We start from the raw sequence: 144,179 nt of genomic DNA, 5'->3' as shown, positions 1-144,179 counted from the left end.
AACAAAAAGGTAAATATCCTTCACTTACTTCAAAATTTGCTGCACTTCCCTCATCACTGTCATAGCTGATATGTGATGGCTGAACATTGTATTCAAGCTGCTGAAAATGAACCTCTTCCTCCCACAAACTAGCTGTTGGTTTATCTACAAGATTAGCTTCTGTTTGGAGAACATAATCATCGTCATATTGATTAAACCGAGGCAAATCATCGGTATAAAACATATCATCAAGCATGCAGGTCATATCAACAGTTCTTTCTTCGCCAAGGTGATCTACAAAGCAATCATTATCAGATCTACGACAACTAGGATAAGAAACAAAATGTTTTGGATCAGCAACTTGTTCTTCTTCAATCAGCGAGCCATGATCCTGAACATCATAAGCATTCCTTGTGTTGATCTTGTCCATCATCTCTTCTATTGCACTTACCAAAATGTCAAGCTTTACCTCTAGAGATGTTGATTTTTCCGGATCTATGTTTTTCATCTCTTCTTTCTTCAACCTTGCCCTTCGGATCAGCAGATGCGCCTCTACATTTACTGCACTGTTTTGCATCTCGTGAAGTGTTGCAATATCCCTTTCTTTCAGCTGAAACTCCATCTCCGGATCAAAGGCACCCGGATATTGCAAGAGAGCAGATCTAGGAGTAGGCCTTATATCAATTGGGATTGAATAATAAACTTGATTAAATCTGGCTGAAAACTGTTGTACTGTCTCCCCTGGCAATCTTTTCAGCTGGTTATACTCTTCTACAATCAAGAAAAGGTTTTGACCGATCATCCACCTGTCGAGAAAAACTTTGACAAACTGCTGGAAATCTGAGATGCTTGCATCAGGCAGGGCTTTGAACCAACTCTTCACTTTGGCTTGCAAAGAAAGAGAAAAAAGCCTTATACTAACATCTTCTTCATCAACTTCAAAAAGATCTAGAAAATTCTCAAAATTCTGCACATGTTGCTCAGCGTTGACATTCTTACATTCACCATCAAACATCGGCAAGTATAGATCATAGTTTTTGGGGAAAGCATGAAGAACAGAAGGTAAAACAAGAGGTTTATACCGATCTGGAATTTTACAAGGTATAGGGGTATGTACAGCAGGTATAGAATTAGTTTTGGTCACTTGAGGTTCATCAACTTGAAGATGGCCATCACAAAATTCGGAAGAAAGGCCTTGATCAAGCTCAAAGGCATGCAAATCTTTGGTATTCACAATCTTCAAAGGGAAAGAATCAACTACAGGTCGAGGATCTTTTCTCAAGCATAGTATACTTTGCAAAGCCTTCTTGACATTCGTGGGAAAAGAGAAGAAATAATTTATGACAAAGAACAAAATGTCTTGGATGAAATTCCAACTTGAATACCTGATTTTGCCATATTCTCCTTTCATGTTTCTGCTGGTCGGGATCATCCTCCAGTGGAGTCTTTGGATCTGATCTTCAAAACTGATTTAGAGTCGCCAAGTGAATGATTTCAGCCTTGCCAGTGTCTGATCGTTGTTCACCATCAACAATCAGATCTGAACTTGATACATGTACTGGGGTAAAGAGTCAATGAAGCGCTACGTTCACAAGCTCATGGAGATTGACTGAAGCAGCGTTTATCTACTAACGCTGATGTAAAACAAGAGCGTTTTCGAAGGCTACCTGGCGTAACTTCAGGCTCCGTCTAAGACTTATGAAATAACACGTCAATGAGCAAAGGATTAGATGTTCTCCCCAGTATGGTCGCCACTATGTTAGCGCTTGAGATTTCACCCTAGGCTGAGGAAGGTAAACCTTCAAGGCAACATCAAACCATTTCACCTCGTAGCTAGCCCTACGGGGTATGAGAAGGCTCTCTCCGGTCAAACTCGGTAGATCTTTCAATAGGATGAGCTGACCCAATTAGGAACACTGATATTAGGCTAGTAAACTGATAAGGAGGGTTGATTTAAAGTTTTTGGGGTTTTTGGTGGCAATTGGAGGGAGTGCAATTCAGGGTGTGGGGATTGAGCTCAGTTTTTGCAGGTGGGTCTTTGGGGCAAGGAAGGAGTTTGTGCTGATGCCTTAAGCTGAGATGGATGATCAAGGAAGAAAGAGAGGGAGCTAAAGAGGGCAAACAATGACTTTGAATCCTCTTTAGACAGTGGAAAACATAAATATTAAACAAAATTGAAAGCTGAGCATGGCATGCATGAATTCAAACTTTATCACTTCTTTTGTTTAATTGGCAACAATAGAATAAGAGATGGAACACATAAACACACTTACAATGACAAGTAGGAAACACACCATCAACACAATAATCCACAAGAATCCACAATGATGTCTGCAATACCCTGGCCTTCCTTTTCCTCAAATTGCAGAGATACAAGTAAAATATACAATAGAGCTTCTCCCTCAAGAGTCCAACCTCTCCAACCATGAAAATGATTGAGAAAATACATAATATAGGCAAGCCAACCTCTTTCCCCACCTCTAGGGGTCGAGCTTAGCTTCCTAGGAGCAGTTTGAACTAATTCTAAACTGAGCACTAGATAATAGGCAGTCAAAACAACTTGCCTCTAAAACTTAGGTAACCCATCCATGCATTTAATATTCACTATTTACATCAAGGAAACTTCTAGAAGTGTTAAAGGAGAGTAAATGTATCCATGTGCCATGAAAATTACCCAACAATCCATCATTTACATGCATTAAGAGTCAACCAAAGTAAAAACAGTGTTTTGCAGGCCGAAATAGTCAAAATGGTGAAATTTCCCTGAGTGGTCGCGCCCCTCCCTTGGAGTGATCGCGCACATTGGCAGCTGTATTTGAGGGCCTTCCTGTTGTCCAAATCAAGTGCAAGATAGCTTGTTGGAAAGGTCTATGAGTCTAATTTCCAACCCCACTAGAATTTCTGAATTTGGAGTTGATTTGACCCCTCAAAAGTCATTTCTCCCAAGGCAGCTTTCTGCAACTCTAAATAGGGGCAGAAAGTCAAAATTTGCATGTATTTTGAGCTTTTGGAAGTCCAAATTTCCATAAAATTTGAAGTCCATCCATAGGCAAGTGTATTTTTGCATGACAATTCCAAAAATGTAAAGTTTTCCCCGTTCTGAGCTGTCCCCATGAGTGGTCCCGCACGGGGTGAGACCACTCCAACGGCCAAAACCTGTAAAATTGCACAAAAAATTCACAAATGACAAAATTTTCTCCAAATTTCTTGAAATTTGGGCTGGGAGTCCCCAATCAAGTACCATGCTCAGTCAAAGAGGCTTTGGCCAAAATTTGGAGTGGATCGGGCGTTTTCCTTCGTTTTTGTGCTTTGGCCAACCGTCCTTGGAGCACCTTCGTTTTCGCCGGTATTTTTGACATTTCTCTCAAACCATGACACCTGTGTAAAAAGTGAAAGATGTTTTTCTTCCTTGTCATGTTGTGGACAAAAACCTCTCTCAGTTTTGCAAAATTCATCTTTGATTGCTCAGAAACATCTTTTGAGTGAAACTTGTCCCGATGTGTGAAACAAGGGCTTTTGTCGAAATGGAGCGAAATGAAGGGGATAGAGGGCTTCTAAATTCTTGGGGAAATTTTTGGGAGTGGGGAGGGATGTTAGGAAGCAGGGGAAAGTGGAATCTCAGAGATTGAGTGAGGGGAAGGGGTCGAAAAGGACAAAACACAGGCCAAACCTAGAAAATTGCCAGGTTGTAGCTAGAAACTAGGGTTTGTGCAAAAATGAGGAATTTGGCGGATCTAAGGGATGGGAAGTGTTTGATAAGGTACTTTAAGGATAGGGGAAGGTGTATGAACATCAGGAAACAAGTTTTGCCGGTGATTTGACCATCCAAGAGAAATTTCCTTCAAAACCCTAGGAGAGGGAAATGACCTTGCCTGGGCGCAACATGAAGCATGAACAAGGTGTAAAATGACTCATTAGACACTGACATGATAATGAAAACCCTACGAATGATGATAAACTCAGCTGAATGGTGACATGGACTGACATTTGGGCAAACCCTAGACCTAATGCCTAGTGACCAAATTTTGCTTGAAGACTCACTGAAATGACAAAATTTGACCTTGACACTTCAAAATCACTTTGTAAGAGCACATTTGATCACTGTAGGAAGGCTGGAAAGACTGACACTAACAGATTGCATAGTAAATCTTCAAATGAACAGCCTATCACAAATCAGCAATTTCTCAGTGTTAATGTTGAGGATGCAATAGATAACAAAATTCTATCATCATTCATAGGGTTTTCATTATCATGTCAGTGTCTAATGAGTCATTTTATACCTTGTTCATGCTTTAGTTGTGCCTAGGCAAGGTCATTTCCCTCTCCTAGGGTTTTGAAGCCAATTTTTCTTGGACGGTCAAATCATCGGAAAAACTTGTTTCCTGATGTTCATACACCTTTCCCTATCCTTAAAGTACCTTATAAAACACTTCCCATCCCTTAGATCCGCTAAAATCCTCATTTTTGCACAAACCCTAGTTTCTAGCTACAACCTGGCAATTTTCTAGGTTTGGCTTGTGTTTTTCCCTTTTGGACCCCTTCCCCTCGCTCAATCTCTGAGATTCCACTTTCCCCTGCTTCCTAACATCCCTTCCTACTTCCAAAACTTTCCCCAAGAATTTAGAAGCCCCCTATCCCCTTCATTTCGCTCCATTTCGACAAAATTCCTTGTTTCACACATCGGGACAAGTTTCACTCAAACAATGTTTCAAAGCAATAAGAGATGAATTTTGCAAAACTAAGAGAGGGTTTTTCTCAAAACATGCCAAGGAAGAAAAACCTCCTTCACTTTTTACACAGGTGTCATGGTTTGAGAGAAATGTCAAGAATATCGTTGCCTCGGGAGAATCAAAGACACCTCTGAAGTGACCTTGGGAAAATCAAGTTTTCTCCTAGCTTGGTTGGCCAAATGATTTTCTTGATGGGTAAAATGATAACTAGACACAAAGATATTTCCAATGAGATATCATGAGCTCAATTTGGGGTTGAGGAAGGCATTCAAAAGTTGACTGCAACAGTACTCTTCCTTCAGGCAGCCTCATTTGGCACTTTTTGACCAGTCTTGGGATATTTGATTTTTGAGAGGTCAAATAAACTTCAAATTGAAAAATTCCAGTTGGGTTGGAAAGTAGACTCAAATACCTTTCCAACGAGCTATCCTGCACCCGATTCCGACACCGGGAAGGCCTCCAAAAGCCTCCTGCAAAACGCGACCCGTTGAGCCTGGTGCGCGACCCGTCAGAGGGTTTCCCACAGTGCAATTTTTCAACGGGCGCGACCCGTCAGTGGTGCGCGACCCGTTGGGCGAGGTGCGCGACCCGTCAAGCTCTCTCCCTACAAACTTAATATAAATTTGCTCAAACGCCCTCCAAGCCATCAAATCGCTTGAGCATAGAGTTCAGCACTTTTACAAGCAGAAACAACAGTACATTTTGTCCACTCTGCTCCTCAAACATGTCAGAAACCGAAACATATGAGCAGAGTGATGACCAAGCATCAGTGTCAGAGGTTGAGGTACAGAGGAGACTAGAGGGTGCACAATGGACCATCACTTACCTGGAGCAGCGCAACAAACAGTTGGAGGAGGAGAAAGCACTTGATGAGCTATGGAGGATTCGTAGTGACCGAATCTTGAACCGAAGAAGACCCGGTGACCCATTGCCTGTTGACCGAGAGTCTATGCTCATTCAGGAGAACGCACACTTGGAGAGGTTGTTGGCTAAGGCCAATCAAGATAAAAATTTGTTGAGGAACATGAAAAACCATTACTAGGCAAGAATGCATGTGTGCAAGGCCAAAATGAAGATGTTTCAAAGGCGGTTGTCCGAGGCCCTAAAAGGGAAAAAGAAGACCAATCTACTCCGTATCTTGGCTGAGGCTTCACTCAAAGATCATGGCACTCAATAACCTAGCCACAACTCAAATCCCAAAAAAATTTGAGAATTTTGGGTAGTTTTGGCATTTTTTGGTAATTTACAGGTTTTGGCTCTTTAACGGGTCTCACCCCCGGTGAGACCCTTTGTCATGGCAACTCCTTTTCACAAAAACTCAGCATTTCCTGATTTTCTATGCAAAGTTACATATGCCCATGGATGGACTTGAGTTTTTATGGAGTTTTGGGCCTCCAGAAGGTCAAAATACATGCAAAATTTGACTTTCTGCCACTTTTTTGAACTGCAGAAAGCTGTCTTGGGAGAATTGGTTTTTTATAGGGCAAATGAACTCCAAATTCAAAAATTCCAGTTGGATTGGAAAGTAGACTCACAGAACTTTCCAACAAGCCCACTTTTTCTCAATTTTGCCACCTGAAAGTACCTCAAACAGAGCTCCAAAGGGGTGCGACCCGTCAGGGAGGGGGGCGCGACCTGTCAGGCAGTTTTTTGCCAGATTGCACTGTATAGCCCAGAAAACGCAGATTTGACTCAGTTTGAATTTTTGGGGTTGAAGATGATTATCTTTGATGTAATTTTTGTAACTCTAAGACACTTTTACTCTTGTTTAACACTTCTAGAAGATTCATTCATGAAAAGGGTAAATATTAAATGAATGAATTGGTTTCCAAGTTTATAGAGGCAAGTTGTTTTGACTGCCTAGTTTGTAGTGCTTAGTTTAGAAGTGGTTGAAACAGCTCCTAGGATAGTGAGCTCGACCCGTGGAGGCAGGGAAAGAGGTTAGATCATCTATATTATGTACTTTCTTGCTCATTTTCATGGTTGGACTCTTGAGGGAGAAGCTATCATTGTATTATTTCACTGTATCTCTGCAATATTTGGCTAAGGAAGACCAGGGTTTTGCAGTCCTCTTTGGGATTTCTTGTGGACTCATGTGTTGATGGTGTGTTTCTCAATGTTCTTGTAAGTGTGTTTATGTGATCATCTCCTTTCTTTCCTTCTGCATATTAAACAAATGAAGTGTTAAAGTAAGAATTCATGCTTGCCATGCTCTGCTTTTAAATTTGTTTAATTTCTATGTTTTCTACTGTTTAAGGAGAATTCAAAGTATTATTTGCTCTCCTTAGCTCCTCACCGGTCTTTTCCATCCACTCACCTCAATCAAAGGCATCAATACGGTCTCCTACCTCGCCCTAAAGAACCCTCTGCAGAAACTGTGTCAAATCCCCGCACCCAATATTGCAATTCCTCAAATTGCCACCAAAAACCCAAAAAATCCCAAATCAACCTTTTAAATCAGTTTACTAGCCTAATATCAGTGTTACCTTGTTGGTCATCTCATCCCATTGAAGATCTGCCGAGATTGACCGGAGAGAGCCTTCTCCTGCCCCGTAGGGCTAGCTACGAGGCTAAATGGTTTGATGTAGCCTTGAGGTTTACCTTTCTCAGCCTGAGGTGAAATTTCAAGCGCTAACATACTGGCGACCATACTGGGGAGAACAAACTAATCGTTTTCTCATTGATGTGTTTGTTTCATAAGTCTTAGACGGAGCCTGAAGTTATGCCAGGTAGCCTTCGAAACGCTTTTGCTTTGCATTAGCGGAAGTAGATAAACGCTGCTTCAGTCCATCTCCGTGAGCTTGTGAATAGAGCACTTCATTTGCATTTTACCCCAGTACATGTATCAAGTTCAGATCTGATTGTTGATAGTGGACAACGATCAGACACTTGAAAGGCTGAAATCATTCACTTGGCGACTCTAAATCATTTTCGAGATCAGATCCAAAGACTCCACTGGAGGATGATCCCGACCAGCAAAAACATGAAAGGTCAACATGGACAGACCATGTATTCAAGTTGGAATTTCATCCAAGACATTTTGTTCTTTGTCATAAATTATTTATTCTCTTTTCCCAAGAATGTCAAGAAGGCTTTGCAAAGTATATTGTGTTTGAGAAGAGATCCTCGGCCTGCAGTTGATTCTTTCCCTTTGAAGATTGTGAATACCAAAGATTTGCATACCTTTGAGCTTGATCAAGACCTTTCTTCTAAATTTTGTGATGACCATCTTCAGATTGATGAGCCCCAAGCAACCAAGACTGATTCTATACCTGCTGTACTACCCCTACACCTTGTAAAATTCCAGATCGGTATAAACCTCATGTTTTACCTTCTGTTCTTCATGCTTTCCCCAAAAATTATGATCTATACTTGCCGAGGTTTGACGGTGAATGTAAGAATGTCAACGCTGAGAAACATGTGCAAAATTTTGAGAATTTTCTAGATCTTTTTGAAGTTGATGAAGAAGATGTTAGTATAAGGCTTTTTGCTCTTTCTTTGCAAGCTAAAGTGAAGAGTTGGTTCAAAGCCCTGCCTGATGCGAGCATCTCAGATTTCCAGCAGTTCGTCAAAGTTTTTCTCGATAGGTGGATGATTGGGCAGAACCTTTTCTTGATTGTAGAAGAGTATAACCAGCTGAAAAGATTGCCAGGGGAGACGGTACAATAGTTTTCAGCCAGATTTAACCAAGTTTATTATTCCATGCCAGTTGATATAAGGCCTACCCCTAGATCTGCTCTCTTGCACTATCCGGGTGCCTTTGACCCGGAGATGGAGTTTCAACTGAGAGAAAGGGATATTGCAACACTTCACGAGATGCAAAACAGTGCAGTAAATGTAGAGGCTCATCTGCTGATCCGAAGGGCAAGGATGGAGGAAGAAGAGATGAAAAACATAGATCCGGCCGAATCAACATCTCCAGAGGTGAAGCTTGACAATTTGGTAAGTGCACTGGAAAAAATGATGGACAATATCACCGCAAGAAATGATTATGATGTTCAAGCTCATGGCGCGTTGATTGAAGAAGAACAAGTTGCTGATCCAAAACATTTTGTTTCTTATCCCAATTGTTATAGATCTGATGATGATTGTTTTGTAGATCACCTTGGAGAAGAAAGAACTGTTGATATGACATGTATGCTTGATGATGTGTTTTATACCGATGATTTGCCTCGGTTTGATCAGTATGATGATGATTATATTCTCCAAACAGAAGCTAATCTTGCAGACAAATCAACAGCTAGTTTGTGGGAGGAAAAAGTTCATTTTCAGCAACTTGAATACAATGTTCAGCCATCACATATCAGCTATGACATTGTCGAGGAAAGTGCATCAAAGTTTGAAGTAAGTGAAGGATATTTGCCTTTTTGTTTTGATTCGTTTCAGTTCATCAGAGATAACTACCATGCAATCAGAAATCAAATGTCAACAAGTCTTGATTTGAATCATCTTGAGAGCAATGCAAATTTTGTTCAAGACTTTACATATTCAGATTTGCAACCCCCGGAAGCCATTGATTGTCAAGTTGCAGATGAAGACTTGGAAGTGCACACACATGATTTAATGATTCAAGGTGACTCCGTACCATTCTGTTTTGAATCATTTCAGTTTTTGAAGGGTAGATTGCATAGTAAATCTTCAAATGAACAGCCTATCACAAATCAGCAATTTCTCAGTGTTAATGTTGAGGATGCAACAGATAACAAAATTCTTGAGCAGCCTATAGCATCAGATTTGCAGCCACCAAATGAACTTGAAGGGCAGATTACAGATGAAGGTATGGCAGCCGACATACATGATTTGATGATGCAGGAAGATTCTATGCCCTTTTGTTTCGAAGCATTTCAGTTTATAAGGCAGAATTCTCGTAAAATCTCTCAAGAACAAGATGAACAGCTAGAAGGATGTCATACATTTTCAAAGGATACATTACAGTAGTCTTTTCAAGTTTTTCATGATCCAATAGCTGATGTTTTGGATGAGGTTTGCAGTCAAAGTCTTTCTCCATTGACTACATGTGAGCTTGAAACATGTGCTGATATGAATTTGATCCGGCAGCCAGTTTCTTTCTTATTTTCAGCAGAGGTCTCGTCACAAGGCTCAGATCGAAGGTTGCATTCATGGTATGAAGGAAAGAGAAGTAATCCATTGGATGAGCTAAGTTCCAGTGTGCTTGAATTTCAAGATCCTTATGCAGTGTTTTTGGAGGTGGATAGAGAAGCCATATCATTCAACGGATCTATTTCTAAGTCGTCATGGGAGTTGCATTTCAGTAGTTCTCTCTTGTTGGTCATAAGCGAGAACTTGTGGAGAATTCGAACATCAGATCAGATACTTGCTTGGTTACATTGGTTGTTTCATTTCACTTGATCAGGTGATGTATGAAACTGTTAGAGTAGGTTGTGATGAATAAGCTCCCCTTTGAGCATCATTTTCAGTTTGTCGGTTGTGTTTAAGTGTTGAGTCAGTTTTTAGTTGAGTGAGAGTCAATTTGTGTTATCAAGTCATCATTTTTTAGTCATGCATTTCAGCTTGAATTTTTGACTCCATTGCCCAATAATTGTAAGGCACTGGTCTGCTCTCCCAGAGGTCTAAGGTTCTTGGCACCTCCAAGGAGCTACCATCCCCATTGGAGCCAATGTTAGTGTCAGTCTTTCCAGCCTTCCTCCAGTGATCAAAAATGCTCTTACGAAGTGATTTTGAAGTGTCAAGGTCAAATTTTGTCATTTCAGTGAGTCTTCAAGAAAAATTTGGTCACTAGGCATTAGGTCTAGGGTCTGCTTTCACTCTTTTCAAAGTTGCCCAAATGTCAGTCTATGTCACTATTCAGCTGATTCTATCATCATTCATAGGGTTGTCATTATCATGTCAGTGTCTAATGAGTCATTTTACACCTTGTTCATGCTTCAGTTGTGCCTAGGCAAGGTCATTTCCCTCTCCTAGGGTTTTGAAGCCAATTCCTCTTGGACGGTCAAATCATCGGCAAAAATTGTTTCCTGATGTTCATACACCTTCCCCTATCCTTAAAGTACCTTATAAAACACTTACCATCCCTTAGATCCGCTAAAATCCTCATTTTTGCACAAACCCTAGTTTCTAGCTACAACCTGGCAATTTTCTAGGTTTGGCTTGTGTTTTGCCCTTTTGGACCCCTTCCCCTCGCTCAATCTCTGAGATTCCACTTTCCCCTGCTTCCTAACATCCCTCCCTACTTCCAAAAATTTCCCCAAGAATTTAGAAGCCCCCTATCCCCTTCATTTCGCTCCATTTCGACAAAATTCCTTGTTTCACACATCGGGGAAAGTTTCACTCAAACAATGTTTCAGAGCAATCAGAGATGAATTTTGCAAAACTGAGAGAGGTTTTTGCTCAAAACATGCCGAGGAAGAAAAACCTCCTTCACTTTTTACACAGGTGTCATGGTTTGAGAGAAATGTCAAGAATATCGTTGCCTCAGGAGAATCAAAGACACCTCTGAAGTGACCTTGGGAAAATCAAGTTTTCTCCTAGATTGGTTGGCCAAATAATTTTCTTGATGGGTAAAATGATAACTAGACACAAATATCTTTCCAATGAGCTATCATGAGCTCAATTTGGGGTTGAGGAAGGCATTCAAAAGTTGACTGCAACAGTACTCTTCCTTCAGGCAGCCTCATTTGGCACTTTTTGACCAGTCTTGGGAGATTTGATTTTTGATAGGACAAATAAACTCCAAATTGAAAAATTTTAGTTGGGTTGGAAAGTAGACTCAAAGATCTTTCCAACGAGCTATCCTGCACCTGATTCTGACACCAGGAAGGCCTCCAAAAGCCTCCTTCAAAACGCGACCTGTTGAGCCTGGTGCGCGACCCGTCAGTGGCGCGCGACCCGTTGGGCGAGGTGCGTGACCCATCAAGCTGTCTCCCTACAAAATTAATATAAATTTTCTCAAACGCCCTCCAAGCCATCAAATCGCTTGAGCATAGAGTTCAGCACTTTTACAAGCAGAAACAACAGTACATTTTGTCCACTCTGCTCCTCAAACATGTCAGAAACCGAAACATATGAGCAGAGTGATGACCAAGCATCAGTGTCAGAGGTTGAGGTACAGAGGATACTAGAGGGTGCACAATGGACCGTCACTTACCTGGAGCAGCGCAACAAACAGTTGGAGGAGGAGAAAGCACTTGATGAGCTATGGAGGATTCGTAGTGACCGAATCTTGAACCGAAGAAGACCCGGTGACCCATTGCCCGCTGACCGAGAGTCTATGCTCATTCAGGAGAACGCACACTTGGAGAGGTTGTTGGCTAAGGCCAATCAAGATAAAAAGTTGTTGAAGAACATGAAAAACCATTACTGGGCAAGAATGCATGTGTGCAAGGCCAAAATGAAGATGTTTCAAAGGCGGTTGTTCGAGGCCCTAAAAGGGAAAAAGAAGACCAATCCACTCCGTATCTTGGCTGAGGCTTCACTCAAAGATCATGGCACTCAATAGCCTAGCCACAGCTCAAATCCCAAAAAAAATTGAGAATTTTGGGTAGTTTTGGCATTTTTTGGTAATTTACAGGTTTTGGCTCTTTAACGGGTCTCACCCCGGTGAGACCCTTTCTCATGGCAACTCATTTTCACAAAAACTCAGCATTTCCTGATTTTCTATGCAAAGTTACATATGCCCATGGATGGACTTGAGTTTTTATGGAGTTTTGGGCCTCCAGAAGTTCAAAATACATGCAAAATTTGACTTTCTGCCACTTTTTTGAACTACAGAAAGCTGTCTTGGGAGAATTGGTTTTTGATAGGGAAAATGAACTCCAAATTCAAAAATTCCAGTTGGATTGGAAAGTAGACTCACAGACCTTTCCAACAAGCCCACTTTTGCTCAATTTTGCCACATGAAAGTACCTCAAACAGAGCTCCAAAGGGGTGCGACCCGTCAGGCAGGGGGCGCGACCTGTTAGGCAGTTTTTTGCCAGATTGCACTGTACAGCCCAGAAAACGCAGATTTGACTCAGTTTGACTTTTTGGGGTTGAAGATGATTATCTTTGATGTAATTTTTGTAACTCTAAGACACTTTTACTCTTGTTTAACACTTTTAGAAGATTCATTCATGAAAATGATAAATATTAAATGAATGAATTGGTTTCCAAGTTTATAGAGGCAAGTTGTTTTGACTGCCTAGTTTGTAGTGCTTAGTTTAGAAGTGGTTGAAACATCTCCTAGGATAGTGAGCTCGACCCATGGAGGCAGGGAAAGAGGTTAGATCATTTATATTATGTACTTTCTTGCTCATTTTCATGGTTGGAATCTTGAGGGAGAAGCTATCATTGTATTATTTCACTGTATCTCTGCAATATTTGGCTAAGGAAGACCAGGGTTTTGCAGTCCTCTTTGGGATTCTTGTGGACTCATGTGTTGATGGTGTGTTTCTCAATGTTCTTGTAAGTGTGTTTATGTGATCATCTCCTTTCTTTCCTTCTGCATATTAAACAAATGAAGTGTTAAAGTAAGAATTCATGCTTGCCATGCTCTGCTTTTAAATTTGTTTAATTTCTATGTTTTCTACTGTTTAAGGAGAATTCAAAGTATTATTTGCTCTCCTTAGCTCCTCACCGGTCTTTTCCATCCACTCACCTCAATCAAAGGCATCAATACGGTCTCCTACCTCGCCCTAAAGAACCCCCTGCAGAAACTGTGTCAAATCCCCGCACCCAATATTGCAATTCCTCAAATTGCCACCAAAAACCCAAAAAATCCCAAATCAACCTTTTAAATCAGTTTACTAGCCTAATATCAGTGTTACCTTGTTGGTCATCTCATCCCATTGAAGATCTGCCGAGATTGACCGGAGAGAGCCTTCTCCTGCCCCGTAGGGCTAGCTACGAGGCTAAATGGTTTGATGTAGCCTTGAGGTTTACCTTTCTCAGCCTGAGGTGAAATTTCAAGCGCTAACACTACCCACAGGCGATGCATCTTCATCCAACAACCACTTTGGAGGTGTCACTCATTTTAAGGTACGAGTTAACTTCAATATTCCCATATTTGAAGGTCTCATAGATGTAGATGTCATAGATAAATGGTTAAATCTATTGGAAGGATAATTTTCAGTTGATGACTTTTCCAATCGAGAAAAGATTACGTTTTCACTTCTCAAAGCCGTCCCACACGTCAAGGACTAGTGGGAAACATACTGTGAACAAAAGGATGAGAGTGAACCCTCATTGTTTTCAGCTGCACCCAATTGGAATTCTTTTTGAGATGCCATCAAGGAACAATATTACCATGTTGGGAGCTATGAAGATAAATACATAAAGTGGACCACACTACAACAGGGAAGGGACCGAGATGTGTCAGAGTTCACAAATACTTTCCATACCCTTCACATGAAGCTGAGTATCATGGATATTGAGCGGCATTTGGTGCTCAAGTACTATGGCTGTCTACACAAGTACATCCAGGACGAGATGGAGTTCTTAGACATTTCCTTGCTCGTCAAGACATATCGGTATGCTGTAAAGATTGAGCAGAAGTTTAAATAGAAGAAGTGGGACTTTGGATCTACGAATCTAAAGCAAGGAAAAGGCACCCCCAAACCACAGAACAAGGGACCAAGCGAAGGCAGGGCAACCCAGGACAACCTGTCGGAGCCGCAAGTAAAGAACAATACCACGAAGATAAAGAAGGATACAAGAAAATGGTGTGAGTTCCATAAGAGATCCACTCATAATACAAGTGAGTGTCGGCCCAAGCAGTCACTGGTGGCCAAGCTGAAGGCTTTCGAATGAGACACAGGTTCCAACTCTAAATCAAAACCCGATAAGTGGAATCACAAAGGGAAGCACATCATTGATGTGGAGCCCAGTGCCACTATGGCCACCACAAAGATCCAGAAAATTGAGCTAGAAGATCCATACTAGAGGGAACGCCTCTTCCATTCACAGATGTGGGTGAAGGGTTCTCCACTGCAGTTCATTGTCGACAGTGGGAGCCAAAAGAACCTCATTTCAAAAGAAGTCATGAAGCGGTTGGGCCTAAAGACTACAACACATCCATAGTCATACACCATCGGGTGGCTTCACCAAGGACGAGATCTTCGCGTCAGCCAATAGTGTCGCCTTCCCTATAGCATCAAGCCCTTCACAGATGAGGTATTGTGTGATGTTGCTCCTCTTGAAGTTTCTGATGTATTGTTAGGACAACCATACTTGTGGAAGCGACATGTTGTATATGAGTCTAGACCTCGCTCTGTGATTATTACTTTGGCTAATAAGTTGTACAGGATACTGGAGGTAGCCCCGCCTACTGCCATCTCTTTGATCACTACAAAGAAATGCAGTAAGATCATTTCCTAGACCAGGAAATTCATTTTCCTTATGATTCGCCCCCAAGGAAAGAAGAAGGTTGTGGCCATGGCTTCTAGGCAGGGCTCCTCTACACAACAACAACATATGGACAAGGTCATGGAGGAGTACAGGGACATTTTCGCCTCACCCATAGGAGTACCTCTGCACTGTCACGTCAAGCAATCCATCGATCTGACCCGGGCGTGCCGCTGCCTAATGCACCGATCTATCCACGTTATGTTCTAGAGAACGATGAGATCAAGAGGCAGATTCAGGAACTACTGCAGAAAGGGCACATGAGAACAAGCTCATCACCCTGTGAGAGTCCAATTGTATTGGTACAAAAAAAGGATGGGACCTGGAGGCTCTGTATTAACTATCAGGCGTTGAACAAGATCACTGTCTGTAATAGGTACCCAATCTCGTGGATTGATGGCCTTCTAGACCAGCTCAAGGGGCCCAAATATTTTAGCAAGATTGACATGAAATCAGTTTATCACCAAGTGCCTGTCGAACCCTCCGATGTGTGGAAAAATGCCTTCAAATCCAAGGAGGTCCTTTTTGAATGGTTGGTAATGCCATTCGGATTGACGAACACCCTTGCAACCTTCATGAGACTGATGGACGACATCTTGCAGCCCTTCACCAATGCATTTGTGGTGGTGTATTTAGATGACATCTTGATCTTCAACTAGAGTTGGGAAGAGAACCTCCACCATATTCGACAAGTCCTTCAAACCCTTCTACAACACAAGTCGTGTGCTAACTTGGAGAAATGTAGCTTTGGCCTAACCTAGGTTCAATATCTGGGGTACATCATTGATGATCAGGGTGTACATGTGGACCCATCCAAGATATAAGTCATTCGGGATTGGCCAGCCCCAACCACTCTAACAGAGCTTTGTAGCTTTTTGGGTCTTGCCAATTTCTACCATAGGTTCGTGTTGGGGTTCTCTCATATCGCTTGGCCTTTAAGTCAAGTCACCAATGGCGGAGCGAAAGCCAAGTTCTTTTGGTCGGAAACCCAGCAGTGGGTGTTCTCCGAGTTGAAGAATCACCTCTGTTCTGCACCAGTGCTCACATTACCAGACCTGCAACAACCATTTGAGATTGAGACAGATGCCTCCGACTATGCTATTGGTGCAGTTCTTACTCAACATGGGAATCTAGTGGCTTACCACAGTGAGACACTTTCAGACATAGTCCGAAAGTAGCCCAGTTACAATAAAGAAATGTATTCCATTGTGCAGGCCTGCCGTCAATGGAAGAATTATATTTTGGGAAAGGAAACGGTCATCCACACAGACCACCGACCTCTACAGTTCATACAGACACAAGGGAAGTTGTAGAACGATCGTCATCAGAAACGGTTCACCTATCTCCAACAGTTCCATTTGAACATAAAGTATAAGAAGGGCAGCACCAATAATGTCGATGATTGCTTTAGCCGACCACCGGTCATGGCACTAATCACTGTGCCAGACTCCTATGGGCACGAAACATCGAGTTGGCCGCATCTTTACAAGAGCAATATGGAATTCGACAGCATATACCAGACATTCCTGGAAGGGAAGAAAGTTCCAAATTTTCACCTTCATGATGAAATGTTATGCCACTTGGGACACATATGTGTTCCTTCGAGTGAACGTGCCAAGATGATTTGGGAGGTGCACTATAGTCGGTTCAATGGACATTTCGAAGTAGAGAAAACCATGGCGGTATTGTAGAAGTATTTTTATTGGCCGAAACTTCGTGAGGATATTGGGAAGTACATTAGATCCTACGCTGCCTGCACCATTTCCAAACCAACTATCAAGAAGCAAGGCCTGTATACTCCTCTACCTACTCCTATTCAGCCTTGAGAATTTGTCTCCATGGATTATATGTCAGGCCTTCCTTCTATTAAGCACGACAACGATTACGTTTTCGTGGTCGTCAACAGATTCTCTAAAATGGCCATCATGGTGGCCTACAAGAAGAGTATCACAACAGAGGCCACTGCTAAGCTCTTCTTTAACCAAGTGGGTAAACTTTGGGATCCCATAGCCCATTATCTCAAATCAGAACAATAGATTCTTGAGTGCATTTTGGTCAAGTCTCTGGTTGATGTTGGATACAAAACTCACTAAGTCCATGAATTTCCATCCCCAAACTGATGGCCAAACAACGGTTGTCAATAGGATGATCGTACACATTCTGTGCATGTGCAACTTGAAGCATCCACGCATATGGGATGAAAGTCTCCCCTATGTCCAACACAGCTACAATAGAGCTCTCCACAGCTCAACAGACCACAACCCCTTTCAGGTAGGGCTGGGATTTTAGAAATTATGCCCCATTGATGTGGCCATACCATTTGCAGCCACTCAGGTAGATTCGGCTCACATGCAGTCCGAAGCTGAAAGGGCTAGCAACTTCATTGAGCGCATTCAACACATCCTCCAATAGGTCCTTGATATATTGGACAGATCCAATGCTAAGTATAAGCAACGCCATGATCAGCATCGAGTGCCACACAAATTCTAGGCAGGCGACAAAGTTTGGCTACATTTGTAGAAGGACCACCTTGTTGGACCCCACCACAAGCTTCGCCCGCTCCGATACAAGCCATACACCATCACTAAGGTCGTCGGGACAATGCCTTCGAGCTCATCATCCCACCGTTCCTTGGTCTGCACCCAGTGTTTAATGTATATTGCCTTCGAGCTCATCATCCCACCATTCCTTGGTCTGCACCCAGTGTTTAATGTATATTGCCTTCGACCATACTTTCCACCATTATTGGACACATCTGACATTGCAAAACAAATCTCAACCCAAACTGCATGGAACAGGCCACAATTGATCAAATAATGGACACACAAATCAAGAACACTCGACAACGAAGGATACAACTATATCGAGTTGTCAAAGTAGGCCAACTCCTTCACCAAGGCAAATGGCTCACCAAGGACCAAGTTCAGCTGAAGTTTCCTCATCTCATGGAGGAACTCAACGCAATGGGGACCATTGCTTCCTGTGGGGGGAGGACTAATCTAGCTGGATATTGGTGGCCACCCGCCTATTCCACTTGGACCCTCACCATTGTTTCTTTCAGTTTTTCAGTTTCCTTAATTGTAGCACAATTTACTATTTTTGGCAATTTTTCGGGTCCTAAACTTCTGAAGCCATTTTGAGGCCCTCAAAGACGTTTTTATTTATTTATTTATTTATTTTATTTTTGGAAAAATTCCTTCAGCGATTATAAAGGTAATCACATTAGTAGTTTTAGTCCTCGAAGAGATCTTTCCAATGAGGTATCATACGCGTCAAACGAAGATAATATGACCAAGTTACGACCCCCAGAAGTTGGGTTCCCAACTAACCCCAGTGGGGCCCATAAACTCTTGGTGTTACATCTCCTTGGGTTAGGGTTTTGGTTGTTTAGGGTTTTCTCTTATTGTTTAATAATAAAAGGGCCCTTGAGCCTGATTGTAACTCGGTTCAGAGGCATGTAGCCACCACATCTCTTCTCAGAGATAAGCTACCATTGCCCAAGCTATCTTATTTCCATTTTGTTTGTAAGCATAATTCAATAATTTTCTATTAATGTAATGAAGTGTTTTTCTGCTACATCTCTGTGTTTATGAGTTTATCTGTAAGTTGTTGCGTTCCTGTTTAAGTTTAGATCAGTATCCTATGAATTTTGTGTGTGTTTAACAGAGTATCAAAGCAGGCGTATTGTGTTTAACATGGTATCAAGTTCGAGCCATAGTTGTGTGGCCTTGTTAAAAATTGAATTAGTTTATGAACCAAAACTATGTGGCCTTTTCTCAATCATGTTTTTGTGGGCCTCCTTTCTATGGGTATCATTAGTTGGTATTCTCGATGGTATCAAAGAGAGAAAAAATGCCCCTTCCTACTCGGACCAACCCACTCTACCCATGACTATGGGTTTCCTACCATTTTTGGCTTATCAAATATCCTTTCATACTAATGTTCGCTACACATTCTTTTCTTGATGGTCACTGCACATTTGATATTCTCCTTTTGGTTGCACGTGATGTGGTAATGCTTGGCCTACAAATTCACATTAGTCTTCTCTTAATGTTGCTCATAAGTCAGTATTCCTAACGCTCATGTTAACTCACGTCACTATATATATGTTGGAAACGCTTACAACAATTGTGTTTCAATATGTTTGGTCATTTGTTCTTTCTTGGACATTTTTTTGATACATGCATTAAACTAGATTGTTTAGTTGTAGAACGAATTTGATGTGACAACACGAATGGAATTATTTGAGTTGCATGTTGCAGTTGGTTTCAACAATGTGAAGGGTCTACTAAAATCCACCATGGTTTCCTTGTGTCCCTCGTCTATCATCCTATTGTCAAAATTTTAACCATTAACAAAATGTAATATCACGTACGAGGAGTTTTCCAAAACAATCTCTGAATATTTTGATTTACTTACGATGTGGAGGTGCACTGTTTAGAACCACCACGCGAGTAGTTTTCTTGGAATTGAAGATGGAGTTATGATGGGCACATCCGTCGCTGTACACACTCACGCTTCGTCACTAAGGTAACCAATATCACTAATAATAACCAATAACTCGTCGTGGAACCAACAAAGTGCGGTGCGTGACTTGGGGGAGTGTTCGTCGTGGAACCAACAGAGTGCGGTGCGTGACTTGGTGGAGTGTTCATCGTGGAACCTAACCTAGCATATGGTGGTGTACGTGACCTGGTGTGACTTGATTGGAAGACGAAAGTGCGTTGGCGGTTTTGGAAACCACCCCAACACCACAAGATGATGGTTTTGAGAAACTGATGTGTATCACTGTATTGAACCACGACCACACGTTTGAGCACTAAATAAATTTTGTAAGCCACCACCTGGGACCACTTCCCACGTTAAAGTTAAATTTCAACGGAGGAGGTGTTGTCGAGAACCGTTGGATTGTTGGGAAGCATCATTAATTTGTCCTGACATGCACGAGAGATAATTGTCTCCACTGTCAGATTGTTAACACTGCGTTGGATGTTTTTGAATGTCATTCCTTGGATGTAAAATTTGAATGTTGACTGCATGGTGTTGAATTTAGAACTAATAAATTCATTATTGGATTAATTAAAATTTTATTTTTGGAAGGGAGGTAAAAAATTTAAATAAGTTTTTTATCAGAAGAAGATTAATACATTATTATTTTTTTCTACAAAAATGAATTCTTTAGTGTCTTTAGTTGACGTTTTTTTGTATAGAAAGGAAAATTACCAGGAGTGGTACAGGAAAGTTAAAAATACACTTATTTTTAATGATCTGTGGGATGAAGTTTGTGAAGGAAAAGGAGGTAATGCACCAGAACCGCCTGATGAGGAGAAAATGTTTGCAATCTGGGAGAGTAAGGATAAAAAGGCTTATGCTTTAATTTCTACTTCAGTCACATAAGAGGTAAGAAAATACATAATTCAAAGTAAAACAACATATGAAGCAATAACAAAATTGAAAGAGCTTTATGATACACATTCAAAATTGGAGATAATCTAGTTATTATTAAAGTTGTTTAATCTGGAAATGAAAGATAATGATCCATTGAAACTTGCTTATGAAATTAAAGCCATCAGTAATGAAACTGAATCTACTTGAATCAAAGTTGAACTAAAGCTCACTACCTTTATAAAAGCCCTTTACCCTGGTTATTCACACTACTTGGAGTCTCTCCAAGCTAGTGGGCAGTTAAAAGATTTAAATTTTGACAAATTAGTAGGAAAAATAGTAGAAAGAGAGAAGGATTTTGGCAAGAAAGAAACTGTACACAATTCTAATACTGAAACATTATGTCTTGCTCAAAAAGACCAAAAAACTCAAGAAGAATCAGTTAGAAATACTAAGGGTAGCAGAGGATGAGGTAGGAGGAATTATAGAGGCGAGGCGGGTTGGGGGGGGGGGGAATAATCAGAGAGATAGACAACAAAATGATAAACAATGAAATATTTATGATAAAAACAACTATAAAATGATTTAGATGTGGTAAAATTGGTCATAATACTACAAATTGTAGAATTCCCTCGGAGAAAATTAATGAAATAAGAGAACAAATGCTTGAAAAGAAAGATCAACTAATTCTAGAAAAAGGACAATATTATGAGAATGCGCATTATGTTGCTACCCATTGTAATTTTAATATGGAAGATATATATAGTACCTCTTTTTCTTCATGGCATGACAGTTGGATTCCAGACACAAGTGCCTGTAGTGGTTCCAGCTAGGGTACTAGACTGGACTCTATATTTAATATCGACCGAGGTGTGTAAGCTTAGAGGCGTGGTCTAAAATATATAGACATAAATAATTACCGCCCAGGTGATTATGAGGTAGATTGCAAGGCTTCTTTACGGAAGACCGTTATATGCAGCCTATCCTTCACACACCTAGATTACCCTATTGATATATTTGACTACAATGCTGGTTATGAGATGCATCTATCAAGGCAAACTATGAATCTAAGTACTGTGTATGACTGTGGCAATGATTCTAACCTCCTTACAGAAGTATCACTCAGAAAACCTTTGCTTGGTAAACACACACAGCATGCAAGATATTTACACTATTAAACTATATAAAAAGAACATAAATAGACTGTGAAATGAAGCAGAGTTTATAAGCATGCATCTATAAATCACACAGAGACCGAGTCCCTTACAAGACTCTCGTTCCAGATCCTAGTGCTGACCATTCAACATAACCATAAACCCTTCATATGCGCACACCATATCCATGTAATGAAATTCAAAGGATAAAGGAATCGAAAGCTTATATGACTGCAACCTGTATGCTATGTAAATCAACAGTTATGTAAATCGAAACTATGATGCAACCCATGTGATACATAAATCGAATCCAATACAACGCTGTGCAAACATATAAATCGAATCTAATACAACGCTGTGCAAATATATATATGTGAACTGAAATGTAACAAAACGAAGAGCAGTATACCAAACGAAGAATGCAGGGCCCGTCCGCGCCTAAGGGTATACTGACTACCACCGTTCAGCAATCAACCAATGCAAAAGGGTATACACACGTTGTGACTGTAAATGGTTCTGTGTATTAACTAAAACTCTGTTCTGAGAAAATGTTTCAACGATTGATTAACCTTCAAACATTGAACTAACTGTATTTACACACATGCGTACACACAGCCATGTCATCGATACATTGAATGTACATAGTGCTGTTGCCGCGTTTATTACATAGCCTTTTCAAAATGTTTCCATACCATATGTTTCAAAAAGAACAAAAATCAAAATGAAAATAGAACGATGCTGTTGCTGCTTTTATGCGCCAGAGTACCCTGCTTTGACTGAAGTTGACCGCATGCATAGGAGGCTCGATTTGGCTGGGTGAGAGGTGTTTGTCCATGCTTGGACATTCGACTTTTCGCCCATGCCTTTCGTTCTCGCTCATCTGCTGCGCCACATGTCAAACGGTAAGCCCATTACAGGATGTGGGTACTTCCTGTAATCATGTCATCAAAAAACCTCTAATTCTGGAACATAAAACCCCTAAATTAATTTCTATGCAATTTAATAACTATAGAACAATTAATAATCAATATTCAAGGATTTTGAGGGAAATATGATGAAAATGTATGGAGAAATGATATGTTTTTGGGAAGGAAAAAGGGTCTTAGGATGATACCAACAGTGCCACTATATGACCTTTAGAAGCTATTTGTTTGAAAAATTCAGTGATAATATTGATGGGTAGTGTATTTTGTTGATAAGTATCAAATCAAACCATCAGGGATTGGTTCTATTCAGTTAAAAATTCCCGGACTTGCAAATTATACTTTAAATGATGTTCTTTACATTCCACATTTCCAAAGGAGTTTATTATCTCTTGTACAAATAAGACAACAAGGACATTCCATACACATATTTGATGGAAAAGTGGAAATTTGAAGCGCAACTGACAATGAAACTGCAATGACTTGTGTGGAAGAAGATAAACTATTAAAGTTGAAAGGTATGTCATTTGTTGCATTCAATTCTAATCATTTGATCCAGCAAAATGATACTTTATCACCATCTTTATTGTGGCATGCTCGCTTCGGTCATGTCAATTACGAAAGTATTAGAATTATGAGACAACTGAGGATGAAGGGACTTCCAACAGTTCCAAGAAAATAGACTCCATGTAATGCTTGTATATTGGGGAAGCATCACAAACAGACTTTTCAGAGCTCCACTTCTAGGGCTTCGAGGAAATTAAGTATCATACACTCAAATTTATGTGGACCTATGCCTGTACTAATTGCTAATGGAAATAAATACATACTGACTCTTATTGATGTGTTGACAGTGCTAGATTCACCAACATTCAGGGGATCTCCCCGATATGAGGTCCCAATTAGACCTCACATCATTTGGTGTAGGAGTCCCATCCATTATGATGACCCGTTTGCCATATACGTAGAGATTTTCCTCGGCTCTAACTTTCAGCACATGAGAGTGTTTTAATGGTACCTTCGAAAATCAAGGTGAGTGTGCCTAGTGAGTGTGCAACATATCTGTGTCTAGGTTCTCTTACTGCAAAAGGGGTGAGAAACGTGAGCCTCTAAGTGAGAGGTAATAGTACCACCTAGGAAGAGACACACCTGAACTAGGAAGGCCTGTCCAACATCCAACAAAATAGTCCACAACGGATATGGTAGTCATTAAAACCAAAGAACAAGGAAAGGTTCGTCTACCATCCAACAGAAAAGTCCACAACAGATGTGACAGTCATTATAACCAATGAGCGGGGAAAGATCTGTCTAGTATCTTGCAGAGTAGTCCACAAGGATGAGACAACAATGATAACCATAACAACACATTCCCAACAAGGTAAGCACTAAAACAACCGAAATAGTTCAACTATCTTAGTACATGTGAAACAAACATGAAATATAAATGCTCACATAATAGTCTTACAAACATCCATAAGTCATGCATGAAAAGTGTTGGCCCAAGAAGGCTTATGTATTAAGAAAAAGTTCCAAGACACATTTCTACATCATACATCACTAGCCCCACTAGTGGGACATTGGAGCCACTCCTTTATCCTCAAATAATTGACTGAAACTCTCTATGTTTTGCGGGAGGAGCCAAGGTGAAAAGTCCCTTTCTCATACAATGAGGGGGTATATATAACCAAGGGTGATGCTTCCCCTTGTAACTCTTTGACTACCCTCACGGCTGCTCAACTTCCTAAGACTTTTTCAACTTACATGACTCTTCATATTCTTATGTGTCCATTGGACTTCAATTCAAAATACATTTGATTTGCAACATGGCCCACAATAGTGATGTGGCCTTTGATAACTCATGAGATGACTTGACATGACACTATTGACATGCACTGACTTGCCAAGGTGGCAATGTCAAGCCGTTGTTGTTGCTAAGTTACAATGGTGTTCTTGGATGTGCTTTCCCTTCTCCTCTACTTAGCTTGATGATGTGGTGTCTTCAATGATCTTTGGTCTCGAGAGGTGGTTGCATACATGTGCTCTTCGCTTGCTCGTGATAGGTTCATCTGTTGGTTTAGCTACAAGTGAGTCTCAAGACAGGCTTCCCTCCTACTTTTCCTTCTTTATCATCTTGCCATGACTTCAAAGTGTACCTGTTCCTGCAACTCACTCATGACAGGACGACATATATAAAAAAACTCCATACTCTAAGATGGTGCATTATCATCCATGGACTAAGCTTGGTACAAGTCACGGGCTGGGAGACAGGGCTCAGTGATTGCGCATTTCACAGTTCTAGTTGGAAAGGAGAGAGCTTGACCACTGAGGTTGTGTAGAGCGCAACTCAGGCTTGGCTGAGGAACTTTTGAGCATAGTCCTCACTGAGAAGAAAAATTGTGCAGTGGCCACTGGGAGATAGGATTGCGTAGTTGAAGTCAGTAGTGGCTAGTGCAGGGTGAGGCCAAGGGAGGTTAGTTTTGCACAGTCTTTAGAGGCAATGAGGACTCAGCAACAAAGAGGTTTGGAAGCCAAAATGCGCAATTTTGGAGGACAATGAGCTTTGACTGAGGGAGGACACTAGGGGACACCTCTACATAGTTCTGGAGGCCAAGGGAGGTTGGATTTCCTGTGCATTGTGCGGTTCCAGCAAACAAGGCAAAGGCTTGAGGGTTGCAGATACGAAGTGCGCAGTTCAGGACAGCTGGATGAGGCTAGGTTGCTAGGAATACTTTGAAATTTGGCTAAGTGTGGGATCAGTGGAACCGATGTGAACAGTGATAGAACTTGACTATGATCACACACTTGAACACTTAGTGATACAACATAGACCATCCAAAACATATGAAAACATACTTCGCTTAATGCAACAACCTTTGTGATAACGTATGACAAGTGTGGCCCCGATGATATACTTTGTGAGGATAATGGTGACACTTGAGTGAAACTTTGGAAATGAGTGCGAAACATGTATATATGATGAGAACAACTCATTTTCATAAATATTTCCCCTTGAAGAAAAACAAACTTCCCTTTGCATGACAAGTGATAATCCCCATGCCCGAAGATGACACATGTTATATAAAGATGAAAGCATGAATGACTCTTAAGATTTAAGAAGGGAGCTTGAAATCATACGCTTACCAATAAGTGGCTAAGGAACGACTGATCAAAGGATCCACGGTAGGCTCCAAAATTCAAGTGTAGGCCAAAATTTTGGAGGGTGTTGCAACCATTACAACATGATGATTATTCGAGGGGGTGTTGGGTCTATATTATTAAAGAAAAATCACAATTTTTTGATGTGTTTAAAATATTTCATCTCTTGATTACAAATTAAGCTCAACTTACTATTGGTACTATAAGAACTCATAATGGGGGAGAATATACTTCACATATTTTTTAGAGATATTTGAAATAGAATGGAATGAAACACCAAACCACAATACGTTATAATCGACAACAAAATGGTGTTTCAAAATGAATGAACAAAACACTACTTAATATGGTTAGATCAATGATGTTTTTAAGAATGTAAAATCAATGTCTTGGGGAGAAGCAATGCTCTATGCAACTGATATTAGAAATCAATGTCCTTCTTCTATCATAAAAAATAGAACTCCATATGAAATGTGGTATAATCATCTTCCCGTTGTTCAACATTTCAGAATTTTTGGTTCTTAATGTTATGCCTTGATTCCTAAACACCAAAGAAATAAGTTGAGTGAAAGAAACATAAAATGTATATTTTTGGGGTATTCTATGACTTCTAAGGCATACATATTGTATGATGAAGAGAATAAGAAGTTTATTTTGTCAAGAGATGTAATTTTTCTTTAATCTCCTAAAGGTGCAATCACCGTTGATAGGAAACTTAATCAGTTAGAAAAAATTGTGCCTAAGAAGTTTTATTATGAATCAAATAATATTCTTCCACATCGTGAAGGGGGGATTCTCATATTTGATCAATTTGTGGATTTTACTTCTCACAATGGTGATAAAAATTCTACTGCTAAAGAGAAATTGGGTGAGAAAAGTGTTTCTACATGGACAACGGGGACAAAGACAAAAAGAATTGAGGGTAGGACAAAAATTAATGAAGAGTATGTTTCACAAGACAATCAACTTCCTTCACAACCTCTATGAAGATAAACTCATATTAGAACATTCCCGAGGAAATATGATGAATTTGATACAAGGAGTTCTTCAAGTAACTATTCTCATTGTGAATTTGATTTTTCTCCTGATTGTGAACCTACTTGTTTTGAAGATGCTGCAATTTATGATCAGTGGAAATATGCAATGCAAAAGGAATATGATGCCCTCATAAAAAATGGCACATGGAGGTTGGTGGATCCTCCATTTGGCATCAAACCTATTGGTTGCAAATGGGCTAATAAAACCAAGTATAAAGTTGATGGTTCTCTTGATAAGCACAAGGCAAGACTTGTAGCAAAGGGATATGCACAGAAAGAGGGTGTTGACTATATAAAGACATTTGCCCCCACAACTAAATGGGGCACTATGAAAACTCTGATTGCTATTGCAGCTTAGAAAGGATGGAAAATTCACCACATGGATGTTAAAACTGCTTTTTTAAATGGGGATTTGAAATAAGATGTTTAAATGTTTCAACCAAAAGTTTTTTCTATTAAAGGGAAAGAACAAAATCTATGCAAATTAATGAATTCTTTGTAGGGCTTGAAACAAACACCACGTGCAAGGTATGAGAAACTAACTAAACATTTTATTAAGTTAAATTATAAACATTTTGACCTAGATGATGCAACTCTTTTTGTTAAGAAAGTTGGAAGATCAATTATATATCTAATTGTCTATTTTGATGATCTCATAATCACAAGGAACAATGATGAATATATATCATCTATTAAGAAGATATTGCAAAATATTTTTGATATGATAGATTTAGGTTTACTTCATTATTATCTTGGAATTGAAGTTGATAAAAAACCTCAACATATTTTTATCTCTCAGAAGAAATATAAAGCTATTGAAAAAATATGGTATGATGGATTGTAATCTTATTGCTACACCAATGGAGAAGAATTTGAAACTCACTTCAGAAGAAGGAAAACCATTTGAAGATCCAACAAAGTACATGCAACCTGTTGGAAGTTTGATTTATTTATATATTACAAGTCCTGATATAACCTTTGTTGTTGGAATACTTTCCAGATTTATGCATAAGCCTTGTGAGGGGAATTGGGTAGCAACAAAAAGAGTTCTGAAATATTTAAAAGTAACCCAAACTTATGTTATCAAACATTCCAATATTTTAGACTTCCATGTTGCTGGTTATTTAGATTTCGATTTTGATGGAGACAAGGAGAATGGAGTCTCTGCTTCTGGTTATTTGATAAATATTTTATCTACAACCATTAATTAGATACCATGCGAGCAATTTATTCTTGTTGATTCTACCAAAGCCGAATATGTTGCAGCAGCTCAAGCTACAAAAGAAACCATTTGACTTAGAAAAATACTTGAATATTTGCAGGAGAAACAAAAAGCTTCAACTCCTCTATTTGTTGACAGCTTTTTTGTAATCCAATTAGCTAATAATCGAAAGTTTCATGATCGAACCAAACATATCAACACCAAGTATCATTTGATTCGACATCGTATAGAGGCCAAAACAATTCATCTGACACATTGTCCAACTTCAGAACAAATTGTAGATATCTTTACCAAAGCATTGGAGCATGAAAACTTGGAAATTTTTAGATATTTACTTGGTATGTCAGATGTCCCTTCGGATTAAGGGGGGAAATGTTGAATAATCCTTCAGGATTTTGTATATAATTATGATTAGGACATATATTAGGTAGTTCCTATATTTTTAGTTATGGATACATAATTTCTCTCTTCAAATATGTTTCTATAAATATGTCCTTCTGTGTTTAATAAATACATTGCAAAATACTATATTTTCATTATGGAATTCTCCAGGCACTTGTAATAGTGTCCTCTTGTTTATCCTTGGAAATTCAGAAGCATAAGTAGAAAAAGGAACTCAATAAAGATGAAATGGCGGACAAGTATTATCCAGTATTTTCATACAAGAGTTATGAACACCTATTTATGAATAACATGGCCTAAAGTGCATCCTTTCAAGAGAGATTAAATGATTAGATTCTATGGGATGATGAAAATCCAATAGGGATTGGTGGATGTGACTCTGCACGAAAAAATTTCTCTCGACATTTGCTGCAAAAGACAACACTTTGTAACTCACCATCGCCCATTCTCAACTCTCCATTATTAGCTCATGAAAAAGGTGAGGGAAACACTTGTAGGAATCCTTAATTATTCTCGATTTCACCAGAGAACTTGTAACCATTTAGCTACTATTTAGGGTTTAATGTAGATAGTTGTTTTGGCAACATCGTAGATTTGCAGAGAGATTTGAGGCAAGATGGAGTTAAAACCATCTATAAGGCATTTTAGGGGCACTGTTAGTAAGCTTTGATTTTAGTGTTCCTTCAACTAATTTTCTCTGCTTCAGTTTCCATCAATAATACAAAGAACAAAAACAATAAATCCCAAGTTCCCTCTAGATTAAACAATGAAAGGGTGGAAAAAGGAGTGAATTCCATTTTGAAATGGGCTAAGTCAAATGAAAAATATCAGAAACCCCAATTTTTGGAACATGAAGAGTTTCTATTTTTAGTCATATTGGTGTCACTTGAAGTGATGGTTATGAGTTCTAATTGTTAGCGTTGTTTTAAAATCCTCCTTTGTAGTAAGTTTTTATGTCATGATCTATTGCAAACAATATTATGCCCCTCTCAGTTCTTTATTTAGTTGAATGATATAGCTAAAAACTTTTTTTTTAATTATCATTGAGACCAAGTCTTTTGGTCACTAATCGCAGATTCTGTAAGATTGTTCATGGTTTTTTTTAATACTTGAAGTTTTCTACTCTTTTTAATATGCTGAGAGTAAAAGTGGGTATCTTTTCCTCATTATGTTGTCATTTGTTAAGCTTGAAAAACCCAACTTGATGGATTATTAGATTTATTGAGCATTTTAATTTTGTCTATTGATGAAAACATAGTCAAAATTAGTAAAGATACTCTTGTTGATATTAAAATCTGTTTACAACATGCACAATAGAAGATTGAGTTTCTCCAACTTGAGTCAAAACTACAACAAGATGAGCTACAATCATCATTTTGGTTTGGTTCTTGTTCATAATGATTTTCTTTTTGAGTTTCAGAGAAACTCTTATCAGTAACCAACACCTATTTAGATCAGCGAGGCCATTTCAGGAGAAAATTTTCATGAAAATGCAAAGGTTTAGTCTGCCTTTCCCAAGCCTGTGAAAATGTAGAGGTCTTGGATATGATAAGGATGTGTCCTCTAACATTCCAAAATATTCCAAACTAATCCAGTTTCATAGTGTTATACTTCTTCAAGGCGGTTCATCTTCACCTATTCCACATCCAACTCCTCTTCCACATCCACTTTATATTCTTAGATACCAACATTGTCATTGAGTTGGCCATGTGAAAAATAAGTTTTTTAATCTTCATCCTTGTAAGCATTGTGGAAAATGCACTCATCATTCAATTATAAGCTCTAGACATAATACTCTTGCAAGAGAAAATGTTCACCCTCGTTCTTCTTGGTAATGGTATTCAATTACTAAGAAGATATATCGATCATACTTTAGAGTTCATTCTCAAGTATTGAAACATCTTGCAATGGAGATATCTTCATCTTCTCACCTTGTATTTGATAAGGGGGGAATTGATGGTCAATTACCAACTTTGATGAAATATCAAGTGAGCCTAAGCTGTAACCTGAACCAAAGCCAACTACCATAACCTAGAGCCAAAGGAAACCATAACCAGATTCAGAGTTGTAGTTAGAGACAGAGTCATGCTATGTGAGCATGTTTTTGTTGGTGACCAACCTTAAACCACCACTGACAAAAGACTTCAATTTCTACTACATTAGTTTGTCCTCATCTTCAAAACATCATCAGGGGGCACTTCCTCTTCGCAAAAGAATTCAACTTCTAGCTAGATTTGGAATCATTCCAAGAATTGCTTTGAGCCCAGTTCAAGAGATGGTGGTTTGCCTTAAACCACCACCAGTAGAAACTTCATGTTCTTCTACCTCATTTGGTTTGTGGTCTTCCTTAAACCACCATTTCAAAGAGCACATTCAGTCATTGGTTGCCATGCATTTTTATATTTTAGCTCTCTTCTTGGACTCATATACACCCTCTCAAATTAAGGGGAATGTTGGGCACCTAATTTGTTAGGGTTGGTGTGGAGGAATTCCAACAATAATAGAAGTACAAGAGACCTCTTGAAATATGAAATCAAATGTTAGAAAAATGTATTTATATATACATCATGTGAATAGAAATGAAATACATGAGTTATCCAAATCAACTGATCAATTTTATGTGTGTTTAACATTTCATACATAATTTATTTAAATTTGTAATTATTTTTTAGTGTTAATAACTAGATTACAGAAAAATATACAAGTTCCCAATATAAAATACTTCTAATAGTATTTTAGAAATAACTACCTTTAACATTAACAAAACTAAACTAGAAACTTGATAAAGATTTCAATTTTATTTCCTTAAGTTCAGTCTCTCAATCTCTCATCCCTATGATAATGGTTTTTCATAAACCTTATTTGAAATGATTTGTTCTCAAGTTTCCAATCTATTGACAATGTGCCCATATTCAAATTTGAATATTTGGAACAAATGGTAGGGGATCTCTTAAAATTTATATCAAAAATTTGCGCCCAAAAAGATCTTTCCAACGCTATAAAGAGAAGGTCAAGCTAGGGTGAAAATACCAAGAAATGTGTTCTCCCTTATGTGTTATTTTGCACCTCTTTTAAATTTTGGTGCTATACACCTTGTGTTATACGTTTTTAAATGTTGGGACAATGCAAAAACTTTAGGATGATGGGACACTCTTGAAATGAGGACCACACAAAAAACTTTGCCATGCCTCTATCTTATGCACATGCACCAAAGCTTTTGTCGTATGTATTCCGGCCAGACTTTTTGTTTTATGTGCACCTCACCACCCCTTATTCATGTTTCATAAACTTTGGTTCCATTTTTTTTTTAATTTATCACACTTATTTACACTTTTTTGTGATATGATAACCTTTGGAGTGTCTTGCACGCACATAATTTTTATGGTGGTGTGGCACCGTAAGGAGATTTGAGTGTATCAACACTCACCTACTTTTTTTTTTTTTCTTTTTCAATGTCGGTGCAACAGGTTATGGATATTAGTGTGTATCACATTCACATAATTTTTATGGTTGTGCACACTTACCAAAACTTTTGTCTTATGTGTACGTTTTTATACCTTGTTTTGGAATGATGTACACTGACATAAACTACATGTCTCATTTGCAACTTGCTACATAGTATCAGATTGCAAAAAAGTTTTAGGTGCGACAAGGTTGGGAACTCAACTTTGTATTACCCTTTATATATCACTCTCGTAAAACCTTTCTCCTTTTTATCACTATAAAAGTTTGTCTTATGTTAAAAACTTGGTTTAATGTAGATGCTCCACAAAAAAATTGTTTAATACTGTATTCCTTGTGTATCACCCCAAAAGGAGATATGGTGCAAAGATGTAACATGTTCGTAGAATTTTGCAACTTTGAAGTATGCACCTACTTGGTTATGAACACTTTAAAATCTAGAAAATTGTGCCCCACATAGAGGAGAACCTTTTTATGGCTTAAAGGTGTGGGGTGGGGATGTTAGGAAAAAACATGCATATTAGTGTTGCACGTGGCTTTAAAAGATCAAGCATCATAGTGCCACGCAGTCTCTTGCAAAGACTAATCTTTATGAAAGACTAAACTTGTAGTTTTTCATCTAAATAATTTTTTGTGCTAGGCTATCTAAGAACTAAATTTCTATTTTAATTTCACAAATCCTACGAAATCATGCTTCTCGCCTTTTGTTCTAAAGTCATAGACTAAACAATGTTTCCATTTTCTCCTTATACAACTTTTTTTTATTCCTGCATTATCCTTAGGAGGGTGGAATATGTGCTTCTTCTCTAATTTTCTAGGTCTTGCAAATTAATGCAAAGCATAAATGTGTTTACATTATCACCAATTCAAGTCAAGTAAGTGATATTAACTAGACACTCGTACATGTGTAACAAAATCATATAGGACATAAGTTTGATTTTAATTGTCCTAAGAGAAATGAAAGGATTTCAAGTAAAATTGTGAAAATTGTTCCAAAGCAAGACTAAGATGTATGTCCTCCCTAAAAGGGCACACTAATATAGGTCTTATGAAATAAATCAATAATTAATCCTATATGTAGGTTGGATGTGGCATTAATTAGGAAGCTAATGCTTGAATTAACAAGAACCCATACTTGCTTGGATGCCTTAAATCTAATTTTGAATCTTACCAATTTCATGTTTCCAATGTCCTACCAAAAAGAGAAAAGAGGCGGGATGAACTACTTTGAATATTATTTGGTTGGAAAAAGAATTTTGAGCAAAATATGACTCTAACCTTAATGATGTATTAACTACTCTTGAGTGATGCTTACTGAAAATAACTTTTCCACCTACCATTATATTTCTTTCACCAATCATCAAAATTAGTTGTTGATATGGTTCACTTCTCCCAAGATTTTATAATCTTACTACAGAAGTTGTGATATTCATTGGATGATCCATACCATGTATCTGTTACATGAGGTTGGTGCTCTTCAAGTTTAATTTATTTGAAGCTATGGCTAGTCAACAAGGATAAGGCTCTTGCTAGCACATCCTCTAAGATTTAAGGAGGATAATTTTGGAAAAACATAATATTTTGTGTCTTCAATCTTCTTATTGTCTTCAATGGAGACTACAAGTATTGTATTTACCAAGCTATAGTATTCTGGGTAATTGTAGGCTTGACTTTCACATTCAATAAAGACAAATCCCACTATCGATAACCTCTCAAAAGCTAGATTATTGATTTGCTATGGTTGAATCTTAACCTGGTTCCATTTATGAAACTAGAACAAATTTTTGCATCATGTAGAAAGGAAATGAAAGGCAAGGTTGCCCAAACTCTTCCTTCATATTGTCCTTAAGCAAGGGATTGAAAATTAGTAGGAAATATCTACGTATGTCAATTGGCTACTTGCCAAATGTTCTTTAATTCATAAACCTAGTTGAGCTTGCAAGTGTATTGATGATCATTGTTCTTAGCATCCATGTTGATTTGAGTTGTTTCGTAGGCTACTCTCTTGTCTCCATTGAGCATGGGGGATAAACTCTAACTTATCCAAGGATGAAGCTCACCAAAGGAAGTGAAAATGAAATATTTCTTGCTTCCACATTGAAAGATATACATGATGCATTATAATGCTTTTGGTTAGTTTTATGGAAGTGTAGCTTTGAATTTATGAAATTAAAATATACTTCCTCTAATTATGTGAAGACAACTGGGAAAATTGATACCATAAGTGTTCTCCTTTGGTTTTTTGCCCGAAATTCGAAGGGTATGCTATTTAATGATGCGGTGCCCAATATTCATTTGGAATCTCATGTTCTAACTTTCTTGGCAATGTAGATTATTCTCAAATAGTTACCTCTTTAGAGGTTCATAATTGTAATCTCTATTTTATGGATGATAGGGTGTCAATGCTAAAGTGAATGACACGAAGCAAAGAAATTATATTTAAATATTTTCAAAATACTTCCACACATGGATGACTTATGAAATCATAGGAGATAGACTCAAGCAAATCTTCAAGTTAAAAACAAAGGAAAAGATGTTATTCAAAAGAAGAAAATTCCCATGTAAAAGAAACTAGAGGTAAAATTCCCAATGTTTGGTCTATTTAATAGACGATGAAAAATCATTCCATCATCCATTCTCTTGGGAGAAAAGTGTTTTGAGACAAAGGATTCCCTGGAAGTAGTACGTTGATTGAGGGCTTGGGGGTGGCCAGTTGTAGAAATATTATATGTAGCTGAGCCTACGGTTGGGTGAAGAGTCGTCCCAAAAATTTGTTGCGGTTAGCAAGATTCAAATAGCATTCAACTCCAAAATCACAAGTAAGGAATATCATCACCACAAGTAAGTTGTCTCTGCTCATATTTCCGAAATTCTATGTTAAATAGTTTAATAGAGTTGTGTTGATTATAAATCACATAATTGATGTTATTATTTGTATATTTTAAAATCGGGTTGTTACACATATCATTTTAAAAACATAAATGAAATAAAAGACATGCTACTCCTACTTTTATCCCAAGCTCCCTTTGCTCAATGAATGCTAGGTGAATTAAAGAAGCCAATGTATCCATTTAATTACCACAATATCCATAAGAGTACTATGGAATTATGTAGATGCATATGTATCAGGTATTTTGCAATGCTTGATGGAAAGAATTGAAACATTATAAAGTAGGTACCAAAACAATAAGCATTAGCTACTTACTCGTTTGAGGAAATCATAAAGCAAAAGACAACTCCAAGAGATCTCCCATAATATCATCATATCCATTTGAGCCATGTTGGAGTATTAGAATAGAATACAAGGGTAAGTGAAGAATCTACTCCTAATGATTAACTTATGACTCTAAAACAAATCCAGCTGGAAATGCTTCTTGGATTAGCTCATTGTTTCTTTTACCTTGCGTGATGATATGTTGGAATGTGTCACTTTGAATGGTAATGATGTCTAGGTTATGCAGAAAGAGACTTTAATTTTATGTAAAGAAGTATGTCCCACATTCATCATGGAGTAAAATACCCTTATAATAATCTATTATATAAAGAGGTGAAATTACATTATCCAGCATATATTATTGGGGTGTAATTTCTCAATACCTCTTGGTTATAATAGAGGTTAGGGAGTCCCATGAGACACACAGAAAAAAATAATGATAGTCTTATAATTGTTTAATGGTGAAGTATTTATGGTGGTTCTCTTTGTAAGATTAAATATTTTTGAAGATAATAAAGACATTATTACCTTCCTGTGGATGTTTCACCAATTGAGGTTTTTCCACATAGACATGGGGTGTCCTTTACTTTTGTCTCCTTTCTAACATTGATTAAGTGTTGTTATTATGCACAAGAGGTTAGGTTAGTAAAGTTTTAGTTTGTTTTATATTGTTATATTTTTCTACATATTTTGAATATTCTAACATTATGGGCTATCTATTTGTTGTTGTTCCCGCACCGGGATCTAAAAATTCCTTAGGTGTTTCATGCTCTATCTATTCCATCATTGACACTTGTGAATAGATATTAGTAGTTCGAATTGTACTAAATTAATGAATGACATATTAATGCTCAAACTCACTTATGGAAAATAAACACAATCATAAAAACCAAGGGTTTCAAGATCAACTTTTGTTTTGTTATGTTCCATAAATTTTGATTGTAGAGAGTTTTCAAAATTTTGCACCTTCGATGAATTGTTAATCAATTAAGTTTGTAAACCTTCCTACTCTTTTTCATCACTCAATGTTTTATTCTTGATAGAAGGATGTACAGGTTATATTGCATGATGAGATAGTGGATTTTCATATAAGTGGACATTAGCAAACATATTTGTGTAGAGGGTATATAAAAATACTAACTCTAGAAATGACTTAGAATTTTTAGAAACTGCAACATATTTGTTGTTATCTTGATATGCATGGTAAATAGGTGATTCATTTTCAAAAGAAACATCACTAGTTTATTCCCACTATGAGCTTAAGGAGTTAAAAATTCAGAAGGAAAATCCCTTGTTTCAAGGATAGAGAATACTAGTTATAAATAATTTCTTCTCTATGTTCTCTTCTCAATTCAAGATTTTCACTAGAGAATATAGGGTCTAAGTTTCCAAATGTTAACCTATCAATCAAATCTATAGTAACCTTGCAAATTGATTCTTCAATAAATATAGGTTTGAAATCATCCTCTAAAATAATGCCATTAAGTTGTGATTCAAAATTATATTTAAGAGTACACGAGACCTAAATATTAGCATGTGGGTTCTCAATGACTAAAGCAATTGTTTGGTGATAGGAGGTGGTTGAATTCTAATTGTGTAAATTCATATTAGAGAACTGAGAAATTATTTCTAATAGGTTAGAAACTTTTGCATTTTCTATACTATTTTATTTCAATATCTTTACCTCCCCCAATGACAGTACTAATGGGTATGTCTCAACAAATAGCGAGGGTAATAGATCAAGTAGAAAACATTTGTGATGCTATTAATTTTTCTCATTGTTCAAGGGTAACTCATATTCTTCATGGATAAAGAGAAGGCATGGAAACTGAGAATCTTTTAAGGAATCTATAATTAATTTGTATAGCTCTTTAAAAGAAATCATCTAGAAGTTCATTTTTAATCCTATATATTTCTTCAAGATCATATAGGGTTCTTCATAATCATAACTTACATAAGCAATGACAAATATTTCCATGAATTAATTATGAATTTTAATTGAGATACCTTGTGATGTGTTATATCGAGCCTTGATTTGTCCTTCTAATGTGAGGATAAACAATCATCATATTTAATTTCCTTGAACAATTTTAAGATTTTGACATGCGGTGTTAAATTGATTAATATGTGTGAATACAAAGACTTACCCTTCACCATCAAACTTCAAATTTGACAATGGATCAACTATATTAACTAGGATGTCACTAAGAGGTCTGAGAAGACACAAAGGGGTATATCATACAAAGATGTGGAAAGAAGCCATGGGCCAGTTAAGACAATTTCTAGAAATCGGTCAAGGGAAGAAAACTTATCTACATTTTTCTAATCCAAAGAATGAAATGTTGCTAATGTAATATGCAAATGCATGTGTTTAAACATGATTAACGGTAACAAGAAATTAAGCACATAAAGACACAAACACTGGCTAAAGATCCATGAAATGGTTTGCTAAAAATAACGCAAGAATATAAATAAAAGAATACATAGAATATTCCAACATTAAAACAACAATCTATAGTCCTATGCTCGAAGATCCAAACAAACATTTCAAAAAAGTATAAATGAGAATGCAACAATTACACATAAGAATAGTATAAAATGTGAGATACATTCTTATACAACTTTAGCGTTGAGCAAAAGTAGTAAAATAGTTCACTACAAATGCACATATGAATAAGAGTCCTCTAAAAAATAATTCGGTGAAAAATGGATTCTCCTCATTAAAGTTCCATCAATACTACATGAAAGATCCAAAAGACAAAATCATTTTCTCCTCTGAGTTTCTACCATATATAATAGTTTACAAAATAACTAACCTCTCGGTGATCTGGGGATAAAAAATATGCTCAAATTTAAAAGTTTTCGGAATGGATTGAAACCTAAACAAGCACATTGATCTTGTCATTTTGAATCCGACGCAATTTGTTTCATGAAAAACAGACACTGTATGCTCCCAGAAACGTGATCCGTTCGTTTGTGGAAACAACAGAATTTTGTAGTGAAGGGTTGCATAGTCAGCAGTCTGTATAGCTGACTGGGCCTACTAACGTGGCATGTTGACAAGACTCAATTGGCCAATGGTGAATCAACACCTGGAAGTTGACTGTGTGCATGGATGGTGCAATTTTATTGGTTCACTGGTTTGAAGTAGCCCAACTAGAGGCTGTTGCATCTTGGTGGCCACCAAGATTTTGTGAAATCCAAAATGGCATCCTAAGGATTAGAACTTGTGACCTCGCACTAATTAATCGCAAACCTCACCAATAAAGCACATGTGTTTTTTATTCTTACATACAAATCAAATGTTATTTAAGTTTGGATATTAGCGCATTTGGCATGGGGTGTCGGGCTAAGGCCTAGCCCCTAGCCATGGGACCATGGGCGGGGGGCCAAGGGTTAGGCCCTAGCCTAGCCCACATAAAATTAACACTAGTCCACAACATAAACATATGATCAAGGGCATGACCGGGAGCTAGTGTGTTTAAGCACCAACCCTCAATGCTCTTTACCACAACGCATATGGCCTACGTCAAGAACTGGGAGCTAAGTTGCAAGGACCATCCCATGGTCATATGACCTCGATGTGATCGAAGGCGCAAAAGAGACAAGGGTCAGACATAGGCCCCCAAAACTTGGCCCCAAACGTGATTGTATGGACGCCACGTGACTGAGATTTTCGGAATAAGGGGTTAATGGCAAATTTAATGAGGCCACAAATTGCACTAGCGGTTAGCTAAATTGTTGCTCCATTAGTGATTTTTGGGGCGAAATTGTAGGACGGTTTGCAAACAGGTGCATTTTGTAGAACAAATAGCATTAAAACTTGGGGAGATGATAATGTTTTTATTTTTTGGTCTTTTTGGGCGCAGAAAGAGGCCATACAGGGGTTTTTGACATTTATGAAGCCATTGGAGCTATTGTTGAAGCCATTTGAGCACTGTAACTTAATGTAAAAGCCATTTTATGATCATAACGAAAGAGACCCAACCATTGGAAGCTGGACTAGGAGATGTAGACCAAGAGGGGTGAACTCCATCATTTTGTTGTGTTGTGTTTGTTGCTATGGTGATGTTGTCTCATGTTTTATGCAAAAAATAAAATTTTAATTCATGTTTATGTGTTTATGAATTTGACATAAGAGGTTTAAAAGACCCTAATTTAATCCCTTGAAATTTATCATCATCCTCAAGCAGTTTCATATACAAATTAGATTGGTATCATAGCTTAGGTTCTTTGTAGTTGTGAGGGTTTAATTTGTTTGCAAGTGTTTCTAATGCTTACAAGGTTGAAGCTCAAGAGAGGAGAAGAAAATATTTTGGTTGCGGGTCCTCAAGTTGGGACAAGGACAAGGAGAGCACATTTGCCACAATCTCCACCACAAATTTCACCTCAAATTGTACCTAAAGCTTCAACAAGCATGTCACATGAACGAGGGCTTGATAATATTTCAGAGGATGGGAAGGCTTTCAGGAAGGAATTCTTTGACATCCAAATGGTGAAATTTCTCTATGAAGAGAGAAACACAAGATTGCAAAGTGATAGCTCTAAGCCTCCAAAGGGAGAGGGTTCTTCAGGAGGAAAAGGAGGAGATGAAGACAATCCTTCAAAATGGAATGGTGAAAAATCACCTTTGACACCACCATTCTCTTGGCCTCCATCCTCGCCACCATCTTCACCGTCTTCATCTTTGACAACAACCCCTTCACAAACACCTCCACATTCTCCAAAGGGACATGGTAAAACTCCATTGTTAAACCTTGACATAAAGTTTGCTTTGCCTATGTATGATGGAGAAGTAAATGTTGAAAGACAAGATAATTGGGTACGACAACTTGAAGTGTATTACAAGATACAAAGGATTCAGCTTGCCTCATTAAGGTTGGAAAGTGGAACTCTTATTTGGTGGGAAGCCAAAACACAAGAGGACATGAAAAAGCATGGTAAGGTCTTAACCTCTTGGAATAATTTTGTTGCTACATTGAGAAGAAAATTTTATCCTTTAGCATACATGCAGAAATCTATAATGGATTGGAAAAAATTTAGGAAAGGAAAAGGACAAAGTGTGCAAAACTATACTCAAGATTTTAGGAGAAGAGCACTAATATTGGGTGTAGATTTGACATCTCAAGAAACTTTGTTAAAATATATTGGAGGTTTTCATAGTTACCTAAGACACACTATTCTCATGTTTAATCCCACAAATTTAGATGAATTTTGTGTACAAGACACACATCTAGAAGCAAGAGGAAAACATATTTCACATGAGAAAAGTGAGAGTTCCTTGAAACTGGAGAAAAAGGAAAGGGTAAGTTTTAGGGAAAAGGGAAGAAGAATGCCTCTATCAAAATGGCAAAAGAAAAACTCACATGCAAACATTGTTTGAAAGATGGCCATGATGAAGACCATTGTTGGAAACATCATCTAGAGATGAGACCCAACAAGCTCAAAAAAAAAGAGAAGGAGAAAACAACTGCAATTATAGAACATGATTTAGGTTCTAATTCTGGAGATGAAGCCAAGATTACAGCGATGGGTTTGAAAGGTAAGAACTTAGCAAGCACTAGTTCTTCAAGTTTTTCCAATGATACTCAAAATGATGAAACCCAAATTTAAATCTTCCACATTAGAGTTGTTTCAAAGCATACCAAAATTGACACACTATTTGATAGTGGGTCACGATCAAACCTTATTTCTGAAGACTTAGTCAAGAAGTCAAACCTAGAAACCGTTCCACATCCAAGACCTTATCCTTTAGGCTAGATATGTAAGAATGCAAATTTGCAGGTGACAAGGAAGTGCATCCTTATATTTATATTCACTACAAAATTTCTTGATGAAGTTGAACTTGATGTAGTTTCGCTTGAGATTTCTAGTGTTGTTTTGGGAAGCCCATACCTTTATGACAGGAGAGAAACCTTTCATCGCCATGAGAATAAGTATCACTCGTTCAAAATGGGATGGAGTATATAGTTAGAGCGCATATAAAGAAGATGATTTTGTCTCTTACGCATGCTAGACAAATGAAGAGAATTGTGAATGCAAGTCAAAATTTTGCTTTGTTAATGTTCAAACACCAAGATGTTGTGAATGAGGTCTTTCAAGGAGATGCATCAAATGAAAAATATGATTTCATTAAAGTTGCTAATGGTTGTGATAATTTGATTCAGGGATCTAATATGTTTCCTCCTAAAAGAGGTAAACAAGATGAAGAAAAATTGCAGCAACATACATCATTGTTGAACAATGATGGGGACAAGATGTTGTTGCTAAAGAGTGCAAAGGTCAAAGAGAAAGTGCCAAAGAAATTTGACAAAGAGGGCATTGGTTCCACAAGTTCTTTTTGTGGGTTTCAGAATTTGTTGTCTTTAAAAAGAGATGGTGCATGGTGATGACAATCACATTTGGTCAAGAGTCGAGCCAAGCGCAAGGCAAGACAACTTAAGCATCATCTTGTTGATAGTGTACAAGGTGAGAAGAATTTCAAGTTGTTTAAGTTTCCTTTGATTGACAGTTGATGAAGGAATGTGTTTTTTCCTTCAAGGACAATTTTTTTTTTTTTTGGAGAAGAATTTCAAGTTGTTTAAGTTTCCTTTGATTGAGAGTTGATGAAGGAATATGTTTTTTCCTTCAAGGACAGTTTTTTTTTTCCTTTTTGCTGAGAAGAATTTCAAGTTGTTTAAGTTTCCTTTGATTGATAGTTGATGAAGGAATATGTTTTTTCCTTCAAGGACAAGATTTTTTTTGCTTTTTTTGTTGTTTTTTGTTGTTTTTGTTGTTGTTGTTGTTGTTTTTTTTTCTAATCTGCAAATTCTGGGGAATTGCAGAAAGATGGTATCTACAACAGCAAGACAGGGTCTCCAAAATTAGGGCAAAAGACCAGTTTTCATGAAAAGTTAAAATCGTTGAATTCAGGCAAATTCCAGTGGATTGAAATGGGAAGTTTGAGGGAGTTGTACCCTCATCTAATTGTTTGGTAATAAAGAGCTTTTGGGGTCCAAAAGCTTCCAGTTGGGAGGAGTGATCCGGTGGATAAAAAATATTCTCAAATTTCAAACTTGTTGGAATGGATTGAAACCTAAACGACCGCATAGATCTCGTCATTTTGAATCCAGTGCAATTCATTTCGCTAAAAACTGATATCGTATGCTCCAGAAACACGATTTGTTCATTTTTGGAAACAACATTTTTTTTATGCAAGGTTGCACGGTCAGTAGTCCATACAGCTGACTGGCCTTGCTCATGTGGCTTGTTGACTAGACTTCATTGGCCAATGGTGGATCAAGATGTGGCAATTGACTGTGTGCATGGATGGCGCAATTTTATTGGTTGACTAGTTTGAAGTGGCCCAACCAGAGTCTGCCACATGACATTCTGTGGCCACTAGAAATTTGTGAAAGTCGGAATGGCACCCCGGGGATTCAAACTTGTGACCTCGCAATTATTAACTGCGGACCTCAACAACAAAGCACACATGTTTTTTGTTACATACAAATCAAATGCTATTTAAGTTTGAATATTGGCGCATTTGGCATGGGGGTTCAAGCTAAGGCCTAGCCCCTGGCCACCCCAGTGCCATGGGACTATGGGCGGGGGGCCCAGAGCTAGGCCCTATCCCAACCCATGTAAACTTAGCACCAGTCCGCAGTATAAACATATGATCAAGGGCATGACTCAGATCCAATGTGTTTAAACACCAGCCCTCAAATCTCTTTACCACATCATATATGACCTCTGCCAAGAACTGAGAGCTAAGTCGTAGAGGCTAGCCCAGGGTCATATGACTCTGATGTGACCGAAGGCGCGGAGGAGATGACGGCCAGAGATCGGCCCCAAAAACTCAGCCCCCAACGTTGTCGCATGGGTGCAACGTGACCAAGATTTTCAGAATAAGAAGTTAATGGCAAATTTAATGAGGCCACAAATTGCGCCAATGGTTAGCCAAATTGTCGCTTCGTTAGCGATTTTTGGGCTAGAATTGTAGGACGATTTGCAGATAGGTGCGTTTTGTAGAACGAATAGTAGAAAAACTTGGGGAGATGATAACTTTCTCAATTTTTGGTCTTTTTGGGAGCAGAAAGAGGCTAGATAGGGGTTTTTGACAGTTCTGAAGTCATTGGAGCTATTTTTGAAGCCATTTGAGCATTGTAACTTAATGTAAACACCATTTTATGAGCATAATGAAAGAGGCCCAACCATTGGAAGCTGGACCAGGAGATGTAGTCGAGGAGGGGTGAACTCCTTCATCATTTTGTTGTGTTATGTTTGATGTAATGGTGATGTTGTCTCATGTTTTCTGCAAAAAAATGAACTTTTAATTCATGTTTATGTGTTTATGAATTTGACATAAGAGGCTTAAAAGGCCCTAATTTAATCACTTGCGATTTATCATAATCATAAAGGAGTTTCATATATAGATCACTTGGCCTTATTAGTAAGTGGCAGATTATGTTTCATTTCAGAACCTGCCTCTCCCATTTCTTGGTCTTCCAAATTACATATTCATCCCAACATTTTTAAAATGACACTTTATTATTGATCCAAAATGATCTATAACGTGTTTACAAATTTAACTTAAGTGTGAATGAATAATTAACTTAATCAATGCTTAAGAAACCAAAACTAAGCTGTAATTGAAGCTATAATAGTTGAAGATAGAGAGAGACACAAGAAACCAAAAACAACAAAATTGATAATAGATTTCACCCATTATTCGGGCTACGTCTTTGAATCATGCTTTCGACTAGGTGACCACTTCTATTATCCTTCAAATGTTGGTGTTACATCTATCTTCAGGTTTCCTAAACATCATCAAAATTGTCTTCCTTTGCTACAACAAGAAGTTCTTTTCCCAAAAACAAAAAACCTCATTTGGGCTACTTCAAAACTGAGATGTAAAACCACCTTTAATAAAGTTGCAGGCTAAATTTACAACATAAAATGGTTTCGGTTTTCCAAATTACACAACCTATATGTGTGGCACAATGGTGAAATATGTTACATATAAAGCAACAAACCTTGGGTCAATCCTAAAAGTTGTTAGCATTTTCGATTTGCTACAATATTTTTAAAACAAAATGAAATCACATTGTTATTACAAACATTGTACAAAACTTTGGTGTAATGGTTAACGTGTAGCATAGTTGTTGGGCATGTGATGTAGTCAACCCCTGGATGGTCCAAATTTAGACATTGGATGGAACTGAAACTTTATATATGGTTTGTTTGGCTTCGTAACCAATATCGGTCCATGGCCTATTGGAACTGGGCAGTTTCATATCTTGGAGGTCTTGGGGTTGAGCCCCTTGAGCTCTAACCATTGAACCTTCTAAACTTTAAATGACATATTTGTATTATGACATTCAATGGTTATAATTACCCTACCAGTAATTGTTGGTAATTCATTGTGTCTGCAACCTGCAGGTAGGGGGTTCAATTCCAACTGACCATACCGCCCGCTCTTTTGTCATAGAACCTTCTTGGCCAATTAGGGTTTCCATAGGGTGGCCTCTACTTGGTCCACGTCTACATGCCTTGTCAACCTTTCCATGCTAGTTGTTGAATCAAAGGCCATTCAGCCGACACGTCAATTGTTTGTGCCACGTGTCACCTTTTGATTGGGAAACCTATTTTCCATGTCAACACATATGCATAGTCAACAGTGCCATGCCATCTGCCATATCAATTAACTCATCTCGCCATGTCGGTGTTATATCACCTGCAATTTATTTATAGGATTTTTTAATTTTACAGTTTAAAAATCTTAAAATAAATATTTATAATTATAAAAAGTAAATATTTAGTCACTCTTCTATTTATACCTTCCTTTTTTTTAGCCCTATGATTTTAGTGTAACTAACTTCAGATTTCCTGACAAGGGAATTTAATGATAGAGACTTATTTGTTAGATATGAAGAATGACATTTTTTGAGATCGTCATAGTCTAATTGTTATATGTTTTGGAGATTTTTTGAGCATATTTTCCGGTATAATTTGCTCAAAATTAGGAAGGGATTTGTTGAAATCATGCGTTTGAGTTGTGAAATCTCTACAATCTGAGTGCTTCATGGTGTTGAATCCATATATGCAGTAATAAACACATTTTATACAACAAAAAGTTGTGATTTAACTAAAAAATGTTTTACTAGATTCTAACAAAGAACCAAAAAACTTATAATAATTAAACAACGCTTTTAAAATCTACATCCAATTCAAAAGTTTTCCTAAAAATATTTTTTATTTTTCTCCTTAAAAGCTATAGAAACATTACCTTGCATCCCAAGTCTAATGCAAACACGTGAATATTTAATATTTAACTTATAACAAATTTTCACATTTTTATTACATAAATCATTTCCATTGTAAACATAAATTTCATATTAAAAAATATGAATATGAAAAGGCTTAAAATAGAATGTGACCATATGTAAATTTTAGTTTTCTAGAAAGTAATGTTGAAGTGACATGAATTCGTTATATAAATATTCCTTCTGATGAGATAAGATGAAGGTTAAATTCCTTTTTTTAAAGGAATAGGTATTGAGTGGCATTAAAATCATTTGGCCTTTCAGCTTTCCCTGAAGAAATATCTCTAAAACCCTAAATTGAGAATCATCGCTCTTATAAGGCGTAAAATAACAATGGTCATGTGTTGCAATGTACTTGACCAGTGATGGAATTGCTCTGTTCCCTTGCATACTCACGATGACCCCAAAGAGGATGAGAAGATTCGTGATCTAGAAGCTTCGTGAGCAATGAGCTGGAGGTTGTTTCACATAGATGAGGTCGAATTCTCCCAACTTGGCCTCTTTGTCTTGTTCCTATGAGCTACCTCCTTGAGATGAGGGCCTAATCCTATCTTTGGAGAGGTCATAACTCCCTTTCCTAGCCTATAAATTCATCCTCTCCCATTCCCAAATGGTTGGTCTATGTTTATTTGCACCCTTATGCTAAGATTGTGCCTAAAGGCTATTCATTTGACTTGGAAAAGGAGTGCTTGGAGAGTTCTTGGCTTGGACTTTGATTACCACTCAAGGAGAGCCTATCAACATCAAGGCTTTGGACGTAAGCTTCCCTTTATTTTCTAATAATACACAACTGTTGGTTCATCTTCCTGAAATGTATATGTTCATGTATCATTTAGCTTGACATTCCTTGATTAGTTAAGTAGGTTACTATTGGATTTGCTACTCGTTTTGGCATGCATTGTTGTGTTTTGATCACTTGTGCGGGTGCATAAACATTGAGAGAAGTAGGAACAAGCTCGTGATACAAGCAGTCCAGGGCCCTCAACAAAGGAGATTGGAATAACATCAAAATAAGGTAGGCCATCTCCTTCGTTATTCTTTTAAATTATAACCTAGGAAGATGTCTAGTTGATTGTCACTTTAGTTGCTAGACCCACTCATTGGGCTATAGGGATCATTTATGTCTACAAAGGGGATTTACCTTAACAATAAAATGGCGACTCCACTGGGGAGCCTATGATCCTTTCCTTTCAATTCTTCACCTTGTCTTTTGACGAGTTTGATCAACCATCCATTCCCAGACTTCATTGCTTGTCTGTAGCCAATCTCACTTTCTAGTAAATGCTTGAAGGTTGTTGATTTGAGCTATTCTTGAAGATTTTGTGTTTTTCTTTGTTTTTCTCGCCCATCGCATTTTTGGCCCTGACAGTGATGATGATATCGCGGATGTGTTGATTACAGTAGCAATGATCAATGATTTTCTCTTAACGAGTGTGATGATAACAAAAGTTAAAGAAATTTAGGGTTTGTCTTCTTGTTTTCAGTTCTTTTTACCTTCTCCTAGTGATTTACCAGTGTGATTTTAGTTGACTCTTTTCTTGTCTGGTTGCAATCACCTCTTAACTTGGTTTAAGTATGTTTGAAGTTTGATTAGCCTTTTAGGGTTTCTAGGTCTTCTAGGTCATCCTTCATCCACTCGTTGGTCTTCTCATCATAGATCAATTACTTGTGTTAAAGAGTCTTTTGTGTGTTTGGGCGTCCTTTGCAAATCACTTTTGGTTCTTGAGTCTTAAGTTGTTTTCATTAGTGTCAGATTGAGTAGATACTTTGAAAGTCGCCTACCCACTCTTTTGTCGTAGAACATGTTAGTGTCGGTCTTGAGCCCTCCATCGGTGATCAAAAGCTCTTTGCATGTGCATAGGTAGGTGTCTCATCAGTATCAATTTTGCATCCCGTTAGGCATGCCATAAAACTGATGGAGGAGCTGGTCCTTGTTCCCTTCTTGGCTTTGCTGGATCAGGTCATATCATTTAATGAGCTTGTGTTACACTTGTTTTATTTTTGTCTTGAAGTCCCAAGTCTTAGGTCTAGGGTTTTGGTCAAAAATCACTGCAAGGTCATGAGTCAGAGGTCTAATAGTCCCCAGCAAGCCGGAAGGAGGTATGTAAATATGTTCCATTGATATTTTTCATCAGGTACAGCTCATTTATACCTTGGATTTAAAAACCCTGTTTTTAAACCCAAGGTCATGTGAAATTTGCAAAAAATAAAGAAAATTTTCAAAATTCTTCAAAATGCCGGCAATAACCCTGGTCTCCTCGCCAGAGTCCATCAGATGGTCAACCTGCAAAAAGAACGGAGTTAAAGCACTCAAAAGATCAAATTCAGGACAAAGTGAACTCAAAACAGTGTTAAAAGTGAATGTCAAAGCAAAAACGTTAGAAAGTGGGTTTAGTAAGTTAATTTTTTCAAATTGGGCCTATAAAGAGTAAATTTCCCTCTAAACAGCCTCATTATGCATTTGAGAGCTTGCAAAAACGAGTGAGAGGTCAAAAGAGGCGATTTGCAGAAAGTTGGAGTCATTCTCAGGGGCGCGACCACTCAGGCTCAGTGCGCGACCAGTTGGGTGGGGCGCGACCACTCAGCGACCCCTCTGCAGTGTATTTTTCTAAAGGGCGCGACCACTTAGGCAGGGCGCGACCACTCAGAGCAGGGGCGCGACCACTCAAGCTGTCTTCTACAGAACCACTCCAAATCGACTAAATCGCCCTCTTGATTGCTCAACTGATCGAGGTAGGGTCTTCTAGTGCGTTTGAATGCTTGAAACATGGAATGATGGGCTTGCATATATATGTTTATCACCAAGAAATGTAAGGAGAAATGGATTTGGGTGATTGCTTGTTCATGTAGGCATTATGCTAGGGTTGATGTTTTTTCAAGGCTTTAAATCCCTATTTATTCCCTCCTTGTTTCCTATTAAATTCACAAATGTCATATATATCTTATCTCATTTGCAATAAATACTAAATCTCTCATCCCAAATTCCTAAAACCCTATCCCTCCCCCAAATCCCTTTACAAAACCCTAATGCCCTTTCATGTATTCTACCCAAACCCTAATACCCTCCACACGGCAAGGAAAATAAATGAACAACAGCAAGGATAAAAAATGTTATGTAAAAAGAGAAAAAGAGCAATAATATGGCAAAATGACCAAATAAACAAAAAAAAAAAAAAAAGTTATTGCTGTGCATAGTCATTGGAAAATAGAAGACACACTGCTGTTGCATATCCATAGCAAAAACAAGAAAAATGCAGCTGTGTATATGTATAAAATGGACATATTGCTGTAAATATTGTTTGCAAAAGAATATTGTTGTGTCTCCCCAAAACCAAGCCTTGTTTTCCTCTCTACCCCTTCCCTAAAATCCTGTTCAATTAAGATCCCTTTTCCCTTATGACAAGATGTAAAAGAAGCCTTGTTCCCCTATGACTAAATGTACATAAAATCCTTTGAAAAACACTGTTTACCTTATGATGTACATTGAAAAAACAAAAACTCAAAGGAGCAAGCTATCTATGCTGTCCTATACTCCTGTTGCAAATGCATGTCCTTTCCCTTGATGACTATCATACGTATTTTCCCTAATAAAGTATTTCTTTGCAAATGATTTCCTAATAATGGAAGATGAGATTATATGTTTGACATTTTGTGAATTATCCCTTAAAAATACCTGTTTTTACATATTTTCCCATTCCTTATTAAAAATCCCTCCCCTAACATTTCCCTTATGATTTTTTCCCCTTGAAAACAGCATACTTCTCAGCATTTTTGCAGGCAAGGGCAGCAGTTTACTCTATCTATTTGCTTCACTTTGCTCAAAAGCACCATGTCAACCACTGAAACCTATGAGCAAGGTGATGACCGGTCTTCTTCCACAGAGATCGAGGTACAGCAGAGGCCTCGTAAGGGTGGCAAAGGTGGTCATCATAGGAGAGAGGAACCCACCTCTTTGGTAGAATTGCAGGCCTGTCCTATGGCAGTGAATTGTTTCCGTTATATGTCATGTTTTCAGTTCTGTGAGAGGCTTGCCCAGATTCAGCACCACAGGGAGTTGGCCCGCTTATTTGTTTTGCACCTTCATGATGGGCAGGTCACTCTTGCAGGGGTGAATTTTGTACTATCTCCGGAGGTGATTTCAGAGGCTACCGGGATACCAAATGTGGGTGAGGTGTGGCCCAAGCGCAAAATGCTGGATTATGTTTATTTTGAGCCATATGTCAGGCCAGCATTCATGAGTCACTTGTCAGGGGTCTTTCCCTTCAGATTCCTCCCTTAAGATTCCTCCGGGGGGAGTATGCTCCGATCATGCGGCTTATCATGCATTACTTCACATGCGAGGGAAGATTTTCACAGGTCTTCTCTTGTCACATTCGCCTGTTGATGCACTTTACCCGAGTGAGGATGATGAACATCCCGGTTTTCTTCTTCCAGGACATTCAGAGGATGGTGTCCGTGTTTCAGAGGCAGTCCCCAGCTCAGCAGCATAGGAGTTTGTGCCATCATGGTCTCATCCAGCTCATTGTTTCCCATCAATTGAGTCAGCAGGGCATTCCATGGGCAGATTTCATTTCTCATGAGTTCTTTACAGTGCCACCACAGCCACACCCAGAGCCAGAGGTCATTTATGAGGAGGGAGGTCCATCTCACCAGCCCGAGATCATTGTTCCGAGACAGGTTGCTTCCTCACCTCAGGTCACCTACCAGAGAGGTCACAGGACCTTGTTTGCAGCAGCTCGACGAGTACTTTCTCCACAGCAGGTGGAAGGGGTCTCGCCATCATCATCTACAGGTCAGCGAGTGTTATCTCCACATCAGGTGGAAGGGGCCTCGCATTCTTCATCAGCAGAGGCAGTACGGGAGGGCAAGCAGCCCATGGTTGAGGACGAGAGAGTTGGCGATACACATCATGATTTCATTGACCTTGATGCTCGCTCCCCCACTTCAGATTTGCATGAGATCATCCGACAGAGAGAGGCGGAAAACCACTTGTTACAGCAGAAGCTCGACATGGCCCAATGGACAATAAACTATCTTGAGCAGCGCAACAAGCAACTTGAGGATGAGAAAGAGTTGGATGAGCTGTGGAGGATTCGAAGTGATCGAGTCATCAACCGTAGGAGGCCCGGTGACTTGCTGCCCAAGGAGAGGGAATCCATGCTTATCCGTGTGAATGCACACTTGGAGAGACTGTTGGAGAAAGCCAACCAAGACAAGAGGCTGCTACGGAATATGAAGAATCACTATTGGGCGAGGATGCATGTTTGCAAGGCGAAAATGAAGATGTTCCAAAGGAGGTTGTCCGAGGCCCGTAAGAGGAAGAAGAAGACCAACCCGCTCCGTATCTTGGCTGAGGCCTCTCTCACTCACCATGATACTCATTAGCCTCCTCCTAGCAGCAAACCCAAGAAATTTTGAGAGTTTTGAGACATTTTTGGCATTTTTGAGAATTTTACAGGTTTTGGCCATTTGAGTGGTCTCACCCCGCGCGCGACCAGTCATGGGGAAAGCTCAGAACGGGGAAAACTCTACATTTTTGGAATTGTCATGCAAAAATACACTTTCCTATGGATGGGTTTCAGATTTTATGAAGATTTGGGCTTCCAAAAGCTCAAAATACATGCAAATTTTGACTTTCTGCCCCTTTTTTGAGTTGCAGAAAGCTGCCTTGGGAGAAATGACTTTTGAGGGGTCAAATCAACTCCAAATTCAGAAATTCCAGTGGGGTTGGAAAGTAGACTCACAGACCTTTCCAATGAGCTATCTTGCACCTGATTTGGACACCGGGAAGGCCCTCAAACAGAGCTGTCAATGCGCGCGACCAGTCAAAGTGAGGGGCGCGACCACTCAGGGAAATTTCACTGTTTTGACCAGTTCGGCCAGCAAAACACTGTTTTCATCTTGGTTGACTTTTGAGGCATGTAAATGATGGATTTTTGTGTAATTTTCATGGCACTTAGATGCTTTTACTCTCCTTCATCACTTCTAGAAGATTCTTTGATGTAAATGGTAAATATTTAATGCATGGATAGGTTTCCTAAGTTTTAGAGGCAAGTTGTTTTGACTACCTATTATCTAGTGCTCAGTTTAGAATTAGTTGAAACAGCTCCTAGGAAGCTAAGCTCGATCCCTAGAGGTGGGGAAAGGAGTTAGATCATCTATATTATGCCTTCTCTTGCTCATTTTCATGGTTGGACTCTTGAGGGAGAAGCCCTATTGTATATTTTACTTGTATCTCTGCAATTTGAGGAAAAGGAAGGCCAGGGTTTTGCAGACATCATTGTGGATTCTTGTGGATTATTGTGTCGATGGTGTGTTTCCTACTTGTCATTGTAAGTGTGTTTATGTGTTCCATCTCTTATTCTATTGCTGCTAATTAAACAAAAGAAGTGATAAAGTTTGAATTCATGCATGCCATGCTCAGCTTTCAATTTTGTTTAATATTTATGTTTTCCACTGTCTAAAGAGGATTCAAAGTCATTGTTTGGCCTCTTTAGCTCCCTCTCTTTCTTCCTTGATCATCCATCTCAGCTTAAGGCATCAGCACAAACTCCTACCTTGCCCCAAAGACCCACCTGCAGAAACTGTGTCAAATCCCCGCACCCTAAAATTGCAGATCCTCCAATTGCCACCAAAAACCCCAAAAAACTTTAAATCAACCCTCCTTATCAGTTTACTAGCCTAATATCAGTGTTCCTAATTGGGTCAGCTCATCCTATTGAAAGATCTACCGAGTTTGACCGGAGAGAGCCTTCTCATACCCCGTAGGGCTAGCTACGAGGTGAAATGGTTTGATGTTGCCTTGAAGGTTTACCTTCCTCAGCCTAGGGTGAAATCTCAAGCGCTAACAGAACCTTCTTGGCCAATAAGGGTTTCCACATGGTTGCCTCTGCTTGGTCCACGTCTACATGCCTTGTCAACCTTTCCATGTTAGTTGTTGAATCAAAGGCCATTCAACTACCACGTCAATTCTCTGTGCCACATGTCACCTTTTGATTGGTCAACCTATTTCCACGTCAACACATAAGTATTGTCAATAGTGCCATGTCATCTACCATATCAATTAACTCATCCTGCCATGTCAGTGTTATATCACCTGCAATACAGTGAATAATTATCAATTTATTTATTGGAATTTTAAATTTTACAGTTTAAAGATCTTAAAATAATTATTTATAATTATAAAAAATAAATATTTAGTCACTCTTTTGCTTATACCTTCCTTTTTTTTAGCCCTTTGATTTTATTGTAACTAACTTCATAATTCAAAGACAAAGGAATTTAATGATAGACACTTATTTGTTAGATATGAAGAATGACATTTTTTTAGATCGTCATAGTCTAATTGTTATATGTTTTGGAGCTTTTTTTGAGCATATTTTCCGTTATAATTTGCTCAAAATTAGGAAGGGATTTGTTGAAATCACATGTTTGAGTTGTGAACTCTCTACAATCTGAGTGCTTCATGGTGTTGAATCCATATATGCAATAATAAACACATTTTAAGCAACAAAAAGTCATGATTTAACTAAAAAATGTTTCACTAGATTCTGACAAAGAACCAAAAAACTTATATTAATTAAAAAACACTTTTAAAATCTACATCCAATTCAAAAATTTTCCTAAAAACATTTTTTATTTTTCTCTTTAAAAACTATAAAAACATTACCTTGCATCCCAAGTCTAATGCAAACACGAGAATATTTAATATTTAGCTTATAACAAAATTTCACATTTTTATTACATAAATCATTTCCATTGTAAATATAAATTTCATATTAAAAAATATGAATATGACAAGGTTTAAAATAGAATGTGACCATATGTATATTTTAGTTTTCTAGAAAGTAATGTTGAAGTGACATGAATTCATTATATAAATATTCCTTCCGATGAGATAAGATAAAGGTTAAATTCCTTTTTTTAAAGGAGCATGTATTGAGTGGCATTAAAATAATTTGGTTTGAAGGCCATAACCTTTTACATCAAGTGCCATAGTATTTCCATCTGGTTTTTGAAATTCTAGTCCCATTACATACAAAATTTTCTTCATAACACATATTATTATACTAAGAAAGTTTTTCCCATATAGTCTCCAAAAAACTCCATTAAAAACTACATATCGACACAGCATAAATATCTATTAAAAGTTAAATATTTATTGATCCTCATGTGTCTCAGTGACCCAGTCTTCAGCTTGTTGCGTATTGTTTTCCCAAAAGTCATCGGTGTTGGAACTGGAACCCTCAGCTTGGTGCATGTTGTCTTCCACAGAGTCTTCAGAACTGCATATATGCTCCACATTGGCCATTATTGGCTGATTGTAAAAATTCTTTGAAGCAATATTCTTGTAAGGGAATGTAGGATTACAATCAATCATCAATACTCTGCTTTTGTTATTCTTGCAACTAGAATTTCATAGGATTTGTTTCATTTAGATTGATGTTTGAGTGATTAAAGAGGACAATTAAGGATCTTTTGTATAAAGCACTATTAATTTAGTCCACTAGGTAGCCATTAGAATCTTAGATCCTTCTAGATCTATATATTTTAGGTAAGAACCTCTAATTGTACTTTCCTGGGTTGATAAAAGAATTAAGAGCTTAACTTGCCTTGGTAAGTTGGGACCAAACATTTTGGCGTCGTTGCTGGGGAGGTGCAACTGGAAAGACTAAAAAAATTAAAATCAACAAAACAACAAAAACATAGAATTAAATTTAAATTTCAGTCATGCTTATTTATGTCTAGGTTTAGGGACGAAAAAGGCAGATTTAAAAAAACCCCCCAACCAACAACTAATCCACCATTAGGAGCAGAGCCATTAGAAAGGATTGAATACATAACTCCAACAGGAAAGGTTACAACAACAAAACTTGAGGAAAAACTAAAATCAGGCCAAAGACTCACCCTCATTGAAAGACAAATTCTAATAGCCCACGAAGCAAAGAGAAGGAATCTACCTGAAACTTCTACAGTAGCGAAATCTGAAGGGAGTAGCACAAAAATCCAACAACCTAGTTCTGAACAAATTTTTCTTCAAGAAATAGAACAAGAATAAGAGGTAGAAACCTTAGATAAATCACAAATTATGATGGCTGAAGAGGGAGGAGGATCTAGAGGACCTACACCTAAACAATTGAGAGAGTATGAGAGACAAATGGAAGAACGGAGAAGAAGAAGGAGAATGAAGAAAAACAAAACAATGATACTCTATTTGGAGGAAATCAAAATCCACCAGAAACAGAGAAATCAACATTTAAATTTCCAATTCAAGATAGAGGAGAGCAAATGGATGAGGAAATTAAAATGAAAAACATACCACCATCTGTACTACCAAAATTCTATGGGATTGCATCTGAAGATCTAGACTCATTTTTATTCGAATTTTACATAGTATGCCGAACCTATGTATATACTGATGATGCTCATAGACTTTGCCTTTTTCCTGCTACCTTAAAAGCATTAGCACTTAGGTGGTTTATGGGATTAGGTGAACATTCAGTCACTAATTGGGATGATATGAGAAAATTAATTTTGAAAAAGTATCAACCTTATTGTCGATCAAAAGATTCTAAAGATGACATCTTTACAATGACTCAACAAGAAGATGAGACCTTAGAGGAATACTTAGAAAGATTCTCATATAATCTACAAAAGTCAAAACATAGGACTATGTCAATTGAGCTTATTCGAACAATATTTCTTAAAGGCATCTGGGATGAGTATTTAGATGATCTTAATCTCATGGGTAAAGGGGACATTTCCAACTTACCTTTTGAGGAGATTTCCGAATTATGCCAAAAGTACTCTAGGAGTAGGACAAGAAGTGGGAAAAGAGCCATGACATCAAAAATCACAAAATCTGCTACAGGAAACATAACTAGAGCTGAACTAGGCAACTTATTTGAGGATTTCAAAACAGACCTTATGAGTACTTTGGGAAACCAAATAGATACCTTGAAAACAAAGAAAAGACAAGATGAACAAGAGTTAGAATTATCTATATACTGTCCCAAATGCAGGAAGAAACATGCTTTGAAAGAATGTCCCTTAGATAACGTGCAAATTTGTGGGTTTTGTACAGATAACCATGACACTAAAGACTGTACAAAGATGAAAATTTTGCAGAATTACAATTTGGAAGCTAGTGCAGAAATGGAAAACATATATTTCATGGGAGCTAGAAGACCATGGCAACCAAGACCTCCAGGTATGTATCAAAATCCAAATTTAGCAAATTATAACATGTCTGTTCAAAATTCTTGCAATATCCCCATGCCATGGCAAAATTGGCCTAACCATTTGCTCAACCATATTCCCAACACTATCAGTCACAATATTCTCAACAATACCCAAAACAATACCCTCCATAACCTGTACCTTATCAACAACAAAATCGTCAACAAGAATTACCTGCTCCCCCAAAAATAAATCCACCTCAGCTACAACTGCCATCCAACCAACCACCTCGACCCACACAGTTACCAACTCAACCCATAGCTAACCCAACTAACCGAATAGATAGACCAACTTATAACGTAGATGAGGGACCTTCATACCCAACTCTACCACTGCAAAACATTGAACTAAGGTCAGGTTAGACATTGCATAAAGAACCTTCCCCTATTCAAACACAGTTGCAACAAGAAAAACAAAATGATGAAGAAGAAAATCAACAACGTAGCAAACAAAGTGAACCAACACAAAACAATTTGGAACAAAATCAACAAATCAAAACACTCCAACCACCTCCATTTTTGGAAAGATTACTTCAACCAAGATCACCCACACCATTGCCACAATTTGATGTTCTTGATGAATTGAGGAATGTATATATCAAAATGCCATTACTCCAGGAAATCAAGGATATCCCGATTTATACCAAAGCCATTAAAGAGCTGTGTCTCAAGAAGCCTGCAAAGAAAAGATTTGACCCAAAAACAATACATGTCATAGGTAATTTAGCAGGCTTGATGTCAAATATTATTTCAATGGAGAAATATGTCGACCCAAGCATACCAAGAGTCACAAACATTATCAACAAAATTTCAATTCCAAACACTTTGATAGATTTAGGAGCTGCAATAAACGTTATGAAATTAGACACGATGAAAATTTTGCAGCTAACAAAATTACAGACAATCCAAATTATTTTGGAATTAGCTGATCGTTCTAAAGTCATTCCTGAGGGGGTGCTAGAGGATATAATTGTCTCACTAGATTCTTGGGAGTATCTAGTCGATTTCTTGGTACTCCAGCCCAAATCAAACTTAGGAGGACATCCAATTATACTTGGCAGACCCTGGTTGGAAACTGTTGATGCATTTATTGGATGTAGATCCGATAATATGATCATTTCTAGGGGAACAGAAAGAAAAAAACTTACCTTGTACCCATCAGTACGAGCCCCAGCTGTAACATGAAAATTATGGCTTGATGACAAGTACAATGATCAGGAAGAAATATACTCTGTGCTAAGCATAAACCAAATGTATGATATTGAAGAAAAAAAACAATGCAGATTTAGTGGAAATGTTTATTTCCCAGCCTGAGGTTTCAGAAGAGTTGAGAAATTGACAATACATTACTGCAAATTACATGTTGGCACAAATTTTTCAAGAAACATGTACGATGTACTCATTAAAATCTATATTTGATGAAAATTTTCCAATCAATTCCATTACAAATACATAGAGCAAGACTATAGAAATCAGTTCCGGAAAAACATTGAACATTGGGGCATTTCTAGAAACATCTCAGGAACAAAAACTGATTCATTTGTTAAACAAATACCAAAAAGCATTCGCTTGGGACTACATGGATATGCAAGGAATTCACCCAGAAACCTGCACTCACCACATCTATATAGACACTAGTATTCAGCCAGTGAGGCAGCCACAGAGGAGAATGAACCCTATGCTCAAAGAAATTGTCAGAGATGAATTGCAGAAGTTATTAAAAGTAAAATTCATATACCCCATTTCTGACAGCCAACCGTTAAATGGTGAGTTTGTGTTGACTACAGAGAGCTAAACAAAGCCACCCTTAAAGACTATTTTCCATTGCCATTTATTGGCCAAGTATTGGATACTTTAGATGGGAAAAAGTCATTTTCCTTCTTAGATGGCTTTAGCGGGCACAACCAGATCACCATAGCCTCAGAAGACCAAGATAAAACAACATTTACCTATCCTTGGGGAACATATGCTTACAATATTTTACCATTTGGCCTATGTAATGCTCCAGTAACATTTCAGAGAGCAGTATTAGCTATTTTTGCAGATCTTGTCCATGAATGTGTTGAGGTATATATGGACGATTTTTCAGTATATGGTGACTCCTTTGACCACTCTTTGCAAAATCTTGAAATTTTTTTACAACGATGTATAGAAACAAACTTGTCCTTAAGCAATGAAAAATGTTACATGACGGTGAATGAAGGAATAGTCTTAGGGCATCACATCTCATCCAAAGGAATTGAAGTAGATCAAACCAAAATACAAATCATTGTTGAATTGCCAATTCCAACAAATCAAAAAGATGTAAGAAGCTTTCTTGGTTATGCAAGTTATTACAGGTGATTTATTGCAAACTTTAGTAAGATAGCTTTGCCTTTGTTTAAACTTCTTGCAAAGGATATAACTTTTGATTGGAATGGTAATTGTCAAACTGCTTTTGAGAAGCTCAAAGAAAAATTATCCACTGCTCTAGTTTTGAGAGGACCTAATTGGACACTACCTTTTCATATCTCAATTGATGCATCTGACACTGCAGTAGGGGCTTCATTAGGCCAAAAAGAAGATGGTTCAACATATGCCATCTATTTCATTAGCAAGAATTTGACCCCTGCATAATTTAATTACACAATTACAGAAAAGGAAATGCTCGCAATAATACATGCAGTGAACAAATTTCGCCACTACATAACTGGATATAAAGTCCTAGTTCGCACTTATCACTCCACCATTCGATATTTAATGAACAAACCTATTACTAATGGCAGAATCACCAGGTGGTTACTCTTATTGTAGGAATTCAATATCACCATACTGGATAGACCTGAGAAAGAAAACCCGGTAGCAGATTACTTTTCTAGACTTCAAAATCCAGGTGAAGTTGTCCAAGTTGAAGATTCATTTCCTAATGAACACATGTTTGCAATTTCAGTTTTAACACCATGGTATGCCGATTTAGCTAACTACTTATCCACAGGAAAAGTGACACCATCATTCAGCTCAAAGGAAAAGAAAAGGTTGATCAAACAAAGCGCAAGATACTCATGGATTTATGGTGATTTATTTTACACTGGTTATGACATGATTATTAGAAGATGCATTAGAGAGGATGAAATAATTAATGTACTAAACTCTTTCCATGATCAACCTTGTGGTGGCCATTTTGCAGCAAAGAGGACAATGCACAAAATTCTTAGCCTTGCTTATTATTGGCCATCAATTTTTAAAGATACAAAGAAGTATGTAAGAAGTTGTGACAGCTACCAACGCATGGGACGACCAACTACCACAGATGAAATGCCACTCCAGCCGCAAGTGCATCTAGAGCCATTTAAAAAATGGGCTCTTGATTTTATTGGACCCATCAATCCACCATCCAAAGGTAAGAAGTACATTCTTGTATGTATCGATTATGTCACTAAATGGGCTGAAGCAAAAGCACTTGTAAGGGCAACTGAACAGACAGTGGTCAATTTCCTATTTGAAGAAATTTTTGTTAGATATGGAGTGCCTAGAGAGATAGTCACAAACCAAGGGACTCAATTCACATCAAGACTGGTTCAAGAAATAACAGAGAAATACCAAATCAATCATAAAAGAAGCATGCCCTATCATCCATAGGCCAACGGCCAAGTAGAGTCCACAAACAAAACATTAGAAGGCATCATGACAAAAACAGTGGCCACAAATAGGAAGAATTGGGCAGACAAGCTCAATGAAGCACTTTGGGCATATAGGATTACTTGGAAAAATACAATAGGGTTCTCACCCTACCAGCTAGTGTATTGTAGAGAGGTCATGCTGCCAATAGAATTCCAAATACATACATATAAATTGGCAACAGATCTAGGGATGGACCTTTCAGAAGCTCAACAAGAAAGGATCATGCAATTAAACCAGCTTGATGAAATGAGACAAGAGGCTGTGCAAAGGACAACAATGATTCAACAACAAAGAAGACAATGGCATGACAAGATGATTAAGAAGAAGGAATTTCAAATTGGTGACTGGGCATTGCTCTTCGACTCCAAATTCAAGGATCATAAGGCTAAATTCACTACTCACTGGATGGGGCCTTATGAAATCCTTGAAATCTTCGAGAATGGATCAGTCAAAGTAACTTCAATAGACCAAGAAGGACATACATATCTTGTCAATGGACACAGGCTACGAATCTACCATAAGCCTGTTAACAAAGAAGATTTTATGAGAACTGTTTCACAGGAAAAGGAGGTACAGATACTATAGTAGTCAGCTGTAATATCCAAACCTTAATTTGTTTTGATTTCAGCAAAAAAAAACAAAAAGAACAAAAAAAATAAAATAATAATGTTTAACTAGTATAGTGGTGAGTATTCCTGCCTGTCATGCGGGTGACCCGGGTTCGATCCCCGAAAACGGCGCCAAAGTGTTTGGTCCCAACTTACCAAGGAAAGTTAAGCTCTTAATTCTTTTATCAACCCAGGAAAGTACACTTAGAGGTGCTTACCTAAAATATATATATCTAGAAGGATCTAAGATTCTAATGGCTACCCAGTGGACTAAATTAGCAGTGCTTTCTACATAAGATTCTTAATTGCCCTCTTTAATCACTCAAACATCAATCTAAATGAAACAAATCCTATGAAATTCTAGTTGCAAGAATTAAAAAAACAGAGTGTTCATGATTGATTGTAATCCTACATTCCCTTACAAGAATATTGCTTCAATGAATTTTTACAATCATAACAATCCAAAGTATTTTCAATTTAAATCACACAATGAATAAGATGAGGAATGTTATAAACCAATATCAGTTAGATCTCTTACAAGAATCATTTACCAAACTGAAAATTGAATTTTAAAACTTCATTCTGAAATCACTTTGGAAATAAAACGAAAACTAGTCTAAACACGAATTCCTGTGAGAAAACCAAAAGATTAGCTTGCAAGAATTCTTAGTTTTTTAATTTTTTAGTACAAAAATCAGAAATGAAAAAGTCATTTCACATTACAGACCATGACTTGAGGACAAGTCAAACCAATAGTTGGGGAGAAGGAAGCTTGAACTTGTTCATGCTTTCCTATTTTCCTACAAAGTTTATGTATCTCTAGCAGAGAAAAAGGTTTGTCTTCATTTTTAGCAAGTCTATCAGAACATATCTTAGAAGGGACCTGTATCATTCATTTTTCAGAAGGGACCTGTTATCATTCATTTTTCAGAAGGGACCTGTTATCATTCATCTTTCAGCAAGGGACCTGTTATCATTCATTTTTCAGAAGGGACCTGTTATCATTCATTTCTCAGCAAGGGACCTATAATCATAACTTCTCAGAAAGGACCTGTTCAGAAGAAACTTGTTATCATTTTAAGGTAAAGGATCTGTTTTGAGTACATTTTTACAATGGGATCTGTTCAAAGGAAAATTACATCAGCAACAAGAAAGATTACATTCAAGATGAAGAAGATCGCAAAGAAGAAGACAACAACAAGAAAGCTTACATTCAAGATGAAGAATATTGCAAAGAAAAGACTGGAATTTAAGCAGACAGACATTTTATGGACACCATTACATTCTACCTAACCATATCAAACCGCAGCAACCAACTCCAACACAAAGATATTAAAGAGTACGAATTGTCATTTTAAGTATTTTAATTTCTTTTATTGATTTCAAATTTTTGATGATGAATTGTGATAATTATTGATTTTAGTTTCTAAATACCTAGCCTATCCTATATCATTCATTCTTTTATCCTAATTCCTACCCTTTTACCTATATCCTTTAACTATAACCATTTCCTATTTCTGAACATATAATTCTACCTTGTATATATCCCTATTTTTACCTTGTATATATTCCTTAATCCTGTATAAACAATTCTAATTGACCTATAGTCATGGATACCAACAGACCTATCCAAACTAAGACTAATTGCATACTTAAGGATTGAATTTTCAAAGAGATCAAGTCATAAATAGAGGATTTATAAGCTACAGCGTAGGTCATGAAGAATTTACGAAATTTGTATGGTTTTCAACCTACAAATTTCATTTTTAAAGCAAAGAACAATTAAGGGTAAGTGATCATAAGATAAATTTAACGGTCCAATCAGCAAGTCATCATAACTAATACTCTTATAACCTAAAAGCTATATAATGGGCCGCATATCAGGACACCGAAGGCTATCATTAACATTTGAGTGTGAGCCATCATAGCTATTTACGCTGCCAGGACTCCACAACTATCATAGCCATTTACGCTGTCAGGACTCCATAGCCATCATAACAATTTACGCTGCCAGGACTTTGGAAACATCATAAACACCTGTGTGTAAGTCATTTCACCGCTGCTAGGATTCCGAAGACATCATTACAAACCCTTGAGAAAGGTTGCGTGGAGAAATTGAGGGTTTAGTGCATAAACAGGTCATGAATGAAGAAAGAAAACACATTCCCTGTAGAAAACGCTTGTCCTGAAGGTTATAAGTTGATTTTATAAGCAAATAGCATTTTATGCGTATGTTGACAATAACACTGTCAACATACGAGTAAGAGGGCACAACACCCACCATAATCAAATTGAGGGAGATTTCGGCTTTATTGGTAGCATCCTCCAAGAGTTACACATACAAATCAGGCCCAGGTAGTTGACTTACCATAAACTCTGGTAAAAGAAAAATTTGTTTTACAGCAAGAAGGACTGCAGTAATTTTTTACATACTATGGTAGAATTCTTTACAAACTGTAAATTCCTCTCAAATACAAGATAACAGGACATAGTCTTTCCTTTCCTCTTATGGAAAATCGGGCAGAACCATTACAGTTTGACCCTTCTAGATATCATAAAGACTGTGTAGATATACTTAGGGCAAAATGTTGGTTGTCATTTTTAGAAAAACACAGTGGGCATAACAAGCAAACAACAAAAGAATTTGCTTCTTCATTTAATGGGGAGAGGGCAGTTGTAGGCAACCTATCATTTAGGGTCTCGGAGGACACCATTGCTCAAGCAATTGGTATAAGCCCAGAAGGAGAAAAATACTTTAAAACCAAACAATTTAAAGAGAAAACATGGGCACCTTTTATATCCAGGTCAAGATTATCAGCAGTTGATTGGAAATCAGGGATCCCTAGAAGCTGGTTAATCCATCCATGGGATGAGATGGTTTATATAATTCAAAAAGTTATAACTTGTGAAGGTAGATTTTGTGTTGTATTCCTCTATCATATTAAGTTTCTGATGCAACTGAGAGGAGATTGTACTATAAGTCTGCCCTATTTTCTTTTACAAAGCCTGACAAAAATGTCTAAGACTATGCAGAAGCAAAGGAAGAATAAGGATACAAGTTTACACCATTTTGGCTTGATAAAAATTCTGATTGAAGCTGAATTACAAAAGATAGGTATAACATGGGAAAAATTATTGATAACTAATGAATTTGTCACTGATGAGGAACAGAAAGAGCCACAAGAGGAATGAAAGAATTTACAGGAGAAGCAACATGCATAACCAATGATTGATGTAGATGCCATAGAGGAAAATTTTTCAGAATTTAGACAAAGCAATTCTATTCCATCCACTAGCAGTGTTAGGACAAGAAGGATGGTGAGGGAAGATGTTGAAAGAGCCAATCAAGACAAAAATTTTACTGCTTACACAAGAAAATCCAAGAAAAGAAAATTTGGCCAGCAAATGAAAGTCTTGGAGGAAGATGATGTCCTACAACAAGCACAATATGACTATGTACAGGGACTGGAAGATAAAGACAAAGAAAAAGAACAACAAAAACAACAGGTTTCAAGTAAAAAGAAAAGAACATTGGAGAAAAAGGTTGAGAAGTTACAACAAGAGCTTAAAGAAACAGAAGTGTTAGAAAGAGTAATAAAAGAACAAAATGAGACACTTAAAATACAAAGTAAAAAGCTTCAAGTAGAGAATGAAAAACTGAAGAAGAAAGTTAAGAAACTCTCAACTTATAAATACAAGTTTGTAGGAAGGCCTACAAACTTTATAAACAGAAGAAAGAAATTAAGACCAAGTATCAAATCTTGAAAACAGAACATGAAGCACAAATGAATATAAATGCTCTACTTGAAGCAACAGAGGCAGAGGCAGCAGCATAAGACAACACCTAACAGGTTAGGACTTGGTTGCATGAGGACATGCAAATTCTTAGGTTCGGGAGGATGTTGGTATCTAAATTTGACTGTCCATTCCACTCCAAATTCATCTTTTAACTATCATTCTTGGCCATTTAACCTTTATTACTTAACAATAATCCTTAGAAACTAAGTCATATGTTGTCATTTTCGTTGTTTTGAGCTTGGGATTAATATTTGAAATTTTTATATTTAAATGACACTTTTCAGAAGTTCTAACAACCTGTGATTGCTTTATTGTTTGACATGTTGCAGCACAGGTGGTAAAATTCGAGGATTATAGGCATAAAGTACAATGTACAAGGATGGTGAAACAACTATTCACTTTCAGTTTTGAAGAAAACAAGTGTCCAGTCAAAGCTGGTCAAACCCAGCCACTTCATCACTTTTTCTTGATTTTTGTGCACATGATATTTTCTAGTTTTAGAATTTTTGCATAAATGGAGGAATGGACCTAAATTCGACCTCCTTAGGATGTAATTAATAGAATATTGTTAGTATTAGATGGAAAAACAATAGTTTCTTTTGTTAGAAAATTCACGATAAATAACCCATATGGGAAAACTATGTTTTAGAATGGTTTTTATGAACATATGAGAAGACAGCTTGTGTATCTTTGATTCCAGACTTAATACAAACTTCTTCAACAATTTTATGTCTCAAGATTTAGTAGCTACACTCTTCTGAATCATTTCATAGTGTGCTTGTGGAGTGCTGAAGGGCCCTCACCACTTTGCTGGTACACTTTATCTTTACTCTGTTTTTCTTACTAGCTGCAAATTCGAATTTAGCAATTAGTCATTTCATGTTCAGAGTTAAAAGCTATGTTAGCAGAGTTATCAGTTAAGAGAGCTTGAATTTGTTGTGAAGAGAGAGCCTTGTAAGAGGACTCAACTAATCTTGATCTTGAAATTGATATTTATATGCTGCTGTCATACAATTTCCAGATTTGTTTGCTAGCTTTAGTTTTGAAGGATAGTTTTCGTTTTATTTCCAAAGTGATTTAAGAATGGAGTTTTAAAATTCAATTTTCAGTTTGGTAAATGATTCTTGTAAGAGATCTAACTGATATTGTTAGGTCCCTATAATACTAGTGATTACCCCATTACTATTGTAGTTATACCCCTTATTAATATTGTTGTGCCCCTATTGCCCCCATATTGTTATTACTGTGCCCCATAGAATCCCTCTATTGTTATTTTTGTGGCTTTATATTATTATTGTTAGGTCGGCTGGGTTATATTGTGACTCCTTAGACTCCTATATATAGAAAGGAGGTTTTGTCATTTGAATCATCCAAGAATTGTTCATTTATGTAATGTAAAGGAGGTTGCCCCGTCAAAGAGGCTGAATTCTAAGGCGTTGATCTATCTTTTCTATCTTGTCTTGAGCTGGTTTCATAACATTTGGTATCAGAGCTTTGGATTCTGGGGTTTCGCTGCTCCAAACAGGTCATCGTGGCATTTTCGCTATAATTATTTTTCTGCGACGTTTCAGAAGCTAAAAAAAACCCGTTTGAGAAGACATCGCGCTGAATCTCGGGTCCGAATTTCAGAGATTTTTGTGCTATATTTGTGGAGATATGATCTGAGGAAGTTGGTCTTTTTGCAAACTCCTGAGTTACATTCCAAACAGGTGACCTGGGGAAAATCATCATAACTTTTTCAGTGAGAATTGGATTGAAATTTCGTAAGAAGGAACAGAAAGAGGACGAACTGTAGTTTCTTGTATATATTTTTCAGAGCCAACGGACGAAATAGTGACTCGTGGCACATCGTACAAGTTTTCTCTACTGAACTAGTCTATAATCAGGTCACTGTGGGAGATTTCACATAACTCTTCCTTGGAGAATCCAAATTGGATCAGACTGGTGGCATTGGAAAGTGGACAGAAAGGGCTACCACAGGTTGCAATTTCAGAACTGGATGATCTGAAAGTACAGAGATACATCAGAGGCAATATCGAGCTCCTACAAAGTGAAAAAAAGGTGTGTAGATTCTTTTAAATTTTTGCTTAAGAGTGGTTTGAAAATTTATTTTGAAGGAATTCAAAGGGCTAGTAGAGCATTATTATCGGTAACTGATGCCCCAAGGAAAGAAAATGCAAACACCTAGTAAGGAACCTGAAAGCTCTAGCATGACTCATGAAGAAGAAGAAGAAATGCTATATGATATATCAAAATTATAAGAACAAGTGAAACAAGTGTCACTTGCACAAAAAGCAACATAATCTAAGATGGATGGTTTAAAGAAAGGTGTAGAAGCTAAGATGGATTGTTTAAAGAAAGGCGTAGAAGCTAAGATGGATGGTTTAAAGAAAGGTGTAGAAGCTAAGATGGATTGTTTAAAGAAAGGCGTAGAAGCTAAGATGGATGGCATGGAAGCTAAGGTAAATGGCATGGACACTAAAATTGATGGCATGGATGATAAGATGGAAGAATTGAAGATAAATATGAATAAGTTGCTACAAGAAATGGTCACTAATGGTGAAAGGGTACTAAAGGAAACTCATGATGAGAACAAAAGAAATGTTAATCATGATTCCATAGACTCTAATGTTGGATCGAAGACTCACCATATTCCAAAAATCGATATGAGGAAGTTTGATGGCAAGGATCCTGCCACATGGATATTACAGATGGAGCAATTCTTCGATCTCAATAATGTGCAAAATGCACAAAAGGTACGTATGGCAACTTTATATTTGGAACCAAATCAGTTTGTATGGTATCAATGGCTTTGCTCTCGTAAACAATTTATCACTTGGGCAATTTTTACGGAAGAATTGATAGCACATTATGAGGATAAAAAAGCAACACTTTTTTTAGCCAATTGATAAGTCTCAAACAAAAGGGTTCAATAATGGAGCACATTGAGGAGTTCCAAAAATTGAACATAAGGGTAAAAGATATTCCAGAGGAGCATAGGATTGATGTGTTCATAGGGTCTTTAAAGGATAATATCCAACATGATGTTCGCCTTTGGGAACCTGATTCATTAGAGAAGGCATTCAGGTTAGCAAGAAAAATGGAAAGCAAAATTATGGCAACCAGGAAGCATACCACTCACAACTATAAAGACGGAAGTGTTGTTGCCCCTAGTCTTCCACAACCTATAAGGTTGACACCACAACAATTGGAAGAAAAAGAGCAAAAGGGCTTTGTTACAGTTGTGATAGCAAATACACTAAAGGTCATAAGTGTGCTGAGAAGAAATTATTCTACATAGATTGTGAAGAGGAAGAAGAAAAGGAGCAAGAAAGGTCAAAAGAAGAGGATATACTCCAGGAACAAAGCTAGATGAAGAACAAATAAATCCGACCATATCTTGTAATGCATTGGCGGGAATTACCACTCCTCAAACCATCAAGATAGAAGGACAAATCAAGAAGAAAAAGGTAATAGTGTTGATTGATTCAGGAAGCACCCACAATTTTATTCATTGTAAGGTAGCAAAAGAATTGAATTGCTTCCTATATCCAGCACCAGAGTGTCAAGTGATGATTGCAAATGGAGGAACAATAAATTTCTCTGGAAAGTGCCATAATATCAAGCTATCCATGGGAGAATATGTATTGACTAGCCCAATGCTTTCCATTCCAATGGGAGGTGCTGATGTTGTACTAGGAGTCCAATGGCTACAATAGCTTTTAATTTTCAAGAACTTTTCATCAAATTTTCTATGGAAGGAAAGGAAGTTGAATTAAGGGGTATTGCAGGGAAACCAGGAAAGATAATCAGCTCTAATGGTATGACAAAGCTTCTAAAAAAGGAACAAAGAGGTGTAATTGCACAATTATGTTCGCTAGATGTTTCCACATCGGAATCATCTATTTCTCCAGATCTCCAAAAAGTCCTGGACAATCATTCCAAGGTATTTGAGACTCCCAAAGGTCTCCCACCTATGCGTGATCATGATCATGCTATTCATCTGATTCCAGGAAGTGTTCCTCCAAACATCAGGCCGTACAGATATCCCTATGTCCAAAAGAGTGAAATTGAACGTATGGTTGCAGAAATGCTAGAGGCTGGTATAATTCAACCGAGTCAAAGTTCTTTCTCTGCTCCAGTAGTATTGGTGCACAAGAAGGATGGATCATGGCGCATGTGTCCGGATTATAGGGAGCTCAACAAGCTCACTATTAAAGATAAGTTCCCCATTCCTGTCATTGATGAATTACTGGATGAATTGCATGGATCAATTTACTTCACCAAGTTGGATCTTCGTTCAGGATATCATCAAATCAGAATGAAGATTGAAGACATTCCGAAAACAACATTTAGAACTCATGAGGGTCATTATGAATTTTTGGTCATGCCTTTTGGCCTTACCAATGCACCTTCAACATTTCAAGGTTTGATGAATTCAATTTTCAAACCATTCCTTAGAAAATTTGTGTTAGTATTTTTTGATGATATACTAATCTACAGCAAGTCTTGGAAGGATCATGTTGAACATGTTGACAGGGTGCTACAACTATTGGAGGAGAAACAATTATATGCAAAAAGATCCAAATGTTTCTTTGGAGTCCAGGAGGTGGAATATTTGGGTCATATTGTATCTCATGAAGGAGTTAAGGTAGACCCTAGCAAAATTAAAGCCATTAAGGAATGGAAAATCCCCACATCCATAAAGCATCTGCGAGGATTTCTCGGGTTGACAGGGTATTATCGCAAGTTTGTTAAGAATTATGGGAGAATAGCAGCACCTCTAACAACATTATTGAAGAAAGATGCATTTTCATGGACTCCGGAAGCAACAAAGGCCTTTGAACATCTTAAAGAGGCAATGTGCCAAGCACCGGTCTTAGCTACACCGGACTTCACAAAAACCTTTATTGTGGAATGTGATGCTTCAGGAAATGGAATTGGTGCTGTTCTAATGCAAGATGAAAGACCCATTGCTTTTGAAAGTCGTCCAATCAAGGGAAAGTTTTTAAGCAAAGCTATTTATGAGAAGGAAATGTTGGCAATACTCCATGCACTTAAGAAATGGCGACCCTACCTAATGGGAAGACACTTCAAGGTAAAAACGGATCATGATAGCCTTAAATACTTTTTAGAACAAAGATTATCCTCTGAAGAGCAACAAAAGTGGGTCACAAAGATGTTGGGTTATGACTTTGAAATCATCTACAAAAAAGGGAAGCAAAATGTGGTGGCAGATGCACTCTCAAGAAAGGATGAGGATGTGGAAGCATTGTTGTGCGCCATTTCTATTATCCAACCAGATTGGATAAACGAAGCAAGGGAGGAATGGAAGAATGACGAAGAAGTGTGGGCACTTATTCGAAAGTTACAACAAGATTCCAGTACGTCTGATACATTTAGCTGGCAAAATGATTCGTTATGGTACAAAGATCGCTTATACCTCTGTAAGAATTCCCAGCTAAAACAAAAGATTCTTATGGAATTGCACACTTCTCCCTTAGGAGGGCACTCAGGATTTTTAAAAACTTACCACAGGGTTAAGAAGGAATTTTTTTGGGATGGCCTTAAATCAGATATTCAAAAGTTTGTGGCGGAATGTTTGGTTTGCCAACAAAATAAAGTTGAAACAATTAAGACACCGGGTCTATTACAACCTTTATCCATTCCAAGCCAACGTTGGGAGGAGGTTTCAATGGATTTTATCACAGGTTTACCCAAGTCTGAGGGAAAGAGTGTCATCATGGTGGTAGTTGACAGACTTACCAAGTATGCACACTTTTGTGCATTATCACATCCATTTAAAGCCAGTACAGTTTCTACTGCATTTATGGAAACAATTCAAAAGCTACATGGAAACCCAAAGATTATTGTAAGTGACAGAGATCCCATTTTCACTGGAAATTTTTGGACATAATTATTTTCTTGTCTTGGTACTCAGTTAGCTCATAGCTCATCTTATCATCCTCAATCTGATGGGCAAACTGAGATAGTAAACAAATGTTTGGAAGGATATCTTCGTTGCTTTGTATCTGATAAACAGACACAATGGGTCAAATGGTTGCCTCTGGCTGAATGGTGGTATAACACTTCCTTCCATACAACAACAAAAATGACCCCATTTATGGCACTTTATGGGTATCAACCACCATCCATCACATCATATTTAAGAGAAAATTCTAAGGTTCAGGCAGTGGAACATCACATCGAACATCAACAACAAGTCCTCCAACTCTTAAAGGATAACCTCGTGTTGGCACAGAATAGAATGAAACAACAGGCAGATCAACATCGCAGTGAAAGAAGTTTTGATGTAGGTGATTGGGTATTCCTACGGCTACAACCATATAAGCAAATGTCCCTCAAGCAAGCTAAGAAGGATAATAAATTATCACCAAAGTATTATGGTCCGTACAAGGTGTTGCAAAAGATTGGTACTATGGCATACAAATTGGAGCTTCCTGCAGCTTCTCGATTGCACCCAGTTTTCCATGTTTCATGTTTAAAGAAGGTTATAGGCGACAAGCTCCCAGTTCAAACAATATTGCCAGAACTTGATGAGGAAGGAAAAATTATATTGGAACCGGAAGCAGTCACAGAAACAAGAACTCGACAGCTACGAAATCGATCAATTTCAGAGTATCTTATCAAGTGGAAGAACTTATCCGCTGAAGATTCCACATGGGAGGATGAGAATTTTATACAGAAGTATCCAGAACTACTCAAGCGTTGAGGACAACACTTTTTTGAAGGAGAGGGGCATGTTGGGTCCCTATAATACTAGTGATTACCCCATTACTATTGTAGTTATACCCCTTATTAATATTGTTGTGCCCCTATTGCCCCCATATTGTTATTATTGTGCCCCATAGAATCCTTCTATTGTTATTTTTGTGGCTTTATATTATTATTGTTAGGTCGGCTGGGTTATATTGTGACTCCTTAGACTCCTATATATAGAAAGGAGGTTTTGTCATTTGAATCATCCAAGAATTGTTCATTTATGTAATGTAAAGGAGGTTTCCCCCTCGAAGAGGCTGAATTCTAAGCCGTTGATCTATCTTTTCTTGAGCTGGTTTCATAACAAATATTGGTTTATAACACTGCTCATCTTATTCATTGTGTGATTTAAATTGAAAATACTTTGGATTGTTATGATTGTAAAAATTCTTTGAAGCAATATTCTTGTAAGGGAATGTAGGATTACAATCAATCATCAACACTCTGCTTTTATTATTCTTGCAACTAGAATTTCATAGCATTTGTTTCATTTAGATTGATGTTTGAGTGGTTAAAAATGACAATTAAGAATCTTTTGTAGAAAGCATTGTTAATTTAGTCCAGTAGGTAGCCATTAGAATCTTAGATCCTTCTAGATCTATATATTTTAGGTAAGAACCTCTAAATGTACTTTCATGGGTTAATAAAAGAATTAAGAGCTTAACTTGCCTTGGTAAGTTGGGACCAAACATCTGTCAAGCTCATGAACTCCAAGATTCCTAGGTTGTGCACCATCTCATTTCCCTCCAGCCAGCGGTCGAGATTATCCACCTTGAATTGCATCATCTTCGTTGCCAACTATAAACGCTCCAAATTTAGCTCTAGTAGACTTATCTGATGGGAGAAGAGTTCATTTATGGCTCTGGTCTATGTCAATTGCATCTCTGCTTGGCGAGATGTCAATGTAATTATAAACTACACTACCCTTGCAACTCGGCTAGATGGACGTCAATCTCGCGACCTTCCTCTCCATCAATTTGTGCCATTATCACCTGTAAATCATGCATTCACTGTCTCAATGTTGTGAGAAAAGAAGAAAATTTCACTTTGACCTCCTGAGTTCCCTCATTTTCCTATTCCAAGACTGCTTCCAAGTTCAGTTGCATTTAAGGCATTTGATCTCTGATTGCCCACTTGCATCAGATCCATTAATGGTTCAGTGTGATAACTCTAAAGGATTATCTTCAACCCTACACCAAATAGATATGTCTACACAAGTATATGGATTTCACACATTTGCACCTTAATAAATATCAAATCATCAATGGGTTATATGTCTGGTGCCATCTTTGGGCTTACATAGCTACTCCATGTGGCCATGCAAACAAAAATTCCCACAAAAATATGATGCTTCATATTTAATATAATTAAAATGTATTTAATCTGACTTGAATCCAATAATTGCTCACTATACCCAATCTTAATGCACCCATGGATCTACATAATTTATAAGTACCTTTTCGTCATTAGGGTATGGGTTTGATTGATGGTTCTTCCCCATTTATTTTAGATCTACCAGATTTAATAAGAGCCCCATGTTTTCCATTTGATTCAATGAATCATACAAATGTCTTTTGATGTGGTAAAAATCAATAGATTCAGATTGACCCATTAATAATTCTACTCGATGCAAAAGCATTGGAATCCTTAAATCCTATATTGTATGACACTTTATGGCTTGTGTTATTCCATTTTCTATTGTGAGTTCCAACCCTTGCCATAACGCCATATACTCTACCTGGTTGTTGGTAGTCACCCCTAGCCCCCATGCATATTTGATCTCTCTTTCTTCATCGAGGTAAGAAACAATCCCTCCCGTTCCTACCTCCCCAGGGTTACCTTTCGAGGAACCACTAAAGAAAAGAACAAGTTGTCCTAATTCTTTGACCCATGCTTGAAATCTGTCTCGATCCATTCGAATATAATATGGTTTCGAGGTCTGTTTTTTATTTTGAAGTTTCCCACATTAAACGGGATTGGATATAATTTCATCCATTCCTTTTCAATTGAGGTTAATTCCTCCATATCTTCCTCTTTGTCTCCACGTGCTGAAATTGTTTCGCTTAACATTGACATTGCTTTGTTGGTTGCTCCTACCGGATTTGGCTGCTTTTCATGGAAGATTGCACGATTACGTGTTGTCCATATTACCTAGCATAAAAACATTGGAAGATTCACCCAACATCGTGACATCATTGAGCTTGCCTTTCTTTTCCATGGGAGTCTTTGATGCCAATTTATGAACATGGTGCAAAGGTGCATTGGTGAAATAGATGAGGAATCTCCTCTTCAGCTTGACAACATATCACACACTGTGACGGGCCTTGTATGTTCCTTTTCTTTAAATTTTTTGCAGTAAGAATTTTTTCATGGACCAATTCTCAACATAATAGATTAACCTTTGGCATCCCATCGTGGTTCCAAATTCTGCCCCACATGATGTTGGGCCTTCCCTACAAAGACTCTCGTACGAGAAGATTATATCCCTCATTTACTATGTAATTCTTTGTTTTTCTTATCTTCCATGTCCTTCGATCTACCCTGGTTTTAATCACCAGGGCATGTCCTACAAGTGCCTTGATCATTAAATCCTAGGCTTGTTGTAAATTGAGTGGGATGCTAATATTACTCCATTTGATCCATCTTCCTTGCCTATCCCATCCAGATATGTCATTAATTTTATTTATTTTGTGTCCTTCCATCCATTGGGCTAGAGTTCCAGCATCCTGGCTATTTTACAAGTTCAACATTACTGATTTTCAATCCTCCCACAAATGTACTCGAGCCCCATTCCCAACTTGCCATCCCAAGTGGTCGATTATTATGAAGGTAGCCTCTCTGTAGAGCCTCCATATTTTAGATCCCTATTTTGGCCACACTTCTTGTTCTGGTAGCAAAATATGAGTTTTATGGAAGTACTTCCTCGGAAAGGCTCTCTTCCACCACTCTCCTGTATTTGTAAGCAATCTCCATACTATCTTCCCTCCCAATGCTAGTGATCCGAATTTAAACAAGAACGCAAAAAATTACAAATATAACCATAAATATAGAGATGCAGCAGAAATAATACTTCATTTCATTAATGTAAAATACTGAAATATGCTTACAAACAGAAATGGAAATGAACTAGCTCAGGCAATGGTAGCTTATCTCTGAGAAGAGATGTGGTGGCTACATGCCTATGAACTGCATTACAATGAGGCTCAAGGGCCCTTTATTATTAAACAATAACAGCAAACCCTAAACAACCAAAACCCTAACCCAAGGAGATGTAACACCAAGAGTTTATGGACCCCGTTGGGGTTAGTTGGACAACCAACTTCCCGGGGTTGTGACTTGGTCATAATATCTCTATTTGACGCGCATGATACCCTGTTGGAAATATATCTTCGAGGACTATGATGGAAAAGAGGATTTTCAAAAAAAATTGTTAGCGGTAGATTGCCAAAAAAATGTCATTTTGGGCCTCAAAACAACTCCGGAAGTTTAGGACCCGAAAAACTACTAAAAATAGTAAATTGTGCTACAATTAAGGAAACTAAAAAACTGAAAGAAACAATGGTGGGGGTCCAAGGGGAATTGGTGAGTGGCCACCAATATCCACCTGGATCATTCCTCCCCCTTAGGAAGCAATGGTCCTCATTGCCTTGAGTTCCTCCATGAGATGAGGAAACTTCTACTGGACTCGGTCCCTCGTGAGCCACTTTCCCTGGTGAAGGAGTTCGCATACTTCGACAACTCGATACAATTGGATATTCTTCTAGCAAGTGTGCTTGATCTACATGTCCATGATCCAATCAGTTGTAGCTTTTTCCATGCAATCTGGATTTAACTTTGTTGGTGTGAGTTGTTATGTAATGTTGGATGTGTCTAGTAATGGTGGAAAGTATGGCCGAAGGCGGTCCACATTGAACACTGGGTGCAGGCCAAGGAATGGGGGAATGATAAGCTCAAATTCATTGTCTCCCATAGCCTTGGTAATGGTGTAAGGACCATATCAGAGTGGTCTGAGTTTCTGATATGCTCTGGTAAGGCGTTCCTTTTGCAAATGCAACCAGATTTTGTCACCCACCTAAAACTTTTGTGGCACCTGATGTTGATCATGTCGCTGCTTGTACTTGGCATTTGATTTCTCTAGAATGTCGTGGACCTGTTGGCGATATGTTGGATGTGCTCAATGACATTGTTTGCCTTATCGGTTTCGAACTGGACATGACTCGAATCTTCTTGAGTAGCTGCAAATGGCATGGCAATATCAATGGGACATAGTGGTTGGAATCCCAAGCCCACCTGAAAAGGGTTATGGCCAGTCGAGCTGTGGAGAGCCCTATTATAGTTGTGCTTAACATAGAGGAGGCTCTCATCCCATGTAAGTGGATGCTTTGAGTTGTACATGCGTAGAATGTGTACGATCATCCTATTACAACCTCTGTCTAGCCATCAATTTGGGGATGGAAGGTTGTGGACTTAGTGAGTTTGGTGTTCAGCATCAACCAGAGACTGGACCAAAATGTATTGAGGAACCTGTTATCCTGATCTAAGATGATAGACTGTGGGATCCCAAACTGTACCCACACTCGTTCAAAGAAGAGTTTAGCAGTGGCTTCTGTTGTGATATTCTTCTTGCAGGCCGCCATAATTTCCATCTTCGAGAATCTGTCGACGACCACAAAAACATAGTTGTTTCCCTTCTTAGTAAAAGGAACGCCCAATATGTTATCCATGGAGATGGATTCCCAAGTTTGACTACGGGTAGGTAGCGTAGTATAGAGGCCTTGCTTTTTGATGGTCAGTTTGGCAATGGCGCAGGTAGTGCAGGATTTTATGTACTTCTCGACATCATGTCGAAGATTTGGCCAATAGAAATACTTCTATAGTACTGCCACCGTTTTCTCGACCCCAAAATGGCCGCATCTCAACTGTAGTGCGCTTCCCAAATCATCTTGGCATGCTCGCTTGAAGGAACACAAAAGTGACCTGGGTGGCATAACAAGGCACCCTGGAGGTGAAAATTTGGAACATGCCGACCCTCCAAGAGCATATGGTATGTGTGGCCGAATTTTGGGTCCTTTTTGTAGGCAAGTGGCTAATAAGAAGTCTCGTGCCCACACGAGTTGAGTACAGTGGTTAACGCCATGATCGATGGTCGACTTAGGCAATCTGCAACATTATTGGTGTTGCCCTTCTTATACTTGATATTCAAATGGAACTGTTGCATGTATGTGGACCACTTTTGATGACGATCATTCTACAACTTCCCTTGTGTCTGTATTAACTATAGGGGTCGGTGGTCTGTGTGGATGACCGTTTCCTTTCCCAAAATGTAATGCTTCCATTATCGACAGGCCTGCACAATGGAATACATCTCTTTGTCATACGTGGGATACTTCTGGACTGTGTCTGAAAGTGTCTCACTATGATATGCCACTGGATGCCCGTGTTGAGTAAGGACTACCCCAATAGCATAGTTAGAGGCATCTGTCTCGATCTCAAATGGTTGTTGGAAGTTCGGTAATGCGAGCACTGGTGCCGAGTAGAGGTGATGTTTCAAATATATGAATGCCTTCTGTTGAGATCCAAACCAAAAGAATTTTTCTTTCTCTCCTCCCTTAGTGACTTGATTCAAGGATCAAGTGATATGAGAGAATCCCAACACGAACCTGCAATAGAAATTGGCAAGGCCCAGAAAGCTGCAGAGCTCTGTCAGAGTGGTTGGAGATGGCCAATCCCAAATGAATTGGATCTTGGTTGGATCCACATGCACCCCCATTCATCAATAATTTATCCGAGATACTGAACTTGGGTCATGCCAAAAGTGCATTTCTCCAAATTGGCAAATAGGTTGTGTTCCCGCAATGTTTGGAGAACCTATCGGATGTGGTGGAGGTGCTTTTCCCAACTCTGGCTGAAGATCAGGATGTCATCCAAGTGTACCACTACAAATGAGTTGGTGAATGGCCACAAGATGTCATCCATCAGCGTCATGAATGTTGCATGAGCATTCATCAATCCGAAAGGCATAACCAACCATTTGAAAAGGCCCTCCTTGGCTTTGAAGGCAATCTTCCACACATCAGAGGGTTCGATTGGTACCTAGTGATATCCTGACTTCAAGTCGATCTTGTTGAAATATTTTGCCCCCTTCAGTTGGTCCAAAATGGCATCAATCTGTTGGATCGGGTACCTATTCCAGACAGTGATCTTGTTCAGCGCCCAATAGTCAATACAGAGTTTCCAAGTCCCATCCTTATTCTGTACCAACATGATCAAGCTCCCATAGGGCGATGAAATCGATCAGATGTGACCTTTCTGTAGCAGCTCCTGAATTTGCCTCTTGATTTCGTTGTTCTCCAGAACGGAACATTGATAGATTGGTCCATTGGGCAGTGACATACCTGGGGTCATATCAATGGAGTGCTTGACCTGACAATGTAGAGGCACCCCTACAGGGGAGGTAAAGATGTCCTCGTACTCCTCCATGACCTTGTCCATCTATTTTTCTCATGCAGAGGGGCCCTGTCTTGAGGTTGTGACCATCGTCTTCTTCTTTCCCTGAGGGTATATCATCAGGAAAACAAATTTCCCAGTTTGGAAATGAGCTTATTGCATTTTTTTGCAGTAACCAAAGAGATGGCGGTAGGTGGTGCTACCTTCGGTATCCTATAAAAATTATTTCCCAAAGTAACAATAACAACACGAGGCCTTGACTCATACACAACATGTCACTTCCACAAGTATGGTTGGCCTAATAATACATCACAAACATAAAGGGAAGAAACGTCAAATAATACCTCATCTGTGAAGGGCTTGATTTTGTATGGAAGGTGACACTACTCGCTCAAGGGAAGATCCCGTCCTTGGTGAAGCCACCCGATGGTGTACAGATGGAATGTGTTGTGGTTGGTAAGCCTAGCCACTTCACAACCTCTGTCGAAATGATGATCTTTTGGCTCCCGCTATCGACAATGAACTGTAGCGAGGAACCCTTTACCCACATCTGGGAGTGGAAGTGTGAAGTAGGTAAGTGTTCCCTCTACGGACAGAGACAAACCCTCTAGCCCTAGAGTGGGTCTAGTCACAGCAAAGACAAAACAACAATAGATTCCCTTAAATAGTCATCGTTGGAGGCCTACCTCAAACCGGTGGTTGATGACGTTCTGTTGCGCTGCTCCAGCTTCCGTTTCCTTCTCCTCAATGAGAAATCAACCTGAAACACCACTAAAAAACAACAGAGCACGTAACTGAGAACAATAATCATCTATTTAATTATAAAGTCAAGAAAGCATAAGTTATCAAGTAAATATACACAAGATATAGGAAATCATCATTGATTGTATTAAAATGAATCAAGAGCAAAGGTTACAACCAAGTCTTGGCGTCGCAAGCCTTCATAGAGGGTCCAGCCAATATGTTTCTTCAAACATTCACTCTCAAATGGGTCTCCCAAATGGACAATATCTCTCTCTCACTCATAAGCTTTAATACAAAGCTAAGGTACTCCACAACCTCTTAACAAACTATTGGCAATCCCACACTTGTCACACTCACACCAAAGCTATCTACTAAACTCAAAAGCACTAGCAGCACTGTCCAACCAAAAGAACTAGCAGATCATAGCAATGGTGAGTGATTTTATAGGAGAAGGAGTCTCCATGAAATGAGGGAGAGGGAGCTTATCCTCAAGGATGGTTGCACAAAAGACGAAACCACCATCCCAGAGGAGTAAGGGCGAACCAAACTGACCCAACAACTAGGTCTAAAGATATCCAGAAGGTCGACTGTTGGAACAAACTCACCCAATCTAGATCGTCGCTAGTCGTGAACTAAGTCTCCGCGACGACATCGCAAGGAGGCAATGCATGCAAACCAATCGTTGCAGTAAATACCTGGCATCCTTGCGTCGGGCCCTAAAATTAAACCGTCGCGGGAAACATGTGTACACCTACGACGGTGTCACGTGTTTTTGATAGGGGATCGTCGTGCATATTAAAGGTTTACTCGCAACGAGGCAGAAACTTAGGGAATAAGGGTTAATTTTCAGCATCACAAAGCATTTGCTTAATCTTCTTTCATGAGTGGGAAGAGATGAACATGTTTATTTGACACATGACACAGCAGAGGGACTGAGAAGAGGACAGTGACAAATTACTGTGTAACAGATGCCCCTAAAGCATGAAGCCCGAGAGTATGGGAGGGGTGAAATGCTTTACGAAATTGGAACACCACCTTGAAGAACCTGCAGGCGCAAGTACAACTGATATCTCTGATAGTGAAATACATGTAGTCTAGGCATGGGCGCAGCCATCCAAAAGACATATGAAACTTGGTATATGGTATGGATGCAGCCACCCAATTAATGAGACCATATATAATGATAAAGGTATGGTCGAAACCATCCAATCAAAGAGTCATGTATGTAATCACGAACTAATCTATTCAGCCCAAACATATGTAATCTTAGCCCGGGGTCTTGAAACCAAACCGATCATAGTACAAATTCTAGCATGTGAACAGATGTGCCGAAGTCAAACATGATATAAAATTGCTTGATTACCGGTCAATGATGAAAACCGTTAACAAGCGCGAGAGAAACCACTAATAATGCCAGTGGCTCTCAAGGTACTGTCCAGTACAATCCACTAAGTGTGAAAAATGAGTTGAAGTCGAACACTCGTGGAATCACCCAGTCGAAGACTAATGATGAAATTCTATCGGTAGGTGTGAAGAACTTGCCATTGAGGCATGCAATCTCCAAGGTACTGAAGGGGATCTCTAGACCAATCTCCTAGATAATGAGCTGGTGTCGACAGGAGATGATCTGCCGCAAGAGGGCCATAATGTTTCCCCCATCAACGACGCGAGATAAGGAACATGTAGTAGATGGTGAAACAGACTATCAGAGGAGGAGGTAAGGATGCAAATTGCAGAAGGATTATACTCTTGAACATGTCGGCGACGCGACTCCGGAGGGTGGCGGCATATAGGTACCAAAGTATTGGAGGTCTGATGGAGACATCATGGATCAGATGGAATGAGGCAAAATGGCAACCCAAAACCCCAGAAGGCCAATGACGATGTGAGGATATCCCAACCCGACAAGAAGCAAAAGTGTCGATGTTCAAGAGTGACTAGCTGCCGTAGGTAACCAATGATGACTTCCAAATTTTCCCCCACCATTGTTGGCGAGTACCCCAATTATTTTTTAAAACAAGCTTGAAGGGGATAGCATATGCTTGTAATATAAGTTCGACCTTCGGACAAATCCGACCTAGTAATAATTTAACGAGCCCTAAGGAGGAGAAGCTCGAGTCTCGTCATGGCGACGAGTCCAATGTCATCAAGGTTTAACGAGTCCGACATAGGGAAAACTCGGAGTCTTTTTCATGTTTAGAGAGTTTGAAAAAGGCAAGGAAAAGAAAACTCTAGGGGGGTCCTTTTTCGTAAATTTGTGTCCCTCAAGCCCGTAAAAGTATAAAATAATACTTGAGAGCACTGATTGACCATTACGATCAAGGAGTACTTTTCGTAAGTAGTGGCCTCGATCTGAAAAAGTAAAAAAGCGATCGAAGACACGTCATTTCATAATTGATTTCGAACTGGAAATGACAAAAGTCTGGCAACCTTTTCATGTTTATGCAGCCAAAAAAGATCTCAAAGCGGACCGCCTTTTATTCCATTTTACGAGTTAAAAGGGAAAACTCGGCAATCTTTTCGTCTTTTGAGTCGGAAAAGAGCTTGAAGAGGACTTTTGTAAAATATGGACCAAGTGTATATGGATCACGACATGTACCCACCAACCCTGTTTCTGTACAAAAACACCACATCATAAGATCCATTCGATACAAATACATTATATATACGGAAATTAGCTTAAAAACTCAAAAAACTTAAAATAAATGACAAAAACCCTAAACCCTATAGTGAAAAATTTTAAAATTTTGGAAAAATCACTATAAAAGGGGTTCATGGTAATTCATTTTTACATTTACCCTTTGAGTTTTTACCTTTGGTGATTTTGAGTGCAAACCTAAGCGAAGTTTCGAGCTTGATTCTGGCATTAGTGATCGACCATCTCATCCAAGACCTCTACCAAGTAAGTAAACCCTCTTTTGCGCTGCATTTCAATTGTTTTTTTAGTCAATTTCATATTTCATAGGTGGTTTTTGGTGGATTTTTAGTTCCAAATCTGCCTCTCAGTCGTCGCGGAAGATCCGCTCGGGTTAGCGACGACCGAGCATGCTAACGCACACCACCGTCGGGATCGTCGCTAGAGATAGATGTACTCTCGCGACGATCGTGGAAAAAATGAACTCTAACCTCGAGCCGTCGTTGTTGTTTGAAAAACAGCCACGACGACGCCATAAAGATTGAAATTTTTATAATTTGTGCATTTAAGCTTATGGAAAAGATCCTAATTATTTTTTCCTTCAACGTAGGGAAAAATGGCATTCATATGGCAGGAAAGAACCCACGATGACAACGATGAACAAGCATTTAACGATCCCGGGTGCAAGAGAGCCCTACGTGATTGTGGATTGCTGAAATTTTTCCTTACACCACACCTTCGAGCACAACCTGACTTGCTAGAGCTGTTGATCCGCTCATGGAACCCGACAGAGGGGAAGTTTGTCATCCGTGGCAAGGACATTGAATTTGATGCAACGGATATATATTTTTTGACTGGTTTATCTCGTCGCGGCGAGAGACCGATCTTAGAGGGTACACGGGTTGCCGGTGAGACCCTTGATATGCTGATAGCGCGGGTGTGCCGAGGGGCGCGCAAGTCATCCACTAGCGGGAAACTACAGATCCCGACAGTGGGGGACTTGACCCTTCGCTTAGTATTGTTCATGGTTACGAGAGAAGTGGGCTCTCAAGCACAACATGAGGCAACAAAGACTCATCTTCGGCTGGCCCTTGATTGCCTCATCTCGACCATGTATAACTGGGCCGAAGCAATGTCCATTAACATGAAGAGGCAGCTTACTAAGTGCCGATGAGGGGAAGCAAATCAGTTCGAATGTGGATCCATTCTGGTTCCACTCATGCTGGAGCGGATGCCATCACTACAACTATAGGACATGGACCTATATATGCCTGGGTCGCGGGAGACCTGTATCACCCGATGGGCACATGTCATGCCACGGGGGGTGGGGGGGGGTCGAACAGTATCATGGGGAGTGTTGTTCCGAGAGTGGCTAGACTGTCAGAAGTCATTATCGAGGATTGGCCGTATGCAAGCACGGATTTCCGCGGAGACCCCGATATGCTGCTCCCGCCTGGCGAGCAATGGGATGAGGGAGGTAAAACACTTGGTCAAACACCACATTGTTTACATGTTTTGTTTTTTATGATGTTTTTGGATTTTATCATGTATATGTCTTAATCATCATCTCTATGTTACTTGCAGATGTGGGACCGGAGAGACCCGTAGGACTGGCTCCTAAGGCACAGAGGGATTCGGAGGGCAACAAAGAGTTGGCTTTGGTTCGTCCAGGCGGCAATGCAAAGTAGGAGATCGCTCGTAACCTTGAGGGCTTGACTGACGGGATCCCAAACTACAGGGGGATCGAGGAGGTCCTAGTGGAGTATCAGAGACATACAGTCGGAGTAACACCTAGGATACACAGGCTTTTGAGACGAGTTGCGCGAGCAGTGGTCTGCTATAGAGAGTAGAACCCACCGTTGTAGACACCTAGGCTTTACTTTCTGCTATTTTTGAGAGACATGTGTCTCGGATGTATTGGGAACACAAACTCTATTTTTTGACATACACACTTATTTTTTGAGTGCCTCGGTGCGCCACACGATATATATATATATATATATATATATATATATATATATATATATATATATATGCTATTTATGGTTTACTTTTGTGTATAAATGCTTCTATACAATGTCTGATTACATGTTACAAAAATGTATGTCTAATACATGATTTGCTAATGCATCAGTTAATGTGTTTAATCTTCTTGGAATGTGTTGATATGTGATAAAATCAAAATTTCTTTCCAATAATTTGACACGTAAATACAACCTTAAAATCCGATGATCTCTAACAGAATAACGCCCATTAAGTTGGTGGACAACAAGTTGAGAATCCAGATTCACAACCAATGCATGAATATCGAGGTTAACAGCCTCAGTCAGTAATTCAATGACAGCACTATATTCAGCGACATTGTTTGTGGTGCAACCCAGACAAACGCCTTGAAGGTCTACTAACTCACCGTGAGGATCGTAGATCACCCATGCCGCAGATGAAAGGTTCTGAGTACTATGGCAGGCACCATCAACAAAACCAATGTAAGGTGTACCAGACATCTGTACAAGAAGTAAAAAGACACAATAAGTGGCAATTATGCCTACACACCAAGCCATACATGCAAACACACACTGAAAACACACGTATGTACATAGCAGATGCACGAAAATTTATGCATAATATTTCTTCAAATAAAGCTCATTTTGGAGCTTATCTAGAGGATTCCCTTCATAATTGATCAGCTCATAGGCCCTTTTTTGCAAAACGCATTTCACAATGTAAGGCCCATGCCACATAGGCTCGAATTTGCCTGCCCCCAGCTTATCATTTGCTTGATCATAGAGTAGGACTAGGTCTCCTTCAACGAAAGAACGAGGGTTGACAGCTTGGTTGAAGTGAGTTTTCACTCTCTTCTTCTATGCTTCAATGACTAAAGAGGCTAGTCGACGACTCTCGTCTAACATGCTCGGTACCATCATCATCGTCTTGAACCAGAACCATGTCGATGGTGCTATCGGCGGTGGCCAAATAAAGAGTGTAGTCGTGGTGATAATCAGGTGGACGTAACAACGAAGCAGAAACAAGGAGTGCCTTGAGTCGCTCGAATGACTCTTGTGCAGCGACATCCCAAACAAAGGAGGTATCCCACTTTAATAACCGCGTATAGCCTTTGGAAACTTCAACATAGTTTGGAATAAAACGGCGTAAAAAATTTGCTTTACCCTGCAAGCTCTCCAATTACTATAAAGAAGCAGGTGGAGGAAGATTCAAAATGGCTTCAACCTTGAGGGGATCTAGACAGATGCCCTCTTTGGAGACGACAAACCCAAGAAGTCTGTCATATTCAACGCAGAAGACACATTTATGCGGATTAAGATGGATACGATAGTGTCAACAGCGAAGAAAAATTTCGTGAAGATGTTGTGGATGGTCGTGGCGCTTTGCTGAATGAGTCGGAAGGTCATCCAGGTAAGGCTGCACAATGTGACGAATATCATGGAAGGCATAAGATATTGTGCGTTGGAAGGTAGCACTGGAATTCTTAAGAGCGAAAGGGAGCTTCTTATAGGTGAAGGTACCCCACGGGCAGTTGAAGGCAGTTTTGTGTTGATCCGCTGGTGGTATATTGATCTGGTTATAACCAGAAAAGCCGTCCATAAACGAATAAATTTCACTCCCAGCACAATCATCAATGAGCTGGTCAATGAAAGGCGTAGGGTAGTTATCTTTGGGACAGGCACGATTAATGTCGCGATAATCAACACACACCCTAATAGTGCCCTGTTTCTTGGTCACAGGGACAATATTAGAAACTCAATCTGTAAGTGGGATAGGGTAAATAAACCCTGCTTTAAGAATTTTTTTGACTTCTGCTTTAATAGCAATAGCCTTTCGGGGGTGCGCGGGGCATAAACGCTGTCGAATAGGTTTAGCACCCAGATACCTAGGTATTTCATGCACCGTGATGCTAGGATAGATGCCAGGCATCTCTTCGTATGACCAAGCAAAAACATCATGAAATTCCCAAAAAAGATCGGTATAAAGTTGAATTTCCTCCGGAGTACAGGTTACTCCGATGTGAATATGCTCGACAACTCCTAACTTAGCAAAGATGTCGATAGGCATAGTTTGCATAATGTTCCCCATATTTCCTTCAGAGAAAACTTGATGGATTTGAATAGGTGTCTGAAGGGGTTGGGAGAGGACACAGGAAGCAAACTGCTCAAGACAAGTAATCATAGCCCCGTGGCTAGGGAGAAACGAGGAACGATGGTGATGATCAGACCAAGGAGGTTCCTCGAAAGACATAGTCTCGATGATCACTTCATCAGAAGGAAATATTTCCTGTAAGGGATCTGAAGAAGCACTGTCTCCGAGCCAAGGGGATTGGATATACATGTCGAGAGCCCTGCTCGAAGGAGCAAGTTCAGAAGATGAAGCCAATGCAAAAACAATTTCGACGTAGTTGAGCTCGACAGGACTCAATGGCATGACATCGCCCTAAGATTCTACCTGAGCAATGGGAGGAAAGACCCAAGGATCAGAATGGATAGAGATCATATTGATGGGAGCGATGTCGGGAGGTGGGAGCGAAAAAAGACCCATAAGGGCAGGATCTTTAAAAAGTCGAGCACCCACACTCTCACACGGAACAGAGGTATGCTCCATGAAAGGCACGTTACCATCGGAAGAAGAAGAAGCGAAGAAGGACAAATTTTCTACCATGAAAATTTTCCCTTGATGGGGAAAACGAAGGACACGAAATAGAGATGAAGCCACGGCTCGCATGGCGTATGTCCATCTTCGTCCCAAGAGGAGGCTGTAAGTTAAACTTGCATCGACAACTTCGACCTCAACTTCGACTGTATTTCATTCCAAGGTAATAGGTAGACTCGGGAGGATAACATGATGACGGGAATCTTTCCCATCAAAGGCTTCCAAGGTATTGGGAGACTGACTCAAGGTCGAAGAACCAATAGCCTTCCAACAAGCCACAGACATAATGCAAGTGGAAGCACCTTCATCAATAACAGTGCGGTGAATAGTCTTAGAATTGATGATGACTTGAATAAGGAAGGTGATTTGGTGAGGCAGTCTCGATACATGATTATCCAAGTCAAAAGTGATCAAATCTGAGTCGGTCGGGTCAATGCCACCAATGGCTGATAGAAATGACTTCCTCTAGGAGGGACAACTCTGGAGGACTTCTAATGCGGACATAGCCGAAGGAGCTTGGGCTAAGTCCTCAACGATGCTATAGTGTTGTGCAGCACGAGCATTAGGGTTGTAGGAAGACTTCTGGAGCACTCCTTTAGGAGGAGGTCTAATGACTGACTCAGTACTAGGTCGCTCGATATGGAGCGGGCTAGTACTGGACGAAGGAATACTAGAGGGGACCTCAGTTTCCTTCCCAACGGGCGAAGGATATTCTTTTGACCATGTACTAATATGGACGGGAATCGTCCCAGCCATAAAAACTTGAGAGCCGAAGGTGGAAGAGGATTGAGATGGATCAGCCACCATTTGAGTCTGTTGCGAAGGGAAAGGCTCTTTGAGCATGGCAAGAGTCCCAGGGGTTCCTTTCAGCAAATGACTAACTTCAGATCGCCTAGGGAAGTCTTTGGTATAGTGATCCTCGTCACAAATGAGACAAGGATACTTAGGCTTGCGCTTGGCACCTTCCTCGGCCAGAGGCTTAGGGGCATCCTGCTTTGGTTGATCGGCTTTATTCTTTCCTTTTCCCTTCTTCTTACCTTTCGAAGTTTTGTCCACTGCGGTGGACTGGACAGCATTAACTTCGGAAGTTTTACCAGGATTGGGTGAAGCTTGAGAAGCATTTTCATTTGGAGCAGTAGACTTTTGCTTCGCAGGGTTCGTGGAAGATTTTTTGGAGGACGCATTAACGGAACCGATGACACCGTCAACAGATGGGGTTGACGGGGCTTTGGAAGTTCTAGGCCGCGGAGCATCAGGCAAATAATCATATAATGTGCTAGACTGGGAGTAAACCAATTCAAGATACTGAGCACGTGCAATAGCTTGCTCTTCAATTACACATGCCCCCATAGCAATGTCCCGGGCTATCGGACCGACAAACGAGGTTGTAAACCAGTCAGTCAGAAGCTGGTTGGGGATCCAGAACTTAATTAGACGACGACACCTCCTCCATTCATGGATATGATCAGAGATATGCATGGTCGTGTCCTGTTTCAAGGACGTCAGGAGGTGGGTGCCCGTTTCATACCGAATCGACAACTGAAAATGAGTTTAAAATGCCATAGCAAGCGAGTTAAAGTCCTGAAAAGTTCCGCGAGCTAGCTCAATGTACCATTTTGCGGCAGAGCTAGTGAGAGTCCATTGGAACAGACAGAGCCAGATTGAATCGTCAAGCCATGAATTAGATGAACACCATACGTGATAGGTCATGACATGAGCTTGAGGATATTCTCCCGCCTTACCATCAAATTTGGGACAATCACTGGGAATCTTAGTTGGAACGGTGGCCAATACGGATTATGAAGAGTGGGATCATTTGTTAGTTTGGACACATCCGGTAACTCCAACGTCGCAAAAAAGGGTAATTGAGGGTTGAAGGACATTTGAGGCTGCGGATAAGAAACAGGGTTAGAATTCCATCCAGTTCCCCGTTGCCCCTACTGATTTTGCTCAAACGAATTTGGCCCATAAGGGTTTTGTCTGTAAGAGTTTTATCCGTAGGGATTATAGTTGTAACTGAATGGTTGACCCTGGCCCTGACCCCCGGCAGCCTGTTGATTACCAACCTGACCAACAGGAGCAACGTATGGTTGCTAAAAATTCTGATAAGGGTTAACCTGTGGCTGTTGATAATTTTGGTATGGGGCAATTTGAGGTTGCCCTTGGGGCTACTAGAAACCATATGGCGGCTGGGCTCCAAACTGTGCCTGGGGACCAGGCTGCATTTGATAAGCAGGTTGGGTTTGGAAGCCAACTTGAGTTTGAAGACTGGATTGGGTCTGGAGCCCAGACTGGGTCTGAAAACCGGGTGGAGCTTGAGAAGCAACGAGCATTTGAGTGCCCGGTTGAGCAGGTCCAGACGGATGTCCTTGTGAAAACTAAGGCTAACCCATCTGGATAGAAGGTTGGCCTGGTTGGGACTGAGGTGGACCCATTTTCCCAGAAGGTTGAGCCTGCTGGGTAACGGGTTGACATTACACAACCGAAGGTTGTCCTGACTGACCAGATGGTTGAGCAAGCTGAACAATTGGTTGGCCTTGCTGGATTTGAGGCTGACCAACTTGTCCAGAAGACGGGCCAGGCTGGACAATGGATTAGCCTTGTTGGATTTGAGGCTGACCTACTTGTCCAGAGGGATGACCTTGCTGGGTACCAGGTTGACCTTATTGGATGTAAGGTTGTCTTGGGTTGCTAGAAGGTTGCCCGAAGTAAGTGAAAGAGGAACCATTGAAAACCGAAGGTTGTCCCTGTAAGGGTTGTCCTTGTGGGCCAACAGGTTACCCAGGATAAGGTTGCCCGTAATATGGCTGTCCATAAGACGGCTGCCTGTAAGATAGCTGACCTTGATAGGGTGGTCCTTGAAAATTCGAAGGTTATGCTTGGCCACCGTGATAACTGTTTGGGCCCCAAGCAACAGATAACGAAACTGAAACCTCAACCGCAGGTTGAGAAGGGATAGGTCCCGGGTGATAAATATGGGCTCCTCGAGAATCATAATAATGAAACGGATTCTGCGGATCTGGATTCTGAAGAGCTTGCAAATACTGATCATATGCCCCCTGCTGGAATGGAACCAGAAGAAGGTGGGGCACTATGGGTGGGATTAACAACTCTAGATGTCGATGCCGACAAACCACCACTAGTAGGACCAATTGAAGGTCCAACAATAGTGGTCACGACTGAAGATGCAGTGACAGCACTGACAACGGGAGTCGAAGAAGCCACACAAATAGTCGGAATAGTCGGGACAGATGTGACAGTCACATTGTGAATCTGGGGTGTAAAAGGCTCTGAGGTCGGAGTGACGGTACGAGACCACATGGAACTCGTAAGGGGAGATTTGGAACTCATGACATTAGCCAAAGCATGGTAACGCAAAGGCAATGTGATACCAAGAGGGGTGACACAAAAGGGTGAAGTTTCTGTAGGTATAGGAATTTCACCACTTGCCATAAGGGTTTCTTCACTAGAGACGGGGTTCATCTCATCCATGTCAGAGGAAGACATTGGGACCGAAACACCAGAAGGAGTAACGGGAAAGTCTTCTTCGGAAGGCTCCCAAATAGGGTTCCAATGAATATCGTAAAACTCATTTTCTGGGGCACGAGAGTTAAGCGGTTGGATACTCGGAATAACAGGAAGAGTATCACTAACAACTGGTACCTCAGAAGCGACAGAAGATGGAGAGCCTTGGTCACTTGGTACAGGAGACGGGATCGGTGATTCTGCCAGGATGATTTAACTCAAAAGTTCTAGGGCAAAAAAATAAACGAGTAAGGGAAACAATCCTACACAAACTGAAACGCAATCAAGATTTAACCAGGTAAATGTGAACGTGGCCGAATAAATTTTAAGACACAGGAACAGAACTTGACCTTTTCATTTTTATAGAGTTGAGAAAAGGACAAAAGATGACTCTAGTCGCCTTCGAATATTTAATGAGCCTGAAAGGAAAAGTGCTTAGATGGACCTTTTCTTTTAAGGAGTCTGAAAAGGAACGAAAGTGACTACTCTGGAGAACTAGGAAAAAGGTTTACCAAAAAACCCGTAAAACTGCATATACACCTTGGCGATCAAGTGAAAACCAAGGACTTTCCGTACGGCTGTAAATCTTCCTAAATGTTGTGTTCGGTGCGTTACGGTTTGTAGGCAAACCCAGATTCCTATGGATGTAGGATGATAACCTAGTGGGGTCTCCCAACATATGCTCGATGGTACTGGGAGCACAAATCCGTACTAGCGGCTATTGAGTCACAGAAGGAGGAATCACCCAACCTTAAGTGAAAGAAATAGTGACTAGGTTTAACGATGCCGAAGCACGTCTCTAGCCTAGACCTCTAAATAATGTGCGTTATGTTCCAATGCGTTGTTAAGTTCATTCAGTTCATTTTAGAGTTGATCTTGAATTAGGTTTCAATTTCCAGGCCCTACTGTATGTATATCAAAAACCCTAGGATGCAACTAGAATGAGTAAAACATCTTTCATTTTGATGAACACCTACTTACAGAAAGGTAGAAAGTTCATTCCCAAACCAAGACAAGCAAATGCAAGCGCTAAGAAACACAATGCATTAACACACCAATCCTACAGTGCATCGATACTACTAATGATAGATTTAAAGTTTGCTTTCCAATTTCTCAAACATGAAAATTTGAAATGCAAATGTACTTTCACTTTCGTATACTAAATGAATGCAATCTTTTGATTTTGATTGTTTTGAATTTAAAGAGACAAGAAAGCGTGAACTGATCGATCCAAACAATTGTGATCTATGCTTGGTAGTGAAGAAATCGAATCAATATCAAAAATTGGTTCAATAATCGACACTAAAAATCAATCAGCAAAACAAGCAATGAAAAAGCCCCAAGCAAATCAATAAGATGGCTGCAGATGAACCTTGGATAGACAAGCAACCCAGAAAAATGATTCAAAAAACTTGAAAGAGATAGGTCACAAAGCCTACAAATACAAGATTCACTCAATGAAACCAAAGAGACAGTACCTTTTCACAACAACAATTAAAACAAACTGATGGGCAAGAGGAAGACAACAGGGGATAAACAAGACTGGTGGATTCATGAGGCAAAGTTGAAAATACAACTCTACAAGAATTGTCGTGGGTATAAAGCAAGCAACTAATGATGATCAACCAATAGTCGCAGTAACAGAGTGACGTCGTTGCAAGAGTACATGTCTCTTACGCAACGTGCCGATTTCAGGACTCGTCACGACTATACAACAGGATTCAACGACGCATAGGTTTACAAAATAGAGACAGGGCGACGTCGGCGCGACTGTCAAGATTTTTCCAGTGATCATCTTAAAGATAATGAAAAACGAATGAAAACTCCCAAACAAAGACCAAACTATTCTTCCAGACAGTAAAGGGATTTCCCAGGGTGACCTAGGTGACCCAAGAAATTGATGGCTTAACCCCAAAATTCAAGAGAAACTAAATCAAAACCAAACAAAAGCAAACAAGAGAAAAAAATACAAAGGACTCCCAGTGGAGTCGCCAACTTGTGAAGTAGGAAAGTGTTCCCTCTTTGGACAGAGGCAACCCCTATAGCCCTAGAGTGGGTCTAGTCACAACAAAGACAAAACAACAATAAATTCCCTTAAATATTCATCGTTGGAGGCCTACCTCAAACCGATGGTTGATGACGTTCCGTTGTGCTACTCCAGCTTCCATTTCCTTCTCCTCAATGGGCAATCAACCTGAAACACCACAAGAAAACAATAGAGCATGTAACCGAGAACAACAATGATCTATTTAATTATAAAGTCAATAAATCATAAGCTATCAAGTAAATATACACAAGATATAGGAAATCATCATTGATTGTATTAAAATGAATCAAGAGCAAAGCTTACAACCAAGTCTTGGCGTCGCAAGCCTTCATGGAGGGTTCAGCTAGTATGTTTCTTCAAGCATTCACTCTCAAATGGGTCTACCAAATGGACAATATCTCTCTCTCACTCATAAGCTTTAATACAAAGCTAAGGTACTCCACAACCTCTTAACAAACTATTGGCAATCCCACACTTGTCACACTCACACCAAAGCTATCTACTAAACTCAAAAGCACTAGCAGCACTGCCCAACCAAAAGAACTAGCAGATCATAGCAATGGTGAGTGATTTTATAGGAGGAGTCTCCATGAAATGAGGGAGAGGGAGCTTATCCTCAAGGATGGTTGCACAAAATATGAAACCACCATCCCAGAGGAGGAAGGGCGAACCAAACTGACCCAACAACTAGGTCTAGAGATATCCAGAAGGTCGACTGTTGGAACAAACTCACCCAATCTAGATCGTCGCTAGCCGTGAACTAAGTCTCTGCGACGACATCGCAAGGAGGCAATGCATGCAGACCAATTGTCGCAGTAAATAGCTGGCAGCCTCGCATTGGGCCCTAAAATTTGACCGTCGCGGGAACAGGTGTACACCTGCGATGGTGTCGCGATGAGACTATTTTTGACACGGGACTATCATGCATATTAAAGGTTTACTCGCGATGAGGCAGAAACTTAGGGAATAAGGGTCAATTTTCAGCATCAGAGAGCATTTTCTTAATCTTCTTTCATGAGTGGGAAGATATGAACATGTTTATTTGACACATGACATAACAGAGGGATTGAGATGAGGACAATGACAAATTACTGTGTAACAAGAAGAGGTACTCCTCCTCCTATGGATCTTTGGGTTCCTCCTTCTAGATATTCATGGTGGCAATGGTGGCATTGGGCTCCACATTGATAATCTGCTTCCCTTTGTCATTCCCCTTGTCGGGTTCTAACTCAGAGTCAGAACATGCATCTGATTCCGAAGCCTTTAGCTCGGCCAGTAGTGACTGTTTGGCCTGACACTCACATGTGTTGTGAGTGGAGCTCTTATGGAACTCACACCATTTTCCTGTGTCCTTCTTCAACTTCATGGTGTTGTCCTTTGCTTGCGGCTTTGGAGGGTTGTCCTGGGACACCCTACCTTGTCTTTGTCCTTCATTTTGTGGTTTGGGGGCACCTTTCCCTTGCTTTGGATTCATATATCCAAAGTCTCACTTCTTCTGTTTAAACTTTTGCTTGATCTTAACGACGTATCGGTATACCGTGCCGAATAAGGAGATGTACAAGAATTCCATCTCATCCTGGATGTACTTGTGTAGGCATCCATGGTATTTGAGTACCAAATGCTGCTCAAAATCCTTTATAACCAACTTTGTGTGAAGGGTATGAAAAATATTGGTAAACTTCGACACGTCTTGGTCCCTTCCCTATCGCAGCGTGGTCCACTTTATGTATTTATGCTTATAGCTTCCGACAGGGTAGCACTGCTCCTTGATGGCATCCCGGAATGAATTCCAAGTGGGTGTGGCTGAAAACAGTGAGGTTGTACTTTCATCCTTTTGCTTGCAGTAATTTTCCCACTAGTCCTTGACGTGGGGGCTGACTTTGATAAGAGTAGAAGTAATCTTTTCTCGGCCGGAAAAATAATGAACAAAAAAATACCCTTCTAGCATATTTAACCATTTATCTACATCGTCTGCATCTATCTAACCCTCAAATATGGGAATGTCAAAGTTAACTTGTACCTTAAAGGGTGTGGCATTTCCATAGTAGTTGTTGGACGTATATTTGTCACCCCTGGGTAACCGCTGAAGGATCTGGGCAAAGTTGTTCATCATCGCATTCCTTTATTGCTCGAGGGCCTCGTTAAGCAAGATTTTGATAGGATTTCCTGCCCCCTCGTCTTTCTTTTCATCCACCATGGGAGGTCGTCGGGATTTGCGAGGCTGGTCATTTAAAGGTTCGACAAATTCAAGCCCTAACTCTGTATATCCGACCTCGTTGGGGACATGCAAAGAAAAATAGAGAAAGAGGAGACCGCTCTAATATCACTGATCTAGATTTCAACATGAACACAACAAATTATAAATATAACCATAAATACAAAGATGCAGTAAAAATAATACTTCATTTCATTAATGTAAAATACTAAAATATGCTTACAAACAGAAATGGAAATGAACTAGCTCGGGTGATGGTAGCATATCTCTGAGAAGATATGTGGCATCTACATGCATGTGAACTACGTTACAATGAGGCTCAAGGGCCTTTTTATTATTGAACAATAAGAGAAAACCCTAAACAACCAAAACCCTAACCCGAGGAGATGTAACACCAAGAGTTTATGGGACCCGTTGGGGTTAGTTGGACAGCCAATTTCCCGGGGTCATGACTAGTCATATTATCTCTGTTTGACATGCATGATACCTCGTTGGAAAGATCTCTCCGAGGACTACAAGAAAAAATCATATTTGATTAGAAAATCGTTGGCGGTAGATCGCCAAAAAAACGTCGTTTAGAGCCTCAAAATGGCTCCGGAAGTTTAGGACCTGAAAATTTGCTAAAAATAGTAAATTGTGCTACAATTAAGGAAACTGAAAAACTAAAAGAAACAATGGTGGGATCCCAAGTGGAATTGGCAAGTGGACACCAATATCTACCTGGATCAGCTAGGTTCATTAGTTTGAGGTATCTTATTTCCAACCCTCCTACTTTTTGCTTCCTGACCATATTCCAATTGACTAAATGGAAGTGACACTCATTATTCCTTCCCCCTTGGCAAAGGGACTTCCTTATCATCCCACTGAGTTGATGTATAATTCCCTTCAGAGAGAGAATACTAGATCCCATATATATTGGGAGAGAAGACAAAACCGACTTGATTAATTTTACTTTCACCATTGTGTTTAGCCACTGTCCTCCCCATGACTGAATGCACTTTTTCATCTTGGTGATAACCTCTTGCCATTCCTCTACATTGGTTGTTCCAAGGGAAATGGGGATTGCAAGATATTTAAATGATTTCCATTCATGGTTGACTAGAAAATCGAAAAAGTTGGCTATATCTTAAAGAGTTATCTCCTCACAATTCCACCCATAAATTTGGCACTTCCTTTTATTGATCATGCCCCCTAAAATATTGAACTATTCATCTAAGATACTTTTAAATCTTGATTCTACTATTCTTGAAGCTCCTCCCAAAAGGAGAGTGTCATAAGAAAATTGAGAATGGTTGACCTCATTTACATTCCTAACTATTGTTATTCTGATTAATTTTCCCTTGTGTCTTGTGTGTTCTAGATTTATGCTAAATCTTTCTGCCATTATGATATATAAGAGAGGAGATAGTGGGAATCTTTGCTGAATTCCTCGAGAGTGTAACAACCCTTGGTTGATTTCCATTTAAAAAAATATAAGACCAAGGTCATGGGACACACATTCCAAATTGAATGGTGGGAAAAACATCCTAGTGGGTGTCACTTTTGGTTTATTATGGCTAAGGAAATTGGCAAAGGCAAAGAGGCACAATTGGCATTTACTTATGAAAATAAAGGGAAAATAGGAGCAAAGGAAGGTGAAGAGACACAAATTTGGATGAGAAGGAAACTGAAGGGAAAATTAAGAAAAAATAAGAAAATAGAAGCCTCAATGATAAAAAGGCTTCTAAGGATCAGTTCATGGCTTTTTCAGTGTTATCTTCTGGAGTGTAGCTTTTGTCAGTGCACTTATGGCTCTCTCTTCTATTATCTCATTCTCTCATACTCTTGTACACTTAGAGTATTCTTAGATCATGCTTGTGGCACTCTAGTTTTCCTTGGATTTGGAAAGAGAAGGCAAAGGAAAGCGAGAAGTGCAAGGGAACAACAGGATTAGCAGCTACGGCTAGATTGCTTTGCAGGTATTGAGTTGCATGTCTGGTTTCCTTGCTAGTTTTTGCATGCAAGGTACATGCATGTGGTTTCTTGGTTATGAGTTGTCATTGGCATGGAGGATTGCCTGGATTGACAGTGGTTTTGCCTAGCTTTGACATTTCTTGGATAATCATGGCGTTGTGGGCTTTCAAATTTGTTTTATGATTATTTCTCATGTTCCTTATGGCTATGGGTTGAGTTACTAGTTCTTGGAGCCTTGGTTTGACAAACGTTTTGGAATCCCTGGAACAACTTAGGTTGAGTTACTAGTCTTGGAACCCTTGGTTAGACAAATGCTTTGGAGCCATTGGTGGATTGAGTTACTAGTCCTGGAGCCTTGGTTGGACAAACACTATGGAGCCCTGCGGTAGCTGTAGGTTGAGTTACTAGTCCTGAAGCGAGGTTGGAAAAAACAATATGGAGCCCTGAAAAACTTGGGTAAAGATCGATCTGGTGATGGTTAGTGATATCCGACCGTGAGGTGGAATCACTAGTTGAGGGTTGAGGTGGTTTGGCCTCTAGAAGCCCTGGTTTGGTTTATTCCATGATATACCACATTCATGCTTAGAATATGACACAAGGGTGATTAGCTGAAAGAGAGATTTGGTTCAGCCCAATGTATGGTCCAGTGGTACTTGAAATTCCCTAACTTGGTTGGTATATTCATATGTTAATATGAGGTGTTTTTCAATTGAGATCTATGCACATATGTGTTGATTGTGATGGTTATCTTATGGCTGCTTGCCATGGTTTATATGTTGGTTATTTTTTGGTTATATGTTGGTTATATGATGTATATTTTTTATGGATCTTGACATGTTTGATGAATATATGAATGGTTGATGAATGCATGAGCTAACAAATGTTATTGCAATTATTATGAGAGTGTATTAGACCTTCTTGATTATTCTTAAATAAATATCACACCCCTATGTTTAAATATGCTTTCATGACCTATAGATTACATGTTTTCCATATGTTTGACAAAATGTCTCTCATGGTTGGGCTTGGTTAGGTAAAATACTTAATCAAGTTTTGTGTTAGAGGCTTTGTATTTGTGTCATTTATTGTTTTGGAAAGTTTCATCAAGTTTTTGGCAGTGATCTGGAGTGTAGCCCTGAAAAGGTGGCACAAATTTTGCAGTTGCAAGCATAGAACTCAAGAATTGGGACTGGTGTTGCTAACTTGCAAGCTTATGCATGCGATTGGACGCCTACAGTCACATGGATGTCAGATTGTACATCTGATTGGGATTTTAGGTCAGTAAGTAATCAATTTGACTTAGGTTTTGGGCACCTAGAGGGGTGGTTTAGCTCTTGAGGGTCTTGTAGCTCTTGAGGAAGGTCATTAAAGTTTCGGTTCGTCGATTCAACTTCCTTAATTGTACTTAGGAGGTTGATTCATGTCATAGTACCTCCTTGTCACATATTTACCCTGATGGACCGGTGAACTTGGGTAAGTGTGGGAGGAGGGTGTTATAGAGAGGCTCTAAAAAAGCTTGTGGGTCTTCCATTTACTAAGGGGACTATCCAAGGGGAGCTAATACAAGCATTTACCCGCCGGATGCATTTATCACAAAAGACTAATTTTTCTACCATTAATAAGAGAAGAGAATGTCTTGCTTAGTCAAATGCGTTGGCCATGTCCAACTTGATTACCATACCTTTTTCCCCTACTTCCTTACTTGAGTGAATTTACTCTTGGAGCAAAAATGATATTGTTTAGAATTTGTGTTTGCTACATGAATCCTCCTTGATTCTCAGATATTATATTTGGAAGTACCCTTTTTAATCTTGTTGCCATAATTTTGGTTAAGATTTTATAGGCTAAGTTACATAACAAAATTGGCCCGAATCTTGAGAAATTAATCGGGTTGGATTCATTTGGGATCAAAACCAAGAAGTAAAAGTTGATTTCTCCTCCCAGTTTCCCTTTCTCCCTTGCACTATTAAGAATTTTTAATAGATCTTTCTTGACGAGAGACCAAAATTGCTTGAAGAAGCTTATCGAGAATCCATTAAGGCCTAGTGCTTTTTTCTGGATTCAAATCCCTTATAGCTTCAACATCTTCCTCTTCCACGATTTCCTTTATCAACCCCTGGTTACATTACTCTATTATTAATTCCATAACATTTTGCAAGAACTTTTGCACCTTATCCCTATCCAATTCACACTCTCATTTATATAAGAGGTTAAAGTGTTTATAAGATTCTTGTTTCATTTCCTCGAAAGAGAAAAAAATTTGCCCTCCTTGAGGAATTATTTCCCTTACCCTATTCTTGAATTTACAAGCTTTGACTTTCTTGTGAAAGAAAGCAGTATTTTGGTCACCCAACTGAAGCCATAAGCTTTGAGAGTTTAACCTCCAAACTTCCTCCTCTTAACGATTGACAAAAAAGATATGCTTTTTTAATTATTGTTATCTTTCTAAATGATAAGGCTCTATTGGGATATTCTCCATCATTTTTTGAAGTTGATATAGTTGCTGCACTAGATTGTATCGTTTATGCCCTAGAGGAACATAACTAGATTTCAACCATTGACATACTGCTCTCTTCACAACTTTATTTTTGTGTTCCCATACAAAGTAAGGAGATACAGAATGATCTCCATGCATTCCTAATTAAGTTAGGGACACCTTCCTTGTTGAACCAAGTTGGATTGTAGCGAAAGGGTATGGGGCCAAGATTTTTCAAATGGGATAAAGAAAGAGAAATGGGGCAGTGATTAGATTCATCGTGCACCAATATAGATGAAGAGCAATCCACTCCTTTCAAAATACAATTTCTATGGATGAGGAAGTAGTATATATGGGTTGCGATAAATTGTCCCCTCTTCTTTTGTTCATCCATGTGTATTTCCCAATTTTTTGAGGGATGTATACCAAATCCCATTCACTGATTAGATCTTCCATTCTTTCCCGAAAGGGATCACAAACATGTGAGACCCTCTTTTTTTCTTTCGATATGAGAATTGTGTTGAAGTCCCCCCCCCCCCAACATATTGTTGGAGAATCCATCCTTGAGTGTTATAGAGGTAAAGGAATCCCAAAATTAATATTTTTCTTCGTATACTATGGGCCCATAGACATTAACAATCAGAACTTTTTCCTTCATGTCTTTTCTTTCCAGCAATACAACTACCTAGATTAGAACTATGTCTTCATATTGTCTATTAAATTGAAGTGCATATGTGAGCAGTAGATCCCAAGTCCTCCTGATGCTCCCCTTCCATCATGAGCTAAACATTTGCAACCTTTCAAAAACATATTTTTTGTCTTGTTTTCTTCTTTCATATCCATTTTAGTTTCTTGTTATATAAGTACCCATGGTTTTCTGCTCTTATTAGATTTCTTATTGCTTTAGTTTTTATGGGGAGACCCAGTCCCATTATATCCCAGGATAAAATTATCATTTGGGGGGAATATTTTGGTGCCTCCTATTTTTTCAAGCATTTATGCCCCTTTCTAATTTTTCAGTTTGAGGATATCAGGGATCACTTGTTGGATCACCTTTCTTTGGGGTCTTCCTTGCTTCTTTTTACTGTTCTTTGTTTCCTAGCTTCTCCCCTCATCTGCCCATACTATCGTTTATTCCATATTTCTAGTTACAACCCCCTATGATCCATCAGTTAGGACCAATTTGGGGGTGGTCACTGTAGGGCTCATCGCTACTTATGGTTTTTCCTCGCCCTCATTCTATATATTATGAAAGGCATTGAATGGATTTTATGAAGTGGAAGTTTCGTTCTTGGGTGATTGTTTGTTCCTAATGGATTTTCCCTTATTATTGCTTCTTATTTCCGCCTTCCAGTTCCCTCCTTGTCCCTCTAGTTGTTTTGCTCCTTTTATTGTTATTGGTTTCTTGTAATCCTTAGTGAAGTGTCCATATTCGTGGCAGTGATGGAATTTGAACATGATCTTCTCGTAGTTTAGAGTTTGGCACTATTTCTATCAGCACAAAGTGATTATGATCTTCGAGGGAAGTCCCTTCTCTAAATCTACCTCTACACATATCTTGGCATAAACGAACTAAGATCCTTTAGGTTCAACTTTGTCAAGATATTTTCCAACCCCATTCCCTATTGCTATGAGGCAATCATCACTCCAAAGAGAGAGAGGTAGAAGCAGAAGTTTCATCCAGACTGGAATCACTATGGGAATATCTTCATTTGGATTGAAATATGGGTACCACTGATTCAGGTACATTCCTCTTGTTCCTAGAAAGTAAGGACCATTTCTGAAGATGACATCATGATCCTTCTTTAACTCATAGAAATGTGAAAAAAACCATTTATGCAAGCATAAAACCGAATCTCCCCTTTCATCTTCAGTTTCCAGGTTTTCTCGATCCAATATTCCATCAAGCAGGGAGGTTGACACATCCCCGTAAATTTCCCTACTAGCGCGCGATGTGAGAAGTCTATTGTTGTTTGGATTGCACTCCTTGGTAGAGCTATCGTAGGAATGTCCTTAGCCTTCTTCACAAAATTCATTTGAGAATAGTTTGCATTTGGTAGATTGGCTAGGGCTAAGATCAATGCTTCAAATGTCGAGATATTATTTGTCGTGTCATGGGTAGGAGGTGGCGGAGGGGGAGAAACTCACCCCCGGGGAAGTCATTGTCACAATGTCATTCAAGCTTTAAAGGGTTCGTTAGATATGATGAAGGATAATTTTTATATAGGCAAGATATATTGTTTTTTATTTTGCTAAAAAAAGTTTGACTTACAATTAGTTTTGAAAAATTTAAACAAATTTTATAAATTTTATTAAAGTTTAAAACAAATATATTAAATTGAATATTTTGAAAAAAAAAAACATTTTTTAAAATGTAAACTGGTTTTTTTTTAAAATGGTTGGTGACTATTTTTATGTGGTTTTAAATTGAATTATGAAATATAAAAACTTAAAAAATAAAAAATCTAAAAAGAAAGTTTCTATTGTCCAAGTGTCAAAACTTTGCACAACATAATGCCATGTGGATAGCTCCCCTCCATTTTCTATGCAAAAAACATATGACCCCTTTAAAAGTAACCTTAAGGATGACATTAAAAAAATGATTTTCTTGAGGATTCTATTTGAATTAGAATCATATTTTAGTCTTAAAATAAGATTAAAAGATGTTTTTGATTGGTCAAGAGGTTGTCTTTTTTAGACATAACTAAACAGGTTAATAACGTCAAACCTAGATGGTCTTACAAGAGTGGAAGTCTTTCCTCTTATTGCCCACCAATTGGTCATTTTAAGTGTCGTGGTTTTCCTTAAAAAAGGATGATGAATAAAACCATATTTGTGAATAGTAGCTAGTGATGGTTCTCATTATTGTCGATTAACAATTAAGTTATGATAGGTTTTACTGACTCTAAAAGAAAAAAGATTACGTATCATAATTTTTACTATGTAACAATGATAACAATAAACATAAATTTTGTTTAAAAGTTATAGTTCCATGTAATTGATTGAAACTTTGACCATGTAACTTTTTCCTCGAGAGATTAGCTCATTTTAAAAAGAATCAAAACATCATAATTTGAAAAAATTAAATAGATAAACACAAAACTTGAATATATATATATATATATATAGATCACAAAAATAATAAAGTTAATGGACTTTGTAACTCAATCCCTAAACAACTCATATAATTGTTAAGAATATAAATTAGTAATATTATTGTGATGCATGATTGCTATCAATACAAAAAATTAATAGGCAGGTTTAATATGTGTGTGTGTCAATTGGGCATATACTAGGTGGTTCGAAGGTAGGAATGGAATCCTCCCCACTTATGTAATTTGACTGAGTCAAAATGTTCACTTAACATCACTGGAGTGGACTAGACTAGACGTTACAACTTCTCTTCCATACTAGGCTCGAGAGCACCTCTTAGCGCAATCGTGCTTTATATTATTTACATCATAATACTACTTTTAAAAGTTTATAGTGTTAATAATTATAATTGTAATTAAAATATATTACATTTACTTTTATTGCTTGTTAATTTTTTTAATAAAAATAAAAATCTAATACTACCCATTTTCAAATATAATTAAAATTCTACACAATGCAAATTCCACATATAACTTTACACGTTTTTCGTTTTTGGTTTTTCTCTACAAATTCTATGGTTTCTTTTTCATAGCCCTCTATGGTTGGCTTCGCAAGAGTGGCACTACCCCCTCCTTTAGCCATATTGTTTTGGGAGTTCATACTGAGTCTGGATATATAGGTATTCCCCGTTAATATCCTCATCTTCAACATCCTTTTCATAGAGAAGCTGGACAAAGTGGGGTTTATGGTTTCGCAGCAAACTCTCCATTGGGTGCATCATGGCAAGTTATAAATCTAGGGCATTGCCTTTAAAAAGAAATGCAAGACCCAAAATACAAGGCCAAATCTAGTAATATCGAAGAATATATCCAATATATGCAGGATCACACTTTGATTTACAAATTTATTGGATTATGGCCCTTTGAAAAGTATTTACTTGGGTGGATTAGAAATAAATGGAACCCCCGGGGTCAGATAGAATTGGATTTGGGGGCAATGGTTTTTTTAAAGTCAATTTTCTCCAACTTAGAAGATAGATCGAGGATTTTTGAAAGAGGAACATATTTTTTCAACAATACAAGTAGCTTCATGCGATTATGGAAGGAGCAATATAATCTTGAGGACGATTTCCTTAAAGCCCTGGTGTGGGTCTATCTCTTTCCTCTCCCCAAGGATTATTGGGAGAAGGAAACCATTGAACGAATCAACAATGCCATCGACAATTTTGTCAAAGTATTAGAGGGTACCAAGAGAGGGAGGTACACTTCATATGCACGAGTTTGTGTTTACATGAATATTTCCCAACCTCTTTGAGTGCAATATTCCCTTCCCAAATATCTCAAAACTTATAAAAAAATTCGAGTTGTATAATCTGGTTCACTGAGGAATTTTTACGAATTGTTTACATGCATAGTCCTGTAGGTGCATTTTTCATATTATGTTTGACAGAATATAATGTAATGCAAGGAAAAATTCACAAAATAACATTTTTCTAGTCAACTCCATATCATTTTCAGCATGAAAAAAAGCTATATGGTTATATTATATTCATCCAACACATATGTACAACAATGTTGATATGGAAAATATCTGATATGGAAAAAGAAATGTGGCTCATCCACATAGAGAGAGAAGATATATAGAGCCGCATCAGATCTATTACATAATGGTCTTAAGGAAATATATAGATAATTCAGAAATTCAGTCCCATGAGCCAAGATTAAGTATGGAGAAAAGACAAAAATATGAGTCAAATGTTGGGGAAACAGAAAATCATACTAGATTTGACTGCACAAAATAGAAAAACTATGTACCCGGCATGGAAAAGTCTTGGATCTGGTGGCTGATGTTGTCCACTATAATTTGCATCCTCCATATACCTTGTGGCAATGATAGCCCCTGTTTAGATAAAGCATCTGCTCTCCGATTTTTGTCCCTGACAATGTGGGAGATTGTGTAGTCTTTTCTGTTGCACCACAATGCCTCAAGCCTATTCAACCAACCGGAGAGATGTATATTTTTTATAATATGTTTAGACAGCACATGGTCAATGGTGACTTTCGAGTCTCCAAAAATATGAAGGTTTTGAAGGCCAAGGAAGGCAGAGATAGAAAGGAGTCTAGCCAGGGCCATAATTTTTTCTTTGTTGATTTTTCCAGGTCCTCCATTCCAATAAATGTCAAAAGACTGACCTTCTTCTGGGATTATGGAAACTCCACATGCGCAAGTATCTTGCTAGGCAGCACCATCAAAAAAAGCGCAGGGATATCCATAGGCATCGTTGGGCTGATTGTTCCTACCTTCTCTGTTTTTGGATTGACGTGGCCAACCTAGCTTTTCATATAAACAGAGGATTGATTCAAAAACTTTAGAAATCGGTTCCCTTTTGGAATCAAAAATCATCCGGTTCCGCCATTTCCATATGGCCCAAATTGATAGCAATGGAATGGGTCTCCACTTGCAGTGCATATTGCTCCATGCTTTGAATGCTTCATAGATAGAAGGGGCGCTGACGAAGGCAAAGCCAAAATGAGCAGTTAAGTTCTGCCAAATCAACTGGGCCTGAGGACATTGTAGAAAAATATGCAAATTATTTTCAGAATTTGTTCTGCAAAGGGGGCATATGGCTGGCCCACACCATTTGCGCTTCTGGAGGTTCTCCCAAGTGAGATTCCTGTCATGAAAAACCAGCCAGGCAAAAATAATGATTTTTAAAGGGCATCCAGTTTTCCAAAAAGCTGGCGGAAAGATATTATCACTTGTATCAGATTCAGATAATAGAATTTGGAGATATATATGCTTTGCGTGAACAACCGATGAGCCACCGAGACCTTTCCAAGTGAGGCAATCCCTGTCCAACGAGCGAAACAATCCACACGATTGCAGAGAAGCAGTGATAGCATTCCATTGGGATTCCAAAGCACCGTGTAATTGCATTTCTGTAGCAGATTTCCAGATTGGAATCGCACCATCCCATTTTTTTATAACACTGGCCCAAAAGAAATATCCCCTGTAGTGTAAATTTCTCAAAAGCTACGAAGTAATATGGATCTTTTCTCCCGCACCTGCAAATGCATCTAATCCAATGATAATATTGGATCCGGATTGGAAATTCCAAATCAAGTTTTCTCTAAAGAACGGCTCCAATCTCTGAAAACCTCTCCATATATATGAGTTGATGGAGGATCCTATGGAGCACTGTCTATACCAATATGTCATGTCTTGATCGTCCATGTACTTAGCTCTAATGATATTTCTCCAGTTGGATTCACCCATGATCGCTTTCCACATAGATTTACATAGAAGGGCTCTTCTAAAAGAGTGTAAATCCAGTATACCCCATCCCCCCATATTTTTTGGCCATGTCAGCTTCGAAAGTCTGCTCAGGTGATATTTCTTCTTTTCTTTCTCTCCACCCCATATGAAGTAAGTTATCATTCGGTTTAAGCAGTTGATAATGGATGATGGGATATAGAAGAGGTGTGCCCAATAGACCATGATTTGAACTAGCACAGATTGCGTGAGAATGGCGCGGCCTCCAATGGATAAGCACTTGAATTCCCATGCAGATATTCGCTTATAGAACCGATCCGGAATCCACGACCAATCGGCCAATGATTTTATATCGTTGATATACATGCCGGTGGCCTTATGAAAATTATCCATGATTTCATGGATGCATATCCATGTTGATCTGCACAGTATAGCTGGCAGAAGGATATCATCAACAAATAGGTTATGCGACATGAGGATATCCCTGCAAATGGGGAGAGGCTTGATTCTCTCTTGTTGGATTGCTTTCTTTAAGTGTAGGCTCAGAGATTCCATAACAAGTATGAAAAGGAGAGGAGATAGGGAGCAACCCTGTTGTAAGCCCCTGGCCGCTTTGAAGAAAGGAGTAGGGACTCCATTAATTAGGACAGCATAATTTACATCTACCACACAGGCCATGATCCATCTAATGCACTTGACATCTAGGCCAATCCTAGCCAGTAGGCATCGAATAAAACCCCAGTTGACACAGTCATATGCCTTTTTAAGGTCGATTTTTAAAAGAGCAGCTTCAATTTTCCTGCTATGCATGGAGTGTAAGCATTCTTGGGTGAGAGCCACCGCTTCTAAGATATTTCTTTCTTTAAGAAACCCGTGTTGCTCTACAGACAGGTGTAGAGATAGGGTGTTCCTAATTCGGATAGCTATAATCTTGGATATGACCTTGTATAATACATTGCACAATGGGATAAGTCGATAATATGAAAAAGAGGAGGAGAGCTTCTTCTTTGGAATAAGAGCGATATATGTTGGGGAGATGTTCTGGCTTATGAATCCCTGAGTTCGTGATTCCTCGACCATCTTTAGGATGTTTGTCTTAAATAATTCAAAGAAGTGGATGAAAAAATCGATGGTCCAACCATCCGGCCTGGGGCACTTGTCTTTCTGGAATGTTTTCATAGTTTCCAGTAATTCCTCTTCTAAATCTTCAGCATAAAGAGCTCTATTTAGACTTTCATCAAACATAGTGGGGTATGGGTCTATTCCCCATAGAATATCCTCAATGTTGCAGACAGAATCCTCGCTGTAAGCCTTTTTGAAGAATTTCACAGCCAACTCCATATCATTACATAACACTTAAAAAATTCATAAGTCAATATAATAAGCAAACATGTGATGTATTTCAAATTTAATAATTGATGTGATGATTGTACATGGAACAAAGATGGAAAACCTGAGTTGCTTCAATTTCTTACTAGCTATAAACTCCTATAATAACAGTATTGGAGACCCTCATTAACCTTCAACTCAACAAATTGCAAACTAGTGATATATTCAGCAAGAACTCAGTCTTGAATGGTTGCAAATGATGATGGGTATGAAAAACACGAAGAAGAAGGTTGGACCCTCAAATATCAATATGTAACCTAGCATTTTCCAGCCATCCAGAAATGCAATCTGACGCTCATTATGTCACAATCGACCTCTTATGGTGTGTACGACCGCTCTATAGTTTCGACCTCCTAGTCACAAAATTCAGCCCTCAAAATGAAAATCTATCTCCTGGACTATGAGACTCCTCCTGCAACGAAATTATCCTCATAACTCCAACACGAAGATTAGAATATCATGACAATTGGAAAAACCCAACTAGAGTGGCCAATACTTCCATTGGAATTGGGGGTCTAGCTAGGGTAGTAATTAAGTCTACCAAAACTTGGTGGAGAATTTCCCTTGAAACCCTCAGGTGTACTCATTTATAGAGCCCTTTTAAAATTTATTTATTATTGAGTTTACATGTTTTCCACCTTTTTACTGGAATATAAAATACTAGAATTACCCTTTTGCCACCTTTTGGCCAAAATTGACTAAAATTGCCAAAAATGTGTAAAATACACCCCTTGTTCAAAATGATGGGGACATTACAGTTATCCCCGCTAAAAGTTGTTTGTCCTCAAGCAGTCTAGAATCTACATATTAATGCCATCGTCCCAACACATAATCAATGACTCCCAATTACAAGATTCTTCAGTAAGGGTTCTCCAAAGAGAATGATTTGAAATGCCATTTTGGATTTTTTAGCCAGCAAGGAGAATGCCTCAAAGGCATATTTTGTATTTTTACATTTTAATTTGGTTGCATAAATGAGAGATGTCGGATTAAGCACAGTTCCATTATGATAAATACTCTTTGCTAGCCCATGGTGTACCAATCTAGCTAATGCAATTGTTGTGTGTTGTTTACCTCTAAGAGTTTCTACCTTCAAGGCTCTGGAAAACCGCGGAATAATATCATTTGCACTTCCTAGTAACAGTAATGGAACAACTTTTGCATTCAGTACTTGTTGGTTTGTGGAAATTTCACCCTTGCTATTTTATCCTATTCCGACACATTTTTCAATAGTGTAATCGCCAACCCTACTGGGTCTTATGCTTGATGTTACGAGTTCTGGGTTCCAAACCTCATTACATGGAACCTTGGGTAGAAGATCCTCCTCAACTTGTATTTTCACACTTGAGCTAGGCTTAAGTTCAACAATATTTAAATCTTTGGAAACATTTTAATTTCCCATAAAGCTCGAGGTTCTAGTATCTGTGTCATGAATCAGAGTTGGTGCAGATGTTGTAGCCAAAGATCTTGTATAATATATAACATTGGTATCTATTGAAGCATTAGGAATTCTGAAAGGATTTGAAGTTCCACTTCCATCATATTCCAATTCCCGACAAAAATGAGCGCAGGGGTTCAAATTTTTGACTAGTGATGACTGTGTAAATAAAGACCTCTTGTAGACTGCCATTATGTCAACCGGTTCACCTTCAAATTGAGCGGATCCTATTGTCGGATCTACCCTAATATTTATAAATCTATTTGATTCTAACTCTTCTACAATGTTATTATAACATTCACCTTTATCATCAGGAAACATATCATCATCTGAAGTGCGATCATTGTTGGTGCGATGATTCTTTTTCTCATGTAAGGTATCTAACATGGAGATGGGGATGTAGAAACCTTGTTTTGACTGACATATTTGTGCTTGCATAGGAGTCCCAATCTGCATTTTCTTTGCATAGATTTTCCATAACATTCCCTCGTTGATTTTCATGTAAATAAATATAAGTCCAAGATCATGGGACACATATCCCGAGCTTAATGTTGGGAAAAACTTAATGATGGTATCAATGGTGATTAATTAATGGCTTTGGAAATTGTGAAAGGCAAAGAGGAATTAATTGGCATTTATTTATGAAATAAAGGAAAATAGGAGAAAAGCGAGATGAAGGGTCACATATTTGCATGTGAGGAAACTTGAAGGAAAAATCGAGAAAAATGAAGAAAATAGAGGCCTAATTGATAAAAAAGATTGTGAGGATCAATTGCTAGCCTTTTGAAAAAATTTTGGTGGAGCTCTCTTTTGTTCTCTCACTCTCTCGTACTCTTGCACACTTAGAGTATTCTTGGAGCATTATTGCAGCACTTTAGCATACATTGGATTTGGAGAAAGAAAGAAAATGAACGCGAGAAGGTGAGGGGGAACATGTGTATCATCAACTACAACTGGGTTGCTTTGTAGGTAATAGGTTGCATGTATGATTTCCTTACTGATTTTTGGATGCATGGTACATGCATATGATTTTCTAGTTATGTGTTGTCATTGGCATGGATATTTGCCTGGAATGACAGTAGTTTTAGTCTTGCCTTTCCATTTCCTGGATAGCCATGGTGTTGTGGGTTTTCCACTTGATTGTTTTATGATTGGAGCTCATAATTCCTTATGGTTGTGGGTTGGCACAAATGCTTTGGAAGCCTTGGAACAACTTGGGTTGAGTTTCTAGTCCTGGAGCCTAGGTTGGGACAAACACTCTAGAGCCCTTGGGGGGTTGACGTACTAGTCCTTGGAGCCGGGTTGGAAAAATGCATTGGAGCCCAGGTTGGTTGTGGGTTGAGTTACTAGCTCCTGGAGCCTTGGACAGCTTGGGTAGAGACCGATCTGGTTAATGGTCGTGATGTTCAACCGTGGAGGTGGAATCACTGTGGTTGAGGGTTGAGGTGGTTTGGCCTCTTGAAGCCCCAGTTGGTTGTGTCATGGTTTATTCCATGAGATCTCACATTCATGATTGGAATATGGGATGGGGGTGATTAGCTAAAAGAGAGTTCTGGTTCAGCCCAATCTATGGTCGGGTGGTACGTGGAAGTCCCTGACTTGGTTTGTATTTCCACATGTTAAGATTAGACATTTCCCTATTGTGATATATGAGACTTTGTAGTGATTATGTTGGCGATATTATGGCTGAGTACCATGGTCTATATGCTAGTTATTGTTTGGTTATATGAGGTGTATTCTCTATGTCTCTTTCCATGAATTATTTAGCTATTAATTGGTTGATGGATGTATGGACTAATAAGTGTTGTTGCAGATATGTGGAGAGGGAATAGATCCTTCTTGGTGATTCTCAAATGAATCTCAGACTATTATGGTCAGATATGCATTCATGACCTATAGCTTACATGTTTTCCATGTGTTTGACGAAATGTCTAGCGTGTTCTAAGCACTCTATGTCAAGTTCTTGATTCAATTTTGAATTTTTAGCTTTGTCCTCATGTCAATAATAATTATGGAAAATCTCAGGGAGTTTTGGGCAGTGGTATAAAGGTTGTCCTTGAATTGTGGCTCAAATTTTGGGACCATACACTCTTAACTGGGAAATTTGGGTCACAAACGCACTTAGGAAATTTTGTGCATGTGGTTAGAGGCATATAACCGCACCCATGGCTTGTTATGCATGCGTTTGGGAGTTTAATTCAGTGAAAAAGAGCCTCAACTCAAGGTTTGTCACCTAGGGTGGTCCTTTAGCCCCTGAGTGTGTTGTAACCCTGCGAGATGTTGTGAGTTGTCAGCTTGTGGTCAGTTTGTAGGCCCCACTTCCTTAGCTGGAGCTTGGAGGTCCGGTCATGTCATAGTAACTCTTCGTTTCATGTTTACCCTAATAGGCCGGTGGAATTGGGTAAATGTGGTGTTAGCGTTTGAAATTTCACCTCAGGCTGAGAAAGGTAAACCTCAAGGCTACATCAAACCATTCAGCCTCGTAGCTAGCCCTACGGGGCAGCAGAAGGCTCTCTCCGGTCAATCTCGGTAGATCTTCAATGGGATGAGATGACCAACAAGGTAACACTGATATTATGCTAGTAAACTGATTAAAGAGGTTGATTTGGGGATTTTTGGGGTTTTTGGTGGCAAATTGAGGAGCTGCAATTTAGGGTGCGGGGATTTGACAAAGTTTCTGCAGGGGGGTCTTTGGGGCGAGGTAGGAGCTTGTGTAGATGTCTTTAGCTGAAGTGGATGATCTGGAAGAAAGATGAGAAGGCTAAAGAGAGCAAACAATGGATTTGAATTCTCTTTAGACAGTAGAAAACATAGAAATTAAACAAATTTGAAAGCAGAGCATGCAAGCATGAGTTCTAACTTTATCACTTCATTTGTTTAATATGCAGCAGTATAGAAAGGAAATGAATTACATAACAAAGCTTACAATAACATGAAGAGACACACCATCAACACAATGAGTCCACAAGAATCCCAATGATGACTGCAAAACCCTGGTCTTCCTTAGCCAAAAATTGCAGAGATACAAGCAGAATATACAATGATAGTTCCTCCCTCAAGAGTCCAACCATGAAAATGAGCATGAAAGTACATAATATAGATGATCTAACCTCTTTCCCTACCTCCATGGGTCGAGCTCACTATCCTAGGAGCTGTTTGAACAACTTCTAAACTAAGCACTACAAAATAGGCAGTCAAAACAACTTGCCTCTAAAAACTTGGAAACCAGTTCATACAGTCAATTTTACCCTTTTACATGAGAGAAACTTCTAGAAGAGTAAAATAAGAGTAAAAGTACCCAAAAAGTGCCACAATTACAGTCAAAAGGATCATCATCGACGTCAGCAAGTCAAACTGGAGCTAAACTGCAAATTCTGGGCTGAACTGGTCAAATCTGGCAAAATCTGCTCAACGGGTCGCGCACTTTGGAGCCCTGTTTGGAGGCCTTCCCGGTGTCAGAATGAGGTGCAGGATAGCTCGTTGGAAAGGTCTCTGAGTCTACTTTCCAACCCAACCAGAATTTTTGGATTTGGAGGTCATTTTCCTAGTCAAAAGTCAATTCTCCCAAGACTACTTCTGCAGCTCAAAAAAGGGGCAGAAAGTCAAAATTTGACTGTATTTTGACCTTTTGGAGGCCCAAAACTCCATGAAAACTCAAGGTAATGCATGGGCATATGTAACTTTGCATGAAAAATCCATCAATGCTGAGTTTCTGCAAAACGGAGCTACGATGACAAAGGGTCTCACCGGGGGTGAGACCCGTTGAGAAGCCAAAACCTGTAAATTGCCCAAAAATGCCAAAAATGAGCCAAAACTTCCAAAAAAATTTGTACTTGGTGCTGTGAAGAGGCTAGTGAGTGTCATGATGAGTGAGAGAAGCCTCGGCCAAGATGCGGAGTGGGTTGGCCTTCTTCTTCCTCCTAAGAGCCTCGGTCAATCTTCTTTGGAACACCTTCATCTTTGCTTTACAAACGTGCATCCTAGCCCAATAGTGGTTTTTCATGTTCCTTAGCAGCCTTTTCTCTTGGTTGGCCTTAGCCAACAGCCTCTCCAAGTGGGAATTCTCCTGAATAAGCAAAGACTCCCGGTCAACAGGCAATGGATCACCGGGCCTCCTACGGTTTAGGACTCGATCACTACGAATCCTCCAAATCTCATCAAGGGCCTTCTCCTCCTCCAGCTGGGTGTTCCGCTGCTCTAAATATGTGATGGTCCACTGAGCACCCTCAAGTCTCCACTGTAAAGTATCATTCTCGGCCCTAAGCTGCTGAATGATCTCCTTTGCCTCTTGGCTAGGAGAACTGACCTCAAGATCGATCACTGGATCCTCATGAACCATGGGCTCTTTGCCCCTCTGCAATACCTCTGCTGGTGAAGAAAGCGAGGCCCCTTCCACCTGCTGTGGAGATAACACTTGCTGCTCTGAAGATGAAGGCGAGACCCCTTCCACCTGCTGTGGAGATAGTACTCGCCTAGCTGCCGCAAATAAGGCCCTTGGGCCTTTCTGATAGGTGACCATGGGAGTAGAGCTGACATGTCGGGTGATGGGAGCATCAGGCTGCTGAGATGGTCCTCCCTCCTCATGAATGGCCTCCTGATGTGGCTGAGGTGGCACTGTGAAAAACTCACGGGAGATGAACTCTTCCCATGAGATGCCCTGCTGTGTCAACTGATGCAAAACTATGAGCTGAATCAAACCATAGTGACAAAGGCTCCTGTACTGTTGGGCCGGGGTCTTCCTCTGCAACATAGGTACCATCCTTTGAATGTTCTGAAACAGGGAGATCGGGAGGTTCATCATCCTCACCCGGGTGAAATGCATCAATAGGCGAATGTGATATGAATACACCTGTGAAAATCTGCCCTCACATGTGAAGTAATGCATGATGAGTCTCATGAGGGGAGCATACTCACTGCGAAGAAACCTGAATGGGAAAACACCCATCAACAGTTTCACAAATGATGACCGGACATAGGGCTCACAGTGAACAAAATCAAGTAGTCTGCGCTTAGACCACACCTCACCCACATTCGGTATACCTGTAGCCTCTGAGATCACCTCGGGTGTCAATATGAAATTCACCCCTGCAAGAGTGACATGTCCATCATGGAGGTGTAAGACAAACAAGCGGGCCAACTCTCTATGATGCTGAATCTGAGAGAGCCTCTCACAAAACTGATAGCATGACATGTACTGGAAACAACTCAGAGCCAAAGGACAAGCCTGTAACTCTGCCAATGAAGTAGGCTCCTCCCTCTTATGGTGACCTCCCTTACCCCCTCTACGAGGCCTCCTTTGTTCTTCAATCTCTGTAGATGATGAATGGTCATCACCTTGCTCATAAGTCTCGGTATCTGACATGGTTTTGGAGCAAGGTGGGCAAACTGAAGGAGAAATTGAACTGCTGCCTCTGCCTGCAAAAGTACTGAACTCTATGCTCGACCGATTGAGCAAAGTTGAAGGGAGTTTGAAGATTTTGTGTGAAGTTTGGTTGCAGACAGCTGAACGGGTCACGCAGCCTCCTCAACAGGTCGTGCACAGCCGAACGGGTCGCGCCCGTTATAAATTTACACTGCAGGAGTGCCCTGGACGGGTTGCGCACCGCCCAACAGGTCGCGCTTTTGAAGGAGGCTTTTGGAGGCCTTCCCGGTGTTGGAATCAGGCGAAGGATGGCTCGTTGGAAAGGTATTTGAGTCTAATTTCCAACCCAAGTGGAATTTTTCAATTTGGAGTTGATTTGACCTGTCAAAACTCAAATCTTCCAAGACTGGTCAAAAAGTGCCAAATGAGGCTGCCTGAAAGAAGAGTGCTATTGCAGTCAACTTTTGAATGCCTTCCTCAACCCCAAATTGAGCTCATGATAGCTCATTGGAAAGATATTTGTGTCTAGTTATCATTTTACCCATCAAGAAAATCATTTGACCAACCAAGCTAGGAGAAAACTTGATTTTCCCAAGGTCACTTCAGAGGTGTCTTTGATTCTCCTGAGGCAACGGAATTCTTGACATTTCTCTCAAGAAATGACACCTGTGAAAAAAGTGAAGGAGGTTTTTCTTATTTGGAATGTTCTGGACAAAAACCTCTCTCAGTTTTCCAAAATTCATCTTTGATTGCTCTGAAACATCATTTGAGTGAAACTTGTCCCGATGTGTGAAACAAGGAATTTTGTTGAAATGAAGCGAAATGAAGGGGATAGGGGGCTTCTAAATTCTTGGGGAAATTTTTTGGGGTGGGGAGGGATGTTAGGAAGCAGGGGAAAGTGGAATATCAGAGATTGAGTGAGGGGAAGGGGTCCAAAAGGGCAAAACACAGGCCCAACCTAGAAAATTGCCAGGTTGTAGCTAGAAACTAGGGTTTGTGCAAAAATGAGGAATTTGGGGGATCTGAGGGATGGGAAGTGTTTGATAAGGTACTTTAAGGATAGGGGAAGGTGTATGAACATCTGGAAACAAGTTTTTCTGATGATTTGACCGTCCAAGAGAAATTGCCTTCAAAACCCTAGGAGAGGGAAATGACCTTACTTAGGCACAACTGAAGCATGAAGAAGGTGTAAAATGACTCATTAGACACTGACATGATAATGACAACCCTCTGAATGATGATAGGCTCAGCTGAATGATGACATGGACTGACATTTGGGCAAACCCTAGACCTAATGCCTAGTGACCAAATTTTGCTTGAAAACTCTTTGAAATGACAAAATTTGACCTTGACACTTCAAAATCACTTTGTAAGAGCATATTTGATCACTGAAGGAAGGCTGGAAAGACTGACACTAACATGTGGGAGGGGAGATTATAGGGTGGTATTAGAGCTTCTAGGTTCAAACACTTGGATTGGATGGGCGGAATACATTTTTCATACATGCTTGTTAGTTTTCTATGTGTTTGTTATGCGTGCAGTCTGATGGTCATTGTTGTGGTTTTGTGTCCTCGTGTAGAGGATTATGATGTTGGTATGTTGAGATGATCGATATGTTGATTTTATTATTATTATTATTATTATTATGCTAATCTAGATTGACTGTGCAGATGAGATAACCTCCCCTGAACTTCAGTGAGGTATGATGATTATGTTTATATATGGTTCATCTAATATGGTATGTTTGGAGGAAATAGAATATCATAGATGACAAGCAAAATGGTGGATTAGATTTCACGTGACTCTCCTTACAGATCAGATGAGAACATAGATATGAGTACTCTCCTAACATAGAAGATACATTGAGAAGTTTAAAGGCAAAGATTAGGAGTTGAAAAGAAGATAATGACAAAATCAATCAGTCATAGGAAATACTTGCCAGGGCATAAAAAAAGAAAGCATAGGTCAATGTTGTGATCCTTAAGAGTTTGTCAGATTTGTAGAGACAGGGACAACCATAGGTCAGTTATGGACATGAGGAAAGAACAAATGGGGCATATCGTAGCAAGTCTCATGGAGGGTAGAGGTCGGATAGAGATGACATGGTTAGAGGTGGTAGATGGTTGGACACACTTGACAGGAGAGACAATGATTATTGATTTTATTCTGGTTCTGGATCAGAGAGATAACATGTTTATCCCTGTTATCATTGTTGAAGGAAATGTAACTAGGCTAGGTATTCATAAATGAAATTTTGATATTTGTACTTATTCAAGAGAAGAGAAATTATTTTTGTATTATTTGTCAATGAGTTTCTTGCTCATTGAAAATAGGTCAAGCACATTTTGAAGTGCTTCTAAGAGTCAAAGTCAAAATGTAATTATGATAAGACCATTTGAGGGCATGTTACATATGTATGTCATCATACAAGGTCATGGGAACACCTCCAAGCATAGGAAAATCCTCTCCTAACATCAACGAAGTCTCCAAGTAGCAAAATGATGAATAAAAGTTGAATTATAGTGCAAACTGTAAGTCGGCCTAATGGACAGTCATGTCGTCTTGAAGAGGAGGGACATACCTCTATTTATAGAGGATGTCCACTCCTCATTCTACACATAACTCACTCTAAAATCCACACACAAGAAGAGGGATAGAAAGGACGAAGAAAAGAAAAAAAAGAGGGCTACAAGGGTGGTGTAATAAGAATACAAAACAACAAAGTAAAGGATGAAATTTTAGAAGCTACTACAGTCACACGTGCAAGGTCAAGGAAGGCATGACTGCGGCCATAGTTGCAGAAAATAATAGTTAAAGTATCATCACTATTTGGGTTGGAATTTAAGGTCTACAAGGCTTCCCTCTAAAGTGAAGGAGAGACCCTCACAAACGTAGGAAGAAAAGAGAAAGTCAACGAAGAAGAGGATTGTTTCTAGGGCTAGAAGTAGTCACACATGTGAGGTGCAATAAGGGTGTGACAATAGCTAACAGATCTTTGTTTGGGTGAGAGATCAAGAATCTAAGGACTCACAAGACTAGTGGCGAAGCCCATCATTCTAAAGTGAAAAGAACTCTAATTGGAAGACGAAGCGTTGGAAGACAAAGTGTCGAAAGTTATAGTGTAGAAAGAGGAAGGATTTGACTGATTCTTGGAGAATATCCAAGTCGAGGGTCTAGGGTTTGGTAGTTTTTCAAATAATAAGCTTCAATGAGAGAAAACTTACAAAGGGTTTTCCTCGTAAGAGTGGAGAGGTTTTGTCCCTGGTATAGAGCCAAAACTTTGTGTTCTTGTTTTTTTTTTTGGTAGCAGTTTGATGAAGTACACACATATACACTAATAAGAAGAAGAAGAAGAAGCATAAGCTTAACAAGAAAAGTAAAAAGACTCCAAAAACTGTCATAAAGTAATGAAGAATCATCACAACACTACTAGATTCTTCAACATGGTATCAGAGGGTAGGTGACACATCAAGGAAAGGGCAACTCAAGAACACACATCAAAAGAAGCATCTATAAAGTTGAAGCATCAAGCATAGAAGTCTCAACCACTTCAAGGACAAGAAGGGTCTACAATCCATCATTCATCGAGAAGGTCTACAAAGCTAGAAGAAGAGCCTTACATAAAGGTACCTACAAAGAAGATAAGATTGTAGTAGGACCTACATCAAGCTATGAGTCATCAAGCAAATCTCATCATCAAGCAAGTCCACTTGAAGAAGGCAACTTGAAGAGCATCAAGATCCAGGGAAGACAAGACACCAAGCCTTCAAGGAGGAAGCAATTCCATTACATCTCAAAATCTATCAAGTAAGTATATGTCCCCTTTTGAATATACATCAATGTCTTTTTGAAAGGAAAGCAATAAATTGGTACGTACCAATAACATTCTTGCATTGAAGAAGAGGATTGATCTGCTTCTCAAGGAAAATTAACTCCTAGAGCATGTCAAAGGGAATATCATCATCCTTGCTAAGGAGCAGACTCAAGCCTTAGCCAAGTACAATAAGGATGATACAAGAGCTCAAAGGTTTCTGATAGAATCAATCAAAGACTCCCTCATTCCATATGTCTCCAAGTTTGAGACATCGAAATAAATTTATGATAAGCTAGTAGAGCTATTCTCGATATCCACCATGAGAGAAGTAATATCTTTGAGGAATGAATTATACAAGATGAAGATAAAAAAGTAATGATAGCTCCCTACTTCATGAAAATCTCTGAAATGAGAGATCAACTTCAAGAGATTGAGGAAGTCATGTCTGACAGAGAGATGAAAACTATTGTACTCAATGCTCTACCTGAGGAGTCGGGAAACTTCACATCTAGCATTTATGCCAAGAAGGAAGCAACCACTCTCAGTGAAATGTGGTCTCTATGCACAATAGAGGAAACCAGACTTAAGGCAAAAGAAAATGTGGGATCAAAGGAGAAAGCATTTGATACCATGGCCAAAAGAAAGAGTAAAGTTGGCAAGTTTGGTCCACGAAGAACAAACAACAAAGACATGTCCAAGATCCAATGTTTTGGATTCCAAGAATATGGAAACTACAAAAGGAATTTTCCCAAGCTTAAGAAGGACAACAATAACCAAAGGAAGAGGGAAGAAGCTCACGTAACTCAAGAGATGAAAGAAGAAGGAAGATCCTCTGGATCTCTACTATGACTAGGTCAAACTCTTTACTTCTAGACTTCTTTCAAAGTTTTGAGTGGAATAGGAGTGTGTAGGAATGAATTAAAATTGCATTGCTAGAAACACCCTCTAGAATCTAGCAAGATGATGTACATAGGGTTCTAGACACTTGTGTAAGATATAACATTCATGAGAAGAACAAAAATGCATAAGTAGAAATGTCTTCTACAATATAGGAGCATGGAAAATATATCTGAAGACATTCATGTAGAATAAGCATACCTAGTATAGGACCTCATACGTGATGAAAGTAAAATTGATCATGATAAGAATCTTAGAAGACCCACTTCATCAAAAGAAAGGAAACATTTGCAGGACAAGGATCTTTAAGATCCTATGATGGACTCTTCAAAAGAAGGTTCATGAACCAAGGCAGATGTCTCATTGGGAATCCCATTCATGGGATTCAAGAAAAGGTATGATATGCAGGGAAGATAAGATGAAGCAAGAAGGACCACACCAAGTTCAATCAAATGAAGCAAGGATGATCAAAGGAGAATCAAGATGAGGTATGTATGCATCAAAGTTTAAGTCATGTTATCATTTTTGTATTATTGAGTCATGGGTATAGGTTTGTAACATGATCAAACATGAAAGAATTTATTTCACCAAGAACATGCTCGAAGTCATGCACTATAATGTGATGAAGGTTAACAAAAGAATATGCTCACATAAGGAGCATAAGATTGCTGACTAAGAAGGAAGAATAAATGTTGACAAGTACATAACGAAAGCAATGAAGGAATGTTATCACAAGAAGCTTTAGATGGTTGACCTATCTATCTAGAATCAAATGAAGAAAGATACCAAGCATGTGAAGAACACCATGATCACCAAGAATCACTATTTGACAAAATGCCTTGAAAAGATATCTCCCGAAAGAAGGCAGGAAAACTCTGATAAAGGAACCTTGACACCTATGAAGGCCTTGGAGATACAAAAGGTGCAGATAATTGATTCTACTCTATAGAGATGTCGTCATGAAGAAGCCATCCATCAAAAGAAAAATTAATGTTGAAGCAAATTCAGGATGAAGTCATGATGGGCTACTAGCCTAAGCAAGTACTATGAAGCATCCATGAGAATAGTATTCCAAAGCATGGACAAGATGACAAGAAAAACAGATAGTCACTTTCCATGAAGCAATGACATGAAAAACAAAGAAGGAAAGTGATCGATGGATGGTGCCCTACCTAAAAGAAGTTTGAACAAAGACTTCATGACATCAAGAAATAAAGGAGATCAAGCAGCTGAAGGACCCACGAAGAAGAAGTTGTTGATGAAGGAAACTGTCTCCAGTTAAGAGGGAGATTTGATAGGTCCCTGATTAAGAGGGAGTTTTTGGATCACCTCTGATTACAAAGGAGTGACAATTGTGTTTTCCATTTCATGGGTCATGCACTAGACCAGGACTAACAGTCGTAAGTCTAGATGAAGGCCATGAATGGAAATGTAGACACAAGATAGACACAACATTCTTGTCTTCATTTGGAAAGAGAGAATGGGAGTATTAGGCAATCATCTGGCATCTGGTACTCTTTAAGGATGTGTAGGGCATCCAAGACAAGAGTAGGCAAGAGGACCAATATTCTTTGAGGGTTGGGAACCCAAGATAAGAATAGTCCTAGAAGGTCATACTCGGAGAACACCCAGGTGGGTATGTACCTTGAGGGACAATGATGAAGGTGTCTATAAATCATTGGTCTCATCACTATTGTAGCTCATGGTCTCGTAAAGAGATGGAGTTGTTAGTAAATTCCTTGCACTATGACAATGCAGATGTATATGATGTTATAACAGATGGATTGCAAATCCGGTTTCTCTTATGTGAATTCTTCAAGATTGAAAATTGCCAAACAACTTGTAATATTGTATGAATACCTCCCTAGTTAAGAGGGAGTGTTGAAGGAAATGTAAGTAGGCTAGGTATTCATAAATGTAATTTTGATATTTGTACTTATTCAAGAAAAGAGAATTTTTTTTGTATTATTTTTCAATAAGTTTCTTCCTCATTGAAAATAGGTCAAGCACATTTCGAAGTGCTTCTATAGAGTCAAAGTCAAAATGTAATTATGATAAGACCCTTTCACGGCATGCTACATCATGTATGTCATCATACAAAGTCATGGGAACACCTCCAAGCATAGTCAAATCCTCTCCTAGCATTAACAAAGTCTCCAAGCAGAAAAATGATGAATAAAAGTTGAATTATAGTGCAAACTGTAAGTCGGCTTAATGGACAGTCATGTCGGCTTGAAGAGGAGGGAAAGACCTCTATTTACAGAGGTTGTCCACTCCTCATTCTACAAACAACTCACTCTGAAATCCACACACAAGAAGAGGGATAGAAAGGACGAAGAAAAGACAAAGAAGAGGGCTACAAGGGCAGCGTAATAAGAAGACAGAACAATGAAGTAAAGGAGGACATCTCTGAAGCTACTACAGTCACACGTGTGAGGTCAAGGAAGGCTTGACTACGGCCATAGCAAAAGAAAATAATAGTTCAAGTATCATCATTGTTTGGGTTGGAATTTTAGGTCTATAAGGCTTCCCTCTAAAGCGAAGGAGAGACCCTCACAAACGAAGGAAGAAAAGAGAAAGTCGAGGAAGAAGAGGACTCTATCTAGGGCTAGAAACAATCACACATGTGAGGTGTAGTAAGGGTATGACAATAGCTAACATATCTTTGTTTTGGTGAGAGATCAAGCCTCTGAGGACTCATAAGATTAGTGGAGGAGCACGTCATTCTAAAGTGAAAAGAACTCTAATTGGAAGATGAAGTGTTGGAAGACAAAGTGCCAGAAGAAGTGCTAGAAGATGTGCCAGAAGTTATAGTGTAGAAAGAGGAAGGATTTGATTTATGCTTGGAGAATATCTAATTCAAAGGTCTAGGGTTTGACAGTTGTTCAAATAAGAAGCTTCAATAAGAGAAAACTTACAAAGAGTTTTCCTCTCAAGAGTGGAGAGGGTTTGTCCCTGGTAGAGAGCCAAAACTTTGTGTTCTTGTTATTTTGTTTTGGTAGCAGTTTGATGAAGTACACACATATACACTAATAAGAAGAAGAAGAAGCATAAGCTAACAAGAAAAGTAAAAAGACTCCACAAATTGTTATCAAGTAACTACGAATCATCACAATGCTACTTTCCCCTAGATTCTTCAACAATCATCCTTGTAGGAGGAACGAGAAGCAATACTTATCAGATGAGTTCAAGAAATCCAAGCCTCTTAGCTTTGATGGAGAGCTGAAGAAACCGGAAGATGAAAAAACATGGTTACTTGGGATGAAGAAGTTCTTCGAACTACATGATTATACAAAGAACATGAAATCCATGATATCCATTTTCAGTCTCAAGGGGAAAGAAAACGTCTGGTGGGAAAATGGGAAGCGTGTCAAAGACATCAAGATAGAGGAGTTGAGTTAGCATGAGTTCAAGATAATTTTCATAAAGAAGTACTTCTCACAGAGATACTATGATGGTAAGGCTAAGGATTTCTACGAGTTGAAGATGGGATATGTGACGGACGAAGAGTATACAACTAAGTTCTTGTAGCTATTAAGGTATATACCATATCTTAAGGATGACAAGACTAAAGTTCAAATATTTGTGAGTGGATTCCCATTAGCATTTGAATATTATAATGAGTATGATGAGCCTCAGACATTAGAGGAAGTGATTTGGAAGTTGAAACATTGTTATGAGCAGTCTAAGCATAAATATGAACCTAAGGAGGTTTGGAAAGGTAATGACAAGACTAAAGGAAAGTAGGATAAGAAGTGAGGAAGACCTTAGAATGTAGGTAACAAAGAGAATGCAGTGTCATACAAGAAATTCAGTTCAGTTGACAGAGGATAAGGATTTAAATATGAGGAGCAAAACAAGGGTGATGGCAAGAAGCCTTTTTAGTGTTGGACTTCTGGAAAGGATCCTTGTAGGAGACATTATCCACAACATCAGGGTGGAGTACCTCATATTTACAGTGCTCAAGAGGCATATACAATTGAGGATGTTGGACAAAGCATTCCTCGGACTTATGCAGCATTGGATAATATGCAGGCTTATCATTAGGCATTTATTATCGAGATGGAAGCTAAGCTTTGTGATCAAGTTATTTATACTTTGATTGAACCTGGATCTAACTATAGTTATATCAGCTTTGACCTTGTGGATAAGTGTTTCTTGAATACATAAGTGCATGCAGAGTCTTGGTTGGTGCATTTGGCTACAGGTACCAAGAAAAGGGTTTATCATTGGGTAAGATCTTATGTATTTGAGTTGAACAAAATGTCTACATCAACGCATATAAATGTTCTTCCGTTGGGATTATAAAGTATGTTGTTGGGTATGGATTGGTTATACATTCACAGGACTAAGATAGGTTTCTATGATAAGGCTATTGAGTGCTTGGATGATGATGGAAAGAGGAGGATCTTGTAGGGCAAAAAGAATCCTACATCAGTAGAATGGTTACAACTATGCAGACAAAACATAGTAGTAGGAAAGGGTGTGTATCGTTTTCAGTTCATATTTCCAGTGAAAAAGGGAAGGATGTTGAGGATGTTGAAGTCTTGAATAGGTATATGGTTTTGCAGCAATTTTAGGATGTGTTTCCAATGGAGATTTCATATTTTTCGCCTCACACGGAAGTGAGATTTTCTATTGAGTTCATGTCGGTAGCAACACTAGCATCAAAGGCACCTTACAAGATGAGCACTCCATAGTTAGTTGAAGGAAATGCTTGACAAGGGATACATTAGGCCAGGTGTGTCACCTTGGGGTGCACTAGTATTATTTAGGAAAAAGAAAGAAGGGATTCTCAATTTGTGTATTGATTATAAGTAGTTGAACAAGGTGATGATAAAGAACAAGCATCCTTTGTCTTGGATTGATGAATTATTTGATCAATTGAAGGGAGCAGTGGTGTTCTCAAAGATTGATTTGAGATCAGGATATCATCAAGCACACATCAAAGAAGAGGACATTTACAAAATTACATTCTGGACTAGGTATGGGTATTATGAGTTTGTAGTATTTCCTTTTGGTCATACTAATGCTCCAACTACTTTCATGTGTTTGATGAAGAGTGTGTTGCATCCTTATCTGGACAAGTTTGTGAGAACATTCATTAATGACATATTGATATATTCTAAGAATGAGGAAGAACATGCAAAACATATAGCAACAATGTTAATATTGTTGAGAGAACATCAGTTGTATGCCAAGCTTAGCAAGTGCAGTTTATTTTATACAGAGGTTCATTACTTGGGGCATGTTGTTTCAAATAAAGGTATAGCAATGGATCTAAAAAATATTAGAGCTATTTTGAAGTGGGAAACACCTAGGAATGTGGATGAGTTTAGATCATTCATAAGACTAGCAGGTTATTACAGGAGGTTCATCCAGAACTTCTCATGGAATGCTTATCCTACTACATCATCGCAGAGGAAAGGAGTTTTTTTTTAATGGATAGAGGAATGTGCAGCTAATTTTGAGCAGTTGAAGCAGTTTCTTACAAATGATTAAGTCCTGGAAATTGTAGACCCAAATAAAGATTTTGTGGCGTGTACAGATGCTTGCAAGAGAGGACTTGGTGGATTCTTGATGCAAGAAGGATAGGACGTATGCTACGAGTTAAGGAAACTAAATGAGCATGAGAAGAATTATGTGACTCATGATCTTGAGTTGGCAGCGATCATTCATGCATTGAAGATGTGGGGGCACTATCTTCTTGACAGGAGGTTTATTTTTATGAGTGATCACAGTGGGATGAGATACTTGTTTGACCAACATAATCTAAATGCCAGACAAGCTAGGTGGTTTGCTACTCTCGGTGACTTTGACTTTGATATCAGGTACATCAAGGGAGAGGAGAAAAAGGTTGCATATGATCTTAGTAGAAGAGTATAGGTAAATCACATTGCAACAATGAGTTCTTATGGGATAGAATTGCATGAGTGGATCTTATAAGCCGGATAGTAGGATGGCAAGTACAAGTAGCTTAAGAAAAAGTTACAGCAACAAGGTACGTGTAATAGGGATGACGAGTATAATCTCATAGTAGATGGCTTGATCAAGTTCAAGAACAAGATTTATGTACCAGATGACAGTGAGCTCAAGAATCTTATCTTGAGGCAATTTCATGTTAAGTCGTATTTAGGTCACTTGGGGTATAAGAAGACTTCGACAATTGTGAAGAATTTTTACTACTGGTCAAACTTGAAAAAGGAAGTGGCTGAGTTTGTGGCTAGGTGTTTGGATTGTCAACATGTAAAAGCAGAGTGTAAGCATCAGAGTGGCTTATTGCAGCTAATTTCAATTCTAAAATGGAAATGAGAGGTCATTTCCATGGATTTCATTACAAGTTTTCCGAAGACATCTAGACAACATGATTCCATTATGGTTGTGTTTGACAGGTTGAAAAAGGTAGCTCACTTCATTGCAGTTAAGTCTACGAATTAAACTAGTGATGTAGCTCAGGTCTTCGTCGGGGAGATAGTGAGGTTGCATGGTTTTCCTAAGAAGATTGTATCCGATAGAGATGTTAAGTTCACTTCCAACTTTTGGAAAGAGTTGTTTGCAGGTTTGGGGATAGTGTTGACTTTCAATAGAACTTATCATCCATAGACGGATGGATAGATAGAGAGGGTTAACATGATTCTTGAGGACATGTTGAGGACGTATGTCATGCATCAACAAAGGAAGTGGGAAGAGTATCTACCACTGCTTGAGTTTTCTTATAACAATGGGTATTAGGAGTCCTTGAAGATGAGTTTGTTCAAGGCACTTTATGGGCTGAGTTTTAATACTCCTATCAACTAGAGTGATCTAGTGAAGATGGTGTTAATTGCACAAGATATGTTGGGAAAGATGGAATAGGAGATGTAGGTTATTAAAAGGAATTTCAACATAGGGTATTTAAGGAGTTTTAGGTTGGGGAGAATGTGTACTTGTGCATCAATCCCAGGAGGATCTCCTTGAGGATTGGGTCATGTGCCAAGTTGGCACCTCGATATTGCAGGCCTTTCGATATCCTTGAGAGGATTAGACTAGTGTCCTACATACTTGTACTGTCTCCGAAAGTGAAATTCCATGATGTTTCCAATGTTTCATTGCTTAAGATGTATTTCCAGGATGTCGATAATGTGATTTACTGATCATGTGTTATTGATCCAAAACCATGAGGCATATTGCAGCGGAAATCTCATGCTCCAAAGCTGAGAAATTGAACAAATTAAAGTGCAATGGAAGCACTTTGGCCCCGATGAAGCTACATGGGAGATGGTTAATCAAATGCGGGTTGTGTATGCTTTTGTATTCATCGGTTGAACGAATGTATTCTAGTATATGTGTTTAATGTTGTGTTGGTTATATGTATACGCATATGTATGTTGTATATATCGAATAAAGTTGTGTTGTAAAGCTCCAATAAGCAGTATGGTCTTCGTGTTATGATGGTTGGCCTCAGTGATATGATAAGATGTAAATCTTGCATCGAGTTATGTTATAAAGCTCCATGGGAATCATGTTTGTTTGTTGGTTTATAATTGTCATTGAACACCGATGACGATTTTCCCCCAAGGGAGAGGGGTTTGTAACAACCATTGGTTGATTTTCATATAAACAAAATATAAGATCAAGATCATGGGATAGATATTCCAAGCTAAATGTTGAGCAAAACAATTGATGGGTACCACTGGTGATTAATTAATGGCTATGGAAATTGGCAAAGGCAAAGAGGCATTAATTGACATTTATTTATGAAATAAAGGGAAATAGAAGAAAAGGGAGATGAAGGGTCACAGATTTGCATGTGAGGAGAATTGAAGGAAAAATAGAGGAAAATAAAGAAAATAGAGGCCTCAATGTTAAAAAGGCTTATGAGGTTCAGTTTCTATCCTTTTGACTATTTGTGGATGGAGCTCTCTTCTATTCTCTCACTCTCTCATACTCTCACACTTAGAGTATTCTTGGAGCGTTCTTGGAGCACTTTGACATACATTGGATTTGGACAAAGAAGGAAAAGGAAATTAGGAAAGCACAAGGGAAAATGTGGATCAATAACTATAGTTGTATTGTTTTGCAGGTAACAGATTGCGTGTGTGATTTCCTTGTTGATTTTTGGATGCATGGTAAATGCATATAATTTTATTATTATGTGTTTCCATTGGCATGGAGATTTACCTAGAATGATAATGGTTTTAGCCTTTCCTTCCATTTCCTGGATAGCCATGGTTTTGTTTGGTTTTCCACTTGATTGATTTCTTATTGGTACTCATAATTCCTTATGGATGTGGGTTGGAACACACGCTTTGGAATCCCTTGAACAACTTGGATTGAGTTACTAGTCCTTGAGCCCAGGTTGGGACAAATGCCCTGGAGCCCTTGGTGGGTTGAGTTACTAGTACCTTGAGTTGGGTTTGAAAAACACTCTAGAGCCTTGGAAGGTTGTGGGTTGAGTTACTAGTTCCTTGAGCCCTAGAAATCTTAGGTCGAAACCAATGTGGTTGGTGATAGATGTCCAAACGTGGAGGTGAAATCATTGTGGTTGATGGTTGACGTGGTTTGGCCTCTAGAATCCTAGTTGGTTTTCTCTTGGTTTATTCCATGAGATCCCACATTCATGCTCGGAATAGGGCGCGGGGTTGATTGGATGAAAGAGAGATTTGGTTCATCCCAATCTATGGTCGAGTGGTTCATGTAAGTCCTTAAATTGGTTGGTATTTTCACATGTTAATATGAGACATTTTCCTATTGTGATTTATGAGAATTTGTAGTGATTATGTTGGAAATATTTTAATTTAGTTTCCATGGTCTCTATGCTAGTTATTTTTTGGTTATATGATGTGTATTATCTATGGCTCTTGTCATGAATTGTTTATATACTGATTGGTTAATGGATGTATGGAGTAATAAGTGTTGTTGCAGCTATGTGGAGAGGGCATAGAGCCTTCTTAGTGATTCTTAGATGAATCTTAGACTATCGTGATCAGGTATGCATTCATGACCTGTAGATTACATGTTCGTCATGTGTTCGACAAAATGTATTATGTGTTCTAGGAAATTTAGGTCAAGTTCTTGATTCGAGTTTGAATGTTTAACGTTGTCCTCGTGTCAATAATGATTCTGGAAAGTCTTAGGAAATTTTGGGCAGTGGTCTAGAGGTTGGCCTGGAATTATGACTCAAATCTTAGGACCACACCCTCTAAAATGGTAAAGTTGGGACACAACCGAACTCAGGCAGTGTTATGCATGCGATTGGAGGCCTATAACCACACCTATGCCATGTTATGCATGCAGTTGAGAGCCTAGTTCGGTGAAAAATATCCCCAACTCAGGGTTTGATCACTTGGGGTGGTCCTTTGGCCCCTGAGTGCCCTATACCCCTCAAGGATGTTCTCAGTTTTCAGCTTGTCATCAGTTTGTAGGCCCCTCTTCCTTAGCTGGAGCTTGGAGGGGTCATGTCATAGTAACTCTTTGTCTCACATTTACCCTTCCAGACCAGTGGAATTGGGTAAATGTGGGAGGGGAGGTTACATTTTCCTATAAATTGTTGTGTTTTCATGGTCCTATCTCTGGATCCTATTGTAAACATATCACTACATGTACTCTAAGAACATGCCAAAACTATTCCTTTGCATTCCTTTTGTTTATCAAGGAGTTTGTGTTTGACTCCATTAATATGAATTTTCTCTAGTTGAAATATAGAGAGATGTCTATCCCTTGAAACAAACAACACGAATTGATCATCACATGAAGAGTTCACTTATGGTATAGTTAGGGCATCAAAAAGAGTATGTCCAACAACTCTCCTTGAGCTTACCTGCCATATCCATATCTCTGATAAATTTGTTGATTGTGCCCTGTAAGTTTTTGCACGGATCTTTCCTACATGATCACAACACATAGAGAAAAATGCATTAGCATGATAACTAAACTTGTGAGGTTTAGGCCATAATGCATTCCAAAACAAGTTTTCCTTAGGAGGAGGCTTAGTTAGCATGATGGAAATAGCCTCTAGAAAAGCCTCCATTCTATCTGCACCACCTCCAGTGATAGTGGGTGTCACTGAAACACTCTTGGAGGAATGAACATAGATTGAATTATGAGATGATCCAAGAACAAATATATTCCCACCCCAAATTTGGCTATCTTCTTTGAACTCATCTTACTTGCCTAGGTTTTCACATGTTATGTACTGTAGGATTTGTAGAATGATAGAATAATTTTGAGCACCATTGCAACTTTTGCATCCGATTCACTAACATTTAGTAGTTATTAGCCCTTCATTAAGTTCATAGGTATCATGTCTTTTGGAAATAAAATTGTTATATTGAGCCACAATGTTTTAACAACAAGCTTATATCAGAGTTATTCTAGGATAGTTAGTGGGTAAACTTCAACAACATACACTTCATTTTCCCTTGCATTAATACTAATAGGAGTACCCTTAAACAAATAACGTCAATCCACACTAAAAAATTTGGCTTCCTCAAACAAAGGAAAGGCATGTGAATCATAAACCCCAAGCCTTCCATGTGACAAATTTAATTTTTGGTTGTTTTATGGGCCAAATTTGAATCAGACACTTCATTGAAACCATTGTATTTAGTAGCATCAGTTGGCATGTGCAAGCATCCTTAAACTAGTGAAAGATCTCTCGCAATAGGCATGACCCCAACTAAAATTGTTTGGCAATAAGGTAGTAAGACTCGTGATGTCCACTAGTTATGCATTCGTGCACTTTCTAAGTCATAGGACACAATCAATTCTCCAGGTGTGGATGCCTTTTGAGACCTCTACAAACATAGGATGATAACACCCTTGCACATTATAAGAGTGGGTACACACTATCCATTATTTCCCTTGAGGAAAGCTTCACCATTAATTCAGATTCATCCCACTTTTGAAATGTTATAAGAAAAGTAGTATAGGTGACATAATTAGAAACAATTCTTATTTCTCTTATTCTCTCTAGAACTACAATAGAGTTGTGTCATTCATTAACATAGCATTTCCTTGCTAACACCCTTCAGAGTGTTCCTACCTCCACACTTTGTTCGACATCTAGAACTAGAATCTTGCCATAGGGCATAATTCTTGAGAGCTGGTGAGATATGTATAAGTATGTCTGCCTAGTTTCCAGTCCTTTTAGAAATTGCAAGACAACTGCCTCTATGGATGAATTTAATATGCTAGTGGCCTCATCGCAAATTAAAAATGAAGGCCCTTTGAGGAATGTTCTCAATATGATGACTCGATGTATTCTCCTTCCACATTCGCTAACAATAATCATATATGCTTTAGGTAGATGCGCTTTCTTAGAAGCCCATACCCACAATTTTTGGCTAACAAAGAGTGGGGGACCTCCAGGATCAAATCTAAGTAGTCATTTAAGATGCCAAAAATTAATGGCATATTCCTCACCTTCGGGAGTCAATGAGCTTTTGTTTTCAATATGCTAGTCCCTAACCCTCTTTCGACTAGGTGGTAGTTGAATTTTTGGAGAGTCCTGGGAGAAGGATTCATCACTATCTCTTTCTACTTTAGCATTGCAAGTTGTTTCATTCGAGTCTTCAATATCTATGGATTTAAGTAGATGGGTCGCTTTTGTTTGGACAACATGTTGAGTGAGTTTCTTAATATAACATCTTGCAGTGTGAACTTCTAATTTGTCCAAAAAGAAATATTTCCATCAAGAAGCATAACTAATTGAGCTTCCACCTTTATCATTGTCAATTGAACTCCTCCAAAACATGGAAGTAAACCCTTTTTCTGGATAGGAAATTTGCCTTTATTCCAATCCCGTAGACTTCCTATTGAATCAAATTCCATTTCCCAATATTTATGAATGTTCATGTTATCGTTTCCAATGGCTTCACATATAGGGGGCTCTGCATCACTGATTATTATAACCACTCATCTTGATGGTGATATTCATATGCTTCCCGTCGAGTGTGTGTCACAAATGCTATTACATGCAGGTTTCTTAATAGTACTCACATCTCCAGATGGTAGGTTATTAATTTATGTCTTACCATCAAAACCAATAGCTATGGGAATATACAAGATCTTCGAACGGGTAGTGCAACCCCTCTCATTAGGATAAAACACATACTTTGTTGTCTTAGGAATATTTGCAAGCCCGTATAATTTCCCATTCAAGTGGAATGCATTCTACTCATATCTCTATTCGATACCGCTATCCACTATGTCCCTACTCCCTTTATATGTGTTTTTCAGAGCTTTGATGATATTTGGATTAGTTAATTTCCGGTCTTCTTCTGTCCCTTTTACTAAATGTATTAGACCTTCAATTCTGCTAGAATCCTCAACTTCCTTTTCTGCTTCAGGGTTTCTAGATATCTTCAAGTTTTCATCTTTAACTGCCTCTTTAGTTCTTCCTTCAATTTCAGGTCCACAATCACTTTTTCCTTTCTTGGCAACCCTTAATGATATCCATACTTCAAAGAGTCTTGTCACCTTCACAGATTTTGTGTTATAATCTTTAAATTTTCGAAGAGGCGTTTTTATTTGATATCTTTAGATTCCATTTTTACTTATTCTTGGTGCCACCTTAATTTAGACCCATAGCCAGCTAAGATCATGCTCTAATACCACTGTAATATTCCATTCCCAAATATCTAAAAAAACCCACAATTTTTTTTGTGTTGTATAATTTGATTCACTGGAGAATTTTTACAAATAGTTTACATGCATAGTCTTGTAAGTGCACTTTTCATATTGTGCTTGAAAAAATACAATGTAATGCAAGACAAAACTCATAAAAAAACATTTTCCATTTAACTATGTATCATTACATAACACCCAAAAATTTCATAGGTCAACATAATGTGAAACCAAGCACTGTATTTCAAATTTAATAACTGACATGATGACTTTACGTGGAACGAAGATGGAAAACCTGAGTTACTTGGACTGATCACTAGCTAGAAACTCCCATAATAACAATGTTGGAGACCCCCATCAACCTTCAGCTCAACAAAGTGCACACCAGTGATATCTTCTACATGAAATCGATATTGAATGGTTGCAAATGATGATGGGTATGAATAACAAGAAGAAGAAGATTGGACACTTAAATATCAGCAACTTGACCCCTATAACCTATCATTTTCCAGCCACCTAGAAAGGGAATTCGGCCCTCCTTAAGTCAAAATCGGCCCCTTATGGTGAGTATGACCTCTCTATAGTTTCAACCTCCTTATAGTCACATAAAATACTAGGATTACCCTTTTGCCATATTTTTGCCAAAATTTGCCAAAAATGTGTAAAATACACCCATTGTTCAAAATGATGGGGACATTACATCTAGCCTCCATAGATATTTACTAACAAGACATTGTTTGGAAGTAGTAATCAATATGTGCATATTATTAGGGATTGTCCAATGAATACCTAGGAACCATTAGAAGAAAACCCTTCTTAGAAAGAACTAGTTGATTCAGGAAAAATCCCTTAAAAAACATAAATTTGAGACCCCAAGATACCTCAAATCTTGACCAAACCCCTACATCTAAAAATAGTCTCTCCTCCCCGAAGGAGTCTCCAGAGCAAGTGAACATTCAATCAAGCATGCAATTAGTAGAATGTAAAGCTCATAACCCTGTGAAGGTCGTGCAAAATTTTCTTGAGAAGCATCAACGAAATCGATTGCCACAGGAGATGATTAGCTCCCCTACGAAAGAAGCTAAAGCAAAAGTCCTACCAAAAGGTATGGATCTAGATGACCCATGAGTGATTTTCCTTACAGAAGAATGGCATGAAAAAGATGTAAAGTTCGTGGCAACTAAAATTATAAACAATTATAACTTTATTTTAAATTATTATTATTAAATATAAAAAGAATTAATATATGAGCTAACCATATATACATTTAAAAAATCATGTAACGAGATTTTTATCTATGGAGATTCTTAATCTATAAATAAGCTTTGTTACAATACCATTATTTACTAATACCACATGCCCAAAAATCATAATTCATGTTCATATGACATTTGTGTGGAAAGGTGGTGACAACCCAAATTTTTACCTATTTATTTATTTATTTTGTGAATTTAAATTGTATTGCCTCAAAATTTCTTCATACACTAGGAAAAAGCATCATTGTTCATGCAATTTCTAATCTCAATTTGCCTCTAGGGAAACTAGATCTATTAACCATTAACCATAGTTCTTGATAATTCAAAATAAAAGCAACTAACTGAGAAATTATTGACATCTACCATAGATTGAACGATATAAATTAAAAACAAATGCCAAGTGGAAAAGCATAGCATCCAGAGTCTAATGAAGTGAGTGGGACCAAGTCTTGAGCACTTGTTCTGCATGGAATAGGAGGTTTTAGTTCACAGTGAAGATGGCTTTCAAGGTGAGCAATCCGAACATCCAAACTAGTGAGGCAAGAGCGTTGATAACATTACACCCGCTTGGTTTCCTTCAGAGGAGATTATATCATTGTATTCTTCATATTTCTCCTTTAGGACACTAGCCATAAGATTTTTCATTCACCAATGAAGAGTGATATAGTTCAGGTACTTGCTTCATCTTCCCCTGGTGTGTCCAGGTTCAAGAATCCAATTGACTACCTCTACTTTGATTTTTGAATCAAAATAATTTTTGTCAGTCACTAGTGCTCAAAGCTTCAAGTTGATGAATTTCCTCATGAATTTTTGGCGGGTGGTGGAGTGGAAGATGGCTACGACATCTTGGGCTTGGGCTTGGGCACACAACTTTCCCTAAATACCCCTGCCTTAAGACACACATACTGCACCAAATGAGAAATAACCGAGTTAAATTTCTTACCCACAACACTCGAAGACCCATGGGATTGAAACCAAGTAAACAAAAAAAATTCCAAAACCAAGGAGCTCTAGATTTGTAAAGCAATATGTGACAACATCAAAATAAATGAGAAGGAATGGAAAATGAATGAATCTTGACAAGGTCTAGTAACCACCCGGAGACACCAGTGTTTAGTCCATCACACACCTCAGTTGAGAAAAAACCATAACAAGATATCATCCACCAACTGATTATGAAACTGGAGAACAAAATAGTTGAATAGAAAAAATTGATATATAGATAATTACTCGGTGTTGACCAATCCTCCAGACTTAAATCAGTGAGGATGTTTGAGCTAGACGAAGACTAACTCGTCTTGCTCCGACATTGTCAAGCTTTAAGGTTTGAATTAAAGACCCGTGAGACGTGTCCCTTATTTTCCTTAGGCCCTCCCCTTTGTCTTTTCTCAATGGTCAGTAAATGAGCCGAAGAGCATCACTCCCTAGATCCATTTGCATGTTGATTCATGTTCAGGAAAAAATTCAATGCATGAGCCTCAAAAAAATACCGCTGACTATGACCCTACTCTGTGAATTTTTTGTCGAATACAAGCCTTCTATTGTTAGTTTCCCAAGGGAATTGTCCCACTTCTGGCGGAGGAAAAGCCTAGACATAACAAAAAAACCGAAGAGCATGGTCTCTCATCTTAGAGAGGTTAAGCATAGTGTTGTTTGGCATATTGATGTAGAGTGCTAATGTTGTTCGCATGTTTTTTTCATGGGGTGGGTTGGCCATGCCACCCCACCTCTTAAATGCGATGGGAGGTGGCGGGGTGGTAGCCTTCCCTTGTCCTCCAACATCACGACTTCCAACACCTTGATCAGGGGGACAACCCAAATTTATTTTAATTGAAATTTTCAAATTGATTTTGTAAGAAGCCCATAACTAATTTTGAAATCAATCTAAACCCTTTATGTATGTATACTACTATGAATATTCTTTAGATATTTTGTGTAGGTTAAAATAATAATAATAATAATTTAAAATAAAGTTATGATTTAGTTAGTTTTTATTATTTTTTAAATTTTAGCAATGTGAGGTGTATCATATAATAAGGGAGTAGTCTAACTAATAAACATAATGACTTTTTTGGCTAAAGCCCGATAATACAATTTCAAGTATGATTGTGATTTATTTTTGTTTAAGATACATTTTAGAATGAGTAAATTGATTTAGCACCTTGAAAAAACTCTAACACACTTGAAATTTGCAGATTAAACAACTTTAACTTATGGTTCTTAAAAATATCGTTTTGATTTAGGTCAAATTACATAGAAAAAGTGTCCAAAAAAGGTCATTTCATGTATTAGTTAGACTACAAGTATAATTAATGTTTTTCTGCTTATTATAAATTGGTGTCTATCAACATTTACCATCAATTTCATTTATATAACTACACTAATACTTTCTTACACAAATACACTTTTGACCCCAAGCGTTAGCTCAATCAGTTGAGTTCCAGTCATTAAAAGCACCTTACTAATAGGAGGCCACGGGGTCAATTCTCCTTGACAACCTTGGGGTTAGACTCCACTAATGAGTCGACAGGAAGTGATCCCTTCATGTGGATCTATCTGGATATTTCCATGAACGTAGCAGCGACTAATCTCCAATGTATGTAAACTACACTTAAAAAAAAAACACAAATACACTTTTTTTAATTAAAAATAATAGTATTTTACAGAAAATATAATTTTCTAAAATAACATTTTTTATTAAACAAATGCATAAATTTTAAATAATAATCACACTTAAAAGAATATATTTTTATATAGACATACCCATGTACAAAATTTTCAAGATAAATACAATATTATATGGATATACTATCGATAACATTTAGATATATTAAATTTGTCTTTTCATTATTTTGATTGTATTTCTATATATATGTTTGATTTTTTACATTTTACTTATTGTTTGGGGTTGGTGGGATATAACTTTAATTAGCATTAACAAGGATATAATGTACATTATTTGGTAGGAATGCAACCGTGTTTAAATATGTTTTAGTGGAATTTAATGTTTTATTGTAACTTGCATTGAAATAATTTTATATTTTTTTATCAGTTAAATTGTATTGTTTTAGAAAATCAGATTACATCATATTATTGGTGATCATATCATATCATCATCACTAATGAGTTCAATTACCAAATTACATTTACCACATTCCTAGTATCATATCTCAATATTGGACGTGGAATTTTCCTTTTTTTCCTTTTCTTTTAGCGAACGTCAATCCATCTTGCTAAATCATTGGGGTCAGTGGGGGAAAAAATATTAATATCATTTCTATGGAATAGTTTCATTGCCAATGGTTTTGCCATATTGGTTATTTCCTTATCACTATCTGATTGATTAGAGTTGTGGGTGTGTTTTTGCCACTCATTGTAGAAGCCACAATTATGGTTGAGTCTCTTTCCTTTTCATTTGAAGAATGAACCTCTTCCTCTGAAGGATTAGCTGGAAAGCAGATGTTGGGGACCAAAATCCATTAATACAAAGATAATACCCATGTCATTCATAATTTCAAGCTAGGAATTCAGCTAAACCATTTTTTACCTCCTAAGAAGGGGTTTTCGTTGTCTGCACCACCACAAATGTTGGTTCAGAGAGATATTTAAGGTTGGGCGATGAAGGTCTTGGTTTAGGACATCCTTAAATGATTTGGGTTGGGATGAGGAGGATGCACCCGAGTGTTGTTGGAAATACTAAGAGGGCAGTGAATCAATATTCCTTACCAATTAGCAATTCTAAATATGTTTATAGCATTAGTTAATATTCAATTATTATTAATGTTTATGCAGTGATAATAGGAAATAGAATAACATAGTAGGCACAAGAATTTTAGGTGGAAAACACGGTCCTCTTGGTAAAAAACCACCGAACGCTTTTCTAATAATTTCTTTAATCTTCAGCGCCAACTAAAATGAAAGCAACAACTCTCTAGAATTATAGAAAATCATTCTTCTCCAACTCCCACTGGAAGGACGCCCCAACGCCCTAGTTTCTTCAGTAATCAACTGAATGGATGCTCCAACAACCTAGCGAGCCACAACTCGCCCTAGCACCACCCAACCACCCTGAAGTGTTCACAGGCTCCAACCTGGAGGCAAATTTATGCACCTTCCTAGCACCTCCCTGCCACCCTATAATGACCGAAAATGAGACAAGAGTGTGGATTCTCATACCATGGACAACGATCCACGATACAATATGATTTACAATGATTTTGACCGAACACCCAATCACACTATGACCTACAACCCAACCATGAAATCATCCCAATAGTGACTCCTATACCTCCCAACACTACCTCTTGGACTCTAGGCAAAATAACTCTTTCACAATAATGATGATTCTTTTACAACTTTACAATGATGACTCTTGGCCTTGACACTTCTTCAAAATATACAGATGGTTGTCATGTCTTCAAAGGATATCCTGCTGCAATGCTTCCTTTGATTTGATACTTCTGCTCTTGAATTCTTGCTTGAAGTTTTACTTGAATCTTCTTCTACCTACATGCAAAATTTTCCTGCGAAACCAATTCAAAACAAAACAAAATACCCTTCAACTTACCTCTGCCTACAAAACACATGTAAGTGCATAATAATGAATAAATACAAATTAAAATTACAATGTGTACCTGAAGTGTGCTTGTAACTTTTGTTGTTGACTTGTTGCAGCAGTAGACAAAGACTCCCATTATTGATATAGGCCTCGATTCTATGCAAGACTATATCCAAAACTGACCTAAAGATATAAACAATAAAAACTAACGACAAACCCTCGACTTGTGATGGACCAAGTTCTAAGTACAACAACAAAAAACATTCTATCAACTATGACAAGACAAGTAACATGAACTTACAACATCATATAGATTTAGCAGACTTGGTGTAGCATCAAGAATATGTAGCATCAAATGTGTAGTATCAAGAATAAGACATCCGAAAAACTAACTGTGACATATAGAGACATAGAGATATAACCAAGACCTTGTATGTACTTACGTTTTCCTGTAAAAACATATGTCAGAGATGATACTCATTTTTAAAATGTAAACACTGATCATACATACCTTGCTATAGGAGACTTACCCTTGACTGTTGATGTGTGGTCCTTACTACAATGATCCTTGAATGCATGCTTTTTCTTACCTTCTAGGAGCTCAATATTGAATCTGTTGTATTTATGTAATCTCGTATCTCCAGGATCTAGAATTTTGTCCTATGGTAGCCCTCTGAGTCCTCTTTCCAACCCCATAGGTCTAATCAAGATTGGATTCTTCAAGAAAGAGTTATGCCCAATCTCCCACGATGACCTGATTATAGACTAGTTCCGCAGAGGGCATTTGTATGAAGTGCCAATGTCACTATTGCGATCTTCAGCCATGAAAGCGCTACTCAAAACTACAGTCCATACTGTTTCTCTGAATATTTACAAAATTTGAATCCAATGCTTAGAGAGAAAGTTATCACGATTTTCCCAACGTCACCTGTTTGACATGTAATTCTGGAGCCTGCAAAAACCATAACTTCCTCAGATCATATCTCCGAAAATATAGCTAACAAAGATCTGAAATTCAGTCACGAGGTTCATTAATATTTACGCTCAAATGGGTTTTAATTTCAACTTTTGAAGCTTCAAAAAAAATGTAGCGAAAATGCCACAATGACCTATTTGAAGCCAAAAAATCCCTACTAGGGAAGGATATGAGGATCATTGTTTATATGAATGTCTTGAGTTGAGAGGATCCTCAACAAGTGAACGTTGGAGGGAATTTAGGAGGATTTTTTTAATTAATTATTGACTATTCAATTACCACAACCAATTATGAGTGCCATGCCACAACCTGATAGGGTTTTAGCCCACTAACTAGGGTTACTAACTTCAAACATGAATATCTCTCAAACCGTGAAGAATTACTTGGTGTGTCGTATATCAACGGAAACATATCGACGATTAGAATCCATATAGAGGATCCTTGACTCAAAATAGAGTAAGTTTTCAAGTCAAAATTCCCTGGCAAGATCTGGTTAGCCCCTGGTGCTACTTTTTTGACATCTATGACAACCACTGACCAACAATCTCCCCCTTTAGCATTGATGGAAACACAAGTACTCCCCCCGCGATCATGACACCTCTTCCTACTTCCTCCTCTCCCCCTTGGTCATCAATGGCAAATGGTAACCCCCGTTAACAAACAGCCATCCTGCGGACCTGTACACACCTCCACTCCCCCTTTCTACTCGAGTAAATAAGAGAAAGAGTCTAATGAAAACTTGGGAGAATCCCAAGCTTTTGGTGAAGATACTCAAATGATTCACGAGGTAGTGGTTTGGTAAAGATGTCAGAAATTTGTTCCTTGTGCCAATATATTCAAGATTGATATTCTTTTCAGTGACCTTCTCTCTAACGAAATGATATTTAATCAGAATGTGTTTTGCTTTAGAATGCATCACATGATTCTTGGAGACACTGATGGCGCTGGTGTTATCGCAAAAGATGGGAATAGGCTCATCGAACTTGTCTTGAAGATCTTGCAAAGTTTTCTTCATCCAAAGAATTTGAGTACAACAAGTTGTTGTCGCAACATGTTCTGCTTCTGTTGTGGATAACGAGATTGAAGACTGATTTTTACTTAACCATGAAACAAGACAACCACCTAGATAGAGTGTTGCTCCACTGGTACTCTTACAATCATCAACACTTCCTCCCCAATCTGCATCTGTATAAGCTTGGATAACCAGATCATTTCCTTTGGGATACCATAGACCATATTCCGTTGTGCCCTTAAGATATCAAAGAATTCTTTTGATAGAAATAATATGAGATTCTTTTGGTGCTGCTTGGAATCTTGCTACTTGTCCAACTACCTGCATCACATCAGGCCAGGAGACTGTCACATATAGGAGACTACCAATTATGTATATATACAACCTTTGGTCCACATCCTTTGACGAATATTCTAAGCTTAATTTGCAACCTTTTATCATGGGGTTAAGGACTCACTTGCAATCTTCCATATGGAATTTTTTGAGCATTTCCTTGATGTACTTGGTTTGATATATGAATATTCCTTTATCCTGCTGAGAAATCTAAAGCCCCAAAAAGTATGTCAGCTCACCAAGCATAGACATTTCAAACTCACTTTACATTTTCCTGGCAAAGTCTTTACTTAATTTGTCATCATTGCTTCCAAAGATTATATCATCCATATATACTTCGATAATTGTTAGGTTATCTCAATCCACTTTCACATAAAGATTGTTGTTAGTGCTTCCTTTCATGAATGCCTATTGATGTAGGTATCCATCAAGACGAGCATACCAAGCCCTAGGAGCTTGCTTGAGACCATATAGAGCCTTCTTTAATCTGTAGACATAGTCTTCTTTGTTAAAGAGCATAAATCTTTCACGTTGGTCAATGTAAACTTCTTCCTCCAATTCACCATTTAGAAAAGCTAACTTAACATCCATTTGGTAGACCTTGATTTTTCTCGAGCAAGCATAAGCAAGAAACATCCTGATAACTTCCATTCTGGCAACGGGAGCAAATTTTTCTTCAAAGTCGATTCCATCAACCTGTGCATATCCTTTGCAAACTAATATCGCCTTGTTCCCAATAACATGTGATCCTTCAACAGTTTTTCTCCCCTTAACTTGTAACGGAACTACCATCTTGTTCAAACTACCTTCTTGTCAATCGTAGACTTGTGCCATATATTTTTTCATAGACTCCTCCTCTACAAACATTAAGGATTCAACAAGCCATATTGTTCAAAATAGTGAGTTACCTAATGGGCCATCTTGACTTGAGTCATTATCTGAAGCAACTGCTAATTCCTCATGACCTTTTTCTTTTACAATTCCTGAAAGCATAACTGCTAAAACCTTGTTATCTGCTTGGTCTTCCTATAACTATTTCCTTTTCGAGACCTTCTTATTCCTGCAATCTCAAGCCATGTGCCCATAGTTATGACACTTGAAGCATTCAATGTTGTCCATAGGTGATTCCATCTGATGTATGCAATTGTGAGCGCTATGGTGATAGTTATGGCATTTGAAACATTCAATGTTTGGCCCATTTAGCACATATTCTCTTCTTAAAAGATCATCATGGAACTTGTCTCGTGATCTTGCAAACTTGTTTCTAGGGTTTTGCAGATAATGATTGTACCTGTCAAAAACTTCACAATCCCTAGCCATATGTCCATAGTTAGCACATAAAAAGCAATAACCATTAAATAAATGTGCGTACCTGAATGGTTCATTCAGATGCAATGGTCGTTGAGAGTTGTACCTATCAATAACTTGACAATCCTTGGCCATATGTCCATAGTTAGCGCATGAAAAACAATAGCCATTAAATAAACAAACATACCTGGAATATTTTTCATTCCTCTCTGGAGGCGGTGTTGTAGTTTGTTGTGGTCCTTTGTTCTTGATTGATTTGTCTTGTTCTTTGGAGTTGAAACATTCTTCTTTGGCTTTTCACTTTGATCAACTTCCTTATTAGAATCATCCTGCGAAGATGTGGAGATTGTACCTTCATCAACTGGATCTTTACCATCTTTAATTGCCTTCTTTTTTTCTTCTTCATCTATCTTATCTTGTAAGTGTTACTTTTGAGTTGCATCAAGTTCTTCTTGCTTTTGAGCAAGATCTTATTGAAACCATCTTTTCAAGATCTTCCTTCTTTTTTCTACCTCCTCAACTTGTAGCTTGAAAAGAGTGGTCTTCTCTACTTTTCTGTTGAGAACCTATATCTGTTCCTTTTGCTTCTCATTTTCAATCCTGAGCCTGCTTATTTCTACTGAATATGTTTCTAATTCTTTTTTCTTTCGGTCAACAATGGATATGTATCTTTGATCAGATTCCTTCCTTTCAATTTCATCTTCTTGCATCCGTTGTGTGATCTTGCTAATCTCTGCAAATGTTGTGTCGAGTTCTTGGTGCTTCTGTTGGACTTCTCTCTTGAGGTCTCGTGTCACTGTATTCTTGATTTCTTCCAATTGAGTTCTAAGACTTCTAATCATCTTCTCAGAATCTTCATTTTCTTTGATGAGTTCTTTTGCTGCCTTCAATTCTTCTTCCAAAAGTATTGCATTTTCCTTTTGACTTTTGAGTTCCTTTGTCACCTTGATCACTTGATTTTGAAACTCTGTTTTACTCATTTCTCCCATTTCTTCATCATAATCAAAAGGATTCGAATTTTCAATAACATATTGACCTGATTGCTTTGTTGAATAGATATTATGAAGTGTTTCCCAAACAGCTTTAGTTGTTGAACATTGACTAAATTTTGTTTTCACATAATTTGGAAAAACATTCAAAATTACATTAATGGCCTTTGAATTGTACCTTTTAGCTTCGTCAGTATATGTGTCTCCAAAAACAATTGATTCCCATACTCCATGTGTTTGCAAATGCACTTCCATCCTGGATTCCCATATCTAGTAATTATCTGCATCAAAATCATGGGTTGGTACACAATACTCACTTTCTTCAGATTTTGTTGTACATGTACCTTCTTTTAAAATCCTTGCAACCTGCTTCTTTGACTTTCCCATCTTTGTGCTCTAAAAACTGCCTTCCAGCGGTTAAGCTGTTACTGAAGGAACCAATCTTTGATACCAATTGTTGGAAATAACGAGAGGGGGGTGAATCAGTGTTCCTTAGAAACTAGCAATTTTAAATCTTTTCAGAGCATTAGTTAATCTTCAATTATTATTAATGTTTATTCAATGATAACAGTAAATAAAATAACACACTAGGCACAAGAAGTTTAGGTGGAAAACCCCCTCCGAGTCAAAAACCACTGAACACTTTTCTAATAAATTATTTAATCTTCAGCCCCAACTAAAATGAAAGCAACAATTCTCTAGAATTTTAGAAAAGCATTCTTCTCTAGCTCCCAATGGAAGGACGCCCCAACACCCCGGTTTCTCTTCAATAATCAACTGAATGGATGCCCAAAAACCTTAGCGAGCCACAACTCGCCCTAGCTCCACCCTACCACCCTGAAGTGTTCACAAGCTCCAACTTGTAGGCGACTTCACGAACCTGCCTAGCACCTCCACGCCACCCTATAATGACTAAAAATGAGACAAGAGGGTGGATTCCCATACTAGGGACAACGATCCATGATACAATATGATTTAAAATGATTTTGACCGAACACCCAATCACACTATGACTTGCAATCCAACCATGACATCATCCTAACAGTGACTCCCATACCTCCCAACATTGCCTCTTCGACTCTAGGTAGAATGACTCTTTCACAATAATGACTCTTCCAATGATGACACTTTTACAAATGACTCTTTTGCAACTTTACAATGATGACTCTTGGCCTTTACACTTCTCACAATATACGGATGGTTTTCATGTCTTCAAAGGATGTCCCATTGCAATTCTTCATTTGATTTGATACTCTTGCTCTTGAATTGTTGCTTGAAGTTGTACTTGAATCTTATTCTACCTGCACGCAAAATTTCCCCGGTAAAACCAATCCCAAAACAAAACAAAACAAAATACCCTTCAACTTACCTCTGCCCGCAAAACACATGTAAGTGCATAATAATGAATAAATACAAATTAAAATTAGAATGCATACCTGAAGTGTGCTTGTCAATTTTGTAGTTGACTTGTTGCAACAATAGACAAAGACTCCCACTCTTGATATAGGCCTGGACTCTATGCAAGACTATATCCAAAACTGACCTAAATATATATACAATAAAAACTGTTGACAGACCCTAGACTTGTGATGGACCAAGTTATAAGTACAACAACAGAGAACATTTTATCAACTATGACAAGACAAGTAACATGAACTTACAACATCATATAGATTTAGCAGATTTGGTGTAACATCAAGAATATGTAGCATCAAATGTGTAATATCAAGAATAGGACATCCGAAAAACTAATTCTAACATATAGATATAACCGAGACCCTGTATGTACTTATGTTGTCCTACAAAAACATATGTCAAAGATGATACTCATATCTCAAATGTAAACACTAATCATACATACCTTGTTGTAGGAGACTTACCCTTGATTGTTGATATGTGGTCCTTACTACAGTGATCCTTGAATGCATGCTTTTTCTTGCCTTCTAGGAGGTCGATATTGAATATGTTATATCTATGTAATTTCAGATCTCCAAGGTCTAGAATTTCATCTTGTGGTATCCCTCTGAGTCCTATTTCCAACCCCACAAGTCTGATCAACATTGGTTTCTTCAAGAAAGAGTTATGCCCAATCTCCCACGATGACCTGATTATAGACTTGTTCAGTAGAGCGAATTTGTACGAAGTACCATGTGTCACTGTTGCGACCTTCGACCATGAAAACTCTACTCAAAAAAATAAAGTTTGTCCTATTTTTGTGACTATTTATGCAATTGAATCCAATGCTCAAAGAGATAGTTATGACGATTTTCCCAATGTCACCTGCTTGACATGTAATTTGGGAGCCTACAAAAACCCAAACTTCCTCAGATCATATCTCCAAAAATATAGCAAACAAAAATATGAAATTATTTCCCAAGATTCATCAAGATTTAGGCTCAAATGGGTTTTAATTTCAGCTTCTAAAGCTTCCAAGAAAAAAAGTTATAGAGAAAATTCCACGATGACCTGTTTGAAGCCACAAAATCCTTACTAAAGGAGGATATACGGGTCATTATTTATATGAATGTCTTGAGTTGAGAGGGTCCTCAACAAGTGAACGTTAGAGGGAATTTAGGAGAAATTTTTATTACTATTAATTATTGAATATTCAATGACCACAACCAATTATGAGTGCCATGCCACAACCCCATAGGGTTTTAGCCCACTAACTAGGGTTACTAAATTCAAACATGAATATCACTCAGACCGTGAAGAATTACTTGGTGTGCCATACATCAATGGAAACATATCATGAGTAGAATCCATCTAGAAGACCCTTGACTCAAAAAAGAGTAATTTTTCAAGTCAAAATTCCCTTGCAAGATCGGGGTAGCCCCTAGTGTTGCTTGGGTTGACATCAATGACAACCACTGATCAACAAGTGTTCCACTCCACCTCTTACTCTTGATACCATATACATTGTGCCATCCTTGACTATGTTGTACTCCCTTATATATTTCTCATCCTGAAGTTGTCATCCTCCTAAAAGAGCCAAAAAGTGCCATATGGGATTCTAACCCACTCTTGTATGTTGGTTGCCAGTGACGATACTATATTTGTAGTTTTAACTTGCATACAAAGGAAACCTCTTGAGATTAGATTCACAAATATCATAAGAGACACTAGATATGAGGTATAAACCTTATCCTGATAGCATGAAGGGGCCTATAGAGTGGGGGGGCAAGCTTCTAAACACAAACATTTGAGCCCAATTTCCCATGGCCCAAACGTCCTCCAAAGAGGGTCTTCAAAAGATCCTAAAATTCGAAAGAAAAGAGTTGTTGAATAAAATTTGGGGGAGGGATGAATCTGACTACTCAAAATATGCCAAAATTTTCTACTACTCATGAGAGAAGGCAGGAGAGCAAGCCTACACCAACTTCTTTAAGATAAGATCCTCTGTCGCAAATGAAACAACAGGACATAGAGAAAAGATTTACTTTCCAGTGATTGCAAGGCGACTAGGGTTAGCCACAATAGAGGTTATGGTAGCTTAAGACCTCTGTTGATGTAACAATTTGCTCAGATTCTTCAAATGGGGTTTAAAATTCTTGATCTTGCCGTTGAAAAGCGTTGAAGTGTTTTCTAGATTATGCAAAGCATCCACTGCGCAGCCAACAGAGAGGCATATACCCAAAATTTCCTTCATCGTTCTGGATAGTTCACAAGCTCAACTTGTTATCATTAAGCAATTTTCCTTTTCTTTCTACCAAAGGCATTGCTGGTGTGGGGACCACATTACTAAAACCAAGGATTATATTTTATTCATTCTTTTATCCTCTTCTACATCATTATCATGATGTGTAATTAATGATTGGGTTAGAAGTGAGTGAAAGAAAGGAGGTTCATGGAAGTCTCATCACCAAAGTAAAAATCCTTAACTTTTGACACTTTCGTGGAGAGATAGAGATTAGATCAAATCCAAAATGGGGAAGAAAGGAATTGGCATTGGCTTGAAGGTTAGGAATATTGTAAAGGTGGAATGCATCATTTTGGCTTTTGCGTGTTCTGCATTCACATTGTTGGGTTACGATAACAAGTGATCCTTACTCAACTTGTTGCTCATAAAGAAGTGCGTCGAAATGACTAACTAGTCCAATTATTTTTCCATGACAAAGGATGAGTTTAATCAAGACCAATCTACAAGGGCCGCATTGAATATTGACAATTTAAATTCAATAGAGGAGGAGCAACACTTTATACTGCAACAGGGAACGAACGGTTGATCCAGGGGGATATTGACGACCACCCACCTATTCCACCTATACCTCCATTCGATTTCATATTTTTCCTTGATTATAGAAGCATTTACTATTTTTAGCAGTTTTTTGGGTCCCGAACTTTTGGATCTATTTTGACCCACTAATCTGTGTTTTTTTAGGTCCACAATAGGCCCATTGTCTTAGGCACGCTACGACCATGGGCCTTCTGCAAGTCTTGTAGTACTTGGAGAGATCTTTTCAACGAGGTATTCTACGCGCCAAACATAGATCATATGATGAAGTTACGACCTCGATAAGTTGGCTTTCCAACTAACCCCAACGGGGCCCAAAAACTCTTGGCATTCCATCTCTTTGGGTTAGGGTTTTGATTGTTTATGGTTTTCCCTTGTTAATAAATAATAACAAGGCCCTTGAGCCTCATTGTAACACAGTTCAGAGGCATTTAGCCGCCACATGTCTTCTCAGAGATAAGCTACCATTGCTCGAGCTAGTTTATTTCCATTCTGTATGTAAGCATATTTCAGTTCTCTGATATTA

The sequence above is a fragment of the Pinus tabuliformis genome, chromosome Q (genome assembly GCF_031772625.1).
Source record: "Pinus tabuliformis cultivar Carrire ecotype Pingquan chromosome Q, CPIR1, whole genome shotgun sequence".
In the NCBI taxonomy this organism is placed as follows: domain Eukaryota; kingdom Viridiplantae; phylum Streptophyta; class Pinopsida; order Pinales; family Pinaceae; genus Pinus; species Pinus tabuliformis.
This window is presented reverse-complemented; position numbering follows the sequence as displayed.